Raw genomic sequence first — 124,072 nt, 5'->3', positions numbered from 1 at the left:
GAGATTTTACAGATTAGTTCGTGGTCAGCATTCGCTTGGCTCCTAGAGACCTGAGTGACTTACCATTTCATCTACTGCTGATTATCAAATAAACTATTGTAAAAAGCTTCAAGAATACCTTGACGTCGCTTGTAATAAATGTAATGCAATAACACGGGATGTGGTCTTGGAAGGAACTTGGTGTTTGTGAAAAAATAAAGTTGAAACGAAAGCTGAAAGCCAATGTTGGTGAAATGACACGAGATAACACAATCTACCAAACTGCTCCTCAAGGGAATGTTCCATCTTGATCATCCAAGGAAGAAACCGAAATGGTAAACCCATTAGCGTGTCTTAGGATATGAATATCAGACTGTGGTTTAGTGAGTTGTGGGTGCCTTTCACACGCGATGTAGAAACTAGTACCATCGGAAACCGCAGACTTGCTTAACGTTACGTTGATTACTTCCGGCGTGATTGACAAGAGTGAAAATAAGATGTGCTGGCAATGAGAGCCACTGGGGCGTCCAATATCGATTGGCCATTTCTTTGTGAAATGAAACGACTCAGGAACGTTCAGAAGTGGTGTTAGATAGATAGTTAATGTTTCTATTAACGTGACCTGAGTGAAACCCTCAGAAAGAAGGAGATGACGATGACGATGATAATAAGGAATAACATAAAATAAAAACACAAAGGAGGAAAATTAAGAAAAAAAATCGAATAAAAACGATTAGAAATAGAACTAAATTGAGTATCCTTTATCCCCTTTGACGTTTCTAATTATTGTTATTATTTTTGTATTCGAGGGTAGCAACATGGACCAAAACGACTTCGAGTTTTTCCCTGTGTTCCCGAACCTCTAGCAAATACACGCAACGAAGGACAATGCCATATCTGACGGAGCGTGATTTTTTCACCTAAATATTCGAGCTTGTAACGTTAGCTCTCTCTAGTCTGCATCGGTTATATGTAAAATATCAATTACAACAGTGTCATTGCCTTGATAGATCCTTTAATGATCCCTGGACGGTAGTTCGGTGAGTTGGAAAGAACCCTCTATTTTGCTAGGAAAAGGTCCCCTCTGGGTAAAATTTCATCTATGTACACGAACGTTTCATGGTTAAAGGTCCACTTTTTCAAAAAAAAGAACATCCAATTTGAAATTGCAGGCTACTATTATTAAAACTATCCATGCTTTTGAAATACCAGAGCATTAATACAATATAGATAAGTATTGCCTCCTTGTCCTTGCCGCAGTCCAAGGTGTTAACCACTGGGACCGCCGCAGTTGTAAGATATCGTCATATATGCAAAGATATTTTCAATAATACACTCGCTCAAAAAGCTCGGAAACATTCTTATTTTGAACAACTACATAAAGTAACCATATGAGCTAAGTTGAATATTTAAACCAAGTATTGGTAGATAATGCACACACCGTTCGTTAATTTTTATATAAACTGAATATGTTCCCACAACATAACATTCTTTTTTTTTTTTAATTTTTGAAATAATTCGTACGTTTTTTTCGCCGAACATATATTTTCAGAATCCAGTCACGAAAGCCCAGAACATAACCTAGGCAAGGCGTGAAAGGAGTGCAATTTATGGTAAGTGATTACGTAATTACGTAAATAGGAATCACGGAAAACCTTGTGGTTGTCATGCATACTCATAAATGAAAGGGGTACTCTTTTGCAGTGACATTTTGCTGTTACAATGTCTTGAGTACTGAGGCAAGATCAAATTAAGCCTTTGGGAACCTAAACTCCTTAGAACCTCCCGATTCATTGAACACTGTTGGCAAAGAACGCTCTCCGAGGTATTACACAATGCCTCAAGAGGTTAGAGTGCATTCCCAGAGATTTAGATCGACCTTCCTCCCTGGGGGTTCACGCTAAATTGCAGTCTGCCGAGCGCGCACCATAGTTAATTACCCCCTTACATCATTTAGTAGGCGGGACAGACGCTTAAGCCGGCTAAGCTAACAGTAATCTAGTGAGACTCCTCACAGGGATAGATCGATCTAAAAATCTATGGGAATGGGGTCTTAGATACGCTTTTTTAAAAGTAATAATAACTCTTCATTTTGGCCACAAAAATGGGATTTTCTGGAGTAAGCGGCAATTTCCCCGTACTAACCAATGGTCAACGAACCCATTCCTGCATTCAAAGTTAGACGACCTGGAAGAAAGGCATCGAAAGCCCTATTGACAATGACACATTTTAGTTTTACTACAACAACAGCCGTTTTAGTGGTAAAATACAATAGAATATATTACCACGCGTGGTTTACAATGTATTTCTTGCGGAATTTTGAATCTCAAAGGAAGTGTTATTATCTTTAAGGAGGGCTTTGGCCTTGACAGAGTGCGGAACATAAAGGCTTTTTTTACTGTTTTGTCTTCAGTATTGATTTTCTTGAGGTTGTTTCTAAACCGGAGATGATATGTTTGTGAGTGCGCAATTTTCAACATATCTGTCTGGAGGCCTATTTCCAAGGCTTGTTCGCCGTATACATAAAGCATTCAGTGCGATTAGTCTACAAAATACTCACATGTTCGAGGTTGCCATTGTTAGACAGATGTATACACGTGGTTACAATTTTGAATTTTTAAAGAGATATGTACTTCCATGCAGCATGATAGCTGATTACAGTACTTACGGGGCAAGACTGTTTTAATAGTGGAAGCAAATTTTGTTGTAGTTTTCTCATTCGGTCAAATACAGCTAGGCATTTTAAAATTCATTCGTACTTAGTAGTGGTTTAATATCCATTTAATCACTCTGAAGGCGGCAATGTGCCCCAGTAAGACAAACAAAAATACAAAAAAATACTTCAGTTAAAAATTGGGTTAGTTTTTGCATATTCCATTAATACCCGTTCAGTAATTTAAAATTTGAGTTGTAAAAAGAATGCATATTTCCCAGGCTTGGTCGTTGACATCCAATACACAATTAACGCGCTATGCAATTTTACTAGCAGCAATCTCAAAGAAAGTGACAGTTTACATGTCTTATCATGTAAAATAGGTTCTAATAATGGTATAATTGCAGTAAGAATATCCCTCGGGAGTGCATTAGCCTAAATGTTTTTGTTTTGGCGGTTTCTATGGAGATAATGGGTTAATTATTGGACTTTGCTGAACCCTGACTATAGTACTCCTATGAATTCTAGCTAAAATGCAATTCACACATTGCTTAAAGAGTTAATGTTCTTTTTACGATGTGCTAAGGGATCTCTTACGCTTCAACGTAATTATCTACTCTCAGTTGTAGCCTATTGCGTACGCATGTGGGACCTTCAAACCTATTGAGGGCCAGTTCGTTATAAACCACTCAGAAACTTCCGTAGAAAACGCACCCGGAAATAATCGGTTATTCAAGTCTATGAGGTATATTTACCATTAGCCCCGAAAACATATATCTTTGTATGAACAGTTCATTGGCCAGGATGAAAACTTACCGCTGTATTCGTTAGAATCTCCGTAGAAAGTTTTACTATCTTTTTTACCTTGGGCCAATGTAATGATCACTTGGTGTCAATCAGCTTTAAGTAAGCATATACTTTTTCCTCCCAAGTTGAGTTTGAACCAAAATGACATCCGAGTTCCTCGTTTTAGGAGAAAGCAACATGTGGGTCTTTGAAACAGACCGTGGAGCCATCTTAATCAGCTAAAAGTATTGACCAGATGAGTTTCAGATGAATAATATGTGTGCTTTGAGATTATTTGATTATAATGATGTTTACCATTTTAAAGGCCACAATTCCCTCGACAAATAACAAGGTAAATATGTATGCATTAGGTAAATGAATGGAAATTAAACGAAATATATGAATAAAATGGACCAGGCAGCGTGTCTGAGATTTGATAAAAGAGAGACATTACTTCAAGACAAAGCACAAAATGTGCAAATATATATGCATTAAGTAAATGGATGGAAATTGAGGGAAACATATGAATAAAATGAACCGTGCAGCATGGCTGAGATGGAAAAAATGAAGCTTTTACTTTAAGACAGAATGCGCAGATTGTCCTTGGAAAAGGGCTCTGTTTGTACAACCACGGTCAAATATACGGGCGTTGGTTGAAACATGGCTATTAAACAAAATTTATGAACCGACTTAATAGAACTTCAATAAGTCGTACATCGGGATTTCATTCTGGCAGATGGCGAATGATTGCAGAGCAAATGGGTTGTGCTCTGATAATGATGAAGTTTATTTTCTATCTGTTGATTCACTTGCCTCAGATCTAGACTTCATAGTTAAGTGAGGACCGTTTCACTTTTTCACTGCAATATGAGCCTGTTATTTCGATCGTTTCAGGAAACGGCTTTACCGGTTTAGTTCCAAACGCTTTAACGTTCTTGTCGTCTGTGCCGCCTAAGACGTGGTAGATTAGGGATCTTTTGTATTATGCTCAAGAGTTAATCCTCTCTTAAGAGAATAAATGTGTTTTCTCGTAACTTGACTCATAGGTAAAAGGTATATTTTCCTTCTTTAGAAGCAATGTTCTTTTTACCTACTTTCGCATGCAACGTTAATGGCGTTTAAAGCTTGAATTTTTGCGGGAGACTATCTAACTTTATTAAAACGTCCTTTAAAGGCAGTGTTAGTGTTTGGCCATTCCATTTCTCTATTGGATTCCCTTGATGGAACTAGTAAACCTAGAATGTCATAAAAACGACGGCGATGAACAACAATAACGCATGGAATTAAGTCATCTCAATATGTCTGTTAAAATGGTTCTGCAGTTTCTTTGAAAACAACAGAGGTGTTTCTGGATGCAATAATGTTGCTTGTTTTTTTACTACTTGTCTTATTTTGCGACTTCCCGAGCACATGGTGAGATCGATCATCAATAAGACGGCGTGAAAATCGTTGTCATTTGTGCAAATTGCCAGTAGGTTATTCTGGGTGATGGCGCCAACGACACGACTAGGGTCTCTCAAAGCTACCTCTCAACGACTAAACTGAAGTACAATTATATTTTTACGTACCTTTATTTAACGTGAATCCTGAAATACATTTATTATTATTATTATTATTATTATTATTATTATTATTATTATTATTATGTTAATTTAACAATCAAAAACATTTTCACGTAAACTGTGTTTGAAAAAATATTTACAGTATTGAATATCAAAGTTATTTATTCCCCAGCACGCTGTAATTCGGAGGCCAAACTCCACTCCTGAATAATCGTGAAATGTGGCCTTGTAACACGTGGTTTGTCTCACGTCTTTCAAGAATACATACCTTATCTTCATCTAGGTCGTACCATCATTATTTTTAGAATTATGAAAGACATCTGTACTGTTGTGTTTTGAATCTCTGTCTTTCCGTTTTCTTTACCCGTGGGTGTCAAGCTAAACCCAACAAATACAGAACGTTATTTTAGAGTTACAAAAACGTAATCATAACGTTTTTTTTCTTTACCCGTGTTTTTTTTTCTTTACCCGTGGGTGTCTAGCTAAACCCTACGAATACAGAACGTTATTTTAGAGTTACAAAAACGTAATCATAACGTTATTTTTTATTATGTTAACGTTATGGTAACGTTATGATAACGTTTTCTATTTACTTGGAAATTGGATGCCATATCTCAGGCTTCAGGTAAAACCCCGGGTCCTAAGCATGGGTTGGGGTTAGTGTTGTCACAGTGACCGTGCAGAGCTGCGTGTAGGCAGATTTTGCAGTACTTTTATGACATATGACATTTGCCCTATTATTGCAACAGGCCCTTTTAATAACGTGGCCGTGTACGGTAATGTCGAGGAAATGAGGCAAAATCAAAACTCTTGTACTCGTGGGCAATGCTCTAGTAATATCCTTGCAACAAACGCACAATTTAATGACGAAAAATATCATAATGCCTACGAGAGCTTGGGTTTAAAACACCTGTACTATACGTGACCTCTGCAAGATGAAATGCATTATCCTGCTTCACGTAATGTACCAGGTGTTAACAGCAGGAGACTTGTCATCTCAATATGAATCACTCTGAGACAATTAGCGTATTTATGGCCACTGTTTCGACCACACCGAGCAGACGTCGGCCTGAAGTCATTCAGGATGTGTGCGCTGGTCGAAATGATAAAATGTAGATTAATGGCGGAAAAACCTAAGCCAAGAGCTTTCTTGTTCCATTCAATTCAGTTGTTGTAGAAATTAGGGTCTTTCTAAGATTTTGCAGCTAGAATTTCCCATTTCCTCTCTTAGAGAATGCTCTAATTACGCCAATGCTTTCGAGTAACGGGATTGCCTTCCTTAAGTTCCTGGCTATTGTGTAGAACGGTTATCTTGTCCCTATCTTGAAGAGAATGCCATACATCCCATGTCAAATCCTAATGGCCGTGTCCTAACACGGACTGACATAGAAAAAATGCAGAGGATTTGTGAGCATAAAGGAAACCAGTCCGTTTTGTATTGCAGCAAATGAAACTATGCTGTTATTCTTATGAGGATTGAATTGCAATAACGGCACGTTAGTCTCTTTGGAAGTGTAAAAAACGTGTTTTGGGGGCAGCCAAAACCTGCGAACAAGACAGAGATATACATCGATGCGGACATTAACCTAATATCTATATCTGAACGGAACGATATTCGTACTTATAAAAATTATAGACAATACAACGGATTAAGAGGTACAAAGCAGAGCAATAGAAATCACGTGTCAGTCACTGCTTAACTTTTAAATTATATGCCATGACTGAGAATGTAACTCTAGACAGCTCGCCCCATGAAATATTCGCCACCTACTTCTAGCAATTATGATATACGCAATATGCCCAGTAAACTCTCAGGGCGGTTGCTTCGTGATTTCTTCCCAGTTCAGCTGGTTATATCTGTTATGGTCTGATGGCAAATGATTGCCCACAGTTCCTGCACAGCTTTTTCATTTTAACTGCTCTCTTAGAATGACGTGCGCTATTAATTGCTCGCTCTTATCTCATATCTATTGTGGCAAGTTTGTTTATCGATTGCACTGTCTTTCACAATTATTTTTGTTTGGATTTCATCATGGCCCTTTTCACATTTAGCGCAGCACTTAAATGGATCGACTTTCAGCCAATTTTCAAAATATCCTGACCCCCCCCCCCCCCCTCCCTTCGGTTTCTGAAAAACATACACCAATATCCCTTTCTTAAAATTAGAGTTTTGAGTAACTCAATCATAGGCATAAGTCGTACCAAATGGCACCGTTTGCCCCTCAAAACACCAAATTATTTCTGGGACTTTGATACCGCTATAGTACGATGAAAACTCCACTAGCATCACCTTTCCTGGGTACCCTGCCAGACTGAAGGAACTGATTACATTTATTATAAAGCACGCCCTTCACACTGGAATATATTTTACGTGTACGCAGGATACGCACATTTGTTCTTTTGATTACTTATTTTCTGATCCAATACCAATATGCTCAACGAACAATTACGGATTTTCTATAATGTCGACGGATTGAAAAATAATTAGAGAAATGATTTGTTCTTTGATATTCTAATAATAGCTTTATATTACTGTTAAAAAACAATGAAGACCTCCGTTCTATGAAATATCTTTAAAACATTTAATTAGCCATGTGCAGGTATACAGCAACATGCCCACCATGACTTTTGACTGATCATCGCAACGTTACATTCTCGTTAATACACGCGAGGCATTGGCAAAAAGTCAACAAAAAAAAATTAACGACACGCTTAAACTAAATATACCGACGAAACGTTTGCATGGGTTTTTTATGTTTCTGGTTTTAATATTTCATTATAAAAAGAAAAAACTTGAGTGTCCAATAGTTGAAACAATCATGCTTTCATGACTGCACCGCAGTTCTATATCACGGTTATTTACCAGTATATCGGCCCCTGGAAAGATCAATGCGAAAATGCTGTCGAATTATGGTAGTCAGACAAGACGGAAATATATCTGACTGACAAAAAAACAAAACAAAACAAAAAAAAAAACAATTGATCGATGCTGGTAAAATACTTTTGTTTTTTTGCAAAATGCATAGGAAGATTTCTTCATTTCAATTAATGAATGAAAATAACTTCACCGTAGTTGTTTTCGCGTTGGGATTCACGTCTTTCTGAGCCAAAATCAATGCGTAAATTGTGCATTTAACACCTTGCTATTTTTATCTCATTTATCTCATACAAGTATGGCACCAACTTTATGGCGTACATGTAGATGTACATTTGTCAAGCTGATGATCTGTTATTATATCCGATATCGCTGAAAACGAGTTTTTATCTTGAAGGTTTTGTGTACAAGAGCTAAAAATATATATGAGGATAAGAATGTTGACATGCTAAATTTTAATATCTATTAATTTACAAATCAACAGTTTCAGGTTTAAGCTTTTTGCTTTTTAAGACCACAACAACCATAAATTAAGTTGTAAAATCATATATATATATATGCACGTATTTTCAGTTAAATTTGAAAAATAAGACAATTCCTAATTTGCTCAAAGAAATAAAAGGGAACTTTTAACCTGCACTTTGATTAAATATGTTTGATTGATTCTGCAACATGAACCAGTGCAACGAAACAAGCAGACAGGCAGGAATCAAAAATGAAAAAAATTCCCCAATGCATTTACCCAATAAACAGTATTGATAATTTGAAGCATTAAGGCACTTCAGCAACAATTCGCTGCGTTACTCACCGAAGCTAACAGCAAATCGAAATCCCCGTTTATCTCCTTGCCTTGCTCCTTGTAGTCGCTCGCTTTCTGCGCCGTTTTCTGCAGGATGTCTGCCTATCTTCAAACTCGTCATTCTTTCACGATTGCAGCGCCATCTCTCGAGAAGAAAGCAGGAAATGAGAGTAACGACGTGCTGTATACCAATAAGACGACTGAGGTGGTACAGCATAGAACGTTCACATTTCTTTCCTGGAATGACTTGAACCTGGTGAATAATTATACAAGTCCTAACCGAATTAAATGCTCTGTTCTTTTCCCCCTGTCATTGTTTTTTATGCGTGTCACTCTTTTCTCGCACACTGACCTGGCGCTTTTTGCCTATTTACATGTTAGTAAATTTTTATTTTTATTTTTACAGCTCACCTCACAGATGTAAATCGTTATAAACACTGCTTTTTATTCCAGATACCATATAGAACATGATGAATGGTTCAGAAAATACAAAATAGTGGCGAAGATATCCATATTTTATGCCATTTATTCCAATTCATTACATGTAGCCCTTCAACGTCAGTGTTTCACTGTGATTTCCATAAAGGTAAAGAAATGTCTATTAAATTAAAATAACGCCACCAAATGTCACCAAATTTTCACACAATTACAGTAGCATGAGGATGTGCTCGTTAAAGGTCACGTGTCAAATCGAGAGTGTGCCTACCGAGTACTGCAATTACATCATGTAGGCGTCGTGACAAGCTTTTAACAAGGTTAACAATTCTGTTTTGAGGGAAATTGCCCCTTTTTTTAAAATAGCTTGGAGGAGTTGGTCCAGTTCACTAGAAGCCATTAACAGAAATGGCTGCAGACAAATTAAGTTTCCTCTTTGATTCTGTACACAAAATGTCCACGTCACCCAACACACTGTATGAATAGCAAAGGAAGTGTCTGGATTTAAATTGAATTCAGTTTAAAGGTCCAGGTCCCATAACAAGTCAAAAGCGGGTGATTGACTACAAATGCCATTGAAAGCATTTGAAAATCTGACTATGTTCACGCAAACAATGCCTGGAACTACGATCCAGGGTGTGCGTTTGCTTTAAAGAATCTGCCTAGCCAAACCTTTGTATTTTAACCTTCAAAGCCATGGCACGTCGTCAATACCTACCTGTCCTTGGGGAGGCTTGAGTTGTTTACGAGATAGCACCAAGAAATTCTTATTTGAAAAACTAATCAATGTAAAGATCAGTCGTTAAGTCAGCCCAGTCGTGATCTGTAACAAGAGCGACATGTAGACTATACTGACTTATGTACAGACATTTAATATGGAATATTTCAGTTTTGAAGGTATGCCTAAGGAAAAATGCGTTCTTGTTTCAAAAAATTCCGATCTCATATAAGATATGTGAATGGAGAAATGTGTAGTCAGGTGTGTCGCTACCAATTAGCTGATTACTAGGTTTGTTACGCTGCATTATGCAATATGCAGTGATTTAATTGGGTAGTGCTCCTTTGGACAAGTCAAAGCTATGCAGTGCTTTACAAATTTGTTAATCTGCGGCAAAATGGCGTGAAAAAGACAGACATTGCCAGACAGATAATTGCGCCAAACGAAACGGTCCGCACAGTTTTATAGAGTAATGCCCAGACTGATGTATTGAAATCTAACCACCAGGGTTCGGGACCCACTGTCATTCGGTATATTCTGCTGCAACTAAACAAAAACCACCCAGTCCGTTCAGAATGAGGGGTAAATTGCCACTAAAACGCATTTTTCGAGGCCCTTAGAGAACACCAAACTGGTTTTAGCAGGTTAGAATACCAGACGACCTCCGTGGAACCCACTGTAAACAGCAAAACATCGTTGTATGTTTCTCTAATAAATTGGAGGGCCTTGACTGTTTCTGGGTTGAACACTGAAACCGCGTGGCTTTCTTTATTGAGGCCAGATTTCACCTGTACAGCTCAACTAGTCAAAACAGAGCTTACAGAGTTTCCAGAAGAGGCCAACGACGAAGCCTGTGTCGCGTCTAAAATGACTAAGGTCATTAACAGGTTCAGTATTTGGAGTGGATACCACATTGGTGCCAAAACACCAATGGTCGTCATCGACGAAAACCTGAACCAGATCAAATAAAGGAATAATCTTGGAACCACTTGACCAGCAATTGATAGGGGGCACCTTAGGAACAATTTTAGTTTGCACGGTGAGATTGCCAGTTCAAACAGAGCACTTTTAATAGAAGATTACTTACAGAAGCAAGGGAATGAGCAGCTACCTTGGTCATCAAAAGCGCCATATTTGAACCACATAGACAATGTGTGGGTAGGCCATTACTCGCCGGATCAATGGCCTACATGACCTTAAACAAAACTGGACCAAAGCGGACAGATTTTGACCGATGCCTGGGATGTTATTCCAGACTTAACTCTAAAAACCTATCCCAAGGAATGCCTTGCCACTTGAAAGCTCTGGTAGCGGCCAGACGAGGTCAGGCGTAACAGCGACCATTACCGTAGCTAGACACTGACATGAGGGTCCTTTGTGAAGCGTGTAAGTCTTTTACAGACAATAAATTTGAAAATATGGAGATCCTAAATATATCTTTAAATAGGCAATGTGTTTTTGTTTGCTTCTCTGGTGAATTTAATTAATGAACTGATGTCACAATGACATCAAAGAGATAATAAAAAGTTATAAATCACGATTTTAATCCTTATTTTCATTTATCAGTCAGCAAAATAGGAAAAAAATGATGAAAATTATTTGGAAAAAATTTCCATATTAAATGTCAAGTCTGTATAATGTTGAATTTGAATGCTTAAAACAAACATATGTCTATCTAACTGGGTATTCGGTACCAAATGTTATCTGTATGACAGGCATAGTGTCGAACGTTAGAGAGAACAGAAACACAAATAACAAAATTCCGGACGGCTTCAAGACCCTTTTCTTATACAAACCAAGTTATATATTTTTATTATTATTAGAATTCAAATCAATTTTGCATTGTGTGGACAGTTACATTTATGTTTTTTTCCAAATCCTTGAACACCAATGTGAGTAATGTTAGCGATTGTCGTCTAAAAGGACGAATATTTAAGGCGTCTTCGTGAAGAGGAAAGCACAGGATAAAATCCTGTAGATTTTAGACACAATGGAAAAAGTCCACGTCTTCTGGTCACTGCTTTCTCCTACTTCTGGGGATACCGGCCTCTTCCTGAATGACGCGACCTTTGAGAAAAACATGTTTTCAGCACCAATTAGACCCAATTAAGTCCAAATGTCGAACAAAATCTTCCCAGATGGCATAAGAAAATATCAACTGCGGTCATTGCATTAGAAAGTGCTGGATGGCGTCTAAAAGCATTCTTTAACGTGTGTGTGTGTGTGTGTGTGTGTGTGTGTGTGTGTGTGTACAAATATATATGTAAAGATGTGTGTTGGTGTATAGAGGAAGGTCTCTATGTGTGTGACAATGTGTAACTATATCGACTCTATAACGTAGCTACATTTATAAACTGACCTTCTTTACTGCATAATACGATTTCTAAGTAAAAGAGAAGTTTGGGGTAGTCAAACGACATTTTATGACGAAAACAATCTCCGAAATTGCTGCAAAACTGTTTGTGAATAATAACTTTTGCTGACTCGTCACATCATAATATTTTTGGATGATAAGTGTTATTGAATATTTGTTATATATATTTTATCCCTTAGGCCATAACATTCAATACAGGCGGCAATTCGTTACATTGTTATTATTGTTAAAATGATTTGGGGTTATATAATAAAAGAGGCCTTACATTGGCCTAGTATCGATCAATCGATATTTTTTGTTGCCTTCTTTCCTAATGCGAATGGGACTCTGAAAGTTTGTGGTACACAAGTACTGGGATGTGGGAGATATAAATCTCTGTCACGCAAAGGTTATGGTGTTGATACCCTTATCATGCGTTAGGTAGACGTTGATTACATTCAGCATACGCCTACGTAATGTACGTAAATATATACCAGATATAGGTTAAGATACGTAAATTGGTCGTCTGGAATACGTTGAATACGAAACACGTTCGTCAGTATTACGTTACGTATATGTTATGCATTGCTGGCTATATTGGCTATAACTTATGTTAAGAGTCGCTGCACATAGCATATCCGTCGTATGACTATAGCATATTCAAACTCTACCTTTGGTTACGTTAGAATCAAACGGTCTTTTAACTTGAACAAATGTCTAAACATGCTCAATTATTTATTTATAACGTACTCAAAACGAATGCGACGCAAGTCCCTTGCGTTTTTCTACGTATTTGCATGTTTTCCCGTACGTTTATACATGTAGTACTCCACACGCCGACGTGTGGCGGTTCATTTCGCTCTATGGTTATCAAATATTACTAATACGCGGTAGTACCCCATGGTGCGTTTACAGAAGGATGACTTTTCATTTGACTTCCTCTACGAGGATAACGTATTTTTAATAACCTTCTCGTCCGTGCAATCATCTCGATTATCTGCTAATCTGTCTAAAAATCAGCAGAGATATTGTTACACCTATTCCTCTTTTGACACAGCGCAGATTGAAGGTACTGCAGCTATTGTACTAAGAAAAAGGCTTTATGTTGCCAACGGCTTGACGTCATCATTACAAGAATATCTATCAAAAGAGCAACTTAGAACGCCCTTTCTTTTTCGATAGAAAAGTGGGTCATCATCATTTGGCGAATTGTCGTATCTAATTATATACACATTATAGGTATATGCTATCATTGCATGTTAATGTGTTCGGTAGAGTAGCACACGAGAGATCGTGGTAGATTTTTCTGCCGTGGTTAACCGCACTGTACTATGTACTCCAGATATAATGAGTTTGGCAGCCTATCATCTTGACCACGAGATCACACTGGTATCTATGGTGTTCTACGTCTTTCGTTCACAGCTACCTAAATACCATTAAGTGACCTTATCATTCACGTTTTCTACGGTCAACTACTTTGATGATTGGCAATCACTACTTTAGTTATGAATCTGAAGTGTTTTATGGCTTTATTACAGGTTGGTTCAAGCAAAATATATTGCTTTTTGACGTTTTCAATAACCTGTTATATATTCCAGCAAAATACATCGCTTTTTGTCGTTTTCAAGAACATGTTATATTGCCGTCAAAGGTAACGTGCTCGTAATTGCATATTTCACATCTCCTAGATCGAGGACAGAAGACATTGGACTTATTATCCCAGCTACTGGGCCAACAGTTAGTCCTCCTTATTACCAGCAGTAGCAGGTGTTGACGAAATCCATAGTAGACATTTTAATGGTAGTACGGAAATTGGAATAAATCAAATCAGGTCAAACATATGTATGAAGGGGTGATTTGTAAACTCATGAGGAAATTGGCCCCGTTCCTCGTGTTAATTGTTTAATGCATACAAACCAAATTGGTTAGATTAGGTAGGATGTTTCTAGATTGGTTAGGTCATTTAATGACACTAATCCTGCCTTGTTAAGTGATACAGGGTATATTTTGCAATAATAGTGACCATTCACTGTTGCGGCTTCATTCTTATTCCGCACTGTGTACGACACAGGTATGTGTTACCTCATCTGCTACCAGCTATATTTACAGATATACAGTAAATGTGAAACTAAACACTTACCTACGAAAAGAGCCTTCCTGCACCATCGACGTTTACATAAACGCTGTATACGAATTTACGCTCTTGTTTTCTATGGATTTAAACTACATGTAAGGGTAACATATCTAGGTCTGCATTTTTAATTTGAACATAATGTATTCTCTGTAAGTGTATAGGTAATTATCTAATAATGTTTAACGATTAAAACATCAAAATGCAAAGTAACAGATTTCTGGGTAGGATAGCCAATGATTATCGTAATAAAATGGAGGTATTATATAGAACCCAAAATATATATGCATGTCCTTGTTAATCGGTGGAAAATTAGTTAAGGTCTCTTTGTTTATTATTATTATTATTATTATTATTATTATTATTATTATTATTATTTTTGTTGTTGTTGTTGTTGTTGTTGTTGCAATAATTATCATTTTTATGCGCTTCATTTCAAATAATACCTGCTTAAATGATCGTTACTTAATGAGCCCTTGTCTTCATTATGGTAGATTATTTTTTCAATTAAAAATAACATAAGCTGACAGCTGCTAAATTGGGTTTACGCCGACTTTGAGAACAACTGTTGCTCACTCTTATTCTCTTAAATGTTGGGGCTTTTATACTTGATTATATCTTATTATATTTGAATCATACATGACAGTTAGTGAACTTTAGATATTGCAGACTTCATTTTTGAGTGGTTCGAATCCCAAGTAAGGTTAAGCCTTCAGGAAAATCCCCTGACACCAAATTGGATTGCTTATTGTTGGTGTTAAATCGCGGTGCTGATGGGTTTTTATTCAGTTAAACAGTTTAAACAAGAAGAATGTTGCTGTTACGTCATCTGGTCGAATTGGCAACATTTTGATGTGACGGCATTATCTTATTCTGTGGCAATGGTATTTTCTCGTCGTGTAAACGGCTAAGGGAAATTCCTAATTAATTGAGTTGACCCTCCTTTCTAAAAAATCTTTCTTGGAGCTTCCCCACACAGCCTCACTCATGAGAAGATAACATCCGCTCCCCCCACCTCACCCCCTGCACCCTTCTTCACAGTGTAAGACCAACAACACCAGGTTCTGGGGCCGGTGGCACGTGTTCTCAGGTCAAAAGGACAACCGCTGACCGAGAGCTCTCACCTCAGCTCTTGGGGGAAATCAGATATTTTAAAAAAATTGTTTTTAAGCACTTCCATTGTGTTCTTAGCTCTCGAAGCATACAAAATTGATTTGGCGCATTCTGGAGTACATTTTCAATCCAGCTGTAACGCCATATCACGCTGTATGACGTCACGTCGACCTTGACCTAGCTCAAGACTTTGTAACTTACTGACCAGATTATTGCCTTCAGGGGTGGATCCAGGATTATTTGAAGAGGGGTCCGCGGATGCAAAGCCGATCAACCCCCCCCCCCCCCCCCCCCCCCACTTGGCGTGGTGTCCTTCAGAGGGCTCCAAAAAATGTTGGTACTTTAGAGGGCGAACGGTTCCATTTGGTCCGGTTTAGAACTATGATTCAACTAGCCAAAATTCTCATTTCAAGAGTGGACCAGAAACCGAGGGGGGTCAGGACTCCCCCCCATCCCCTACTCTTAATCCACCACGTGCCTTGACCTAGCGGGGTAAGATTTAGGATACGTCCGTCAGCGGCAGTATTGGCATCTTATTGCCAGATGACTTGGCCAAGTTCCAGATTGCTGTCTTGTAGATTGTGATTAGATCGACCTTTGAGAGGGCGAAGATAAACACCAAAACACGGTCGGTGATGAACTCGGCCACCCCTGAGAGTATTCAGTATGGCAAATTAGAACAATCCACAAACTGGTCAAAGATACAAAAAAAGAAACTAGTGCATGTGGTCATTACTTCTTGACTAGATCACTGTATCAGTCTCCTACATGCTTTAAGAAGAGATCAGCAAAATAAATTATTAACCAAAAACCCTGCAGCGAGACTGGTAACAAAATGGGAATGAATTCTCGAAAACATATAAGGAAACACCTGTATTGAAGGGACTTCATTGACCACCTATATAAGAAAGAACATTTTATTTAAAGTTTTATATTTTAAAGGTTTAAACCGCTAGATACCGCAGAACTCAATAAGCCGCATCAGCAGAGACGGTAACTTCTCGGGTAGGTCTTCAGTCTTTAACCATTTACTCTTATTCATTGTAACGTGCTGTTTTATATAAAAGAGCTGGTAATTTTTATAGGCGAATGGGCTTTTACAATACATACTCCCAAACCATCGAACAGTCTACCCGTTGAAATAAGAGCAGTGGGTGACTTAAACAATTCTAAGAAACTTTTATAAAACGTGTATTTTAGAACAGTGAATTATTGGTCAAGCAGGTCTTCTTCATTTAGATCTTTGATCCTTCTTTTTTTTTTTTTTTTTTTTTTTTGAATTCCCCATATGAGCTCTTTAAATAGTGATAATTAACTCTTATATTGAAAGGTGCATTGGGATTTTAGATGGAATGCGCCATGTAAAAATAAATTATTATTATTATTATTATGTTTATTATTATAACTACTGTTGTAAAGTTAATGACGTACGCTTACACTAATTACAATTAGTAATAAAAAGGAAATCAAATAGATGAAAAGTTAGGAAGATATTGAGTGTAAATTAAGTTTCATCAAGAGTCAAAAAGTGTGGAACATGTTTTTAGTGTCAGAAAAAGATGGAAAAAGTCAAAGTCAATAACATTTAATGTGATTGGTTAATTGCACAACAAATTTTAATTTTGATCAACTGTTTGTCACATGATAACTGAGTTTTGGGCATGATTCAGGTATGAGTAATGCAAATAGTATTTTGGATAAGACAAGTTGAAAACAAAGCTCTTAGACTTTGCCCAATAAAGGAATGTCCCATGGTAAAGTCAACATGCCAATGGAAAGTTTCTGGAAATCACGCCATAAACAATAAAAAGAAGATAATTACACGCGTGATCAATACGGAGAATTAGAGTACAAATATGGGTAAAATTGTATGAAAAGTGAGTGGTGAATAAATGATTCAAGACTCCAGAACGTCGTCGTCGTTACAATACTACTACTCTGACCATAACAATATTAAATACGCAACGGCTTCAACTTATGCCATAACGGAGGGACTTTATAACACTAGAGTGAGCGTTAGGCCTTTCTATAGCGATTTGGAAATTCCAACATGCTAGAAACAAGAAATTAAAAGAGCTTGAAATGGCTTTTAATGTTGTTATTTCTTTATACGGAAATGTGTGAGATTTTCTGGGAATTACTGCATCTCTAATGCTTGCATGACTTTTATCGGAACTTGATTCTTAGAATCCATTTGATTCAAGGGATTCTCTGGATTCAGCGATTTTAATTACGTAGAGTTTGTCCATTTGGTCCCGGAGTTATAGGAAATCGGACAACAGAACTTTTAAATTAATGAAAATAATTGGTTTCCCATTATTTGTATTATTTAATGCGTCTCTTCGGACGGGGCACATGTGCGGTTAATCCGGTTTACTTGTTCATTTTGCTGACAAAAGCAAGCAGGAGCGAGTCGTACAATCAGACACAATTACCATGAGTCTTATGGTCATTATTTTGGCTTCTCTCGGGCAATATTCCTATGGACAGAAATGGACTTAAAAGCTTCTTTTGATGTGTCCTTAAAATTAAACTGACCGTGTGTCCTGCCAAAAGTTCGTTCTGGGTAAAAAGGATATCGTCCTATCAGTCAACGACGTCTAAATTATTTTTGATATTTCTGAATTTAGTCGTAAATCATACGATACGTATATCCCACGAGGGTTTGGACAAAGAGACCGCATTAATTAATTACTGGTGATCTGACATCCTGCGGTATCATGTTAGGGGCGTGAACGACCTTAATGAGTCTCACAGTGCTGATCGCAGAAGTTGAAAAATTCAAACAGTTCAGAGGTTTGAGAATATAATGACCTTCACATTCAAAATGACCTTCACATTTAAAACTGGGTTAATGTGTCTCTTTGCCTTCACCTTACAAAGGTGGGTGCCCCCAATGTGATGTGATGTGTTGTAGAGGTAGTTTATAGTAATTCTCCAAATTTCCCCATTGTATTTTCTCCGTATTAGGCCTACCGGGTATGTCTGGTTTCAAGTTGTAGTGCTCTGATCTGTGCCGTAAAGTTAACAACGGAACAATGTTAGCTTTATTGATTTCTTTTCATGTGTAATTTGTTTTGTTCATAACAACATTCTGTATTCATTTTCAATCATAGAGACCATTCCCAGAGACAATCGTACTAACTTTGGATCGATCTATCTCCAAGGGGGTTCTAACTAAATTGCTATCAACTTGAGCGGCTTAGATGTCTCACACGCCCACTGAAGCTGTAAGAGGAAATTTAACTATCGTTTAGCGGCTCAGTATGCGTGCCAGTCATATAAGCCGTTTAAACTAAAAGCAATTAAGCGAGAAACCCTTGGAGATGGTTCGATTCAGTTAGATCGATCTAGGCATGGGAACCCAGTCACATTCATTTTATGCCAACAGTGGGTTTATTTGAAATTGGCTCCATGCTGTGAGTAGTTGAGCGATTTTATAGACTAAAAGCATTCACTGTTCACTGTGTATGTGTCTAGTAACGTTGTGATTGAGGAATAATAATAATAATAATAATAATAATAATAATAATAATAATAATAATAATTTAATTCCTTTAATGTACATTTTATAAAATTCGCTGTTCATTCCTCTACACATAGATCCCTTAGAACCTTGGTGATCACATCTTAAGCATATTGTTATTGTTTTTCACCACTTAATCCCAATATTCATTTTGATTTTGACGCCATTGTCCTTAAGTGATTGTCGGTTTTCGTTATCATCTGGTGCACCGTTAATTACTGGTTTATTCAAAACACCACCATACCTACGTGTTTAAGTGTGCGGATGACTTGATCGCACTGAAACCTCAGTTCTTAAAAGCGTGTGTATTTAATTTCCAGGGACAGTTATTGATGAAGGCGCCTGATAGCTGTAGAATTATTTTCTAAAAAAGAGAGGAAATAATTAGGCACTAGTGTTTTAGATCCATGCAGATAGATAGATAGATACATTTAAATAGATAGATAGATAGATAGATAGATAGATAGATAGATAGATGCATTTTTATGGGACTGATTTCGTTCTTATTTCTGACCAGCAAACACAGAACGCTTTGATAACGTTACTACGGGGTAATGCATTGGTTAGACTATAAACAAACGTTAAAAGAAGGTTATTCTAACGTTCTTTTCAGTCTTCACTGTCGTTGCCTAATTTCAAATTGGGGTCGGGATTACTCGGCGACTAGAGCCGTAAGAATTTCAGTTCCTTGGAACCATTCCCCCCTACACCCCCACCCCCCGCCTTATGTCCCCGAAATAACCGACTTGTGACGATTAGCTCAAATAATTTTACTAAATAAACAATAAACTGTAACAGCCAGTATCTAAATTCTCAAAAAATCATTTTAAAGTAATTCTAATTGTTATTTGGTGTTTATGATAAATTTGTGAATTGTTCTCACTTCATTTAGAAAAATGCATTCCAAAAAACTTGCTCAGCTTGGCAGCTAACACAGGAGTGAACAATACCAGCTGTGGATATCGTTGCTTGGTTTGAGAATCGTTTAATTCACGGTCGTCGAATTGACATATGGGGATCATATCTTAGACCCCATTCCCAAAGATTAGATCGATCCAACTAGATCGACCTAACTCCCTGGGGGTTCACGCTAAATAGCTGTCAGCCGAGCGGGCACGAAAGTTAATTACCCCTTACAGCTTGTAGTAGGCGGGACGGACATAAATTTTAAGCCGGATTATCTGACAGAAATCTAGTGAGACTCTCCACGGAGATAGATCGATCTAAAAGCTATGGGAATGCGCCCTTAATATATTTTATGACCATAATATGTTTTTGCTATGTAAAATGCTAAACGAAGTGATCAGTAGAATTACCCAGGGTAAACAAGTGTGAAAAAATTTGCCACTGTGGTTAAAGATAGATTAAATGAAATGAAATAGTTATGTTACTAAACGGGCAAATGCAATCGTGATTTACAAGACCTTATGGCCCTACTGTACTTTTTACAGATTTCCTAATGTTCCTTAAAATTCTGTAAATTCTGTTTAACGTTTCCCAAAAACGCTCCACAAACATGTAGAAAACATTCCTTGTAAATGACCGAAGTGCGCATAGATAAAGAAGAAAACTGTGGGAACATGAATTCAAGCAAGGACGTTTATTATATTTTATACGTCCTTGGTTCAAGCAAACATAAAGAAAAAAATCATTATACTGGAGTCACAAACATCTTTTCAGCGAATGTATTATCAATTATATCAATTATACCACAGCTTGCGCTTCGAATAATAATAGGATAATTGCAGTTGTTTTTCGCATACAGCCTGACTGTATTGTCATACTCCTTGGTGCGTTCATCTTAAAGGGTGTATTCCCAGAGATTTAGATCGATCCAGGGATTAAGATTTAGATCGACCTAACTCCTTGGGGGTTCACGCTAAATTGCAGTCAGCCGAGCGCGCACCATAGTTAATTACCCCCTTACAGCTTTCAGTAGGTGGGACAGACGCTTAAGCCAGTTAAGCCGACAGTAATCTAGTGAGACTCCCCACAGGGATAGATCGATCTAAAATCTATGGAAATGGGGTCTTATTGTTCGAATCGCCAGCCGAGATGTAAGTCAGTTAAAACGACTCGGCTTGCAACTAGTACATATTCAAATAATATTTTCTTTCCTCTGCAATATTGTAACTGCCCCCATTATAGTTTTCAGCAGAAATATATCAAACTTCGCTATTTTAACTAGTGGCAAGTGTCATTTCACCTACTGTCGTTTGGTTTTATTTATTCGAGCAATATATGTCTAAGATGAATTTTTACGCATCTTTGGCTCACATATTCCACAAGAAAATGCTTACCTGAGTCTAAAGGTGAATGTCCTTTGCAATTAGTGTCAGATCGGTTGGAATCATTCACAGGAGGGTAAAGTAGAGAGGTCTGATTACCGCTCCACTGTTACAATTTCCTGGATTTATTTTTTTCTTTCTTTATTCGGTTTGATATTCTGCTTAGTACGCAGGGAATTCGTTTCGTATGCCTACGGAGTGCAACTGTAACTTAAATGTCGTTCTCCTTCCATTGTACTTCTAATTTGTGCAATTTCATTTAGTGTTTCCAAGAAACAGGATGTGTTTTAATTGAAGTGAATCATTAAAAACCAATGGAAAATGTTACACACGAACTATCGCTCAATAATAATGGGAAGATATACAGAAACGTGACGCTATGTAGAGAGGTTTCACTTACAAATGGTAAAAATAAACAAGGCTAGAGATGGTGATATTTGTCGCGTTGCATTAAAAAAGTTCATATTGTTACATATATACAGGTGCGTCGATACAGCAAGACGCCTGATATCACGTTTTCCAGTCATCTCCATTACTTTAATCCCTTCACCCGCGGATGCGATTTTTCCTTCTATTTTTTTCCTCTTCTCCATGTAAAATAGCAATCGATTATTTAAAGTGTACGAAATGTTACCCTTGAAAACGTTTGACAAACGTTGTACAAAAAAAAAAAAACAACAACAACAAGACTAGCCTTTTTTATCACAAAATTGACTTTAGTGGAAACCTCGCATGAATGAAGAATGGCTTAATTTCATTTTTCTGATGTCACATAATGAAATGGTTGCGCGATTCCGAGAATTATGTGCGGAAAAAAAATCGTCCAGTTTCTGAGTCAAATAGACATCTAACAATTACTTTAAAAAAACATCTCCTAATCCTAGTGCACGTTAGAATGCGTTGGCTGCGACAGCTCCTGAGGATCTGAAATCTGTTCATCTAGTCGGAAAGTTGAGATTGCATTAAAGATAATGCTCTTTTTTTCACAAACTGCTGTATTACTATCATGAGTTATATTGAGATTGCACGCAATTTTGCGTTAAATAGAGCCACGCTGAACTTTCCTAGAAAACCGAAGAGAACTCCTGCACTAAACTACCAATCTTTCAGACGATAAGAATGGTTCTTTACTCATCTTCACATTTGAAAATATAAATTTTATCGTCATTTCTCAGTAAATTAATGAGAAGATGAAGAATTCACTTATGAACAGTGGATATTCTACGGTCTATTGTATAGACATGGGTTTTACAGTTAAGCTTTGTGTATGCAGTTCAAAGCTGGCAAAATTAAATAGCAAGATCAGATTGAAACCAGAATTCAGTTACTGGTCTGGAGGTGTGGGGCATGGGAGAGGGTGACACGTAAGGACGCTTCTCGTGGAGTATGATAATGGCGGGTGATATTATCTTTCGAAAGGTACACTAGGCCGTCAGATTTCATTATTTAATTTGTCTGGGTTCCGTAACTCGAAAGCATCGCGTATTGCAATTAGCGATATCACACAGAAGCTACAATGTATTATATGGGGCGAGTATGAGCAAGTTATGGAATCGAGACGCTTGTGCTCGGTCGCAATGCGGGTTGCTTTCGAGTTACGGGCCCTGGTTTCTTAAAATACCTTAACAATTCGATCTTTTATATGATCCTATAGCACAAAGAAATGTGAATATCTGTTACTTAATTTTTATCTGAAATAAGGAAACAGAAATGTAGAGACTGAGTAGGTGCATATAGTGTCTTGCCGCATGCCGCACTTGTGCGTGTGTGTGTGTGTGTGTGTGTGTGTGCGTGTGCATGTGTGAGTGATTGTGTTTGTGCATGTGCATGTGTTTGTTTGTATGTGTGATTTTGTGTGTGGGCGCTTTGGTGTGTGCGCTGAACACATTAAAGCAATATCTGTCCCGTTTCATTGAAAGAATGATCTTATAGATCCAACGTCCCACGTTCATTTTTGCATAGTAACTTTTTTGTGATAAAAACCATTTACTTTGGAACAAAACTGATAAGACACATTATTTAGTATCGTTCTCATTACAAGAGCGCCATTAGGCTGAATGGTAATGGGTTGCCCTATTTGGCAGACCTGTCAGCGTTTCTCGGGAATAGTAATGGACGGAATGACCTGGTTAAAGACGGATCGAGGGGCAACTGGTATCCCCCCCCCCCGCATGGTCCCCAGTTGCAGATTAAGGCGGGGTGTCAGGGGGGGGCCTGACCCCCATCCCTCTGTGATTTCTGTCGCAGCCAACGCATTCTAACGTGCACAAGGATAAGGAGATGTTTTTTAAAGTAATTGTTAGATGACTATTTGACTCAGAAACTGGACGATTTTTTTCCGCACATAATTCTCGGAATCGCGCAACCATTTCATTATGTGACATCAGAAAAATGAAATTAAGCCATTCTTCATTCGTGAGAGGTTTCCACCAAAGTCAATTTTGTGATAAAGAAGGCTAGTCTTGTTGTTTTTTGTACATCAAACGTTTTCAAGGGTAACATTTCGTACACTTTAAATAATCGATTGCTATTTTACATGGAGAAGAGGAAAAAAATAGAAGGAAAAATCACATCCGCGGGTAAAGGGATTAAAGTAATGGAGAAGACTGAAAAAACACACCAAATGGTCCCCTTCTGAAATTAGAATTTTGACCACCTGAATCATAATTCTAAACCGTTCCAAATGTCCAAATGGCACCACTAGCTCTCTACAATACCAAAATTTAAGGGCCTCAAACTGCATGTCAAGGACGGGGGGGAGGGGGGGGCAAGGGTCGGCATTCCTAAAAACTGCCCCCTCTTTCAAATTATCCTGGATCCGCCCGTGGTTCCTTGGTGTGTTAAACTTCAACGGCTTTCCTCTAACTCCGCAGCATTCTACTCTGGTGAGAAGAGAGAAACGTTGCAGTCTTTTTAAATATTTGTTCCAAAGTAAGTGTGTGATCGCCATAACCAAACACTACTCGGTGACTAAGACCCCATTTCCATAGATTTTAGATCGATCTATCCCTGTGGGGAGTCTCACTAGATTACTGTCAGCTTAGCCGGCTTAATCGTCTGTTCCGCCTACTAAATGCCGTAAAGGGGTAATTAACTATGGTGCGCGCTCGGCTGACTGCAATTTAGCGTGAACCCCAAGGGAGTTAGGTCGATCTAAATCTTAATCCCTGGATCGATCTAAATCTCTGTGAATGCACCCTACCACTACAAGAGTCAAGAACTGTGAACAGAAAATATTACCCCTGAAGGCTTTTTGCCTTGGTATTAAAAAAACAGGCTGTTGACGCAAAGTGACCCTAAATTTTAATTCCTCGTTATTTAGAGAAAATAAATGTGTAAGCAAAAGACCATGGCCTACACTTCAATATCAACGATAATTAGGCTCTAAATTTCAGATGAGTTCATTGCCCTCTTGATGTATCCAGTTCCTTGTCCACTTTACAGGACGAGTCATGGTCATCCTCAATAATTACCTTCCCTAGTGTTATTATTTCTTCTTTGTATTGAGAGAATGAACATGAAAGAAGGAGACAGTGTAGGCAGCTCTTTCTGCCCACCTAAATTACTCTTAGACCCCATTTCCATAGATTTTAGATCGATCTATCCCTGTGGGGAGTCTCACTAGATTACTGTCAGCTTAGCCGTCTTAAGCGTCTGCCCCGCCTACTAAAAGCTGTGAAGGGGTAATTAACTATGGTGCGCGCTCGGCTGACTGCAATTTAGCGTGAACCCCCATTGAGTTAGATCGATCTAAATCTTAATCCCTGGATCGATCTAAATCTCTGGGAATACACCCTTAGTTTAACTGAGATAAGCTATGCCATTTCCTCTATCACGCCGTTCACTTTAGGAAAAACATGAAAAAAATAATTAAATAAATAACACTTATTGTAATGTCATTGTATTGTAATTATAATGCACTACCTCATTTATCTTTTTGGAATTTTTTTAAAGAAAAAATAAATTATTTGCCATCGTTCTTACTTATCAATGTCTAGAAAACAGAATAAAAAAAGTACACAGAGGGTTGGCGTCGATAAATGATTGTTGAGGTCATTGGCATCACTATATGAACCGGTAATGAAGATAGATTTGAACATTTAATACAGTAACAACTGCTATTCGGTAATTATGACAGACGCAGTTTTTCCTCTGGTGACGGTGTTTCCTGGATTTGACGGTTACAATTGCAGAACAGTCCAGGTTGACCGATTTCTTAGACGTATGTTAAACGAACACTAAGACCCCATTTCCATAGATTTTAGATCGATCTATCCTTGTGTGGAGTCTCACTAGATTACTGTCAGCTTAGCCGGCTTATGCGTCTGTCCCGCCTACTAAAAGCTGTAAAGGGGTAATTAACTATGGTGCGCGCTCGGCTGACTGCAATTTAGCGTAAACCCCCAGGGAGTTAGGTCGATCTAACTCTTAATCTCCAGATCGATCTAAATCTCTGGGAATGCACCCTTAAACTCAATCAACCCTGTTCCGGTCATCACCCTGAACACGTGTATATTCTACATGTAGGAGCAGGTGGTTAACACTAAATCATCTTAAATATGTAGTTATCTCTCGGATAATAAACGCTAGAAAGCCTCATTCTCAATCGATTTTAAAACTCTGCGGGGACTCTTGCTGAATGCAATCAATTCAACAGGATATCATGTCTTGTATCAAGCGTACTCGTATAATAGCCAGTTCTTCTGTATTGTAATCAACACTAGGAGGAGTGTTTATCTGTTAATCTGACTGCATTCAGCGCAAGTCTCCGCGGAGTTGGAACGACCTAGACCGATAGTTCCATTGGGAATGAGCCCTAAGACTGAAAACACATTACGCTCCACTATAGCCCTTGGCGTGATCTACATGTACATATAGATACACGTATACTATACGATAATAACTGGATCTTACCGACTAGCCTTCTGATCTTACTCAATGAAAGCGTGTCATTTATCCAGGTCCATTAATTAAGCGTTTCCAAGAAAATGAATATCGTCAGCAGCAGCAAAGTAATGACATCGGCAGTTGAAAGCAAATATGCCCTGATGTCGCCTCGTGTTTTCCAGAGTCTTAATCGTTTTATTCTTTTTATGTTCTTATCCTCGCTGTAAACACCATGAAAAATGGACTTTGAAATTAGATACGACATGAAAAACACGCCGCAAAGAACAGCAATTATTTTTGATTCAAGTCTCAAAACAGCAGAATGGAATCCGCAGTCGTTGACATGCAAACATGACATTATTATAACTCGTGACTTTCAAAATGTCATAACTATCGAAAATAGTTTTTCTTTGTTTTCTATTTGCAATGCTGTAAACACCAGGAAAATGAAAAAAAAATGAAATATGGAAATAAATATGACATGGAATAAAAACTACAAAGAGCAACAATTATTTTTAAATTACCCTGCACGTGACAGCTTGCATGAACGGTACACGTGCTAACAAAAACTAACACACTCACTGAGAGAAAAACCATGCAAATGTAACACGACAATTAAGTTCAGCGCTTTGGTGTTCCAATGCATCAGCGATAAATCTATAACTCTGATTAGACTTTCCAACATCCAATTGTCTTGAAAGGATGCGCTTTCCTAGACCTTTTTTATGACACTTAAAGCAAGAGATCGGTGACACAAATCCAATACACTTTCAGTAGCGAATACATTTCATGTGTACAGCAAACGTAGAAGTTTTCCAGTGCTATACAATTCTTGTGTATGTACATGTATTTCGACTGGAGCTAGTGCACTCGCACTGACATGTTAAGTCACTTTGTCATGCCTTGTCTTTCACATCTGTTTGTTCTTAATTGTTCATCATTTTTTCCAACGACTCCCTCTTCCCGGTCAGTTTTAGTAGTCTTAATCTACAGTCACTTCTGAATGTGTCAAACTTTCTAATGCAAGTTTCTCCTCGACCGACGTCATATTGCTCTCTGGTGGATCTCACTTAACCTTTATGCCATGTGATTGAAGTTCATTTCTTCTCGTATTATACAATTAAAATCTTAATAAAAATCCACTATACTACTTGACAACGTAGGGCCTCGGTCCACTTTGTGCTGGCGTCCTTCTGAAGCGCAGTCATTTCGTCCCCTCCTTTTATTTATAATTAACATTCAAAGATACTCTCGTAGCAAGCGTGATGTGATGACTTTCCTTCAGAGGTGAAATATGCCAAAATGAATTTCCTAGCTGGCAAGAATGCATCTTCTAGAGATATAAAGAGGGCAAACTGCTGCTAGAGGTAAGCCGGTGGTTTGAATATTTATTATGAAAACTAAATGATAAATTTTAATGTAAACGATCGTAAAAAAACATTAAGGATTACACCAATAAATAAATACAGAGAGAGAAAATCAAAAGACACAGAAAAAAGTTCGAAAACATATCCAAACCTCATTTTATAGTATCATGTACCATTGAAAGTTCACATAGCAGTACATAATTCAATAATTAATTTTGCTTTCTTATGTAATATTCAGTTCTACCCCTAGCTGCTTTCGCTTTCTCTGTGTATCGTAAACTCAAAAACAGATCAGCATGTCACACACGAGTAGATCTGGGTCTACTGCTTTATCAATAAGTCTGAAAAACCTCAGCAGGCATTTATGCCGAGGCATGCATGCTAGTGCTTTCAAGAACAAGCGTTTGATTTAAAAGTAAAGTTGAATCCACTAGCATCGTAACATTCTTAGCTGTGTGATCTCTGATTCAGCAGGCGGTCATTAAGGGACAAATTTTACGGCAATAAGAATGATAGTATAGGCCAATACCAAGCCCGCGTTGAAAATAACCAGTAATAACGGCAAATTAGTGTCATTGCTCCGTGTAGTACGTATTCATTTCTGTCTTCAGCCTTATTACTGACGACAATGAAATGACAAGTTTCAATGTATTAAGTGCATTATCATTATGGATACAAAAACGTAAATTTTAGACCTATTCCAGATATGTCTAGCTATATTACTATGCAATGCACCATTTTGGTTCCTATTATAGAAATACATGAACACTCAGACTCTGCTTTGCATTGTTGCAAACAAACATACAGTGTATATTTGGTTCTTAAAACCATCTACTTCTTGAAAATGACCGTTTTGTCAGTGCTACGTAGGCCTATACGTATGAAAAGAAAAACGTAAATTTTAAACCTATTCCAGATGAATCAATACACAGTTGTCTATCTATTGTATCCATGCAATATACCATTTTGGTTTCAGTAATAGAAATAGAGTCTGTTGATATTTTCATGCGTGTATTGTGGAAAAAACACATATATAAAGAATATGATCTGCTAACGGATATGAATACGCCTCTTTGTATTTTCTCCCTTATCCACCTAACAATGGAGTCACGTGTTTTATGGCCTATAGATGTCACCCCCTGCGTTTACCCGTCTCTAAATCTGACATTAGTTGAAGGACACAGTGCATTTAATTGGTTTGTAAAACCATTTTCTTCTTGAAAATGGCCGTTTGGTCAGAGCTTTATATACATGTACACGAATATGTGTCAAATAAAGAACGGCGTGGCTCTGAAATATTGATATATTTGGCCTGGGCACAAGTGAAGTCAAACTGCTGTAATAGGATACATAACAAATTACTAGCGATTTTATTGTTTAAAACATATGTGCAATAATAATGTTTTATGTTGTCTAATTGGCGTACAATTATATCATGTTGGTGATAAATATGATGTTTGATAATGTGAGGCTGCTGGCTTTTACGTGCAGTTATGACCGCCTATGGATTCTGCCCTTTCTTTCTCTTGGCCAGGCCTTATCGAACGTTACTCCGGAGCTAAATGGCCGGAAGACAGGCCACTTACCAGTGCTTGACTCGTGAGGGAATAACACTTTGTGCTTATCAAAATGCACTGTATCAAGGTTTCTTACGATGATAATAAGTAGATATGCATGATTTCGATTAGGAAACAGTCTTCAAACTTCCCATGGTATCGTTTTTGTCTTTTTATGGGATCTGGAATGACGCAAAATGGCCATTTGAATGTGTTAGCACAAGTATAATAGATGCTTCACAAACTTGTACGTGTACTTTTTATCGTGGAATCCGCTGAGAAAGACATTAGCTGTAGCTCGAGCAAGGTATTCCTGAGTGCAGGTCGAAAATAAAATAGATTGTGTTGCATCCAACATCCTAATCTGAGGTGGCGCCCATTCACCACACTGTCCCAATAATCAAGGTAGTTGGAAAATAAATATTTATATATAGTATGAATAAAAAAAAGATAAATAAAATGTATAAATGAAAGAAGAAATATTCTTGTTTGTCATCATATATCATATATACCTTTATATGTATGCATGCATGCACAGGCGTGGATCTAGAACTATTTGAAGGGGAATCCGCAGATGCAAAGCCGACCCCCCCCTTTTGGTTGGCGCGGGGTTCGGGGCCCGCTGATGGGTCCCGAAAGTTTTTGGTATTTTAGAGTGCGAACGATGCCATTTGATGCGGTTTAGTACAATAAATCAGCTAGTCAAATTTTAAGTCCAAGAGGGGAATATTAGTGATTTTTTTATAAACCGAAGGGGGGGGTCAGGACCCCACTGATTCCCAACCCCCCTCTAAATTCGCCACTGTGTGTATGTATTTATGTACTGCACTAGATACACAGTATATATTTAGTTTTCTCGGTAACCGCGCATGCATATTTACTCTAATAAGAGGTCTTCTAAGGTACATTCTATATTTATGTATAGGTCTTGTAATGATAAGGACGACGAGGTGGGGCTGGCAAATGTTATTCACTGACTGATTTTGCATATAACTTCAAGATGATATATACCCTATTTCTCCGTACCGAGCACGCATTTACTTGTTTCGTTACATTGTCTTTTTCGCGATCTCCAGGGTTTTCCATTCTGTTGATCCACCTTTCAATATATATTCCCTTATTAGGTAATCTTTAAGAGCCTAATTAAAAAATCTAAAATGTTGTTCTTATTACTTATACTTGGCGCCTATCCAAAACTTAGTTGGTGTGTGTTATACACGTGACAGAAACTTACAATCTGATTGTGAAATTTACCAATCAAATACGATATATATGTGACTGGTGCTATTTTATATCTTTTCCTAACACGAAAACAATTCTTACACTTGTTGACTCTAAAAGAAATTAAACGTGTGCTCAATAATTCGCTAGTTTTTTTAACTTATTTGCTTCTCCTTTACTTGTCGCTTGCAATTAGTGTAGGTTTACCTTACAGCATCTGCAATCTCTTTCGACCTATAAGTAGAACAAGCAGGGGAAATTGGTTCACGCAAAACTGCGATTTTTTGTACAGCAGTGTTGCTATCGGTTCTGATTGCAACACAGAGGTCATAAAGAAAAGAATATCCAATGACTTACTGATCCACGGATCAAATATGGCCGGCCTTACATAAAAGAAGAGCTGATGGTCTCCCCGCCTCCACACGCGCCATCTTTGCAGGTATCTAGCAATTAAACCTCGGAGTGATTTAAACCATTTAATAGCGCGTGTGGAGGCGGGGAGACCATCAGCGACCATTAGTCGGCTCTTCTTCCATGTAGGGTCCGCCATATTTGATCCGTGGATCAGTAGATCCTCGGATCTTTTGTTCTGAATGGCCTCATAGTATGAGACACAATCAACAAGCGCGCGGTGAAACAGTACACATGTACGAAATCCAATGACCAGAGTATCTACCCACGGACGGCATAGCTACACGTGTAACGTCCCACGGGCTACAGTACATTTGTTTCCTCCACCTTAATATAAATGACCTCATTCATTTCATCAACCACACGAAGTGAGATAGGCACGAAACAATGACTGTTAGAGGTTTGGGTCAATCAGGGCAGCTATTATTGACAAAACACCACCAATGAATTGAACTGAAAAAAAATTTGCATATATATAATCTGATATTTTGATACGAAAACTTACAAATATTCAGAAAGCCAAGTTATTCAAAATATTCTGCTTGATTTGCAGTCAGTACTCGTACAAACATCACTTTTTACCAACTATATACTGCGTTTGTTTTATAAGTGTGGTATTGGAATAAGATTAAGACATAACTGGTGAAATAAGGCAGTAAAGCAAAGTATAATTAACCAGCGTGATCATGTCGTTACAAACATGTACGTTTGTCACGAAACATATGTTTCTTATAATCTCGAAAATGTCACCAAACTGATACTTGATCATAAAATAGCCGCAAACAGTAAATATCAAAGATTCGCCTACGTACAATGACAGTTAAGAGACCATTTAGGTCCTTGGCTATGCCTTGTTAAGAAAGCATTATACAACACACTTGAACTTTAAGATAATGGCAGAACGAACAATGAGTAAAATCCATTTTGGAGAATATTTCTTTGCACGAGTTCAACAGGTAATAGAAGTATACAACTAGAATGCATCAGGGGCACGATAGGTCGGCTGTATTAGATCTTTCATCAAAAGGAAAAATGCCATTTTTTAAAAAAAAAGTGGAATTACAACTTTAGGTAATTTGCTGATTTTTCACTATTACCAATGCAATGTTAGTAATTGACAGCCACGAGTGAATGAAGAGCGGGGATTGTTTTACAGACTAACTGAGTTCATTGACATGACCTCGTCGTACTTAAGCGGAGAATGTAACGTAAAAGGTGCAAAGCAATTTAGGAAGTTGAAGGGAGAGAGAAAGAAAATGTAAATAAGGTAGTTAGAAAGTGACAATAAAGAATATGAAGGAGCATGAAAGTTGCTTAGTTCTTACCTTGCGTAATCAGTAAGATAAAGCCAATTTACCATCGTCACACCAACAAGCTGATTGGCCTGTTCTGCGCGGGATATTACTGTACAAACTGGGGGCTGTCCAAGAACTGTCGTAAGAAATGGTCCCCGGCGGCTGATAACGTGTTTCCTTTAAACACATGACCTTGTCTTACATGTGTTTATCTTTGCAAGGCTATTTTTTACTTATTTTCTTACTCAAGGCAACACGCCTTGTGACATGAACTCTTCTTCCATGAATTCGTGTTTAAACGGTGCATGTGCTTTAAAAGTGTTTTATATGAATTAATTATGTAAGAATTTGACCCAGTTATAAAAACAAAAGTAGAATAAATAAAATATCAGTAAAAGTTTGTACTTTAAAGTACCAACTTATGACGGATTGCTATCATTTTATCTCTGCACAAAATATATTTATATATCCGACATTTGAAGATTTGAAAATTAAAACCAACTCTTTCAGGAGATCCTACGAAACTTAAGTCGTCTTTCAGGAGAGACTAATAAACTTAAGTAATATTTCGCTGACAGGCTGAACACTCTGTACCATGTTTGGGCTCCTAAGAGAGAGTTATTTATTTATTTATTTATTTATTTATTATTTTTTTTTGGGGGGGGGGGGTGGCATTTTACAACTGAGTGACAGCTCGTTATTCCCCATATCTCGAGGTTGAGAGGAGAGCTTGTTTTTTTCTCTTTTCTGGAAAGTGGCTTATGTTGGTCTTAACTCTACACAATTTCTCCTCCTTTTTTAGTTGACAATGAAGTAGATCGACTGTTTCTCCTTACAGACTCCTGTTTGTTTGTTTGTTTGTTTGTCATCAACATAACTCAAAAAGTTATTTTGATGAAATTTTCAGGAACTGTCAGAAGTGGGCCAAGGAACAGATGATTAGTTTTTGGTGGTGATCTGGATCAATAATCAATCAATAATCAATAATAATCAAAAATCGCTGCCTTGGCGGAGGTCTGCGCTCTAGGAGTGTTTTTCTAGTTTAAGTCATGTGGTGGCCATGAGTTGCAATCTATATATAAAACAATGAATTGTGGATTGAAGACAGTTAAATTGAATTTAGTTAGGCAGTGTAATAAGGAGTAATGTGTGAGGAAATTTTGTACTTAAAATAACGCGGACGTGACTGTGCTGTTGTTATTCTAACTCAAGCAAAAAAAAAAATAATAATAATAATAATAATAATAAGGAGCTTGGAAAATTGCACCAAAGTAAAAACTAATATAGGAAATTTTGTGGCATTGATTTCCTGCTTAATATTATGAAACGCAGACATTCGACTCCACAGCGAAACAGCGTGACACACGTTATCTAACCGACAGAACTGAGATCACGTGACGCAGGGAGCGGAAACGCCTGGCCCCGGTTTCACAAAGAAACTTAAGTCAGGTTCCTTGGCTAAGAACTTAATTACCAAGGTTACATGGTCACATGGGCACACCTTACCCTATCTGGAGCAGTGTAACAGCACTCTCATGGAAATCCTAGTCAACTAAGCCAGGGAACTGATATGAGATTTTTAGTGAAACTGCAATGTGTCCGTTGTAATTCAGATCGTCATCGAAGTTTCGCAGGTGATTCCATATATATATATATATATATATATATATATATATATATATATATATATATATATATATATATAATTTATTTATTGAAGCGTGTTGCTACGGTTCAAGCTCGCATGAAAGCGAGCTCCATGCATGTCTTTGGTCTGTGCCACTTTTGATTGAATTTCAGTTAAAGTAGGCTATGGATTTGAATTTGAAGAACAAAGCTTTATTTTTTGTTAACCGTTTTCTTCTCGAAAAATCAACCTCGTGGTTTTTCTCTTCAGAACGCCATTGGACTCGTGACGTATGTAAAGATGGACGAGGTCAGATGTACTGGTATCCATATCCAAAGTTCCTATCTGGATACCTCTGTATGTGGCACTGGTATCTTATGGTGATTGGAAATTAGGTGTATTAGTCATTCGAAATTGTGTATGGTTTAGGCACTTGCTGTGAACCCATGCTGTGAGTTTGCAGTAAAAGTGGTCCAGAATGTTTCAGATTACCAGCTATCTGTTTCCACCAGGTGTTGACGACCTGGTATAGGTATAGCTATATAATCCATCAGGTCATCGTTCTCTGCTCTTATCAAACCTGCTCGTGTTCTAACCTCAGTGTTACATACAGCAGCGTGTATAAGCTGTGGGTGAATTTGTAAGAACAGACTTTAGACTGGCTGCCCTTTTATATAAACCTAGAGATCTACGGTAAGGGCGCGGCCCGGGGGGGGGGGGAGGATAGGCAGGGGCAGGTCCAGGATTATTTGAAGGTTGGTCCAGAACGACAGGCCTTGGATGCAAAGCAAGGGCCCAGAAAAAATGTTTGGCCCTATGATACGGTTAAGAACTATGATTTAGCTAGTCAACATTCTATTTTCAAGAGGGGAATATTGGTGTGCTACCTTTTTCAGAAACTGGTCAGGAGAGTCAGACCCCCCCCCTGACCCCCTCCCCTCTAAAAACGCCACTGGGTAGGGGAGGGTGGCTCAGTGGGGGGGGGGGGGGTAAAGTTAGAGCAAAGTAAGAATAGTTACTTTCATTCCAGTATTTGAATGGCTCTTTGGTAACTAACCGGTTATGGACAGTCGAGTGTCAGTGTATTAAGTGCCAGGAATCTGTATTTTAATCAATTAATCGTTTACCCCTAGAGCAGGAGTACCTGTAGCATTATTGTCATACGCAGTGGTCGTGCAACGTCAGATTTCACAAAGTGCTGCCTTTATTAAATTCATTTGCTGAAAGGGAAAAACCATCTTGGTTGACTTGCTATTCTTGAGGGATAAAGCCAGTATCAAGTCCTCTTCTCATGGTATAGGGTCTAATTATATTACCGTGGACGTCGCCCCCCCCCCCCCCCCCCCAAAAAAAAATAATAATAAAGCGAAGTGATATATGGGTAAATATAACCAAAGTTAATCAAATCAGACGGCAGGGAGGACAGACGGTCAGTTCCAATTAAATATAAAAGATGATTTTCCAATAGTCCAGTTAATAGTGTCTTTAGCCCTCGGTAGATATGATGAATAGTGTCTCTCGCCGTTAATAGTGTCTATAGCCGTTAATAACGTCTATAGCCTCCCGTAGCCGGCGACTTTCTGTCACATCTTCCGCCTCAGTAATGAAACATCTACCTGTACAGGCATTGGTGGTATATGGACGACTGTTTTAATTTTCACATAATCCAGTCTTCATTGAACCGAATGGCAGCCAATTTATATTTTTTAATTGCCCACGAGTTCCAGTAACGTGGCTACACTGTACTGGTAAAGAAATCAGGGGCACAATGGCCATTTTAGCTTAATACAAGGACGCTAGCCACTGCTCCTACGGACACGGCTTGTCAATTTTTGTTTGGACCAGTAGATGTTTCAGAATATGTCAATTTAGTGGTTCGATATGGCCATTAGATTATTTTTTTCAGTTTGCAAAATACCATTTGTTTTTTTTTTTTTTTTTTTTTTTTTTTTCAAAATGTTAATGCTACATGATGGTTCTAAAAAAATGACAAAATCAAGGTCTGGTTACAATGTATAAGTAGTAATGTTAATGCAGTTGGGGGAAATGTTCATTCTTGTTGAAATTTTCATTTGGACCACTAAAACAGGATTTTAGGAAAGTGGTGGTCCGAGTGGCCAGTAAGCTGGAAAGTTTACTGCACAGACTGTTACAGGCTTCTCATTCTTAAGACGGGACCAGACCTGTGACCTTTGCACTTATAACATAGAACCACTGTCGTTGTCAGGGCCGGACCCAGGATTATTTGAAGGGGGGTCCGGTTTTTAGGAATGACATACCACGGATGCAAAGCCGACCATGCCCTTGGCATTGGGTTCGGGGCCCGCTGAAGGTCCCCGAAAAAAATTGGTATTTTAGACAGCGAACGGTGCCATTTGGTATGGTTGAAAACTATGATTCAGCTTGTCAAAATTCTAATTTCAAGAGAGGACCATTGATGTGATTTTTTTCCAGAAATCAAAGGGCGGTCAGGATCCCCCTGATATCCCCCTCCTAAATTCGCCACTGATAATCTCGTTGTTGACACAGCCTGTAGTACACCTTTGTTTCCACAGAACATATCTTTTGACGTGAATATTTGAATTTATCAAAGCTTATTACAGTGACAATAATCCAACAACAAAATAAAATAAAATACAAACATTCTTTATTTTCTGCATATATGAAAATATTCCAAAAAGCTGCAGTTATGTACATCAGGTAGTTAAATTTTATAGTCCTTTTTATAGTCCAATTGCGTTATAAAACCAGTTCCCTGTCATTCAACTTTCTCGTGATATAAATACACTAAGTACGCTACATTTCAATAAAGTTTACAAAATTAAACATTTGACAACACAACAGATATAGAAGATACTTTTTTTCGTCTGATAATTACTTTTTGATCAACCCCACTTTTTGAACACCGTATTTATTTATATATAATATATATATTATACTCTGACCAGGAAAAATCTAGGATAATAATAATATCAAATAATAAGGTATACATATGAGATAATAATGAATAATTGAGGTATACATTGTAGAAAAGATATTGCGTTGAAGTAAAGTTGTTCGTGTCACTTCTTTCAATCATGTGTGGTATAAAAATAGAGCAAATGTGTTGACAGAGCACCCACTGAGAGTAATACAAAATAGACATGATCAGAATTGCAGCACATCGACTGTTTTCATTTTCAAACACGCCGAGGACTTTCCTCGAGGCGGGAATGTACCCGGCTTGCTAGCACCATTACAGCGACGACTCCGTGGACGGTCGCTTCAAAATCGGGGAATATTTCCTTGTCTCTTGCTCAAAACTTCTGCGCTTGAGAAGTCGATGGTAGCGAAAGAGATCAAGCAATTCTTTTCTAAAGCACGCCCCGGTGATACTGTAAAGGAAAAAATTGCTGCAGTAGTTGATGTAGAAGATGGTCCTCGTGATGTACAGGACTCCTCGCGTGGTCACCAAGTCGGCGAGGCTGTTGGAGCTCCCGTTGAGTGTTTGGTATCTGCTGAAGCACCAGACCACAAAGTAAGGCAAGTTGAGGGCGATGAAGCAGGTAGAAAGACCGATGAGAATCAGCGTCATCTCCAGCCTCAGCTTGTTTTCCTTCACTACGCAGTGGACGCGCATGCCGTTCTTATTTCTCTTGCTGCGCATGCGCAGTTTGTGCACCATGATGACATTGAGCACTGCTATAATTAGGAACGGCACCAGAGTGATGGCGAGGCCAAACACTGCATCCAGGACGTTGGAAACAAACTCGTACTCTGGGTTAAAGGTACAGACCTTGACACCGACCTCCTCCTTGGCGTAGACGCCGCTCAAAATAGGCTTGTACAGACTGATCACCATGCCTACAGCCGTGTAGGTTAGAATGGTACGCCGTGCATATGCCCGGCTGCAAATCTTGATTTTCTTCAGTGGCAGACAGACGCCGATGTAGCGTTCTATGGTGAAGGCGACGATAAGCCAGACCGATATGAACCGCAGGGAATATGAAAAGTACAGAAACATGTGGCATACCCCGTTCATAGCCAGAATATCCAGCTTGATGTTCCGTGGGAGGAACGGAAGGCCACGTGTCGTCCAGTCCAAGAACACGTACACCACCAGAACGAGAATGTCCGAGATTGAGAGCGCCGCCAGGTACTGGCTCGCAGACAGACCGCGCATGCTCCGACTTATGAAAACGTTGAAAGAGAGACTGTTCCCGCATAGTCCTATGACTATTATCGCCGGGGTGAAGTAGGCGTAAAATAGACGCCCGTATTTAAACACAAGTGATTGCTCTGCAGAAATTTGGCGACTGGCAAAATCGTCGCTGGAATCTCCGAGGGTGAAGTTGAAGGCCAATAACTCGCATTCTCCCCCCTCGCAACTAGAGTTAGCCAAAAGCAAATCAGAAAAATCCATGGCGAAACTTTGGCAACGCCGTGAAGGGTTTCCGCCACCCAGTTGAACGCTATCGTCTTTCCATAGACGCTTTCGTCATTCGGTGATGCTTTTTGTAAAAACCTTATCTCGACAGCGGCTAACACAATGTTCTTCCGGTTCTTGCTGTGATGAATTCGTGAGCTCTCTGTTGATGACTGTCCCTACACGAGCTCTAAGGTGAAGTATTGATTTACGCGATGACCGCTGGTGATTAAGGCGGTGATTATTGCAGTGGAAAGACGCACACCTCTGATTAATTCTTAACGCGGCTTTAAGTCTGATTGCGTGTCGGCAGTGTTCCTCCACAGCTGCTGCTTCCAGATGATCACCGACCTCATGTCCTGTTTGTCAATCTGAAACACAAAAAATATATATAATATACTTTTAGCTTAATAGTGCAAAGGAACACTGAATTCGAGCTCTCTGGTTGCACTGCGTGTTTTTCACGACGCCAATAACTGACTTGTAAAGAGAAACACGCGCTTGCTGAATAGATGATCTCGCAACTGAAGAGCTGAAGGTGTTCAGTAGGTTATTCTGAAAAAAAAGCCAGCTTGGCTAGCTAGCTATACAGGTTATCTTAACTGAACGTTGCAATGTGGAAAGTAACTTTTAATGGAGTCAACTCTTCACCGTTATACAAGTTTTCAAATGAACCGCGGCAGGTCAACACCAAGCCCTGAAAGCCAACACTTATCCTGGCACAGGTGAAACAGAAAAAAGCATGCTGTCTAATTCTAAGGTAGTCGACTTGCAGGCAAATGCTTCGAAAGCTGGCAATGTAACAAAAATGCGCGCGGTTAATATAGACACACGCTCACTCCCTTACGAAAAAAATACCGTGAATATTTGTGGCTGTATAAGTACCTAGAAAACTAAAACAGAAAAACATTGTTGTAATCGTTGAAATGTTTATTCTGTAATACAAGGCCTCCGACCCAAAATACATGTTTTAACCACCACTGGTAATGTACTAAATACTTATATGTACACCAAACACGCATGAGCGTTATATTGTATCAATAAATGCAATTAATATATATATATATATATATATATATATATATATATATATATATATATATATATATATATAACAGCTAATTCTCTTATTAATAATTATAAATGATTGCAAACATATTAATAGTTATATTCTTAGTCAACACTGTGAAGCACACAACTCATTAGCAACATATCTCTTCTTGCAATGCAAATGCACCAATTAAAAATCTTTATAGACTATTAAAGTAAATACCTGACCTGAAAAACGCTGAAATGCAGTATATCTATCCTTTTCTCTTTCAAGCTGCCCGTCACAACGCACCTGCCATGTTCTTTACACGTGGATCAGATATAATAAGAGTTGTGCATAAGTCAAATAAACCCGATGCTTAACTTGCAGTTCATTGAACAGTCTCACTAAGTGCGTTTTTCATCACTTCTATACAGCGTCTAAAATATCCCCCTAGCTGGCGGGGATAAAAAACGACGCGTGCGGTTATTCCTGACAGGTGATCTACACATACAAGTAGTGCAAAGTTCGGCTCCTAAGGTAGCGTAGGGTAAGCTTCAAAATCTAGAGATATAAATATACGGGAAACAGAATCACGCCAATATGTATCAGAAATACGTATAGTAGAAGTCGTGTATGTGCAGCATATTGGTGACACACTTGCAGGGACTCGTCAAGGTCGGTCCTTACGTCTTTGAACCTCACCTCTGCTGTTGCCTGGACGTTTAACTGACGTCGGAGTGGCGTAACACTAGGTTGACGTTCTCCTCGGCTTAGACTCGCTTCTAGTCAACGATCAAGGCGAACTCGTAGTGAAACAGACGAGTGTGAAAAGTTGCCAGACACTTTACTGAAGCAGATCATGATTTCGCTCCCATCTGGATTAAAAGGAAACGACGCGTCTCTTTTTTTCTCCTCTCAGCTCCCATAATCAATGGTTTTTGACTTGCATTCCTTTGCTGCTCTTGAAGAAGACAGACACTTGGGTATGCGTGATGGATTGGATAATGCTACCGTTTATTGACAAAATACGGGAATCCATAAACAGATATTCAGTTTATAAAACTGCTTCCTTGACATATACTACGATGCGAAAACACTAACAGTTATAATGAAAACACTGCAATGGTTCTCAGAAAAATCTCTTAAAAACTGCATAAACCTTTGTTAGTCATTTTTCCCTTTATATCGAGATGCATTTCAATCACCGTGTACACTGTAGATCTTTAAGAAATAAATAAGTTATTATAAGTTATTAAAAAGATGCATATATGAAGATTTACTATAAAGATGTAATACCTAATCCAAGTTTTCGGCTCCTAGGCCTTCTTCAGGGAATTAAAAAAAAGAATGGTTTTTACCATTTGTTCAAGTTAGGGTGCTGTTTTGCTTGTAGCAATTTTTGTGATCCATCACCTTTTCTGTCATGCATACAGTCCCCCTCTCCTCCGGGACTGTCGGTTCTTCCTTGGCGCCGTCGTCCAATGCCCCGCCCTAGTTCACCATTCTGATATTAATGGGTTTCTCGTACGTTTTCCTCGACACTTGTTCCTTTCGTTCAGCCTGTTTGCTGAATTGCCCGCCTGAGTGACGTGGGAGAATGGAGAGGCAGCGCTTTCTGCACGCGCAGCACGCGCAACACGCGCTGCATCAAAGAAAAAAAAAGCTAACAAACAAACAAACGACGCTATACCCACAACTACCACCTTCACTATACACAAACCTAAACTCGTGGACATCTCCCCGGGATAAGGCGACAAAACCATCTACTCTTACCATCTCGTCAAATATATAATGGCCACCCTGCTTCAGTCTGCGTTGAAAAGCTGTTGATTGCCTTTATTCAGCCTCTGGTACATGTAAGACGTCATGAACTCTCCAAGGAGACGCAACTTTATATTTTGTCTGTGTGTTTTCCACAAGCGGATATGGCAAACACACAATTCTTATTTAACACGTCAGCGTACAACATGCTCCTCAAGGCAACTATATGGCCTTGAATATTACCCGCACCGTGTTGACTGCGTTTGCTTAAACCAGAAATAAGAAACGAGTGAATTCATCACTACCTTCCAATCTGCTTTTTATATGAATATTTTTGCATATTATGCATGACCATGAACTGGCAAATATGTATGGTACATATGCATATAACTGTATAAGAATAATAACGTATGTAGGCTACAATACAAAACATTTAGCTACACTGAAGTTGTTTCATATGCATGTACATGGCTCTATAGGATTGGTCAGATCGGTTACCAGAAAAAGCGTTCGCAAGTGCGTTAAGTCATGAACGTTGTTCGACGACTGTCTACTACCACATGAAAGAGACCCAGCACAAATCATTATAAAAACTGAACCAAACTATCAACCCCCATTTTAACACAAACCTAAGAATTATCTGTGCCTGAATTCCCTACAAAGTTCACAGAAATGTGACGCTATTTACTGGATAATTAACCAATGCCTAATCTAACGTTTGATTTACGACAAGGTCTCTTGTCTGCAATAACTGACGTCTTACTTTGTCCAAATCAAGCTACTCATTTGGGTCGAACCATACAAAAACATATTAAGACACTGTTCGTTTCATTACCAGACCATTTACATCAGCATCTGCCATAACACGTCCAAGCTGCTGTTATTAATTAACGCTGTGTAAAATGTCGTCTGCCACTCTGCTTTTCATCACTGTGAATTCTCTCGGAAATTGATTCTGTCCAAGAATGTCCCAGGTTTGCGGGCACCGCGTTCCACAATCAGATAAAATGTCTTACCTGGATATCATCAAATTTGTCTGCAACTGCTCGTCCAATTTTCATAAATCCGCGGCCACCCATCCGCATTTATTCATTACTGCTGGTTCAGTTTTCTGTCAAGGACGACGATGATGGTAATTTATCAGCAGATCTAATACCGAGAATTAAGACCAGAGCAAGCGTAATGGCTAAAAATAACAGTCTTTATCTTTGTCATTTCATCAAACCAGATTTCTTTAATCCTTCCTTCTGCGTAACTCGGAGATCAAGGCCCTGGTTTTCTGAGAACACTTCTTACTTCTATGTGCCAAACACTAAGCTTACAAACAAATTTTCTTTGGTACATTTAATTCTACAAGCTGAAAATCATTCATTTTGTGTGTGAAAGTACAGAAAAGATGGCCTTTTTGTTTGTTTCTTTTCATGTATATATAAATATGGGAAAACATGACTTAATAATATATTTCAGATTTGTAACTCATGATCATGGACGGGCGTAGTCAAGAGAATTTCATCACAGTGTCTTTAAAAATGACTTTTTCTTTATACATGTAACAAAGACATTGGGAGAAAATCATTATGAGAAGGAGGATGCTTTGCGAAACCACCTACATGTACCCAATGAAGTTAAGCCAGTGACGATCCCATTTTGTTTGCGTTTTTCTCATTCTTCCTTTTTTTTTTTTTTTTTTTTTTTGATGTGGACAAACTATGGAAAAAAAACATCGTTAGCCTAATTGCTATCTGAACATGCACTTGTGAACCAGAATCATGCCAGAAATGTCAAGATGACATTTAAAAACCCATACATCCTGAACTAAATCCAACAGCAAAGATGTCATTACTACGTACAACATCGCTGTTTTCACGATCAAAAAAAAATGCAGATTACCAAACATCGATCCGTATCCGTGTCTTCCTGCGTCACCATCAAAGCAATGCAGTTTGCAGTGGATTCTCTTTCTCTCTCCCTCTCTCTCTCTCTCTCTCTCTCTCTCTCTCGTTGTCTTTGGGCAGCAGGAGCATATAGCAAGACGGGCGTTCAATAAATCCCGGACAGTTTTCGCAGGGGTCTTAAATGCATAAATAGATCTATCTCACTTCACAAACCACAATACAAGTTTTTCTCCCAGCAACGAGGGAAATTGTACCCAGTACCTGCATTTCAAACAATATAGTATATCGGATTTCTTTATTGTTATAGACCTTCCTGAATAAGATATTTGTACAATTATGGGCAGATACAACGTAATACACCGTTATACAAATAGATAGATATGTAGCACAATTACATGCATAATTAAGTAACACAGTTATATATTCTCCACTAGCAAAAAAGTGCCTTACTGCCGGCTGCGTTTTCTTTCTAAACAAAATGCATTTATGTGGATAACAAAAGTCTATTGAATAATTAAATTAATATATAATTAATTTATAAATGAAATTACTACTTGTATTTGAGAGATTCAGTCTTTGAGCCAAAATGATTCAACAGAAGGTGGGGGGGGGGGGGCAGGAATGGTAGTCCTAGGAATGGAAGTCCGGGCTCCCATGTGGTTAGCACAGGTTAGGGTTAGTTGGAGTATTGGGGTAAGTATATGGGACAAATTTTGTTTGCGTTTTTCTCATTCTTCCTTTTTTTTTTTTTTTTTTTTTGATGTGGACAAACTATGAAAAAAACATCGTTAGCCTAATTGCTATCTGCACATGCACTTCATAACCAGAATCGTGCCAGAAATGTCAAGATGACATTTAAAAACCCACACATCCTGAACTAAATCCAACAGCACAGATGTCATTACTACGTACGACATCGCTGTTTTCACGATCAAAAAAAAAATATGCAGACTACCAAACCTCGATCCGTATCCGCGTCTTCCTGCGTCACCATCAAAGCAATGCAGTTTGCAGTGGATTCTCTCTTTCTCTCTCTCTCTCTCTCTCTCTCTCTCTCGTTGCCTTTGGGCAACAGAAGCATATAGCAAGACGGGCGTTCAATAAATCCCGGACAGTTTTCGCAGGGGTCTTAAATGCATAAATAGCTCTATCTCACTTTACAAACCACAATCCAAGTTTTTCTCCCAGCAACGAGGGAAATTGTACCCAGCACCTGCATTTCAAACAATATATATCGGATTTCTTTATTGTTATAGACCTTCCTGAATAAGATATTTGTACAATTATGGGCAGAGACAACGTAATACACGGTTACACAAATAGATAGATATGTAGCACAATTACATACATGATTAAGTAACACAGTTATATATTCTTCCTTAGCAAAAAAAGTTGCCTTGCCTGCCTGCTGCGTTTTCTTTCTAAATAAAATGCACTTATATGGATTACAAAGGACTATCAAATAATCAAACTAATATATAATTAATTAATTTATAGATAAAATTACTCTTTGTATTTGAGAGATCCAGTCTTTGAGCCAAAATGATTCAGCAGAAGGTGGGGGAGGGGGCAGGAATGGTAGTCCTAGGAATGGAAGTCCGGCCTCCCATATGGTTAGCACAGGTTTGGGTTGGTCGCAATATTGGGATAAAAATATATTAATATATCACCTGTACAAAGTAATGGAGAACGGACTACGGTTCCTAGCGGACTACCATTCCTGTCACACCTGTACAAAGTAATGGAGAACGGACTACAGTTCCTAGCAGACTACCATTCCTGTCACACTTGTACAAAGTAATGGAGAACGGACTACAGTTCCTAGCGGACTACCATTCCTGTCACACCTGTACAAAGTAATGGAGAACGGACTACGGTTCCTAGCAGACTACCATTCCTGTCACACCTGTACAAAGTAATGGAGAACGGACTACAGTTCCTAGCGGACTACCATTCCTGTCACACCTGTACAAAGTAATGGAGAACGGACTACAGTTCCTAGCGGACTAACATTCCTGTCACACCTGTACAAAGTAATGGAGAACGGACTACGGTTCCTAGCGGACTACCATTCCTGTCACACCTGTACAAAGTAATGGAGAACGGAATACGGTTCCTAGCGGACTACCATTCCTGTCACACTTGTACAAAGTAATGGAGAACGGACTACAGTTCCTAGCAGACTACCATTCCTGTCACACCTGTACAAAGTAATGGAGAACAGACTACGCTTCTGGCGGACTACCATTCCTGTCACACCTGTACAAAGTAATGGAGAACGGACTACGGTTCCTAGCGGACTACCATTCCTGTCACACCTGTACAAAGTAATGGAGAACGGAATACGGTTCCTAGCGGACTACCATTCCTGGCACACTTGTACAAAGTAATGGATAACGGACTACAGTTCCTAGCAGACTACCATTCCTGTCACACCTGTACAAAGTAATGGAGAACGGACTACGGTTCCTAGCAGACTACCATTCCTGTCACACCTGTACAAAGTAATGGAGAACGGACTACGGTTCCTAGCGGACTACCATTCCTGTCACACCTGTACAAAGTAATGGAGAACGGACTACAGTTCCTAGCGGACTACCATTCCTGTCACACCTGTACAAAGTAATGGAGAACGGACTACGGTTCCTAGCGGACTACCATTCCTGTCACACCTGTACAAAGTAATGGAGAACGGACTACGGTTCCTAGCGGACTACCATTCCTGGCACACTTGTACAAAGTAATGGAGAACGGACTACAGTTCCTAGCGGACTACCATTCCTGTCACACCTGTACAAAGTAATGGAGAACAGACTACGCTTCTGGCGGACTACCATTCCTGTCACACCTGTACAAAGTAATGGAGAACGGACTACGGTTCCTAGCAGACTACCATTCCTGTCACACCTGTACAAAGTAATGGAGAACGGACTACGGTTCCTAGCGGACTACCATTCCTGTCACACCTGTACAAAGTAATGGAGAACGGACTACAGTTCCTAGCGGACTACCATTCCTGTCACACCTGTACAAAGTAATGGAGAACGGACTACGGTTCCTAGCGGACTACCATTCCTGTCACACCTGTACAAAGTAATGGAGAACGGACTACGGTTCCTAGCGGACTACCATTCCTGGCACACTTGTACAAAGTAATGGAGAACGGACTACAGTTCCTAGCGGACTACCATTCCTGTCACACCTGTACAAAGTAATGGAGAACGGACTACGGTTCCTAGCAGACTACCATTCCTGTCACACCTGTACAAAGTAATGGAGAACGGACTACGGTTCCTAGCGGACTACCATTCCTGTCACACCTGTACAAAGTAATGGAGAACGGACTACGGTTCCTAGCAGACTACCATTCCTGTCACACCTGTACAAAGTAATGGAGAACGGACTACGGTTCCTAGCGGACTACCATTACTGTCACAGCGGATCATGCATGCTCTCTACACGCGTGGTGCGGAATTGAAGCCCTGGATTATATTGCCTTTCACCAATAAAATAATAATCAAACACATCGAGGGGAATAGAAAAGTGTGATTCACACATCGCCCTGGATGTCAGGCTGATTGTAGTAATACAACTCCAAAACCCACAGATCTATTCATCTATGACCTTTCATGATTGCCAGTCAACTGGGAAATGGCTTGGTTAATTAAAAAACTAACGAAGTATACGGCCTGTAATACCGTTTTTGAACCATTCAACAAAAAAGGCAGATATAAATATACTCTTATTAGTGTATATGTACGGAAAGTTAATTAAATTTATTGTGTATTTGGATTTGAACCGGAAAAAAAGATTGCACACCCGTCTCATGTAGGTGTCTTGCTTATATGTAATTGCCAATCAACTGTAAAACACGTACACACACATTTTAGTTTCATGAAATCAGTTTCTCTAAAGCCAGATAAAAACGTTTGTGAAACACATGTTTAAAAACTCCAAATGGCGAAAAAGATGGCAAGAAACATGTTGTTTTTAAATATTGTAGTATCTGAGATCAGAATAAAATGACAGCCATTGTTCCTGTAGCCGTATAATTCGAGTCTTCGCGTCCAGAGGTTATTCATACATGAAAGAGACGTTAAATGTCAGAATTATTTTCCATTATTCATGATTCCCACAGTCGTCACCAAAGCTAGAACATCGAGAACAACAGTAAAGTCACATCCCAAAGGAGAAACACTTTCTTCTTGCTGTTAAATGCCCTAAATCGTGTCATATATACTATTAAGATGTAAAGGGAGTGTCTCCACAAAAAAAGCTAAACGTTGAGAGCTCGATACATCTGTTAATCCCACATAAACCTATATGTTGTTTGATACTGTATTATAAGATCCAAAAGGTCATGCTAGGAGACGTTAAAGAAGACAAAAGGTTCGAAACATGGACTTTTCGCTAAGTCGTCCATATTTGTTCAGTAGACCTAATAACTAGAACGATGTAAGGAGCAGGTGTTGACTTATTTAGCCGATGATTTTACTTTGAACGAGTGAAACATTTAATTTGCGGATTAAGCGAGAAATACCGAGTACTTACTCAACTACGATAAGTGAATCATTCTACTACGTTTCAAATTTGTTATATTGGCAGATCGCATTTCAATAGACATTGCACATATAATGAAAAAATACGACCTGCAGCCAGCAATTTCAAAAGGGGGGGGTCTTTTCTGAAAAAAGTGGACCTTTTAGCATGAATTCTTCTTGTACCTAGATAAAATTTTCCCAGAGTGGAGCCTTTGCCGGCAAAAAGGGAGGGTTTCTTTTGACACCCCACCCAAAACCCCTCTGTTTAAGAGCCTGAAATGTATTCTATGTCAGCTTAGAAGTATATGTTCGTTTAATATACTTGCCGTGGAGAGAGTTTCTGTCATTCATCAGCTCCTTTAAACCAGGGCACCCGCATACTGAAACATGTCACTAACAATTCCTACCCCGTTTGCAAGTTGATAGTTCATCAAAGTTCTCCATCGAGGAGGGTATGTTTTAATATAAATCTTAGATCTGTGTCTTTGAAACAAATCTTAAGATAATCTTCTTATAGTCACTGGAAGTTTCCTCATATATAGTTGGTGTTTGGTAACAGTGATTTAGTAATTAGTTGTCAAGGTATACCCACTTTACCTGCTTTAAGCTGAGATTCATTACTTATAATATATATCTTACATCTGTGTCTTAAAACAAATCTCAAGGTAATCTTCTTAGAACCGCCGAAAGCTACAAACTTAACATATATTTCGTGACTCTTTTGTATCAGTAACAGTAATTTAAGGATTACTTTATTGGCAACGTATACTTAAATAGCACAAGTTTTAATCAGGGTCTTATTACAGCTGACACCTGACACAGAAGAATAATCTCCTTCAAATATAGGGCTTACGGAAGTTTCGAGAGAGAGGTGGGAGAGAGATCAAAGATAAAAATGACTTCCAGTGCAGAAATTGTAAGTCACATCCAAGTATTAACTAGTAAAAATGACTTTCCAAACCACAAAATACATGTAAAATTAAATTAACACGTCTATATTGTATATGCTTAATGTTTTGTGTCGTTCTATTGAAAGCAAAACTAGACACAAAGTGTATTTCCTGAGAAATATGCACAATTCCAGAGTAGCGTTCCAAAGGTGCATACTGAGTACCTTTGGAACGCTTGTATTTTGGCTCATCTATTCACCCTACATCTGTAACGCGTAATAAAGAAATTAAAGTCATTCCGTACATATAAATCAATAAATCAGCAATGTATTACGGGTCGAATATGACGCCTGCTATAAAGAGATAATTGCACCTAGACCATTTTAGCTATTAATTGCCACGTAGATGAGAGATAGGATCTAAAAAAAATGCGATCTTATTCTTATGTGTCCCACATGTTCTTCTTATTACAGGGTTATCCAGTTTCAAAGTTGCGAAAAAAAGTTTGTCGCAATCTAAAAAACCATTCGAGATAAGTATCAATTTCTCGCTCATTTTGAAGTGCCGGAGAAAACCGACTCCTGACTCAGACCGTTTGTTCTAAAAACTTGTAAAAAATGCCTATTCAGGAAAATATCTCTTTCACCTAAGATTAAAGTAATTTTTTCTTCAATCAACAGTTAAATATTGAAACTGTTCACCTCCAATACTTTGGTGTCTTTCAGAGCATCTTCATCTTTCTTTCACCTCTCTTTAACAAAACATAAACGAAATCTTAATAGAATCAATTGAGACACTGTCTTGTGGGCTTTTTACTAGGCTTCAAAACTGACTATAGGCACCATTCTGATACACGGCCCGGCTGTGAAAAAAAAACTCGTTTTAAATTTTCATTTTCATACCTTCATCGCATCATCTGGGAGATTTTGGAACAAGACTTTGATATGAATAAAGCACATGAATAATATTATATTAAATGTCACCAGTCACTTGTACATGTACCCAGTAATAGTGATTTCGTAATTTTTGATTATGAGACCTTGTTTTATCTGATAAACAAGCATCATACCTGTGTAAGTAATATCACTGAGATTGAGACATCAGACAGTCTAACAGCAGGGTGTCGAGGCAAAACAATCTATTGAAGCACGAACATCAGAGCCTTTTTTGCTTTGTCCGCACGGCTCTTCTAGAGAACTTACACCAATGGAAAAAAAGGTCTTCTCCTTGTTCTCGTTACGATCTACATGTACCTCTCAATTAGCCATGCGTGTCATTTTTATCTTCAAGGACACAAATCTTTGCAAAATATCCGCCCCCAATCATTGTTGTTTAGTTGAAAAAATATTCAATTTCCCTTTATATTTAGTAGGTAGGCGGGTGTCTTTAGAAAGTAGAATAACAACCAAACTGTTTAAAATTTGTCTTGTATAATGCAGAAAATTCACAGGAGATTGGGACTAATAATCCTAACAATGGAAAATAGATCTATCCTCAGGTGTTAGCGGCAGCCGCTCGGATAAAGGACTTATTGAAAAGCGGATGAGAAAAAATAGATGGTTAGCCAGCTCACATTCAGGCCGTGACGTCCGGGGGTTTATTCTAAACATCAGCTGCGTTGCATTTCTTTAACGAGATGTAATTATACACGACCATTAAAATGTGCCGTGGGTAGACGGGGGGGGGCAGGCACGCGCGTCAAATGCAGCCAACGTTGGTTGCTTGCTCGGTAGAAGATGACTCTCTGCCTAAAGCACAATGTGAAGGTCTTTCGCTCAATTTGGCAACAAATAGAAGACTTCTGATAAAGAAAAACATAGTTTTGTAGCACAGCAAAGGGGGAAACAAGAAAGGTTTAATGGGGGGAGGGGGGTCCTTGCAAGGAATGTCGTAAAATTTGTTTTTGAGCAGACATCGCATAAAAATTTCTTTCTGTTATGATTGAATACATTGTCTCTGACTTTTCCATAAAATATAAGCGGAATTCAAACCCATTTCCCCATATAGGTTGAATAATCCGCGTGATATAAGGCCCCGTACTCGTCTGTCGACCCAGTTGCGTAACACTAACCATACCTGTGTGAATCAAATGAAAGACCTGCGTTTTTTTTTTACTTGGACAGTCAGTATCTTTGCACCGTCTAGTCTGGGGGCGAAACTGCTTATGACGTCATCCATGACGTCACACGTCATCTCTTCTTAAAACAACCGTGGTTTATTTTTTTTCCGTACAATGATGGTTACGAAAGGCGCTTCGAACGTGATATCGAGGATACAGAACCGTCATTTTACAAATTTAGAATCAAATATATTAAAAATCTTTTATACCAGACATCTGTCACGCTACATGTAAACATGCATGTAAAATAAACCTTTGATGTCACGGAACCTGTTTTGGACAGCTACCCATATTAGACAGTTCGTATTAATTTTTTTTTTTTTTTTTAGATGCTAAATTTATTTAATGGCTTCAAGCGTACATTGCATGTAAGACCTTTTTTTCCGTCACACAAGTCCAGTTTTGGCTTGACAACGTCATGCGTGGGGCGTTGTAGAAAAGAAAATCAGGGGGTGGAAACGCGCTACTAAAATGATTATGACGAGCCTAACCGTCAATACCGGATATTGGTTTGTGACCTTGAGGGGAAATTAGGCTTGGTCTTTGCGGCACGCATGAACAGTAGTCGATCTACCACACCTGGGTCTTTTGTTTTTGACAACTGTTCACTCGTCAACGAGGTGCTTGTTCAAGACTACACACTGATATCTACTAGTACTACCAGTGGCTTCATTAGTAACGTTCCCACAATACATGGTTTTCTGTCTGTGCGTACATACCCTGAATTTGGCCAGCTTCACTGACGAGAACAATGGACGTTTCTCACCCCTCTCTAGGATTACCCCTGAGAAAATCGAGCAGCAGGAAAACTGTCTGCTTGCCTCGCCCCTTTCTAATCAGCTGAGAAAGAAATTCATTTTCGGCTCAAACTATCACTTACCAGCAAAACAAATTTGAAACAAATTCTGTTCTACATTTCACTCATCACAACCCTATGACTACTTGATCGTGAGTTATCAGGTGTAATATTAAGTGCAGAGAGTCGCCCTGAGCTAGCAAATGCAATATCCTCAGGTAAATCACGAAGGATGAATGCTAATAAGAGGGTAAAAGTGCCCACCTTTGTACATGAAATATAAATTGTGAATGAATAAAAAAAATGATACCAAATAAAAATTCAGGTCTTACACTTTTATGATCCACAGTAGTTTTTTTTTTTTTTTTTTTTTTTTTTTGTAATTTTGAAATATCAAATATTAATGTCAAAATGACCTCGTCAAATATTCTGCCGGTTTAATCTGGCTACCCCCACCCCCACCCACACATATATAACTCATTAAAAATGCTAAGCAATGATGTCTCAAGCCAAATAATATTTTTTCACGCAACAAATATATGCATAAACTTTATAATAGCAAATCATTTTTAAAATTTGATGATGGGCACTTTGCCAAGTTACCGGCACTCATCCTTTCTGGAGCCTAAATCAACACTAATTTACAGCCACTTTCCGATGTAATGTGACAGAGAGTCCCCCCCCCCCCCCCCCCCCCCATGACACAGAATCTGTTTCCCCTTAATTTGTACAGGTAATAAGGCTTGCCCTAGATTTTGACCCACTTACACCAGGCTAACCCTAACCATTTTCACTAAATGGAGGGCGGACTTTCAGGTACGCGGACCCTTAGTTTCGTTACACAGGTTTTTAAGAGTATGGCCAACTAAGATAACCATTTCTTCAGCTCCCTTCAAGACGACTACCCTGAGTGGCTTTGTATTATGCTACGAGTAAGCTGACTCCGTGAGTTTTCAGAATAATAAAGAATACCCAATTGCCCGCAATGGAGTCAATGCCTCTACTTCAGCGTAACAATTAGACAGTTCAGGGATATATTATAGAAGTTCTTAGAGCTCAGTCCACAAATTACACGGTCCCTTTCTAGTTTTATCGCTCTAAATTTATCACTTTCACTTTGACAAACAAATGTATGTGGAGGATGTTTTCTTTCTGATTCAGTTGTTCAATGTTTTAATTCAATGGCTCTGTAACCAAGACTAAGGACAACACTGCTGTACTAGTACTCTCACTTAGTTTATCTCTGACTCCATGAGTTGACCAAGTAATAAACAATACCCAATATTGCCAGCAATGAAGTCAATGCCTTTACTTCACTTCACAGGCCCGTAGCTAGCAATTTCAAAAGGGGGCTTCCTTTTCTGGAAAAGTGGACCTTTTCCCATAAAAGCTACATGTACCTAGATCATATTTTACCCAGAGTGGACCTTTTCCAAGCAAAAGGGGCGGTTCTTTCGAACCCCCCGAACCTCCCCTGGCTACGGGCCTGCTTCAGTATAACAGTTGTAGAATGATGAGTAATATGCTGCAGTTTGGGGTTAGTGTGCCAGAGACGACAGTACTAGTATATAAATATGTTATAGAAGTTCTTAGAGCTCAGTCCACAAATTACAAGTTCCCTTTCTAGTTTTACCGCTCTAATTTTACCACTTACGCTTTGACAAACAAATACAGGTTGCATTTGAAGAGGAAATGATGGTTATTTAATCAATACGGTTGCTTAATACGTTACTTCTCAAACTAAGCGTCTTATCTACTTACATCAAACCGCACTGAGTGAATTCCTACTGCATGTACATGTACCTCCCTTGAGAGCCAGCGTAACGCTTCATCCTCCTTATTGCATCGCAGAATTCGTTACCAGACCCGGCTCCTACTTCAAAACTGTTCCATTGTTTAAAACAAGTCAGGGTATCTTCTTTTTAAAGTTTGTAAAGCGACAATATAAAGGTCGTTTTGCGGAGTTAATTGATCCCCGTATAAGAATTAAGAATTACGAACTAATTTTTCTACAATCAACGGCTGAAAAGGATAGCTAATATTTCCTCCTATATTTCAATGTCTCTCAGAGCATCGATATCCATCAGGGGATGACAACATGGGCTTCTGATTGAAGAAAATTTCACATTATTCTTATAAAATAACACAGCCGACGAAACTCTTTTATGTATAGGAATTGTTATTCTCCAATTGTTGAAATTTGCGATTTAACGTACTCGGTGGTCGTTTGTCAAAAATTCGTCACAGAAAATCATCCGGAAGCCTTAAGAGTACTATACTGCAGGGCAGTGTAATTAAAACAGTACATTCTTGAAGTATCTAACTCCCATGCGATATCCAGCTACTTCCAGACGCAGATAGCGTTCTGTACGATCAGGCTGCAATGCTTCTTTAATCTACATCTCAAGGTAGATGTATGATAGCTGACCGCCAGATGGCGACAGTGTACGAATACTAATTAAAGAAAATGCACGTCTTTAGCAGCTTATGCAGAGGAGACATCTGGTGACGCTGTATGGTGTAAATACGCAAACTGTTCACCATACTATGATAAGGAGATGATGTTTAAATCTAAAACTAAAAACCTATGGACTTGTGAAGATTCTTTTGTCTATAGCTATTTATATTAGTTTGATCTTACCATCAAACTAATATAATTAGCTATAGACAAAAGAATCTTCACAAGTCTGTTATAATAACATAGCTAATGAAACTGTTCTACATAAAAACCTATGGCATTGGAAATGACGGATTGTTAACTGCTGGTCTTGGCTGACTACAGCGCGGTGACACATTTCTAAGACAATCACAAAACCTTCACAAGTGCAAAGACGTACGTTCCTTAGAGCATATTAAACTGAAAGTGAATGCCAATCTTACCCGTTTAAAACGTTCTGAAATGTGGCTTGTAGAAAAGAGAACTCTCGCAATGGAGAGGACATAATGCGAGAAAAAGAAAATTACGTTCCATTTCGCCTAAATTGCATAGAGCACACATTTTTGTGGATTGGGTCTGATGGCCTGTGTTATTCAGTTCTTAATTAGATTTACGAGAACTACCCCAAAAATTATATGCGTGAAAGTTGCGCTTATTTCCTTTGCCATGAACAGTATCTAGGAAGAGTAATGGAAAGAATGACGATGTGGGAGAGCCGTCCCCTGGGGACAGTTGCTGCCACACGTTCCACCCAGCATGTAAATATTTGCCGTGGCCAACCACTGGTTCAGGCAATCTATTAAGAGGTTCAAGTTCCAGCTTGGCTTAAAGCTTTCTTCATGCATTTTATTTCTCTCACACACATGCGCGTGCTCGTACACGCACACACTCGCGCACACACACAAGCACACACACATACGCACAAACACGCACACACACACAGACACACACACATACGCGCTCTAATTTGTCTAGAGTTGACGTGCCTTATTATTAATATCATAATTGTTGTTATTGTTGTTGTATTTATTGATTTATTAATATTGTATAATGTAGTATAATACATCTCAAACGTAGCATAGAAAGCCAACGATTTAACCGATCAAATCATTTTATTGCCAGTACAGACTATCGCACATCTTTGGTGAAGGTATACGTTTGGTGGCCTGTATTAATCCAACTATTGATTAATTATTCGATCATTGTTTTAGACATGCCAAAAAAAAAAAACGCCTTGGAGATTGAAAACCCAGGGAATAAAAATAGTTCCAAAATCGAGAAATTGGCAAAGTCGATCCATTTGCAAACTATTTCTGGTATTGTTTTTTAAACGTTTTTATAAAGTCTAAATAAGACGTAAAATGAGATATTGGAATTGGTTTTAAAGGAAAAAGATGACAATTCTTGAGGGGAATAAAGACGCCATTTATCACGATAAAGATTCATTCCATCGCTAATTTCCCTCAAAAAGACATTGCTTCGTTTCCTGAAAATATAATGTTAAAGACAAGTTTACAACCAAACAAATAAACATAGAAACGAAAATGAACGCCTACCTGATAACTTCACCTGGCGCGTGGCATGCGTTAGTTATGCACAGATCTGCGGCAATTTCCACGGACTCGTGTCTTCTGTCTTCTGTCAGACGGTACTGAGCCTAGCAGCGTCTCATGCAGCGCGCTGAGTCTTTATAAATAGTTGACCAGGCGTTGAAATACGGACTTGGCAGATGTCTGTGTCCATTGCAAACGAGCTGTCAATTAACAGCAAGGTTGACGTGGCTTATGGGAGTGAGGGCTTATTTATAGGGAGATTTATGTGCTGTTATATCGTGTATTTATACGTTTTAAACTTCCCTAAAAAATGAAAAAAAATTATTAGATTACTCAATTCGACTCCTCCTTTCTATTGAATTCGATGTTTCTACCATGTAAAATCAGATTGCTATGTTTTTTTAACAAACCATGGTTAATGTAAACCACAAGACTCTTTTTAACATTTCATAAGGAAATATTTGTGTGAGGGGGTTATCGTTTTTAAGGAGTGAATTGGGAAACATAAAAAACAGTGTGGAAATTAAACATTAAAATATGACGTTGGAATATGTGCTGTTATGCTACTGACTATCATCAGAAAATATTTGCACGTGCTCGTGTTCATGAAGTAGAATTTACGTGAAACCCGTCCTCATCTCCAAACTGTTAATACTTGAGCAAAACGCTTAGTGCGCGTTGATTGAAAAATATGCGTCTAGTGATAATGAAAACATTACGCTAAACTGGCGAAAGCTTTATTGCTACATTAACGATCCGACTCCTTTGTGTTCGGCGTTGATTTCACTTCTTTTTTCATTTGCGACGGGCAACAGTGCTTTATCTAATGCATTTTGTTGCATAAAAGAAAATCTGCAGTATGCTTCGTCCGTTTCCTGTATCGTCTACTTATTACCAGAAACTTGGATAATCAAAATAACCAGACTGGAAAAGCAGAGGCTTTATTGGGTCTTCCTGCAATCTGGCGCGAATGGACCAAGACGTGGAGAATTAATAGTATTAACCTTCCTGCACTTATGGAATGTACTTGTCCGTATATTTGTACATCTCGGTGATGTTGCTTTATGGCCGATGCTTCCGGTGAAGTAGGTTTAAGTCATTAGTCCAGGGATTTGGAACATATTTAAAACCGTAACAATGATGTAAGTGTCCCTTTAGATCATTAAGGCGACTGAAACTTTGAGACTAATTATCTAAGACCGACTTATTGGACTTTGATCTTAAATAATGTTAATGGTTGGGACATTTCTGAGGCGACCTTGGGATTTGTGAGATTATTTGAAAAGCACTTGTCTTAATACTTGAAGCATGTATCCCTTTCTTTTTTATGGCCTCAGTACACCTACGACTTGTTTCTAGAACAGTTTCTAACAAATCTGTGTTTGTCCGTCCGTCTGTTTGTTTATTTGTTGTTTGTATGTTTGTTTGTTAGTGCTGGACGTGTGTGAAAAATAATTGTCATGTACTGGCCTGGCAGTTGGCCGATACCGTCATAAAGGAAAATAACTAATTCACCTTCTGATGGTACCGTCCCTTAATTAAATCAGTGAAGGAACAAGTATAAGTTTAGTTACAATTGACGTTTTAGGCCGGCAACATCAAACAGTTTTTAGAGATGACGTATTTAAAATTCATGCCGTACATGTCCGCCGTGCAGAACTTGATACCTTGGCATGCATTCTACAACACAAGACGACTATCAATAGATCACTGCAATAAGTTGAATATCTTTTATAAAGCGACATTCTAGTAGGGTAAAAACCAAGGACTAGCGATCTCTAACAGGTTAAGACTGGAGTGGTTAGTCCTCACTACAACGGCAACAACACAAACCAGAACATGAACAATAAAAATAATGGCAATAACAACAACAGTAATAATAACAACAACAATAACAACAGCAACAGTCTGAACAACGCCATCGTCCTGCACCACACACATGCTTTTACACCAAACCTTTCAGCCACAACAAAGATTTTGTCAGATTTTGCTGTAGTTAAACTGCTTTTTGCTGTCATTTAGCGAGCGGTGGCCACGGTCGACGAACAACTGTGGAATTGAAATAAACTTGAGCTGACTTAAAACATCAATTGTAACTAAACTTATACTTGTTCCTTCACTGCTTTAATTAAGGGACGATACCATCAGAAGGTGAATTAGTTATTTTCCTTTTTTGGCGGTATCGGCCAACTGCCGGACAAGTAAATGACAATTATTTTTCACACACGTCCAGCACTAACAAACAAACATACAAACAAACAAATAAACAAACAGAAGGACAAACACAGACTATTTGTTGATATATAGGTTCAACAGAACAGGATATTTATTTTTTTTTACAAATGTCCGTACATGAATCACATCAGCTGAAAAGTTATCATTTCCCATATTTGAACTTGAAACGCTCAGACAACGTGATCTTGGACATGTGAATAGTGGTTCTAAGCCACATGCAAGATTGACGTGATGTAAACCCACGCTACCGTGGTGAAGCGTGCTCTCTGGTGACTGCTCCTCTAAACCCTATTGGCAGCGCGTTGAGGTAGTACTTTTAATTATTAAACAACATCTGTTTTATTATTTCTCTCTCTCTCTCTCTCTCTCTCTCTCTCTCTCTCTCACACACACACTCACACACACACACACACACACACGTTAAATCGTTAGTGTTTCAATCCCCTTACATGTGGCTTAACGTAAATGTAGTGTTGTATATATTCTGCATATAAAATTTTCACATAACATAATCTTATTTAAACTAATCCGAAACTTCTTAGGAGCAGATAAGCCTGATCCAAGCGCTTATAATTAAACATTTCCAAGTAAAACATTTTTTATCCGCTGATTACAACAGGGCCAAGGATTTTAATTGACATCCACCTTCATATCAAAACATGGTCTCCATGGAAACTTCAAACACACACTAGTAATTAATACATTTTCAGTTTCAGCTTTTTCTGACATAAAAGCACCTTTGAACACTTTGTCTACCTAGATTGCATTTTTAATTTTGCCCAAAGCGGATCTTTTCCCGGCTACAAGGGCGGTTCGTACGAACCCTCCGACCCCACCCCCTTCCCTGCTAGGGGCCTGGGTTAAATGGAATGCCATAAACAACATTCTTAAATTTTGTTACCAGTCGCTTCCCTGGTTGGAGGGTCGCCTGACGTAGTGTTTTACCCCAGGGGTCCGTGGTCTTATCCCAGGGATCCGTGATTTTACCCCAGGGGTCCGTGGTCTTATCCCAGGGATCCATGGTTTTACCCCAGGGGTCCGTGGTCTTACCCTAGGGATCCGTGGTTTTACCCAAGGGGTCCGTGCTCTTATCCCAGGGATCCATGGTTTTACCCCAGGGTTCCGTGGTCTTACCCTAGGGATTCGCTTCACCCCAATTCTTGAGGAGGTGACGGGTTGACGGACCCCAGAGGAACATCAACTGTAAAAAAAACTGTTACTATAGAAAAACATTCAAAAACCTCCGCCGAGGCCAATAATTATCTAATAATTTTAACCATTCATTAATTAATGACATGTAGAAATTACAGGAATTACAGGAGGCAATGTGCAGATTGAGATATTATTAACAGGTCGTCTGCCTAGGGAAGGCAATTGATTTGCTTTTTGTTGATCAAAACAGGATGACGGTAGCTTCCGTCTGAAATGATGTCATGGAGATCACTTACGAAAGAAGTCATTCACCAAGAAGTAAAACACGTGCTGTTGCATTACCAAATAGTACTATGGGTTACCTCAACCTGAAGCTCCAACGCTCACACGTGTTATTTAGTATACAGCGCACGTGTTGTGCTTTGCGCGCGCGCGCGTGTGTGCATGTGTATTTGTGCGAGTGAGTGAGTGTGTGTGTGCGTGCGTGCGTGTGTGTGTGTGTTTGTGTGACATATACTTTGATGTTGCAGAAGTAGTACCTACGTGAAAGCTAGTATAATCATTATATGGTATTGCTAGTGATACAATTAATATCCATTTTGCAGCATGGGGAATTTGGTTGTACAACAGTGAAGAAATTTGATAGCCTGTGTCTTATTATCACACAAACAAGTGGTACAAATGCTTATTTATACGTGTATTTCTCGCATTAGTGATGATAAGATTTTTAGCAGAACGAACCAGTGAATATCGTACATATGTTCATGACGGACAGGCATTTTTTAATAAGAGTAAAGACGCTAACCACACAAGACAGAACCAATATTAACCTCCTTGCAATCTAGTCAGGTGTAACTCCACGTGACAACGCGTGGTGTTTGTTCATGCTGTGAACCAGTGACAAAACGTGCTCCGTTTAAAACTTTGTCTTGCTCATTATTGTATTGCACAGGATATTTGACAACAACATGTGCGAGAGATATCTTTACTGCGCGGGAATATACATGGACTCCTCACCCATTAACACCCCATTGCAACCGCTAGTATACTAGAATACTGACTTGCGGGTTTCCGGGGTGCAATTAACTCTCAGGTGTCTGTTGCCAAGGGTAACGGCTCGCTATGTTTTCCTTGTATTTTCAACTTTATTTTATTTCATTGTGTATTTATCTAAAGACGTGGTCATATGACTCCATACTAATGCATTTATTGCCATGCATCTTGTTAATAGATATGTTGTTATTATGATTTTAAAACTAGTTACAACACCAGCCATCCACTGTAAGCAACGTACAAGAGCTGGCATGGTGCTTTCGAACCGCCAGCATGACTGAAAATTCCCGAATTAAAAAAAAATTAATATCTCTCATCATAGGAACCAGTGAATTTTGAAATAGTATTGTCTTGATATAAGGGTGCTTTCCCAGAGATTTAGATCGATCTAAAGATTAAGATTTAGATCGACCTAACTCCATGGGGGTTCACGCTAAATTGCAGTCAGTCGAGCGGGCACCATAGTTAATTACCCCCTTACAGCTTTTAGTAGGCGGGACAGACGTTTAAGCCGGCTAAGCTGACAGTAATCTAGTGGGACTCCCCACAGGGATAGATCGATCTAAAAATCTACGGAAATGGGGTGTAAGACTTTGCGGATGAATCCAGCCCATGAAAGCTTTACAGATAAACAAACATGTATCATTTAGAACGTTGGCCTTGCGGCACTGCAAAATGCGCGGCTGCTGAAACGTCGTTTGCCGTGATACCATGATATACGTTCTTGTATATTTGATGTCAAAAGGGGTGACAAATTCAAACCTATTGAAAATGAACTCTGCTCAAAACCCAACTGAGACAGACAAAACCCGAAATTTTTGTGACCGGAATGAAGTCTTGCCGGAATTCAGTTTGATTCTTGGCTTACATAGAAATGGGATAAGCGTACGAAATAAATAAAATAACAGACAGTATATGCTTACATCTTCATACATGTACAGAGTGGGCCGGGTGATAAGACCGTGCAGGCACTTTTTTCCTGTATTTATCTATGTTTTGTATATGTTGTTTAACCGTGCAATTTCGAATGGGATCCCCACCTGGTACGTCAACCAATAATTTCCTATTTTCGCCCTATTGTTATTACAACTCAGACACCAAACAACATTTCAGAATTTTGATATTCATGTATGACTTGTGAACGTTCGGGTTGTAAGTATTAGATGTCCATTGTTTAGGGTGTCGGAAAGCGATGTTTTTTTTTTTTTTTTTCGTATTTTCTAATTACATTGCACTTTTTTCGGAGTGCATTTGGTTTTAAGAAGTGAACAGGGTATTTTACCCACCCCCATCTCTCTTCTTGCGCTCATGACTGAATTTAATGTAAGAAAAAGTGGGGTTGCTACATCCTCCCTCCTAAACCTACTCCTCTACAATGTATATTTAACCATGTCACCGTCTTTCACACTAATCTTAATAACGTTTAGATGATTTCTTGAAAAGTAAGCAACGTGATGCGTTAATGCATGGTGATATTTATTAACAGTAGTACAATAATGTTGGAAGGCCCATTTATCCAACAGGATACTCGAGTATTACCTTTTATCAGCCATTTCTTTCAAATATTCCAGAAAAAGATTACCAGCTATTTCTTTCAAATGTTCCAGAAAAAGTTTTTCATCCATTTTTTTCAAATATTCCAGGAAGAGACTTGAAGATGCGCTAAATACTTCATCTGTCTGAAGTCGTTAATTTACCCACGCTCATCATATTTCCTTCTTTATGTTCTCCAATTTTGACAAAGGAAGAACAGACCCCCTGGCGGTATTGAATTTTAGGGGACTTAAGCGGCTTAGATGTCTGTCTTAGCATTGTGTTTATTGCACAAAAGAGATATTATAAGAGATGAAGAACAATGGCATATATATGATATATTGCGAATTTATGAACACATGATATACAGGAAATGTGGTACCATCATTCACTCACCCTTTCTCTAAAGATATCTGCGTTAAGAGTCCCATTTTAGGCGTCAAGTCGTGATCTCCTAGCACCTGATGTGGTACCTCTGATCCCAGGGTGCGCTAGTAGTAAGTCTGTTGCAAATAATAAAAAAAAATTGAAAAGCACCCTTGGCTATGTACACATGTAGGGGAGAGCGGGGTTGGTTGGAACACTTTTCACCTTTTTTGCGATATCTCAGCAGTCAAAGCTTTGGGGACAAAAATAAAAACACTGATATGAGATAATTATATGCTGCACTCATCTATGAAATAAAACATCAAGTAGGCCTTTTTATTTTAGCGCAATAAATGCTCAAATTTGTCTCTTAAAACGTTCCATCTCACCCCACCCGCGGGGTAAGTTGGAACAGTCGGTGGGGTGAGTTGGAACAAGAGGGCGAGTTGGAACGCTTGCATATAAATTCAAAGTATAATTCATTTTAAAAGTAGGTTTATCTATTTTAATTTCCCAATAAGTACGTGTTACCTTGCATTTGTATCTCCATAGTTTGTAAGCATTTGTTACTTTTACAATTTGCTTTCAAATAGTCTTTTCGATGTATAAACCATATCTAGTTACACTTCATTTCATAATGATAACAAAAGTGGTGTAGTTTAAGAGAAAAGAAATTGAATTCATATAACTCAACCTATGAACAACTTTACTTCTGACTCAGAATCGTTGGTCATCTTTAATTCTCTTTTTCTTGATTTTCTCTATCGACTAGAAATCTTTAACTGTTTTTTTATTTTTGTTGCGCTTGTCCTTTTTGATTTTGTTGGGCTTGGCCTTTTCTTTTTCGAGTAGCTCATTTTCAGGTGTGTCAGTTAGTACTGCACTGCATCGTTTTCTTCTTTTAATCTTTGGACTGCGACGGTGAGCCTTTGGAACCGGTCTAATTCTTGCTGGACTTGAGCTGTTTTGGGGTTTTCTTAAGTGCGCTTTAGTGTGCTGTAGCACCTCTTCCGGTGAGGGCAACTGAGATTTCAACTGAATCTTTGCCTAAGTTACGAGGTGAATGTTTGTTTTTTCTGGCGTATTTTGTACCCTCGTTCACTAAACATTAACAGCAACCCCCAATCCATTACACAAAGCATTTAAAACAATATCGGCAGAAACGGTGTTGTATAGTTTATCCATAACATAGGCTCCCAGCTAAAATATTTTCATTTTGCCGCGTAAAGCACAGTAATAATCGACATTTCCTTCCACATCTAAAAGCAATTTATCGCCAAAAAGCAACGTTGGACATGCAGACCCTTTCGACCAAACAGGTAGCAACTGCATTTAACAAGCAGTAACCATCCCCAATTGTATCTTCTACACGCATGCATGTACATTCTGGCATCTTGGAGATGTTCTATCAGCTAGATTCCGTCTCCAGTTGGAGTTGTACTGGGTTACTACGTTACTATTATCTTCAAAGTTGAAATTAAAACATTTAGAGATGTTTAAAAAATGAAAAACACCGTGCGGGATGGGTTGGAACACCCCTGACAATGTTCCAACTTGCCCCATGTCAAATGTTCCAACCAGCCCCCATGACGTCATGGCCTACTTATGACACTGTATTTCTTTAACACGTGGGAAGTGATTAAAAAAAAAAAACAGCTTTTTGAACATCAAGGTGGTCCTAAACGCTGTGCAGAATTTCAGTGATAGAATCCATATACTTTAGTTTACAGCACGATGAATGTCAAAAATATGAAAACTTACTTCGAGTAGCGAAAATAAGTTTTTTTCGCATAAAACTTTTACTGCATTTTCGAAACTTCCACAAGTTTACCGGATGAATGACCATGCCACGTGACATTTTTATGCTGAAGGAGCACATGATCGATCTTGTAGTTTAAGAAATAAAGCCAATGTTCCAACTTACCCGCGTTCCAACCCACCCCGCTCTCCCCTACTGCGGGTGGCAAAAGTATTGCACCATTTTGTTTTAAGGGGAACAACAGCTGGATGTGTTAGTTTTTCCAATTGTTATTTTATTGAAAACTGATTGCGTGAGTATCTTTATTTTAGGTTTACAGAACAGTGCATTGCCCTTGCATAACACATGCTATTATGTCAGAATTGATATTTTATAGGATAGCCACGTGATCTCAATATGGCTACCATCCTTCTAGGCAAAGATTGATAAATGTTCATTAATCTTCTGGGGGCCATGTTGGCCCAGGCTCTGAAGACATTTTGGATTAAGGCGTTTCTGATAAAGAGCGATCCTTTGCCACTTGATTTCCAATATCTTACAACAGGTTTTGAATGGGGTTTGCGTCTAGTGATTGGGCAGGCCAGTCCACCCTGTTGATACCATGCTGGTAAAGCCACTCTTGCGCTGTCATGGCCCTGTGTGGTGTAGCGTTATCATCTGGAAATATAAACGGATGGTTCCTGTCCCCAAAGACGCTTTCTACCGGTGGTAAAAGGTGCTGGTCAAGAAGTTCAGTATATCGCTTTAGATGCAAGTGTCCATTTATCAAGCTCACCAATACCATAGAAACCAATTCACCCCCCGAACCATTATTGAAGTGGATTGTCTTGTGAGAAAAGGCATATTATCTGGCAGATGGCAAGTGGATGATGTTCTCCATACCCACCCTTGTCCACCCACGCTGTTAACTGTGAATATGGACTCGTCAGAAAAAAACAAAATGGCGCCAATTCTGACCCACTGTCCAGGCAATGGTTCTTGAAGCCCATGTCACTTGCGTCTGTTTACCAAAGTGATGAGTGGCTTCCTCCAAGCAACCCTGCTCTAAAAACCTGAAGCATGGATTCTTCTTTGTACAGTTCTTTTGCTAACATCAACCTGCAAATTGCGCTACCACTGCAACGCTCATTCCCTGCACGGCTCAAACCTCCTAAGCCTTGACAGCGTAAAAAGGCACCTGTCGTCTCTGGCATTAGTCCTCGGCCACTTCGGTGAAACTTACGGGCATCACCAGTGCCCTCCAACCTTTGCAAACCCTATACACAGTCTGACGAGATACACCATATCTGGCAGCTGTCTGGATAACATTGATACCCTCCTCCCTCAGATAAACAATTTTATTTCTTTCTTCATTTGTGAGCTCCCGTACCTTCACCATGATGGCGACGTGACAGCTAGAAGGAACTTTGACCTTCAGAGGCACATTTTATAGTTCACATGGATGAAAATTCGTCACTGGTAAAGTGAACAATAAACCGAAAAACACGTTGAACTAACGTGCACACAGAGCACTATGTACCAAGGTGTTTCAATACTTTTGTAACCCCTCTGTACATTTACTAGTTACAACACGCACCGACCACTGTATGCAACATACAAGAGCGTAATTTTATCAAGGCGCAGCTTCAGGCGCTGAGTATCGCATAGCTCTGTCTACGTTATGTGATACAAGTCAAGACTCTGAAGCATGAACCATGGACAAAATTAACCTTCTACCTACCCTCTACCAGGGCGACAGATTGATTTTTCACAGATATTCACAGATATGTCTCTAGATAAATAGACAGTCATTTGGCCCTGGATTTTTACGTTTTTTCCTATATAATCTGCCACCCTGGTAGAGGGTAGACAAAATTCCGAAATTCGTTATAATGTCCAAGCCTGGACTAAGATTGACTTCAGATTCCCCGCTGAGTGAGTACACAGAACCCCGCAATTCTCCCTCTAAACTGCTGAGCCACCCTTGAAGGGGCGGGCGGGGGGGGGAGGGGGCGGGCAGTCACATCATCCTACACTGTTAACAAGCACCAATTTCCACAGGGCAAAAAAAGTGATTTCGTATAGTATATATTAGGGTGCCCTGGTATGTGTACTAACCTACCCCGCCCCCCCCCCCCCCCGCCCCCCCCCCCCCCCCCCCCCCCCCCCCCCGACACACACACTCACACACACACACACAGTCGCCCTGCAAATGATTTTGAAACACGCGCTCACTGGGATTGTAAAATGTATTAAGCAAATTTAGTCATTATTACATCTTACTCTTAGGGTTTCTTTCCCAGAAAAGGACTCACGTACTGAAATGTACATGTCGAGGCGCATTAACAGCATTTCGTGTGAAAACGAATTATTGTCAATATGCCAACGCGATAAGAAAAGAAGCATTAGAGACTAAATGAACAGAATCAGAGACAGTCATTTAGTAGTGCGGAGATAATATGATGAAGGATAATCCATCTGAATTTCACAGTATTATGTGAAATGAAACTGCAGATAGAAGCATTTTACTATTGTCACCACAGAAAATGTCACCACAGAACAACATGTTATACTATTACATTTTTGTACAGTATGTGTTAATTTTTTTGACAGACGCAATTTTCACCCTCATATTGTAAGAAGGCTGCTGCTCAACTGAAAATGGCACAGTTACTCGCACGGTGCCTTGATAAAATGTTTTGGCTAAAGATATTTAGATGCTTTATTTAATCACAGTTGAACTACTGTGTATTACATGTAGCTTTGCACTTACGTGGTGCTGCATATGGTGCAAAGATAGATCGCATCCAGTACAGAAGTTACTATATTTTAAAACATGTACATCATGCGTCACTAGAGAGAGCCGGTGAAACGTGACATAGAGTCCCCTATGTAATGATAGAGATTCCGCTTCCCATTCATTCGTACAGGTAAGTCTCTCCCCAGATTTTGACCCACTTAATTAGGTCAAACTAACCCTAACCATTCTAATTAAATGGAGGGCGGACTTTCTGTTACACAGACCCTCAGTTTCGATACATCGGTTTTCCTACTCTGTAGCGTTTTTTTTAGGAAAAGATCTATAACAATTGAAGTTTTAAAACTGTTAACATCCATCCCCGCTATTTATGTTGGACATGTTTATTTGTGTTCTGTAATCTCTGTATTTTTGAAGCCAATAAAGATGCTTTTGCTAGATCTTCAAAACAATCAAGCTGGAATTCATTCTCACTTTAATTATGAGATCAAAACCATAATCGTATTCATATGCTCAATATGTTTTAAATCATTATTGCACTTTTTCAGATATTCAGGTAATATGAAAATACGGTATTGTCAATTCTCCTTAATCCACCCTGTGAAAAAAAGTCTCAAAGTAATAGCAGAATTTGTAAATACTGCTGTTAAAATACATAGTTCACCTACAATTTAGTACATCACAGCCACTAATTGTTGACAATGCTGTGAACAGCTTAATTAATTTTATAGCATAACACGCAAACACGTATAATTTAGCATACTACATATGTAACATATATAAATGTAGATCCTTATATATTGTGTAAATAATGTAGTCTAGAGAGCCTGCAAATGTATTCATACCATTTAGTGCTCAATAAACTTATTATTATTATAAAATAACTCAGATAGCGAGACAATTTCACCAAATTATGAAATTATGACATAATATGCGTAAAGCTTGGTGCGTCCTAGGTCTGAGTTCAGAAATGTAATTAAGCCATAAAACGTCCGCTTTGGTAAAGATTTGGGAAATAATTACTCAATCAGTGTTACCAGATACAGATGAGTAATAGCTTTAAGCAGATTGTCTGTAATGTGTGTTTCAAGACACAAGTTTAGCTGTTTGAAATGGCATCGCATTATAACTTGTCGTCAGGGTCTGTCATTAGACCCGTCAAAGTTTGCCGGCAATGAGTTATCAGTTTTCCTATTCTATGAAATTTCCAAAATTTAATAATTAGGATGTTCTAGAGTGTTATGTGCCATGAATGTATTTTGTTTTGTTATAGCTGAAGAAAACAACTGTGTCTTCAGGATGGATATTTAAGTATTCAATTTACAAGTCAACTTATGAAGCCAGTTTAATTTGCATCAAACTGTATCTAGAAACCTTTCAGTATCTCAGTCTTCTGTGTTGTTATGCACAAGGTTATTTTTATGCAAAAGGTTATTTGGCCGGACCCACAAGAGCCCTCAAGGTCGTTGCTGTGACCAGGGAATTATATCTTCGGCTTTCCGTTACCATGGCTGATGAGGGCTTTGGGTTATTATTATTATTTATTATTATTCTTTATTTTCATTTATTATTATTATTATTATTGCAGCTGCGCACGCAAACGACAGCCTTGTGCCTTACCCACCCGCCCACTTAATATACGTTTTAACTTTTATAGTACTAATAAAATGCAATATTCAGAAATGATATCTAGTAAACTTACTGCATTGAAGACTCTAGCATTCGAACCCGCGTGCAAGGGTATGTTTAAGGCAGTAGAATTACCACGGAGCCGCAGAAGCTTCGTTGGTAGAACTTAGATCAATTGGAAACTTTCTACCTTGTCCCGCAGAGGGCCAGTTTGGTTATACATTTAAACCACGGCTAGCACGTAGAACAAAAGACTCAGCCGTGCTGTATTTGACATACAAGCACGTCATGTACGAGTGCGTTCCACGGTCTGTTGCACTACTAGTGTTGTAGCCAATCATAGGCCGTGGTTTAAGCCAGATACAACACTCGTCGCCGAGCTGTACGTGAAAATTACTCGTGTATTGTCTCGCCTGCGGCTCGCCAATACACTCGTAATATTTCACGTACAGCTCGGCGACTCGTATTGTATCTATCACGTATACATACCACCGGGCTGATATCAAAACAAAAGGATTGCAGGGACCGATACAATGAATGAGACGGAGTGACTGCCACGTGCGAAAGGTGGGCAGGAAATCAGCCAACTACTCACAGAAAACCACTGACCCATGTCCCTGTCAATACACACGCAACCAAAAACCATTCACGCCAATGAAAATGATTGGACGGTGACCGCAATTAGGCAGTAAACGCGGGGAAAGTCCATTCTTTGATATCACCCCATGCGCGGTGATATCAGCGTGTTCTATTCAAAGTTAGGGGGTTTGGGTGGGGAACACGCACGGTTTCCTTTTGTATGTATGACAAATAATGCACTGTTACCCCCTCTCCCGATATCCACGATAGCATGCCGAGCGCCAGACAGCGAGGCATGCTATCGTGGATATCGGGAGAGGGGGGTAACAGTGCATTATTTACTACTTACAACTGCAATTACAATCGATAGCCTGGTGCCGTACAGATGTATTTCCGCAACAACCGTCCCCCCCTCCCCCCCCTCCCCCTCCCCCCCCTCCCCTCGAAGCTCGTCTTATCATCAACGTTGAAGTACGCGATGTTCACGAGGCCTTGTTTTAAAAGACGGCACGGAACGTTCTGTGACTTCGTTTTGTGCTGAGATTTACTTTGGGTTATCTATGACGTTAAACAACACAGTTGGATCAAAGACGGTCCACACCGGGTCGCTTTTGGTTTAAGCAAGACCGTTTAAGAAGAGGGAATCATTTCAAAAAGTTCAAACGTGTTTAAAGCAATTGTAACGATGCGGATTTTGAGAAAACCATATTTGACAAATAACATTTTTGTCTGCTGAACGCGATATACAGGTCGTAAGACAGATCCAGGTTTTCTAGGGGGGTCAGTGTTTTTTACGACTGAGGGGCTTCAGATTCGAAGCCGCCCCTCGCCCCCCTTGTGGTGGGGTTTGGGCCTCGATAAAAGGACCCAAATTATTTTGGTGTTTTGAAGGTCAACAGGTGCCATTTGGAACGGTTAAGAACTATAAATCAGCCCGTTAAAACTCTAATTTCAAGATGGGAACATTAGTGTGATTTTTTCAGAAACCGAAGGGGGGGGGGGGGTCCGGGAAAGAGAAAAAAAAATTATCTAACTTTTTCATAAGTAAATGTTGAAAAATACAACGATCTGACTCGTTCTGCTGTAATTATAAGTTAAATTTCCTGACCTAATTGTAGATAAATTAGTTCTTATCAACACCAGTAGATGACTATAAACGGAACATTCCTAAATAAACAATTCCACATTAAAAACAACAACTGCTAGCACCCATTTTGTTACTGTTAGTGCGACTGACGCCAGAATATGAGGAATGGGGGGGGGGGGGGGGGGTCGCAGCTGACTTATACTATTATGCTCCATCCTTAGGTAAAGATAAATGATATCCCTTTCCTTTGAAACACAAATAGGCTATTTTAACTGTAAAATTTAAGGCGATGTCGATTCCATGTTCTTGAGCGTTGTTTCCATATAAAAATAATAATAATAATAATAATAATAATAATAATAATAATAATAACTGTGCTTGCGTTACATTGTACTATACTTGCGAAGTTAGATGGCCTTTGGGAATTGTTAGTTGATAAAATGTATCACTGCGTGAAAAATGAAACCTGACAACCAAATGGCATTAATTTCATTACTGCACTGGTATATTTGCTATTATGATCATTATCAACCAACTCTAACCGTACGTATATCAAAGTTGACCTGATGCTTGCAGTTTTATTAAATTTAATAATTTTATGATGTGTTATTTTATTTACTGTTATTCTATCGGGTCCAAAGTAATCAAGATGCTGAATTAAAATGAATTTGCACATCTAGTCAAACTAAGTCAGTAAGAACATGGTATTCGCTTTATCGTCTCATTGTGTGGATGAGTAAAGTCATGTCTCAACTAACACATTCCCTAATGACCAGAGGACAAGGTATTGCATCAGAAAATTTAATAAAAAAACACTAACGATTCAGCCAAGCAGATCCTCTGACAGCAGAGTGGCGCAGTGGAAGCGTGCGGGGCCCATAACCCCGAGGTCCTAGGATCGAAACCTAGCTCTGCTAGTGCAGTTAAACGTTTTGGTCCGCGTTGTATACTAAAAATATTTTCAAAATCAGGCTGTCCTGGTGCAGTTTTTATACACTTGGCAATATGCCCGGTTGGACCAACGGGGCGTAAATTTGCGCAGTTAATACTGTCGTAAACCACGTCGCCTGGCGTCCGTGCGCCAGGTAAACCCTCTCTGTTTACGCCTACGCCTATGTCTATGTACATGTTATAATGTATTAAATTCTTGATGTGCACAGGTATGAAATGTTTATTTATTTTGTTTTCCTTTTATTTCTTCAGTTGATGTCAAAGACACAAAGACTGTGTCAGAAGATGTGAAGGAGAGAGGTAGGACAGCAGGGTCTATAGAATAAGTAGCTACCGGGTATTTATTTCACATATGGAATGTGACTGTGCGTACACACACACACACACACACACACACACACACACACACACAGGTACTTGTACACGTTGCACAAGCACATTCTGATCTTTGGCAGACCTAAGTAGATACTTTATTTTCAAGAATATTAATGTTTTGCTGTGTAAACCGTGAACATATTTTTTTCTAAAATTTAATTCTGTTCTTTCAGTTGATACCAAAGACAAGAACAATATAACAGTTGTAAAGACTCTGAATTGAGGAGCTAGGTAAGACAGGGATCTCAGTAAAATAATAATGTCTTTTAACATACTTATGAAACATGTTTTCACATGCACATATGTAACTATGTGTAAATATGAACTCGTCACTCGTCTTGTCTTGTGACTTGATGTAGCTCTGACGCCCTCTAATTGTTCCTTTGTCTGTTCTTTTGTCTATGTCCCTTTGTTCTGTCTTCCCGCGTCTTTGCCACGTGACTTCACATTATAAAAGGCATTGACGCGGTATTTTCTAATAGTGCTGAAGTTGCTGTTCATCTGTCTGTTTCTATGTGGTAAGTTGGATGTCGTCTACTTAATTCTAGTTATATTTTATCTTGTCTTTTGCGTATCCAACTTCACTATACTATACTGTATTACATCGTTTTCTAATCTTTAGTTTTCAGACCAAGACGTATATCCAGCACTCTTTATAAACGCCCTTGAATAAGATCAGGGTAAGCCGTTATAGCTTTTATAAACCGTAATTATCTATATCAAATTTATTATTTCCTTATCATAGAGGTAAACTTTAGAATTATAAGTTATTTGTTGTATGTCATTTTATTTAATTATATCTCACCTTTATTACAGGGTGAAAATTTTAGTTGTAGCAATAAAATTTTACACAACCAGAGAGTCCGTCTGTTACAAATGGTGCCGCGAGCCGGGACCCCTACATGTCAATCGACTGCAAACGACTACGATTAGTCCACTGTACGTCTACCTGTTATAACAAGGCTAGGCGGTTTGGCCGATGAATCGGGGTCTCATTATCAACGTCACTGACTCGGTGTGAGTAGTGGACATCGGACATCTCTATGTGTGTAATTGTGAACACTAAGTGGTGGATCGTGTAAACCGTCTTCGGACCATATTGACCGACACCGTTGTGTTTGTATGACCTATACCTGGACTGTGCATATAAACTGTCACTGGCCTATCTGGATTGTCTCAGGACATCGTTCACGGAGGACTGTGCCTGCATACTTCCCCTCGGTTGTGAATGCCGAGTTACTTACCTTAGATGATCATTCAGGACGATTCTTTTTAGACTGTGTTGTGAGCCACTCTAATAGGAACATTTTCTGTGACATTTATACATGGTTTGGTAGCTTGGAGACTACGAATTTCGTTCGTCACGAATATCTCAGGATCGTCACATTATTGTGAAGACTGTAAGTTATTTTGACGTAACTGAGTGTGACTCTACATGTTTTAGACATTCATTTCATTAAACGCATTTATTTTCATTGATAGTTTGATATATATTTTTTTCGTACTATACACAGGCATTGATTCAAATAAACCTCAGATTTGTTTAAAAGATTTTTTTTTTGCTCGAAGGTAACCATTACTCCAGCTTTGGTTGATACCAAAGAACAAGAAGTTTTACCTGTTCAGGTGAGTAACCTTAACACATATCCAGTTGTCATAGCACCTAAAAGTGTAATTTGTCAGATACAGGCATGCCAGGAGTTGGACGGTGAAGAAGAGGATCATGGTGGTTCAAACAATGACAACATGGAATATTTGTCTCAGATAGATCTGAACAAAGATTTATCTGATGAGAAATTCAGGAAGGTGAGTGATTTTATCCAAGGTTATTCAGATATATTTTCTCAAAGTGATGAGGATGTAGGTTTCACCAGTTTGGTTAAACACAGGATAGTCTTGTCAAATCATGAGCCTTTTAAGCAGAGACATAGGAGGATTCCACCCTCTATGTACCAAGAGGTAAGAAATCACATCAGACAACTTCTTAACTCAGGTGTAATAAGAAAAAGCCAAAGTCCTTGGGCTTCAAATATTGTACTTGTAAAGAAGAAAGATGGTAGTCTGAGATTGTGTGTTGACTATAGACAGCTGAATCAACGTACTGTGAAGGATGCCTTTGCATTACCACGGACTGAAGAACTCCTTGATGATATTGGAGGTAAGCTGTTTTATAGCGTTTTAGATATGAAGAGTGGTTACCATCAAGTCCCCATTGAAGAAGCACATAAACAGTACACTGCATTTACTGTTGGACCATTGGGTTTGTATGAATATAACAAACTTCCTTTTGGGCTATGCAATGCTCCAGCAACATATCAGCGTATGATGGAGGAGACGCTGGATGGTATCCATGACTCAGGTGAGAGGTTTTGTCACATTTATTTGGATGATGTGATTGTAGCGTCAAAATCTTTCTCAGAACATTTGGATCATCTCAGCTTGGTCTTTGAGCGCTTTAGACAAGCAGGTCTTAAGCTATCTCCAAAGAAATGCAAACTTTTCCAAGAAAAGGTATGTTTTATTGGTTACATTGTATCTTCAAGAGGCATTGAAGCTGACCCAGCAAAGATTGAAAAGGTAAAGAACTGGCCTGTCCCGAAAACTGCAGATGAATTGAGAATATTCTTGGGTTTCACGGGCTACTACCGTAAGTTTGTAAAGGACTATTCAAAAATTGCTAGACCATTATACAACTTACTTACTGACCCGGTAGACGCCAAAACTGTAAAGAAAAGAAAAGGTAAAAAGTCGCCTAAGCAGAATGCATTTTGGCAATGGAAAAATGATGAGCAGCTAGCTTTTGATACGTTGAAAGGTATTTTGTCATCACCACCTGTGTTAGCTTACCCAGATTTTAGCAAGCCATTTATTTTACACACCGATGCATGCCAGACTGGTCTAGGAGCTGTGTTATACCAGGAAAATGAAGGTAAGGAACGAGTCATTAGTTTTGCTTCTAGAGGCCTCACGAAAGGTGAAAGAAACTACCCTGTTCACAAATTAGAGTTTTTAGCATTGAAATGGGCTGTTACTAAAAAGTTTCATGATTATCTTTATGGTAACAAATTTGTAGTCTACACAGACAACAATCCATTAACATATGTTCTTACAACTGCAAAACTGGATGCTACAGGACACCGCTGGATTGCTGCCTTGAGTAATTATGACTTCACTATTCGGTATCGTGCTGGAAAGGCTAATGCCGATGCCGACGGACTTTCAAGAAAACCTCAAAACAGTGAAGGTGAGTATGACGAAATTTCTAAAGATGCCATAAGATCTATTTGCCAGAAAACCGACACTGGTTATTTAGAAAGCATCTGTATGTCAGCACAGATTGTAGATGAGCAAGTATTAGACTCTAGTGACTTCACTCCAGTGGATTGGAGATCAGAACAAATGAAGGACGAAGTGGTAAGTTTTTTTCTGAAAGGAGTTGAGAATAAGCAGAAACCAGTTGTTTCAGAATTGCAAGAGGGAGAGATGAAAGCATTTTGTAAAGAATTTCCACGATTAGAGGTGAGAAACGGTATTTTGTACAGGAAGGCAGAAATAGCTGGAGAGACAAGATTCCAGTTAGTCCTACCGAAAAGTCACAGAGCGAAAGCAATGAAGGGAGTGCACAATGACGTTGGCCATTTAGGTAAAGAAAGGGGAATGTTAAACTTGAGGCAAAGATTTTATTGGCCACGTATGGCAGTTGATTTAGAAACCTGGATTAGAACATGCGAACGATGCTTAAAACGTAAGTCCCCATCAAATTCAAAAGCTCCTTTAGTGAATATACAAAGTACACAGCCTTTAGAACTCGTTTGTATGGATTTTTTGGGTTTGGAATCATCAAAAGGTGGATATCAAAACAATTTAGTCATAACTGACCATTTTACAAAATTTGCAGTAGCTGTTCCTACAAAGAACCAAACAGCAAAAACAACAGCTAATGCCTTTTTACAAAATTTTGTTTACTATTTCGGCTTTCCAAAACGGATTCATAGTGATCAAGGTACAAATTTTGAATCGAAAATGATCAAGGAAATATGTCAATTAAGTGGGATGGAGAAATCACGTACGACTAGTTATCATCCTATGGGTAATGGCATTACCGAAAGACTTAACCGTACACTTTTAGACATGTTAGGGACACTAGAACCAGATCAGAAGATCGACTGGAAAAAATACGTTGCGCCTCTTATTCATGCTTACAACAGTACGGTACATGAAACTACAGGTTTTACTCCATACGAGCTTATGTTTGGGCGAAAGCCGAGGTTGGCTATAGATGTAGTATTTGGCTTAACACCGGATAACCAGAGTTTTTCTGATTATTGTGAATATGTTGATAATCTGAGAGAACGTCTTTTTCAGGCTTACAGGTTAGCACAGAGCAAAACAGAAATTAGCCAGACACAACAAAAGAAGCAATATGATAAACGAGCGAGAGGTTCTGTCTTAGAAGTGGGAGATCGGGTATTGGTTAAGGTTGTAGCATTTCAGGGCAAGCACAAAATAGCTGATCGCTGGGAACAAGATGCATATATTGTTCGTGCCCAGCCTAATCATGATATACCAGTTTATGTTGTAGAAAAAGAAAACAAGTTGGGAGAAAAACGTGTGCTTCACAGGAACCTGTTATTACCAATATCGCAACTTCCTATTTCAGAGAAAACTACCATAGAGAGACCAAAGCCGAGGGAGAGAAAGTCATTGAGACTTCGTAATCAAATGAGAGAAAAGAGAGTGCGAGTGAGGAAAGACAGTAGTAGTAGTAGCAGTAGTGTAGATGAGGAAGATGAATATGTGTTTGTAGGTGATAGTGTGGACAGAGAACTTAAAGAGAATGCTGGTAGAAATGATAGTGAGACGGAGCATACAGTGGAAGAAGTTGCAGCACCGGACACAGTTGAGACAGCTGAACAGGAGTCAGTTGCCAGTGAATCATTGGTGTCCGATGGTACTGAAGATCAAATTTCCCGAGATGTGAGAAAGGTTCCAGTACCTGTGCCTCGCACACCCATTCCAATCCCCAGAAGGAGTACGCGACATCGCAAACCGCCTGATTATTTAGTTATGTCTCAGGTTGCGGGGATTTGCGAAGATATTTTACGGTTGATGAGTAATTGATATATATCTCATTTGTATAATCTTACATAAATATATTGTTTAATAAAGGAACATTTTGAATGTAAATATTTGTGTATTTATATTCGTGTTTTTTTTTTTTGTATGTATTGGTGTATGTCGGGACGACATTTCACTGGAGGGGGGAGAGTGTAACTATGTGTAAATATGAACTCGTCACTCGTCTTGTCTTGTGACTTGATGTAGCTCTGACGCCCTCTAATTGTTCCTTTGTCTGTTCTTTTGTCTATGTCCCTTTGTTCTGTCTTCCCGCGTCTTTGCCACGTGACTTCACATTATAAAAGGCATTGACGCGGTATTTTCTAATAGTGCTGAAGTTGCTGTTCATCTGTCTGTTTCTATGTGGTAAGTTGGATGTCGTCTACTTAATTCTAGTTATATTTTATCTTGTCTTTTGCGTATCCAACTTCACTATACTATACTGTATTACATCGTTTTCTAATCTTTAGTTTTCAGACCAAGACGTATATCCAGCACTCTTTATAAACGCCCTTGAATAAGATCAGGGTAAGCCGTTATAGCTTTTATAAACCGTAATTATCTATATCAAATTTATTATTTCCTTATCATAGAGGTAAACTTTAGAATTATAAGTTATTTGTTGTATGTCATTTTATTTAATTATATCTCACCTTTATTACAGGGTGAAAATTTTAGTTGTAGCAATAAAATTTTACACAACCAGAGAGTCCGTCTGTTACACATACATTAACAAAGACACACACACATACATACACACCACAAGCATGTTGCTTAAGCAAAGTCTGGTCTTGAGCATACATAAGAAGATGATTTATTTATTTTTAAGTCAATTAAATCTTTGAATGTGTCTTCAACCAACTGTAATATACTCAGTTGTGCATGAATCCTATTTGAACAAGCCCAGATATGGAATTTTAAGTTTTTACACGATATTTTTTCTCTTCTAGCTGAAATCAAAGAACCGAAAGAGTATATGTCAAAGGATGAGGGCTTTGAGGAGAGAGGTAAGACAGTAAGGTCAATTTAACACACTTAAAAAGTGCACACACGACAGGGGTGGATCCAGGATTATTTGAAGGGGGGGGTCTGTGGATGCCAACCCCCCCCCCCCCCCGACCCCCCACTCGGGGTTCGTGGCCTGCTAAACGGCCCTGAAAATTTTTGGTATTTTAGAGGTCGAAGGGTGCCATTTGGTACAGTTTAGAACTATGATTCAGCTAGTCAAAATTCTAATTTCAAGAGGGGACCAGAAATCAAAGGGGGGGGGGGGGTAGGACCCTCCTGGCCCCCCTCTAAATCCACCACTACACACACACAGATGTATTTTCAGGTGAAGACTCTCACACACAAACACCCAGTTTTAATACTTTGAATGTGACTTTGACTGTCAAATAATATATTGAATCTTGTTGTGTAAGGTATAAAATATTTAATTTGAATAAGTGTCTGTTTATGACACTGATGACATCCACACACACACACACACACATGCACAAACGGACACACTCTTCATATTGATTTGTTAACAGTTTGGTTTTTAGTAAAGTTCTACTTTGCCAAGTTGTTTATTAATTGTAAAATATTTTTAGTACAGTTGCATGCATGAAATAATTAGGTGTACTGACTGCTTATTAAAGGATATATACTATTGTATATTAATTAGTAAGTAATATAGTACTATATATTTCAGGTCCCAAGGTTCACCGCCAAACACAGCAAAAGTTTTGAAATATTTTCAGGCCTTGCTTTAGGCACTGGTCAAGAACATAAATGGTTATTATTATTATAATTATTTGTATTATATAAAAAATAAATCTAAAGATTCAGCTTTTTAGAAACGATAATTTAACAGTATTAAAAAAAACCCAATTCATTTAACAGTCACAAAGTTCTTTGGAAAGTTTTTTTTTTTTGTTTTGTTGGCATCATAAGGGAAAGTTTTTAAGAGGAAAAATTTGTCTAACAGCTGGTAAAAACTGTAAATGAAAACAATCATTATATGATAGCTGTAAGGAGCTGGTGGTGGTTGAGTTCCTGTCAGCATCTTTTATCAATTAATACATTTTAACTGTTTTACATTTTTACATTTGTATCAGAACTATTATTACCCCCTTGGCTGCCAAATATTCTAGTTTACAGTAAAATATTAGTTGTATGTAATCAAAAGTGTTTTGTTTTTCTTTCTTTCTTAATTAAACAGTTTTTAGAAAATTTTGGCCTGTTTCACCTTGAAATAAAATCAAAGGTCTAATCCTAGGGCATGTGTAAAATCTCCACATAAAACTTTTGATCAGCCATCTGTAGAAATTTTTCCCATAAATAGATATTATGCAAATTTTGGATAAAGGTGCATTGAGATGATCATGAGTGCAACATCTAGAATGGTGCACCAACAAAGCCAAACTTCCATGTGGAATGCGATTATTATGACGATTTTCGAAAGCAACCTGCCTCTTTACCAAACAAAGGCAGTCAGTAAATTTAATGTAAAACAAAAATACAGTCAGCCAGTTATGGGGTGAATGTCATCAATATTATGCACAAAAAAAAGACACACACACATACACTAACAAAGACACACACATACACTAACAAAGACACACACACACACACACACACACACACACATGCACAAACGGACACACTCTGCGTATTGATGTGTTAACACAATTTGGTTTTTTGTAAAGTTTTACGTTGCCAAGTTGTTTATCAATTGTAAAACATTTTCAGTACAGTTGCATGCATGAAATAATTAGGTGCACTGACTGCTTATTAAAGGATATATACTATTGTATATTAATTAGTAAGTAATATAGTACTATATATTTCAGGTCCCAAGGTTCACCGCCAAACACAGCAAAAGTTTTGAAATATTTTCAGGCCTTAATTGCTTTAGGCACAGGTCAAGAAAATAATTGGTTATTATTATTATAATTATTTCTATTATATGAAAAATAAATCTAAAGACTCAGCTGTTTAGAAATGATGACAATTTGACAGTATTTTCAAAAAAAAAAAAAAATGATTCATTTAGCAGTCACAAAGTTCCTTGGAAAGATTTTTTTTTGTTTTGTTGGCATCATAAGGGAAAGTTTTTAAGAGGAAAACTGTCAAACAGCTGGTAAAAACTGTAAATGAAAACAGTAATTATATGATAGCTGTAAGGAGCTGGTGGTGGTTGAGTTCCTGTCAGCATCTTTTATCAACAAATACATTTTAACTGATTTACATTTTTACATTTGTATCAGAACTATTATTACCCCATTGGCTGTCAAATATTCTAGTTTACAATAAAGTATTAGTTGTATGTAATCAAAAGTTTTGTTATTCTTTCTTTCTTAATTAAACAGTTTTTAGAAAATGTTGGCCCGTTTCACCTTGAAATAAAGTCAAAGGTCAAATCCTAGGGCATGTGTAAAATCTCCACACATATGATTTTGGTCAGCCATCTGTAGAAATTTTTCCCATAATTCCTTCGGTTTGGGAGATATTTATCAAATTTTGGATAAAGGTGCATTGCGAAGAGAACAACACCTAGAACGTTGCACCGACAAAGCCCAAAATTCCATGTGGAATGAGATTATAATGGCAATTTTTGAAAGCAACCTGCCTCTTTACAAAACAAAGGCACTCAGTAAATTTAATGTAAAAGAAAAATACAGTCAGCCAGTTATGGGGTGAATGTCATCAACATTATGCACAAAAACAAAACAAACAAAAAAAAAGGTTGGCAGTTATGAGATGAATGTTATGTGTTGGTCAATCAGAATATATTCAGAAGCTTACTAGACCTTTCAGTCACCATCGCTACTGTTGATCACAGTACATTATTAACTTTACTTGAGGCTAGGATCCAAAATAAAGCAAGCCAGTCCCATGTAAAGTTTTTTTGTATAGGTAAACTACCTCCCAGAACTATCGCTCCGCCATTATTGGCGTTGGGGGCACTATTTCTACGCTCTTTTTACAATCCAACTTATTTCGTTTCCCACATTACAAGGTGTTGCCATATCAAAACTGTACTCCGAATAACTCTGCATTGACAAATATTCGGAAAGTGCATCCGCCAAATAACAACGAGAGCGTAAACATGCACGGCAGTGTAAATTTGCCCGCCATCTTTGCAAATCTAACGGACGGGGATATTGAAATTGATATTACTGTCTATTGAAGCTACAAACTGCAGTATAAATACTCACGGTGCTTCACTGCATATTCCTTAATCAGCTCCTCTTGTCTTTTGACGAAATTCTCCGGATACAATGAAAAAAACGCGACTAAAGCGGGACCTTCGTTTCACTCTGCCGTAGACAAGCTACCTGGTCATTTGAAAACGAGGCTCGCCGTACCAACCCGAAGGCATCATGAGACGCGCGCCGCGGGAGACTCCCTTTGAAGTTTGAGCCACTGTCTTATCCTCTTTATTTTGGATCCTAGCTTGAGGATAGTGTAGGTGTCAAAAATAAACCCATTGCATTTCTTTGTTCATACACTAGTGGGCTTGATTTGGTCTTAAAGTGCAATTTAAGAACACAAATAGTCTTACATGATCTTAAAACATGAGAAAGACCATTTCTAGTCTGACAGCCAATTAAGTTGCCTCCCCTTACACATTCTCCTATTGTGAGGGGAGGTATCCCCCATTGTGAGGGGAGGAAACTGCTTGACCACTTAAGTAGATGTTAGATCAATTTTGATCTTAAAAGCAGATTCAGTCCATTTTAAGACTACTGCTATAATGTTTAAGATCGTGTACTAAGATCACTTGTGAACTTAAATTGCACTTTAAGACCAAATCTAGCCCACTAGTGATACCTCACTGGGAGGTCACAACAAATTTCAGTAAATAGCATACTTTCTGATCTTTCACAACTTTATTAATTATGCAACCACATAACAGGCAATTTGTAAAACATCTACATAGCATCTAACTCTTTTTTTTTTTTTTTCAGTAAACTCAAAACTCAACAAATATCAACATCTCTAAAACATGTATTTAACACTAACTAGAAACATCGTTGCTATTAGAAACTAACTGAATCCATCTTCAAACAGCAACAGTAAATTCATGGGGTGATCACCTCATGCTTAGTGTACTGCAACTTTTTACTCTATGATTGTAACAAAGAATTCATAAAAAAAAAACTGCAGCAATCTCAGGATATTTCAGCGTCTTTTACACTGTTTCCACACAAAATGTCAGTAACCATGTCAGTGCTCCAGGAAATATAATACAATGGAATTCTTTACTTTTAAAGCTGTGAAGATTTTCAGTCATGCATTGCATATAGGCCCAAATTGGTTATGGCTGACAAAATGATATTGGTCTCCATTATTATGATAGCAATTACCTTTTTCTTCATATTAATAGCAAAGTTAAATGATAAAAAGGCCTAGTTCACAGCTCGTGAGCTTGATTCAGATTATCACTCAACAGTTAATGGCTCTTCTCTAATTTTTTCATCATCATGTCAGTGTAGAGTTGTTCAATCCTCTTCATTGCTGTCAGGAAGCACTCCAAAGGTCTCCTACTTTTTGGGTAAGCTTTAAAATGAAAACAAAAAATGCAATGAACGAATCATCAGTATTTTACAGTAAAACAGTACAGCTATGCAGTTTGCCACAGCTAAAACATCTTATTAAATTATCTAAAAACAAAAATTATTTTACTCCACACACTGATGAAGAATGTAAATTTTCAAAATATTGTTACAATACCTAAGAAAAGTACACAGAAAACCTGGTAAATATTCAGTACCCAAACAGCAAAAGACACTGCAACTATATTTACAGAAATAATAAACAATCTTCATCTTTCACTTTAAAAAATCTACTCTTGCTGTTTAAAAGAAACCCGTCTTAGTAAAATATTATACAGCCACACAGCAAATATGAAGTAAAAAAAAAAAAAAAAACTGGCACTAGGTAAATGATATTATGGTGAAAAAATGACCCTTATCAAATTAATCTCACTTTTCAAAGCGAATCTTTTTTTTTTAATGAAACAGTGCTACTCAGAAAGTTTAAGGAAAAACAAATCAAGGTCAGGCTTAGGAGGGACTGGTGTTTCAGAAAACTACAACATGGACACAGACACAGTGATCAGAACATATAATACTCTATAAACACACATCAAGTATCTGTATATATATAAACCATTGCATATAGGTCTCTGCTAAGACTGTAAGTCATTTTAGTCAACCAAGATGCATTTCACAAAGAATCAAAGAGATAGCTCACCCAACTCAACACATGTAAAAAGAGTGACTTATTTGAAAATAATTTTTTTCTCTTATCAATTTAACTTTAGAAGTAAACATAGAAGTAAATTTAAGTTACAAAACAATTTCAGGTAAATGGCTTTCAGACCTAGATCTCAGAACAAGGATGGCTTTTGTTGTCAGTTATCAATTTTTGCTATGCCTAAAAAATCAACTTTATGCCAAACAGGCAGCAAGCTCCCCCCCCCACACATGGAAAAAAAACAAGATTCTATCACAAAGTGTTGATTCTTCTATGACCTCTTATTAACCACAACATTTTACAGGAATTACTTTCATTCAGATATATGAAGTGCTTCTTTCTCACCTGATATCAGGGATTTGTTTCAACATGTCTCTCACTTGTTTGTGCAAATCTGCAGATTTCAGTTTTGTCATACTAAAAGGTACCTCTAGCACCTCTTTGTATCCTGCTTGATGTAGGAAGCGTTTGCGTGCCTGTGCTATGCCTGGTGAACAAAAAATATATATATATATAAATAATAATAATAAATAAATAAATAAATAAATAAATAAATAAATAAAAAATAAATAAAAAGAAAAGAAAAAATCTCAATATTAACATAAAACATAAATCAATGCCTTGCTGAGTGGGAACAAATGCATAAATATATTGAAATAACAATAGGTACACAAAGAAAACCTATGTAAATCTTTATCACTCTTACCACACACATACATTCAAATTTAAACTGGATTCCCATACTTAGATCTATCCATCTTACTATACACATACATTCAAATTTAAACTGGGTTCCCATACTTAGATCTATCCATCTTACTATACACATACATTCAAATTTAGATGGTCACTGTTAAAGTGTGAGATAATACACTGTTACCAAGGCAACATATGCCAGAACACATTAAGCTTCAGCATGGCAGTAGATTATTTGACTAATATACACAGAGAAAATACTCAAATTTCACCAAAACACCTCAAAAAAATATATATATATATCACCATGGTCACATAGCATCTTTAGATATTACTGAAAAATGCTTATTGAAATTAACTAGGCAGGTGCACAGCATGTTACTTTTAAGTATTTTAAAATGTCAAATAAGCACACACACATATATATACTGTACACACACATGTCAATTGTCTAAGTTGATCTCAATTAATTCATTATTGTTGTCCTTTGTACCCTATTCTCATTCTCAAAACCCCATTGTTGTTATGGATATATATATATATGTATATATATATATATATATATATATATATATATATATATATATATATATATATATACAGTGCACTCGGTAGGATTTTTCTAAGGGAGTACCGTACCCCTTGCCCAAAAAAAGAAGGGGTAATTTTCAAAATGAAGGGGTAAAATTAAAAAATGCTCATCAAGGTGTAATTTTGTGTATTAATAATCATGCAATCACACAGTTCACTTTCATAACAATAACCCACTATCCTTTTATCCAAAATCTTTTATTATTGCAATTTAACAAAAAGAAAACAAAAACAAAATGGACAGGTCACGCATAGGTCACGACTAGATACTGTGTTTCTTTGACTAGAGTAAAAGTAACTGGTGCTACCTAGTAAATGTAACAAAAGGAACACTTTGTTATACCTTTATAATATATCCTTTTTGTTGTATAAAACAGTTTGCTTACCGAATGTGGATCTGGACACTGACAAGTAGTCACCCAGTATCCGTCTCTGTCAAACAAGCATTTTTTAGTATACTATTTGAGAAGGGACACAAAATTTACATATTTAGCCATTTTAATCAATCAAAATGTTCATACTTCTTACTCTTCCTAGTGTTTCTCCCTAAAATTGATGCCGACAAAAAGTAGGTCAAGTCGGGAACATTAGGCACCCGTCGTTTTTAAGTTTTACTAAATTGTTTATAAAAAATAAACCTTTGCTTTCAATTTGTAAATAATTACTAGAAATATTATTTCACAGTTTGTTGAAAGATAATTTTTATTTATGTTTGTTAGCGCAGCACTTCAAGTTCAACTGTTTTCTAAGCTGGCCAAATCTGGAGCTAGCCGGTTGCTGCAAACCACTTTGTTTCCAACCGGCAAATGACTGCCAATAATAAACGATCTATTTTGTCTGTGATAATAAATTTTACACTTCAAATTTTCCGGGCAAGTGAACAGCCGAAAGTCACTTGCGTTTCCGGGCAACTACCAGCTAAATTTTAGTTGCCCGGCTGATAAAACTAGTTGCGAAACGCAACCATCGCAAGTAGGTATGTCGGACTCTGAAATCTATAGCTGAAACTTTGCCTACCTTGCATGACAAAACCTTTTAATTGACTGTTGTTTTTTTCCTTTGCATTTCCTTTTTCTCGTCATTTTGTCATCACTGGTAATCAGCAGAGCTGGAAATTCCAGGTTGCCCGCTCGTCAAATGCGACTAAAAATTTATTCTGACGACTAAAACTACAAAAGTCACAAGGGTTACTGGCCTAAAGTATTTGGTCTGGGCGAGTGATTTAAATTGGTCCTAAACGTATGGTTGCTCAATTAAAATATTGAACAATTATGTGAATAAAAAACGATCATTTCATCGTTGTTCATACCTTGTTTATACTAAAGAGAGGCACACGTGTTTTTGACCTAAAACTTGCATATTATGACGAATCAGAGAAGATTACGTCATCCTCTGCGGGTCAGTGAAAGAAGAAGCATGTTTTAGTCGGGTAATTCAAATATCTTAAGAAAAAAATGAGACACTTGGGAATCAATTATGACATTTTCAACATGAGTCTGACCGTCAACAGTCAACGGACTGGTCAACTTCGCCGATCTTCAAAGCCAAAGGTGTGCGTATTCGTACGCGCTGGGGCTCCAGCCAATGCGTAAAAACAGCAAAACAACGCGTAATTACGCACTCTCATACGCTAACGAGTTTACTGTATATATATATATAAGTTGGCCCCCAGTGGATGGCATGACCAGCAAGTATATAGAAGAAATAAACTCAGTACACTACAGTCAAGCTCATAACCCAAAACCACTCATGGCAGCAGGGTGGACTTACTAGAGTCTGTCTTTACATACAACAACTACATTTTTAACTCACCAGTTAACTCCTCTGGCTTGTTGATAAAGAGATCTTCATCACGTAGAAACCACACTGCTATTTTTCTCCAACCTTCTGGCAAGGCAGACATGTTTTCCATTTTGAGGAATCCATTTTCATCAAAGACCCTGGGCACCAGCTTCATGTCTACAGGCTCATTCAATTCATTCAAACACAACTCCACAATAGGATGATATATGGGCAGCACTGGCGTGATTCTTGCCAAGTGGGGACCTCCAAGATTCTTCTGTACAGCTGCTAAAACATCTTTCTTTGAGTGATGCTGGCAAATTGTTTTCAAATGTAAAACTTCACTTACATCATTTTTATCCACCCACTTTCCATCCAGTGCAAGAGAATAGTGTGTTGCAGATTGTAGAACACTAAAAAGCTGGTGAATTTCTTTGTCTTCAAGTTTCTTCCTCTTTAGCTTTGCCTCCTTCATCAAAAGCTTCAAGAAAAATCTTATCTCCACTTCAAAGTACTTCTGCTCGTGTAGTATAGACAGGTGAAACCATTTATGACAGACATCCATCCTAAACATAACATGCCATCTGGACCATACCTGTGTCATGTGTCTCTCTAGTTCCTTATAAAACTGAAGGATTTCTGGAGACGGTTGAATTGTGCGCCCAACTACCAACAATCTGTTTAACTGGAGAGGATCACTTCCCTTCACTAAACCTTTGTTGAGGATGGTTTGCAGGGCTGATGATAACCTGTCATCTTGTAGAAGATGAACGTTTTCATATCTTGGCGAATCCCTCAAACATGTAAGACTAACAGCATACATATACCGTAGAACTCCGTCGAGGTCATTTTCAGCATTACTAACTCCGCTCTCGTAAGCACTAATAATTTCCGCTACACTCCTTCCATCTTCCCTATGATACTCCTTCGCATCTCTTTCAAATTCATTTATGTTGCATCTGATGAGGTCGTTATATTCATCTTCTGTGATAAATTTTGTAGAATATGACAGCTCAGTTCCGGCGGTAAGTCTCCACAACGACCAACCCCACATCTTGTGAGGCCTTCGGAGTTGTGAGACGACACATGTAAACCGCACCGATTGATGACATCCTAAGGGTTGTGTAAAACACTGAGTTATTCTACCTATTAAATCGCGTCTTCGGTAGACATATCTCACTGCTGAATAAAACATAATTAAACGATTAAAATGTTCCCATCACTGAACGCGTTCATGTCCTCCACGAGGCGGTTGATGCAAGTAGGTCGTAATCTGATAGGCTGAAGTTTGAAAGATGTTGTTTAACTCCCACATCACGCGGATGGAAGGTAAATTCAGAACTAATATAATGGAGTATTTTGCCACCGGAATCCGCGGAGTTCCTTACACAAAACCTGCACAAGAAAACGGTGTTCAGTTTCAAATCACCCGCACTAAGTAATGCATGGATACAACGCGTAGGGTAAAACATGGTGGTGCTTAGGACGCATTGTCCAATCATAGGACGCAATTGGACGTAATCTGCATATGCATGAATCAAACTGTGACCTAATTTCACCCAATGCATAATCTGGGTCACTAGTCTCACGTTTTACTACGATAGTAAATCCAACGTTCATTGCATAACAATCACCGATGGGATGACAGTGAACGTTCTATTTAAAATGATTCTTTTAGAATAATATGCTTATAAATAATTTAATAAGATAAAACAGACGCTTTGTTAAAAAGATTTTATTATAAAATAAAAATATGGTATTAAATGGACCAAAACAATGGGGCAATAATTCTATGTAATAATTCTATACTGAAGTTTTACTCTAACATTTTCATGCTAAATTCATTTAATATTTATAAGTAAACCACATAAAAGATTCAATTAGGACAAACATATGTGTACGTACTTGGGAGTTTATCTTAATGATACATGTTCATATACAGAAAAGAGAATATATTACAAGTACTGGGAGTTCCATTCGTATTTAAATCTCATTGTAAAAATTAAGTCACAGCAAAATACCTTAATTATTCTAATCATCATACATGTTGATGTTGATTTTTTTTATAAGTATGTTAAATTCAGGACTATCTCTTGTGATCGCTGAGTCTTGGTACCGGTATTTGTCTTTTATTAGCAAAGATAACTAGAGGATCAGAGAGGCGATACGCGGATTCCGGTGGCAAAATACTCTTTTATATAAGTTATGAATTGATCCGCGTGATGTGGGAGTTAAACAACATATCTCAGGCTTCAGATTACGGCCTAAAGCTCTACAGGACAGATGCAAAATGGCGGAAAACGGCATCTCAGATCACAAGGGAAAAATGATTGAGGAAAACGACATCTAAGGCCAAGCGTGAAAAAAAAAGATTAAAACTGAACTAGAGGTCAGAGAGTTAAAGATCATAAAATCCCCCTTTCAATGCAATCTTCACCAGAATAAGTAAAACCTGCATCTTTTATATCGTTTTAGAACTAGTTGTAAGTGAGAACTTGAGTAAATTACAACCTATTATCCCTTTTCAATTAAGTTCTGTATTTATAGTCTTTACCGCTGAGAGTGAAATTGGCCGATCTGTGTCTTTCACTATGAGACTTTACGCTGATTTATTGTGATCATTATATTTCGGCAAAAACTACAAGAAACTGGACTGTAGGGGGGGGGGGTAGTTTGCAGGTACCCACCAATAGTATTATAGTAAAAAAAATATTGGAGAGGGGTGGGGGTCCTTAGATACTGGTTACCTTTTCCTTTGTCCAAGTTCATCAGAAATCTCTCACATTTGTCTTCACCAGTCAGAATCTAGCTCAGTATCACTGGCTGTTCAATAACGTGCTTCCATATTGTGCAATCCTTCAACACCCCCATATAATAATTATTTTTCTCAACATACGACACTGACACGTAATTCAGCAATTAATTAACTCTACTGAAACAATTTTATTTTTCACTGAAAAAGAGCGTCTAGTACTGCTTAGCCGAATTAGAAAATCATCATCTCTATACTTTGTTAAAAAATTCCGCTAACTTGAAACCCATCTTTTCGCAAATTACCTTAGAAATAATTCATATCTGAGGTTCACCTTATAATTCTATTATCTGTCATTAATAATACCAGTGTCGCAGCCCATGCTGAGTTGTACATGATAATCTAGGGAGCGCCCCCTAGGGGGTAGACCTCCGCTCGGGAAATGTAATTACTGCCGGGGAGAGAAGATATTATTGACAAGACTCAGAGGCAGAATGTATTACCGACAATGTTCTACCAAAATATCCTCTGAAAAATGTGCTCTTAGATGGCAATACATTCTTAGCTGTATTGGATTGTAATTGTGATGATAGAGAAGAGTTATCGAAAATACTGCTGGATTTTTAAATTCAATTAAAATTGCAAATAAAACTAAGGATATAGCACGACGGTTTTAGTTAAAGGTAATTAAAGTCTAAGAGTCCAATGTACCATAAATAAATGTATGTGGGTATGTATGTACCATAAAAGTATATGAGACGAATGTCACCTGTACAAAGTAATGGGGAACGGACTACGGTTCCTAGCGGACTACCATTACTATTACACCGGGTGATTTTTATACTTTTATATGAATATTCACATGTCATGTAAATAAATAAATATTTTTTTATTTCATCACATTACAGGGTTTCACATTCTTTGGGATACAAATGTACAAAGCACTCACAAATATGGCATTATATGGTTAAGATTTCCACAAATGTCATTGGAATATAGTTGCTATAACAATCAGCAGATAACAATGATAATTATTATAATATTCATAAAATCAATCATTATCATTTTTAATAGAAAGAAAAATATTATACTCCAGAACTTTTAAAAATTCGAAATTTCCCGCTCTTTGCTATCCGTGATGGCAGGCATGGAATAGTTTTTTCCATCTTTGCGGTAATAAATGTCTACATTTATCTAAGGTGACCTACTCTGTATTTCCTAGAAAGTTACAAAAGGATGGTGATGATTACGATCTTGGGAAGATTTATTTCCCTTACGGAGCCCGGAAATGTGTCATTATGGCACCAATCCAATCCGTCATCTGTGATGGCCCAGCAGATGGTGGGTCGATTTAGTATTTCTTATGATCTTTTTATGATTTGACTTTTGAGATTAGAATATTCCGATGATGATGATTGCGACAGGAATAGTGTGTGCGTGTGTTTGTGCATGCATGTGTGTGTGCGCGAGTGTGTGTGTGAGAGGTGATGGTGAGAGGAGAGGAGAGAGAAGACTCACATATTTGAGTACAGGGCAATTTAAAATAAATTACGAGTAACGGAATGTATCTATACCTCCCCCTCCCCTTCTTTTTATTTATTTATTTATTTTAATTTTTTTTTTTTTACCGTTGATGACACTAAGACTGCCCTCTCTGGTATCAGAAGGTCGCATGCCGCAGACCGCGTATCTCCACAACTAATCCATTCGCTGAAATCAAAAATCATTCTTGTGTGATTAATTGATCGCGGTTAACACGTTCACCTGTGTGGCTTAAACAAACGTTGTGCATGAATATATATTATTACGGTCGACACTTAACTGCTTCTTGCACGAGATTCTACCAGCACAGAAGTATGAAGATTTGGTTTGTTGATCACCCAGTTCTTCTCACACTGTAAAATCTCCTCAGGTCCAATAACAAGGTAAGTAAAACGCCATGACTGCAGCAGAGCAGGGGCATCGCTGGTAGACCGTACGTGAAACTGTGAAGTCTCGTTCACGTTTGTGCATGTGTTGGCGTTAATGATCATTTTCTGTCAGTTGAAACTGTGTATACATATTCCAGCCTGTTTATATGGTATTGCTTCACTGCAAATAATTCAAACATTAATTATTTCCTTACTCTGCGTACAAACCTATCACATACTGATTGTTAATTATTTTATAAATGACCAGCGGTCACTGTCTTAAGTAGAACGCTATATGAAGTCGACAGGTGAAAGAGGACAGGAGTTTAAAAGTATATGCGCGTTATTTTGCACATTTTGTGGATTCTTTTCTCTTAGAAGTCCAGCGTTTTGGGAAAAGTTTAGCCGTGGTCATGGGCTAATCCCCAGTGACGCTATCGGTCTACGTAAATGGATCCAACTCCGCGGAGACTCTTGCTGAATGCAGTCAGATTTGCAGACTACGGCTCCCCCTGGCGTTGAGCATAATACTGAAAAGCTGCTGATCATAGGAGCATGTTGGGTCGATATTCGTAGACCGATTGTTTCAGTGGAAATGGACCCTTACACGTTCACCTGTCAAGAACTGGTAAATAATGGCTATAAAACATCTGCATCATGTTTTTTAAGTCTGTATTTTTAACTCTGTATTGGAAGTAATTTGCTACAATATGTTCTCAGGTTATGTTTCTACGGGTCAGAGTTGAGCAATACTCCACCTGTAAAAAGACGTCGTGATATTATACCGCCTAATTTACGTCATCGGCTTCACTTACCTACAGGTGTAAGGGCACGATCCCATTGAAACTATCGTTCTACGTCGATTGATCCAACTCCCTGGGTACTTTTGCTGATTGCAATCAGTTTAACTGAATGACACGCCTCCTCGAGCAGCTAAGGGATGATAGACTTTCTTGGGTGGTCAGCTTCTGAAAGCTTTTATGCTTCGTTTAGAGTGCGCCCCCTTTTAGTCTCAGCCATCTTGTTTAATCTCTAGCTTTTGGGGAGATCTTTTCATCTGATTCAGCGAGAGTCTCTCAGAGTTGGATCAATCAACGTAGAATAATCGTTTAATTGTTAATGGGCTCTTAGACTGGGTTCCAATGCCTAGTTTGATATAACTGCTAGGGGGTAATCAATTATCGCTTAACAGCTTCAGTGGGCGTGAAGGACATCTTAGCCGCTTTAGCTGAAAGCAATTTAGCGATACACTCCTTGGAGATGGATCGATCCTGTTAGATCGATCTAGGTATGGGAACCCAGTCTAAATCCCTTAGTCTGTTGAGAGAGTTGACATCCTGCAACAGTTTGTGAGTTTTTTATTTCTTATTGTTGTCCAACCTGAAAGGCAAGTAAAAGTACAAATGTGGTCACTTTATCTTTTCCAAGTTTACAACCTATGTATTTCATTTTCACGGCCTGCGTAATCCAGATAAAACACGGCAACTGCATGAGTTTCATGGCGTCCTATATTCTTCCCTTCTTGCCTGTTCTTCACGACATTTAGAGACCATTCCCACTGATATTTGGATTGATCTATCTCCTTGGGGAGTCTCACTAAGTTGCTATAAACTTAGCCGGCTTAAATGTCTGTCACGCCTAGTAAAGTTGTTAGGGGGTAATTATCTTTACCCCCTAGCTGATTCGGTAGGTGTGACAGACATTTAAGTCGATTAAGTTGATAGCAATTTAGTGAGACTCTTCAGGGAGTTCGACCGATCCAGATGGATCGATCTAGGCATGGGAACCCATTCTTAGATGCCTTAAGCATGCTTTGGGTCGACACTCAGGTCCCTATGTCATGCAGTCGCTTGATGACGTCAGCGGGCCTAGTTTCCGTTTAAGAAAGCGCAGTTAAAATCAGTTTTACACGTTAAGCAAATGATTAAGAATGCCTCTAAATCATTGCATTCACAGGGTATACTTAATATGGGATATACCAGTATTTTCCACATTTGTCGTTCAGCAGGTTTAGCATGGTGGCGGCTCTGTAATTTTCAGGAAGCGATACATGGAGCTAGCTGTGACTTAAAGCAAATGGTGAGCACGATATCTTTATATAACATATTTATTTCCATGAAATTTCAACACGTTCACCCTTTATCGCCAAAATTCACTATATCCAAAACCGTTCATAGCATAGGTGATTTTAGGACAAGTACTCCAGGAAAATTCTCTCTGCTTTTGAATTTTCTATGTGAGGTATTTATGTATTTCTTGAAACTTTTGCTGAATAATAAGAAAGAATACAGAAAAATGGCTTTCACATTACAAGATTCAGGAAGCTTACTTATGTGAGGTGATCTTGATTAATAAATGCCATTGAAACAAATTTTGCAAATTTGCCCTTACATGCCATTTTTAATCAGGCAAATACTATCATTTTTTCATTTTCAATTTTTCTAAACATAAACAAATGTCTCTTTTTTCTGCATTCCATTTTATGTAAGTGAGTTTTGTGCATATCAGTTTAAGTAAATGAAAATTATGAAATCGCAAAAGCAAACTTACGAAAAAGCAAACTAGATTCGAAAGTTGTTGCTTATTTATATCAGTAGGTAGTGGTTGACCATTCAAAAGTGATAGCCAGTTCACCAAAGGGATGCCCGAATGTATGAGACTTGGACCCCATTTCCATAGATTTTAGATCGATCTATCCCTGTGGGGAGTCTCACAAGATTACTGTCAGCTTAGCCGGCTTAAGCGTCTGTCCCGCCTTCTGAAAGCTGTAAGGGGGTAATTAACTAAGGTGCACGCCCGGTTGACTGCAATTTAGCGTGAACCCCTAGGGAGTTAGGTCGATCTAAATCTTAATCTCTGGATCGATCTAAATCTCTGGGAATTCACCTTCGACCTGCATGGGTTGTCAAATATCACTCAGTAACAGAGTAGAGGTAGAGGTAGAGACTATTTAAGGTAGAGCTTCTTGTCTCAGATGGACATATTTTCAAGATGAACAGCACGATATTGTATGTACTACACGTTTTGTGAGTTTGCAGCAAATTGGCAATAACGGTTCTTGTGAGTTTGCCGGAAAATCTGAAACTCAATTTGCCGTGGGTTCCTCTTTATCGTGCTTATTAAGTGTGCGCGAAGTTTGTAGGAAATATGTTGAGAGTTAATAAAATACTTTATACGTTTGCATGGTAAATTTCCCCTTGCAAATAGGATGCAAATTTGCAGCAACAGTTTTCAGCAATCCTACAGAACACCAATGATGCTTCATCTTCTTTGAAAATATTGTTTATCAATAATAACAGCAATGAATAGGATATGATATTCGTGACAAACATTCTGCAGATATAATAACAATTATCTTAAGTAAATTGTTTTTTTTTTTAATTTTTTTATTTGTTAAAGCAAATGAGCAGGGTGATTGTGATTTTAATTTTTCTTGAAAACGTTAGGAAACACTGAGAAATTCTGATATTGAGTATTATGTCCGTTTTCATATTACCGTTAACGCGTACACCTTGTTTCCCCGTAAAATTGAACATTCCCCGTCATTTCAAAGTTAAAGGGATAATAACTCTTTGTTCTGGCCAAAAAATGAATTTTCCTGGAGTAAACAATATTTTTCCCATACTTACCAATGGTTAATGAATCCATTTTTACATTCAAAGTTAGTCCCTGTTTTTTTTCTTAAAAGTTTGGCTTTTGTTAAAATCTCTTAAGAGATTATAACAGAGTATACCCATCCATCGAGGTCACGTGGTCTGAAGACAAGCTCAGATCAGAATAATAGCTGTAACCGCTGTTTTCGTCGTAAAACAGAATATATTACATTTCTAGGAGTTATTCACAATGTTTTTATTGTGAAATATAGACCTCATACGAAGAGTTATTATCCCTTTAAATGGCCAAAAAATTAACCTGACTCTCACCGCCCCGAGCAGAAGACCCGAGACAATACCCACAAATAAATAAATAAATAAATAAATAAATAAATAAATAAATAAGAAGTGAGGGTTTGTGCAATCCTATTTCAGTGACATACATGTAATTCATAAGATTCCAGTTATATTTTTCACCAAAATGACGAGATTGACAGAATACTTGAGTGTTAACCTTTTTTCAAACAGAATTAATACAGAGATACTCAATTTGCACCTCTGGTCTTTCTCACACTCTTTATGTGACGTCAAAGGCTCGGTTACCGTCAAAACAGAGAATTGTTAAAAGTAAGCTTAGCAATAGCCGCGCGTTTCATAAAGAACATCTCTCAGAACAGATTATCGATTCCTAATTCGCTATCAGCAAACTATGATTTGTCGTCTCGGTCGAGTAACTGGAACACCTGCAAATTGAATACATTTTGTCAGCCTCTGTCCATCAAATAATGCATAGAATCGAGTTAGCGGCAGGAAATGGTCAAGAAATCCACCGATACATCTCAATTTTTTTCCTGAGGTCGACAACAAAGCAGTGCACTCTGAACCAAATCAGGAACTCGAGAGCCGAATCAGAATGAATGACGTTACCAAGGCATGAATTAAATATCTTGATCGCTTCACCGTCATTATTTCTCCGTCTAAATTCAAAGATTCTGTCGTAGTGAGATAGCTGGAGATTTGGTTTACATCGTTCAGTCCTTCGTTCAGCGGTTTGGTTGACAAACGTCCATGTCGTGCTGCGCTGTATATTAGAGAGGCACCTGTCGTAACGCCCACTGCTGCGACGCCGAAAATAAAGGCCTCGAGACGTCCTGGGTGAGTAATGTTGGAGAGGGGGGTGGGGGGGGGGCGGAGGGGATGGCGTGAAATTCGGAACAATACATAGGTTTAGCAAACAACAAAGTAGGATGAAAAAGGCTTTGTTAGTATCTAAGATCTAATAATTATTAGATCTTAGTTAGTATGTAGTGCGATTTTAGTCACTAACCGAAGTATGATTACGAAAACACCAAAGGTTCCATTTTGTTATTTCAGCAGACGACATGGCGGGGGGAGGGGGAGGGGGGGAGGGCATGGATGATAAATCGTGATGACGTAATTTCTCCACTTTCACGTACAGTTAGCCGCCACGAAAGCAATTATCAAATGAACATACAGGGTTACTACTTAATATGGAATATTTTTTATCATTGTTATTTTTGAGTGCTGATTAAAATTTTTTTGGCTTGATTCATCAAAAAAGTATGTCATTGAGTGATAAAAATATCCAGTCGCCTATTGTGAGATATTTTGGTCAATAATATCTAATCTGACATAAGATATGATTAAAAAAAAAAGAACACCCCCAGAAAACCATGTCAACAGTTTGATGTTAGTATTAATTTTAAGCTAAGATATTTAAAAAAATGATAGCCTCCGGACAGTGATATGTTACACAGTCAAAGAACTCATTACAACAAATCATTAAAAGTCATCAACAGCGGGTATGACCTCCAGCAGCCGCTTGCAGCGCCCTCATCCTACATGGCATACCCTGTGACAAATTTTTTAGTTTGGATGGGAATATCATTAAACGCAGTGATATTTGCCTGTCGCAGTTCGTCACTATTTACCGACCGATGACCATAGCTATTAATTCTGTGAGTTACTTCCGCCCACAGATTTTCATTTGGGTTCATATCTGGGGACTTTGCAGGCCAGGGCAGTTGCTGAACCCATTGGTTTCGATGAAAAACAGTGATTCTGCGAGCTCGATGTGGGGTTGCGCAGTCGTCTTGGTACACAAAGTTGTTCCTGATTAGACTCTTACAAATCGAAGCATTGTTTGCTGTAGAATGTCTCTGTAGGAACCCTGGTTGATGTTGCTTCTCAGACAAACCAACTGGTTCTGGGCACCGACATGAAATGCTCCCCAAACAGAGACGTTACGACCCCCTGCTTGCACCCTAGGCAGTACACAACCATCGTTTTATGTCCCTCGTACACGTCGGCGGACATGGATTCGACCGTCAACCCTAAAAACTCCATATCTGGCCTCATCACCGAAAATGACGTGATTCCAGTGTTTTGGCTGCAAACGCACGTGGTCCCCAGCCCATTGCAGACGTCGCTGTATATGACCTGCTGTTAACAGTAGTTTCCCTACTGGTTTTCGTGCAAAATAACCGCTTTGCAGTAATCTCTTGTTCACGAGTGACCTTGAAACGGGCGTTTGAATGACATTCTGCCACTCTTTTCTGAGGACACTGGTTGTCTTTGTACGACCAGCACGGCGCACTCTAAAGAAAAGGCGATTCTGTCTTCTTGGTGTGATACGCGGACACCCTGGTCGAGGTATTGGAGTAAGTGCCTTTGCTGTAGCATTTCTTTGGAGGACTTTACTAACGCTTCCTGATAAATGTTGCATTGCCTGTCAATGGCTGTCCGTTTCTGTCCATTTTCTCTAAGAGCAAGAATCCCATAGAAAGCTGCATTGCTTAGCAGTCGAACCATATCTTCTCTAAGGTACCTGTCAAGTTTCAGAGCTATTCTTTCATAGCTTCTCTAAATACACCCAAAAGATTGGCCAAACCCATGCGTTTTGATACAAGGGCAGAAATTGCCGAAAAGACCACCCCTCACATTTCTGACCACAGAACATGCAACTGCATGCATTAATTGTTTTGAGAGTTGTGTGGTAATTAGGTAACACACCAGGCTACACATGGAGTGACACTTCAGTTTGAGATTTAAAGTAGTTAGAGAGAAAATAAATATTTTGTGGAAAATTTACTCGCCAAAAAATAATATTCCATATTAAGTAGTAACCGTGTATATGTCTTCATTTACCAAAATGCGTTTTTTTTTTTTTTTTTTTTTTTTTTTTTTTTTTTTTTTTTTTTTTTTGAATATGAACTCAATTTTCAGTAGGTGAATTGGAATGTCGAACTAGTAAAAATAACCTAAGTAATGGTTAGCGTTAAGTGGTTCAGAACACATCGCCTGTAGTTATAAGATCACCTGTGGTGTAATGATAGAGACGACGGGTAACTTGATAGCAAACTTATTGCTATTGATCAGTATCGCACTCATAGCTAGAATCCACAGATATATTTTGACAGTCTTCCAAATTATCTTTGTTCATCTATCCTCCATTTATGACCGTCTTCCGACAGAAAAAAATTAGATGCCCGTCATTGTAAACTGGAAAATATGACCGTCTTCCGGAAGACCCAATCTGCCCCTGGATCATTTTGAAACTTATGATAAGCTGGCCCTTTGAACAACCCGGTCGCTGTGAGAATTACGGTCACGTCAATTACTATTTGTTTTAAAAACCAACAACTATGTCGTTGGTAGTTAAGAAATGTTGGTAGTTAAGAAATGCTGTGGCCTAAAAATTTGGGCCTTCACAAAGAGCGCTCTTTGATTGATTCGAGAAGAAGTGAAAAATTCAATGCAACATGTGTTGTTCTCTTAAATTTCTTCTACTCGTTTTTCTGTTTATTTAGAGGCAAATAAAAAAAATAATATATTTGGAAACACCAATGTCAAACATTTCTTGCGGTACGTCTAGGCTTACAAGATGTTGACACTCAGCCTCAACTTCGTATCTTGCTACCTTGGCCTCGCTTTCATTTGCCGATTCATTTCCGTAATGCGTTCGGATCGAGGTAATTAGACAATCTATTGTCATATGCTTCATGTTTATAATGCGGTAATTTTAGTTTCAGGTGTTCAAACCTTGAATGGCAAAGTTAATTGTCAATAAAGCTCGCTTGTAATCATCTAGCTGCAATTCCTGAGGGAAAGATCAACTGACGGCCCATCTGACACTGTAATTACTATGCTTTCTTTTTATAGATCGGTCTTTCAAAAACGTACATCAAAATAGTTGTCCTTTTATTACTGCAGCCAAATCGTGTGTTGACAAGGCATGAAACTAATGGACGCTTCCTTTTAAAACACAAGTGCTTGCGTGGAAGACGGGAAAGATCGAAGTCGAAGTAATGGCTGCATTTCCAGGCAATTTTCGATGCTGTGTCATTGACCTGCTCGGCACTTGTCCCGGGGGATCAGTTCAGCTTTGCGTTTAATAAAGCACTAAGTAGACACGATGTAGCCGGTTAGGAAGGAGCTGGCTAAAGCAGATCTAGCAACAGCTTACCAATTAGTGGGGAACCTAAGTTGACTTAAATACAAGAAAAGACCTATTATACCAATACGACCTGTCTCCGGGAGCCGAAGAGTGCATAACGTAATTTCCGTGTCGTAATTTGCGGAATGCAGTGTTTTATTCAATATAAAATAACACCATCGGAGGATTCAGGTCACCCACCTGGTTTTAGAGTACACGAAAGATATCTTATCATTTTTTGTGCTAAATTCACAAGTACCAATTTTGTTCAATTTTGCTCCACGAATTCAATTTCCGATCACCTTTGAGGATAACAAAGAAGAAATGAAATAATTGTTAATTGTCCGTTTTTCGCTTCGCTTAACATATGTTTGCTCCAAAAGTGTCTCACGTGGAATCTGAAAGAAGGCTAGTAGCCTCCTTTATCAATCTTTTTCCTGAAAAAAAAAAAGAAACACGGTGATCTCAGACCCTGTCCCCTACCAAAAATGGGGGAGGGGCTGGGCCCCCACCAAAATGAAGTAGGGAGGAGGGGATGTACAGAAAAAAATGCTCCCCTTCACAAGGGTTTGAATGGAAGTATGCATACGCCTTGTGCGGTAGGAGAATATAAAACAGATAACAACTGTTCATTTTGGCAAAAAAAAAAAAAAAAAAAAGGATATTCCTGGGATAAAGGACAATTTTCCCATACTTACCAATGGTTATAGAATCCATTCCGACATTCAAAGTTAGTCCCTGTTTTTTTTTTTTTTTTTTACTTCGTTTTTTTTTTTTTTTTTTTTTGTTATATTCTCTTAAGAGATTTTTACATAGTGTAGCCATCTATGGAGGTCACGTGCTGTGATGGAAAGCACAAATTCCAGAATAATTGCGTTTTGGTGATAAAATAGAATTTATTATATTTCTATTAGTTGTTTACAATGTATTTATTGTGAAATATGGATATCATACGAACAGTTGTTATCCCTTTAACATTTTGTTTTTTTCCTTAAATAAAGACATGAAGTAGGAGCTACATAACTACAATTGTCTTTCATCGTCCCAAATGTGCCCGTGCAATACGACTCAGGAGCTACTAGATGCTCGGATTTCAGTGATATTTGGTGAGCCATTCGATGCTCGCTATAACCGATCAGCCTCCTTGCTTTTTGATTCCGGCTCAGTAACAAAATTACACCACATCTGTCTCTCGACAAAAGAAGGCTTGAAGATATCGTAACAGATATATTACCAGCTATGTAATCTATACGGCGGGTTGCACACATTAGTTAGCAGAGTAAGACTGAATTCCCATCCCTTGATCGATCTAACAGGATCGGTCCATCTCCAAGGGGGTTTCTCGCTAAATTGCTTTCAGCTTAAGTGGCTTAGATGTCTGGCACGTCTACTAAAGCCGCTAAACGATAGTTAATTACCCCCATCAACTTCAGTAGACGTGACAGACATCTAAACTGCTTAAGTTAATTGCAATTAAGCGAGAATTCCCTTGGAGATAGTTCGATACCAAGTTAGTACGATAGGGTCTGGAAATGGTCCCTATGTCTCAAAATACAAAAGTAGCAGCATACACGTACACACAAAGAGGAGAGAGAGGATTAATTGCACATACATCACCCACGTGAGCGTTTACATCTGTGCAAATTGTTCAAGGAGAATTGCAACATATCGTATCGGTTACATCTGCATTGAAAGATATACAGGACTTTACTGGCTTTAGAGAATACTTTGGTTTAACGTCGCGGCTCCAAATTGCATGTTTTCTTCAAATTAGTGAAAGCTGGGAAAGAAAATTTTCTGACAACAATGGACAAAGAGGAGGTTTGTACAGGGAGGACAGATTACATGAAGTTAATATCTCTTTCATTTTAAACAGACGTAAATCTGGCTTCCTCGTGACCCCCGTGATCCCGCTTGACATCTCGAACCAAAGAATTTTGAAGATTAAGTGACTCCCCCCACGACAGGTTTTTGCCTTTTTTCGTCTTCCTGACAACGTACTTATAAACAAAAAAAAAACCGGTAAGGATCTAGCAACGGTAATATCTTCGTCCAGAAATTCAGAAATTATTTAACCGTAACAAATCAGTGATCAATTTTCTTTATGGTAATGTTTCCTTTCCAATCCTATCACACCAGTCCGTCCGCCACTCTCACTGACTCTGAGTCAGCCACGGCACAATCGTTGGACAATCGTCTGTCTGTCTGTCTGTCCGTCCGTCCGTCCGCCAGTCTATCATGCCAACAGTATGCCCGTCTGTTTGTTTGTCTGTCTGTCTGTCTTCTTGTTTGTCTGTCTGTCTGTCTGTCTTTCCAACATTCTGACTGTCTGTCGTTTACTTTTATTTTCAACAATAACTGTCAGTAAACCACGTGAAAACATACGGCACCACAGACCAAAGAGTTCAGTTTCCCCGCCAAGACATGTACTGTCACTGAGACGACCTTTCCTGTCACGCAATTCCAACATTAGCCAAGGTGCAGCTGGGAAAATCGGGTGTTTTTGAAGATTTACTTGTACGCAGCAACAACTTACGTTAACCTCCGTTAAAAACGGTTTTACGACAAAAAATAATATTAATTGGCAGGTTGGTTTAACAATGAAGATTTATATTTGTAACGATCTAGACCTACTTGTCAATTTGCAAATACATCCTGTATCATGTACCATCGTCATTACTGTCCAGCTGAGACGGAACAACATGTCTCAACTGTAACGCCAGCTTAGATCGCCAATTAGCAAACCTAGCTGTCTCCAAAGAAATGATAAATTTGCAAAGGTAATCGATTTTCTTTCATTTTTTTATTCTCTTTGCCGTAAGCTAAGTTGAAGGAAGTCGTCTGTGCTTGTGGCGCTTTGGTTCCGAATAAGGACGCCGCGTTTAGATGGAGAACAGTGTCGCACGGGAGGGGCCGATTAAACTCTGTGACACCTGACAATAACGACACACCTGACCTTAAAGGCAATGAGGACGTCTGCAGAGTTTAAGTACAGGTGAAGTGACGCCACTGGGTGATGATTTCTCAACCTTTAACATTATGTACTACTGTGTAATTACATTTTGTAATATACCAGATGCACTCGACTTCAATCACATGTTCTCATTGTACATTATGACATACCTTGTAAAGCAGCGTTTTCCTCAAAAGGCAGTTTTGACTATATTGGGTTTTGCGTGCTGTGCATATCTACACCAAAATTACAATGGAAATTTTACCGGTATGTACATGTATAAGCTTTTCAGTCTAATGCATTCTTCACTTTTAGGTTTATTTATTTATTTATGGATAAAACAACATGCATGTAATATCTACAATGACCAGTAGGTAGACACAACAAAATTCCATTACCGGTAGGTCGATACCTACACAGTGCTGATCCGATCTGTCCATTGTTAGGTTTCATCTAAGATTTATGAAGGATTTTAAGTCGTGGGTCTACCGGTTTAAAATATTTAGATATAATAATATGATTTAAAGTAGTGTTTGTATAAGGCATCAGCCAATAGGGCGATGGCTTACCCATGTGCATGTCCGACATTCAGCGAGAAGGATCATATATATATATATATATATATATATATATATATATATATATATATATATATAAAGGGACTCATTCACACATCTCCTTTAATTCACCATAATAATGAGGAGTTTGATGTCACTTTTTAATATTACTTTGCTGGGAAGTGCGGAGGCGCGTAATTAATTAGTTTAATTATTTACGATCTCTTGCGTACCCTCTGGTCAACTACCAGGCATTTTATTTGCAGAAGCAATTAATAAGCTTGTCAACTGATGATAGCTAATTTGAAAGACCGTCAGCTTTTGATATGATATAAAACACTCGAGGCGACCACAGTGTCATGACAACGAAGTTACAAAGTCACGGAAGACCGTCACAGACAAAGTAAGCAGATCGTCTTCAAAATCTTGAATTTTTTTACCGTCTTTCGACAGGAAAATTAGATGTCCGTCAATGTAAACTTGTAAAATTCTGACCCTCTTCTAGAAGATCCAGAAGGCGGCCTCCCTCCGCCCCTTGGTTAGTGAGAAGTGAATTAAAGTAACTCCATTTTGCAGCCCTGACGCGTTGGTTAATACAAAGTCAATGTCTACTGAATTACGCGAGAATTTATCCATTTTCCTGAATGAAGTGCACATATCTCGTTAAAAAAATTTGTATGTGCATAGGAAAAACCCGCTGAGGTTCGCTGTACACAAGACGTGTACATATCCACGCCGTGCATCGATGTGCCGGGAATTTCAAGTCGCTCTGTGCCTCGTAGCTCCTAGAATGCATGGCTCAGGTGTAAGTCGTCTATGTGAACTGACTACTGGGAACGGATCCCGCTAAACATGCAATCCATGCACTCGTTTATTGTTCAGAAGTTGTAAATATGAAATACATTAATTGAAACATGGACTGAGTAAGCTAATGTAGTAGCCTATCGAATTCCTTTTAACCTTTTGAGTTCGGTAACAAAAATATATAAGAAGAGCTGCATTGCACAACTAAATTTATACGCATTTTACGGCCGCATCACGCCGCTAATTTGCTATTAAAGGAATCCGTGACTACGCCTATTACAACCACGACAGTTATTTGGAGACAGGTGACAGCCAGATGGCCCAGCCTGTACCCTTATGTCTTGGGGGCCATTCAGAATAAAAGATCCGACGACTAACTGGTCCAAGTCTCAAATATGGCGGACCCTACATGAAAGGAAAACCGCTTAATCCTGTAATGGTTTCTCCGCCTCTCACACGCCTCCCCAAGCGGTCTTCCTTTCATGTAGGCTCCGCCATATTTGGGACTTGGATCAGTTGATACTAGGATCTTTTATTCTGAATGGCCCCTTGGCGGTTGCGTGGTGACAGAGTCATGGGACAACCACCTGTTTTTTTCTTCTCTTGCGTTTCCATAAATACTCTGATTATGCCAGGGAAGAATCTTTCTTGGAGCGTTTTTTTTTTATCTTATGAAGCTCTGAAAGCTGATGAATGTAGAAAACCGCGTGTGAACCGCTGTCATTTGTTCCCAGTTGTGTGGGTTTGTTTGCGAGCAAATAACAAATGTCATTTCCTGTGGATCTTTGTTAATTTTTAGTGGTAATACCTATATATTGTTTTCTATATTGTATTGTGTCAGTATAATGTTGGACTGACTGTGCAGAAGGAATTCTGCTGGCAAAGAACATTTGATAACAAAAATCAATGACTTGTCAACCAGGGTTTTTTTTTTTAATTTTATTTTTCATTGACCTTGTAAAAAGAGGTCTTCAACATATACCTGGTAACCAATACAACACTGCAGTTTGCCGTTCATGTTGACATTGCATTCAAATTCTGATGTTTTATCAGCGCAATAAGCAATGAAACTACGCCTTTTGGAAACTGGGGGGCGGGGGGGGGGGGGGGGGGGCGCAGGACGTACGCCCCATGGAATTCACTTTCTGGTCACAAATCAGAGTACTTAAATTGACAAGCATATATGTAAAACGCTCCAGGGCCAATTTATAGATACTGTCGTCTTCAGAGGCCAGCATATAGGTAAAGCGCTCCAGGGCTAGTATATACAGACTTGACATTTAATATGGAATATTTCAGTTTCGAAGTATGCCTAGGTAAAAATGCATCCTTTTTTCAAAAAACTCAGATCTCATATAAGATATGTGAATGGAGAAGTGTGTAGTCAGGTGTGTCGCTTCCAATTCACTGAATTCCAGGTTTGTTGCGCTGCTGCATTATGTAATATGCAGTGATTTAATTGGCTAGTGCTCCTTTGGGCAGGTCAAAGCTTGGCTTTGGCAAAGCATGGTTCTTCCAAAAAAGTATCCATATGTCGGTAACTACTGCATAGAAGAATTTGAAATTTGGCATGCAAGTGGTCAGTTTTGCAAGGTGTAAAATGAGCTATGCACTGCTCCGCAAATATGTTAATCTGTGGCAGAATGGCTCGAAAAAGCCAGGCATTGCCAGACAGATAATTGCGCCAAACGAAACGGTCCGCACAGTTTTATAGAGTAATGTCCAGACTGATGCACCTACACAGAGACCACACCCAATGTATTGAAATCTTACCACCAGGGTACAGGACGTACTGTCTGTCGGGATATGTTGTTGCAACTAAACAAAAACCACCCAGTCCGTTCAGAATGAGGGGTAAATTGCCACCACCAAAACGCATTTTTCAAGGCCCTTAGCGAATACCAAACTGGTTTTAGCTGGTTAGAATACCAGACGACCTCGGGGGAACCCACTGTAAACAGCAAAACATCGCTGTATGTTTCTCTAATGAATTGGGGACCTTGACTGTTTCTGAGTTGAACACTGAAAACTCGTGGCTTTCTTTATTGAGGTCAGTTTTCACCTATAACGCTCAACTTGTCAAAACAGAATTTACAGACATCCAGAAGAGGGCAACAACTAAGCGTGTGCCGCGTTTAAAGTGACTAAGTTCATTAACAGCGTCGGTAATTGGAGCGGATACCACATTGGTGCCAAAACACCAATGATGGTCATCCACGAAAACCTGAACCAGATCAAATAAAGGAATAATCTGGGAACCACTTGACAATCATTTGACAGGGGCACCTTAGGAACAATTTTAGGTTGCACGGTGAAATTGCCGGTACACACAGAGCACTTTTAAAAGCAGATTACTTACAGAACCAAGGGAATGAGCAGCTACCTTGGTAATCAAAATCGCCACATTTGAACCACATAGACAATATGTGGGTAGGCCATTACTCGCCGAATCAATGGCCTACATGTCCTACAACAAAACTGGACCAAATTGGACAGATTTTGACCGATGCCTGGAATGTTATTCCAGATTTAACTCTAAAAACCTAACCCAAGGAATGCCTTGCCCCTTGAGAGCGCTGGTAGCAGACAGAAGAGGTCAAGCGTAACAGCGACCGTTACTGTGACTAGACACTGACATGGGGGTTCTTTGTGAGGCGTGTAACTCTTTTACAGAAAAAAATTTGGAAATATGGAGATCCAAAATATATCTTTTAATTGTTGTCGTATGACATAAAATAGGCAATGTGTTTTTGTTTGCTTCTCTGGCGAATTCCATTAATTAACTGAAGACACAGTGACATCAAAAGGATAATTAAAAGTTATTAAAACCCAATTTTAAGCCTTATTTTCATTTATCAGTCAGCAAAATAGGAAAAAACTGATGAAAAATGATTTGGAAAAAAATATTCCATATTAAATGTCAAGTCTGAATATAGATACTGTCTTTTTCAAAGGCCAGCATTTAGCGCTCCAGGGCTAGTTTATATATATATACTGTCGTTTTCAGAGGCCAGCATTTAGCCCTCCAAGGATAGTTTATAGATACTGTCGTTTTCACAGGCCAGCATTTAGCGCTCCAGGCTAGTTAATATATATATATATATATATATATATATATATATATATATATATATATATATATATATATATATATATATATATATATATATATACTGTCGTTTTCAGAGGCCAGCATATAGATAAAGCGCTCCAGAGCTAGTTTATATATAGATACTGTCGTTTTCAGAGGCCAGCATATAGGTAAAGCGCTCCAGGGCTAGTTTATATATAGATACTGTCGTTTTCAGAGGCCAGCATATAGGTAAAGCGCTCCAGGGCTAGTTTATATATAGATACTGTCGTTTTCAGAGGCCAGCATATAGGTAAAGCGCTCCAGGGCTAGTTTATAAATACTGTCGTCTTCAGAGGCCAGCAGATCTGACCTTTACAAACACAAGCGATTAACATCAACCCCAGTCTCTAAAACAACTACATTCTCGGTGTTAAGTTAATTTACGAGATACACTGTGTTCATCTTTCTTACGGTATATCAACTGCGTCTAATGCCTCACGACATCAGGTAAACGCTTCACTTATTTTTTTTTAAACAACGTTTATTCAAAAGAATGAAGTGGAGGCAAGGCGCTGGAAGCATTATATGCTCTCCACAAAATTAAATTAAATAAGTAAATAAATAAATAAAAGTTGAAGATTTGACAATAATGCTTGTGGCATGGTGCTGGACAGCTTGAAAGCAGCAGCAGACGAGCAATCAAAGTCGTGTAGTTCTAACAGGAAAAAAAAAAGAAAAAAAAAAAACAATCAGAAGGGAACAGATCATGAGGCATGGGGGCAATGACCGGAGAAAGTTCATCAATGACGCTCACGCTATAATCTCGCGAGATTTCAAACTTCATCTCATGCAGATGAACCGGTTAGCCCGATATCATTGGCTCACATAAACAAATAAAACGGTCCTCGGGCCATTTGTTGCCGCCATAAACGACGAGTTCTTTGGTTTGTTTCTACGTTCACTAATGAAATCAAACCAAAGCGCAGAAAAGACTGCAGGGAAGCTCTGACAGTCGAGGAAATCTTGTTGTTGGAAGGGCACTTGTTCCATTGTTTGAGTCATATAGAACAAGGTAGGTGCGCGAGGGTGCTCCATTTCTGTCGTCTCAGGTTGAATGGCGATTTCTTTCTCGTTTTTTTTTTAACTATTAGACATCCCTATCACCATGGTAACTATCAAAATTGAGGATGCCGTTTATTACTTTTCATGTCTAATGGCACTGGTTTGGGGAGGTTAATATTTTATTATTAAGCAAATGTCAAACAATGTGATGGAAAGAGTGTCACATTTCGATGTATTGACGCACGACGGTAAGCTTTGCTTTATTTGCTGTTTTCGTTGAAGTTTATAATGCTCTTTATAGTCTTTGTGATTTAGATTTAAAGTTACATAAGTTTGATTTCATTTACTGACTCCAATGGCTCTGGCAGCCACGTCAATTGATTTGATAAGACAGTGGTCGGTCCATACGTATGTAATATACAATATCTGCTACATGTAACAATGTACGTGATTTTAATTAACGACAGACAGGAGTGTTTTGTTTCACATTTCAAAAAATTAAGAATATATCAGTAACTGTGGAACTGGCTATTCCTTTGAGCTTTTTTCGCCACCTGTAAGTAAATATTAAGAATTCGAATCCTGGAACCGTCGGATCACGTTATCGCCTTGGGTACTCGGAACGGAATCTTTTTTAAACAAATATCACTTTTAAATTGAGATGGTAATTTGTCGTAGTATGAGTGCATATAATTAATATCAACCAGCAACTTGAGCGTGTACAGCCATTGAAGCTTTCCATTACATACATGTTAATTTTAAAACCGTATAACACCTGGCTAAAGCCAAAAAATATTTACAGGAGGCAGGAGACAGTTGTCAATTAGAATGAACTGAAATCTGGGCACCATTTTGATAGTGCTGTCCTTAAAGAAAAGTATTTATCTAATCATTAATGTAGCGTTGCACAGGGGGCGCCGTCATCACCTGCAGTGTACACATAACGCAAGCGTGGCTTCCTAGTAACGCGCATGAACCACTTCTACTAGACTTAAATAAAGTCGACACGTCAAAGGATAAACCGAATGGATCACTGAATCAGCCATAAAAGAGCTTTAAAACTACACCTTCTTCAAATTTCTGGTCGTTAATTTACACACTTATCTGCCCCTCTAGTTCATAAAGGTCAGTTAAACGACCAGTGCTGCGCGCGCATCGCATAATCATCACGCCGGTATCTAGGCGTGGCTGCGCATGCGCGCAAGATCCATACTTATTCAATGAGTTGCCAACAACAACAACTAAGGTTATGTACAGTATAGCACAGAAAGTAAGCAGAAAATATCAGTTCAAATACCATTTTGCCTACAAAGCGAAACGATGCCCTTTAGTGTTTATCTATATCGTACCATTAGAACCTGCAGTATATGGTGGCATTTGGTTGTCTTTTGTGGGAAAAACTTGTCAAATGCATCTGTAAATCTTTAATATCACTTGGCATTTTTTCGAAACATACGTCAAGGACAGGTCTGGTTGCTTGGCGACGGTGTCTGGTTACTGGGCAACAGTATGACCCCAACCGTCCAAAATAAACTGTGGCTTTCTTCTTCGCTTTATTCACCGTCTGTACATATATCATCGTTTTATCTGTGGTGTAATGACATTTGACATTACCGCATAACCGATGTCTTGAACTGATCCCGGTTAGGTTTCCTTGTCGTTCTTTCAGGCACATAAAGATAACTTGATGAAAATTGATATGTGAGATCCATTAAGTAGATATTAACCTTTTACTCGGTTCAGCATGAACTGCTATATGATCTTCCTTGGAGTGTGGAGAACGGGTATTATTATACTTTATGCAGTCCGATGCACCTGATTCCGCTGGCGAAAATGAACATACGGCGGTAGATAACACACACACACACACGCACAAATACACGTGCACACACACACACACACACACACATGCACACACACACACACACACACACACACACACGTACACACACACATTATTCTATTAATTACCTAAACGAACTCTCCAGTGCATTGAAATAGACTACAGCGTTAGTTATTCATTAACGCAATTGGGTAAATGATGCAGAAATTTTTTTCGAAAGAGGTAGGGATTTAGGCAGACATTCGTTTTAGAGAGACTAAGAAAACGGCCAATGTTATCTGATACCGATTTCGAATGTGCGAGGTCGCCATAGCCATTGCACACTTACTTCACGGGGACTATCGCTGAATGCAATAAGATTAACACGCCTCCTGGCGTTAAGTACAATTCCTACTTACTGATGGTTAAGTAGAAACAAGAGGAGGCGTGTCATTCAGTGACGCTGATTGCACACAGCGAGAGTCCCCGCAGAGTTACGTAGACCGATGGTGTGTGTGGCAATGGGGTCTATGTCCGTTCATCTGATTGCATTCAGTGAGAATGGTTCACTGTGAATGGTCCCCTAACTGTACAGACATGCATATCATTGGTGTGATTGTGTCACGAATTGAAAATAAATTTATTCTGTAACACTATGCTACAAGGACAGAATTTCTTTAAGCTTAATTTTCACTTTTTTATTTCTAGAATTTGGTCACAAAGGGACGCCGTGGCTAAGGAAGTGATGCGCACCGTACTTTAAACATCTAATCTCACTCACGCATTACACAACCCAAATGGGGAGCATCGACCAGTTTTTCGAGAGCCTCGGGAAAGAAGAATTCCATCCTTTGTCCAACACATCTCTGAGAAACTTTACTGGCATCAACCAGACACTGAAGGGAAATGAAAGTATCATTTTATTTCCCCCGGGTACCTCAGACCCCCTCATACTCACAGTGGGCCAGAAGTTCTATGCTGTCGTCACTCCTATCATCATAGGCATAGGATTATGCGGAAATATTCTTTCTTTCAATGTCTTTGTCAGCAAAAGTATGCGGAGTCTCTCAGCTAGCTGCTACCTTGCTGCCCTCTCTCTCTCGGACATCCTGGTACTTCTCATCTACGTGCTTCTTGATTGGCTGACCCGTGGACTGGCATTTCTCACCGGAAGTTACGCAGCCGGTCACATCCTGTCCCGAAATGGCGTGTGCCACATGTTTCTTTACTTCAGCTACGTGATGCGGTTCACGTCAGTATGGCTGATCGTAGCGTTCACAATTGAGCGTTACATAGGCGTGTGCAGGCCGCTGCTTAGATTACGCATGTGCACGCGCAGCTACGCCCGCAAGACCATCACGATATACGTCATCGCTGCGTTCATCCTGTCTCTGTACAAGCCTGTCTTGAGCGGAGTGTACGAAGTTAACAAGATAACGAAAGAGAAAGTCTGCACCCACAACAGTGAATTCAAGACCCTCTCCTACGTCATAGACATGATTTTCGGTATGAGCATCACCCTCGTGCCATTCGTAATAATTAGCGTGTTGAACGTTCTCATGGTCCGGAAGTTGGTCGCGCGCAGCCGGAACCGCAGGCGCGGAGTATTCGGCATGGTGCAGGTTCAAGAGAATAAAATCAGGATGGAAATGACCATCATTCTTCTCGGTCTCTCCACCTGTTTCGTCATGTTAAACATGCCGTATTTCGTCACCTGGTGTCTGCACATGTACAGAACCTTCCCCAGCCGCGAGACCGACGTTGACTTCCGGTACTCGCGGGGCGCTCTGCACGTCACGCGGACAATCTACTTTTTCAACTACTGTGTCAATTTTTTCCTGTACAGCATCTCCGGGGCATGCTTCAGAAAAGAACTAAGAGCGTTGTTTACGTACAGGCGACTACAGCGTCGCTCCTCCAGTTTAAGAAGTATGCGATCTTCGATTCTAAGAAACGAGTCCAACCAAAGAACGGACTCGGCAGATAACACTATTTTATAGTCTCTACCGCGAGGAGTGCGGAATAACATTTTTGTAAAATTTTAATGTTGAAATAAAAAACCGCAACTGACACTGAAATAAAAACTTATTCTACATATTCCTATACTTGATACATGCAGGAGCAATGGCAGTCATTCAGACAGTTGTGCCCATGTGATCATTCCTTTTTATGTATTAAAATTATATTCAACAGTATGCGCCCTTTGTATGTGAGCACAGTCAATTCGGAGGAAAGCAAAATCATCACAGGTGCCAGTCATGTAGAGATTTCAGCCATAAAATAACTGCCTATTGGCCAACTGCATTATTGTATCCACTGGTTAGTCCAAATGTACACTGTACCAAGCCGCCCTAGTGCACATACAAACTTTTGCAATTGGATAAATTTACAAAATAATGTCTTAGTCCATATCAAAACTTGCCTGGCTATGCCATGAATGCAGTTTCTATACAATTATATAACAATAAAAAGCGTTTATGTATCTTCTCAGCGACTAGGTTTTCAAGAACACTGCACATTTTTTAATTTAAGGTGGCCACTTGCAGTCAACTTATTGCGACTACAGTCCCCATCACCATGTGTCATATGTGTCATGTCGAAGATGAAAACAGTGTTCTATGATAAAATTGTCATTTTGTTCACAATTTACAGTTTCTCTGTTAACAGTAAAAAAGTTCAGAATTCTGGCTGTTTGAGAGGCAGAAAACCTGTCTACAGATGACTGGTAGATTGCAGAATTGACCTATGCTCTTATCTTGTTTGCGTCATACAGAAATGTGTGTTTAGCAGAGATAATGCACGTGTAATTACATTGCCTTACGATGCCACGCGCCTCATGGGACAGAGAGAATTTGTTCAGAAAATGTCAGTATTCCGAGTAATTGCCCGTCTTTTACTGTTGACGAAGTTTGTCAATAAATCCCGGAATCCTGTTGCACAGAAAATCAGTTTGTCCTGAGAAAATCTTAATTTGACACGCAGGTGCGGCGAACACCAAAGACCTGTTTTGAGTGTTGCTAAATGTTAGCAGATGGGGGGGGGGGGGGCATGGATGAAAAAATTCTCTCTCTGTCCTCAACAAATATGAAACAGTACCATAATTCACATAGTGACGAAAGTTTACACTGTCAACATTGTCATGCTCATGTGCGTTTTTTTTTGCCTTATGTATTCCAATTCTACCAGGGGTGATTTCGTTACACATTTTTTTAGAAAATGAGTATCTTACAAGTTAATGACGGACCAGACCTACATGTACCCTTTTGGAGATCACACTTTTATCGCAATGTTCTCTATACTAGTGTGAAAAAAGTCTGCCCACCGTCAACGCTACTAAATGACTAGAACATGTGACATACGACTCTTGTTTTAGTTGCTCTCTCTTGCTTGACATGTACTTCCATGTTGGTGGGAGAGTTATATTACGTCACAATTGACGTCACTACGGAACAGTTGCCCTCCAGTCAATGGGAGGTTTTCCCGTGGACTTAGAGTGTATTTTGACGCAAAAAGGATGCTTAAAATAGTTCTTTTTTCCTCGTGAAAGAGGCATTGATATCGGCTGTTCTATCACGGTATACCAAAACAAGGCAGTAGTCTTCAACGTAAAAACCATCTGAAATGGGAACTTAAACGCCCATGGGATTTTTGCCATCGAAAATATGACTATTTTCTATCCGGAAATTCTGTTTTTATGCTTTCTCATTTTCTCACTGGGATGCTATGCTGCTGCTGCACTAGTAGAATGCTATCCGGATCTGTTCACGTATTAAGTCACGGGGGAAATAGGATGGATAGAGAACTGAAGTAAAGAATGCATCATACCCAGTAGACACATATTTGATCAAGTATTTAAGGCGAAGTGTGTAGAATCCCGTTCATCATCTCAGACATTCACGTAAAATGCTTGTGCCAGAGGGTGCAAAATGTAACCAAACTACAGAACTTCTTTCCTGAAATATTCTGCAGTGTATTTCCGAAAATAAAAAAAAAAACAATAAATTTCCTTCTGTATATCTCTCAAATTGAATTCCTCTTTGTTTCGTGATTCCTTTGAGCCGTCGACACGGCATTTTACAGTTGTTTGGCCGTCTATAATGTAATTGATCAACTATTTAAAACAAAACCTTCTTGAAATCGATACATAGTGCCTGTATTAGGACCCATTCCAAAAGAGAACATGATATATAGGATTTGTAGACAAGACCGTCGAATTAATCGCCGCGTAAATGTCACTTGACCATTGCCGTAATTTCATTCCCTTGCTGAATACGTATGCTCAGAGATTAAAGTGATAATAACTCTTCGTTTCGGCCAAAAAATGAATTTTTCTGGAGTAAACAACAATTTTCCCATACTTACCAAGGGTTAATGAATCTATTTTTACATTCAAAGTTAGTCCCTGGTTTTTTTCTAAAAAGTTTGGTTTTTTGTTAAAATCTCTTAAGAGATTTTAACAAAGTATAGCCATCAATGGAGGTCACGTGGTCTAAAGACAAGCTCAGATATCAGAATAATAGCTATAACTGCCGTTTTTGTGGTAAAACAGAATATATTATATTTCTATGAGTTATTCACAATGTTTTTATTGTGAAATATAGATCTCATACGAAGAGTTATTATCCCTTTAAGTTTGCTTCTAAAACCTTTTTTGTATCGTGTTATTGATCACATAAAAAATGATAAATTGTCTCCGGACACCAAACGTACCATGCATCCGTGTAATCAAGAATAAAAGTGCTCCAGACTACAAGTAAAATGCTCAAGTCTATGTTTACAAGACGTGTGCATGTCCTCTAAAATATATTTGAAAAACACGCACATGTCCTTTAGCATATGTTTACAAGACGCTTTCTAGTACTCTTGACTGCGTTTACAATTGGTGTACATGGCATCTAGACTATATTTATAAGGCTTGTACCATGACAAGACAGCTAACATAGCTCTCAAAGGCCATAAAAGCCGATGATGGATGAAGAAACACAATAAACGTACATGTACATAACACGCGTGGTTTCGTCCAAGATCATTTGTTCACATTACAAAACACTAAGATGAAAAATCGATCAGCAGACTGATCATCACAATATAACGATGTACAGGCAATACAATGCACAGTTTGAGCTTATGATTACCTAATTTGATTATTATTATTATCATTATTATTATTATTATTAATTTTGTCCAGCTGAGAACTTTACACTGAAGTTTTAACAGGGCCGTAGCAATAGTCCGAAGGTTCATTGGTCAGAAGGTCAGAAGCTGCATTGGTCCGAAAAATGGTAACATTTTCTTCATTTTTTTATTCAAGGGTTGATTGGTCCGAAGGTTCTATAGTGAACATTCGGACCAATGAACCGTCGTACCATTGAACCTTCGGACTATTTCTACGCCCCCTTGGACCAATGCAATAAACCCTAGATAAAAAAACTGATTAAAATGTTACCATTTTTCGGCCCAATAAATCTTCGGACTATCGATAGGCCTCCAGTTAAAGACTACGTAACATTTCATTATATACATGTAGATGAGGCACAAAACTGTCCGATCACACACATATTTCCAAAATGGCTAACCAAAGCTGCCATCCTCATGCATCCGACCAGAAATAAAAGAAAAAAGAACGAAGGAAAACGGAAGAAATTTGAATAGATCATAATTGCACCACGGGTTACAAGATACCAGTACCTCAACTGTTCATTAATATCTTCGATCTTTTTCCACTTATACCAATATTGGCTTTTTTTACCGCTCTCTAAATAAAGACATTATAGGTGTACTTAATGGTTGATTTAATATAAGGTAGCTCACTTTCTCTTATTCTAGAGGGGATTTCTCTATCAGTCTTGTAATTTAATAAATCTTTATAACCGAAGTCAAATCTCTCGCCGGTCGAGTATCTATCGCAATAGCATTGTGCGCCTGTGAAGAATTTTATCAGTTATGGACCAATGTTATAAAAATGAAGTAACTTTTCTTCAGTCAACAGGTAAAAACTTTTTCAATATAAAGCTGTTGACTGAAGAAAAAAACTACTTCATTCTTAAAAAATGTACGCGCCTGAACAAGCCTTGGATAAAATAACGATTTTTTTTGTCCATGAACCACTTCAGTCTGCAGTGCGTATTGTGATGACAGGTGTCAGGTCAGCCTTACAGCTTTTCTTTGATAGAAGTTGTCACGTGCACATGACTTTAATTGACAGCTTTCTGAACAAACGCCAATCACGATTATTGCGCAGTTGATAACTATATATGCCTGGCATGTAAAACTGCCAACTTTTACGTCCCCTAATTGACAGGTGTCAATCAAATCCATTCAGGTCCGATACAGGCTGTAAAAATTAATTGGCAGTTTTATAAACAAACGGCAATCACAAACCCACAGCCCATACAGACAGCAGATTTAAGTACTATAGACGCTTAATTATGGCGCTCGGGCATTTTATTAATCAACCATTACAAGATCCCTGCAATTATTGAGCACTGTTTTTAAAAATCCCAAGTGCACCACGTGCAAGCAAATGTGGGCTCAAGAATTCGTCTTTAGACTGGGTTCCCATACCAAGATCGATCTAACAGGATCGATCTACCTCCAAGGGGCTTCTCGCTAAATTGCTTTCAGCTAAAGCGGCTTAGATGCTTGGCATGCTACTGAAGCTGCTAAACGATAATTAATTACCCCTAGCAGCTTCAGTAGGCGTGACAGACATCTAAGCCCCCGAAGCCCATTTAGCGAGAATCCCCTCGGAGATGGATCGATCCACAGTTAGTAGGCCTACGATAGGGTCTGGGAATGGTTTCCATAGACATATTGTGACCGGGAGCATTAGTAGTAGAGATAACCTACCCGCACGAAAATGCAGTAGTATCGAAGTAGCAAAGAAGCATTAACGCAGTGGAGCATATTTGCAGTAGAAATGCAGTATAGCCTACTGCAATTCTACTTCAAAAATTACATAGGGTTGTACAGAGGAGGAGCATTAATGCAGTAGATTAGCAGCATGATAGAAGCATAGAAGCATGTTTCAAATATGCTAATTAGCTCCCCAATCGAAGCAGATTTGAAGCATGCTTGCAGTATGAATGCAGTAGTCTACTGCGCTGGAGTATCTACTTCGTTTTCGTTTTACCTAACCACACTGGCCTAGCAAATCAGTTTCCTAGTTACCTCTGAAAAATAATAAATGACATAAAATCAAATCTGAGAGTAAAATAAGCATAATCGTTTCCATTTCCGAAAACCACTAATGGGTAAAAAAATACAACTTACAGTGATATTTGGGGCATTCTTGACATAAAGTTGTAAGGCACAATTTGATAACTAGACGTTGTTTATTAGCTCTATGTATATTTGCCACAATTATTACACATTGGGTTCTGTATCATACTTCATATTAGCTCTGTGTATATTGCCACAATTATTACACATTGGGTTCGGTATCATACTTCATATTAGCTGTGTGTATTGCCACAATTATTACACATTGGGTTCGGTATCATACTTCATATTAGCTGTGTGTATTGCCACAATTATTACACATTGGGTTCTGTATCATACTTCATATTAGCTCTGTGTATATTGCCACAATTATTACACATTGGGTTCGGTATCATACTTCATATTAGCTGTGTGTATTGCCACAATTATTACACATTGGGTTCTGTATCATACTTCATATTAGCTGTGTGTATTGCCACAATTATTACACATTGGGTTCTGTATCATACTTCACATTAGCTCTGTGTATTGCCACAATTATTACGCATTGGGTTCTGTATCATACTTCATATTAGCTGTGTGTATTGCCACAATTATTACACATTGGGTTCTGTATCATACTTCATATTAGCTGTGTGTATTGCCACAATTATTACACATTGGGTTCTGTATCATACTTCATATTAGCTCTGTGTATTGCCACAATTATTACACATTGGGTTCTGTATCATACTTCATATTAGCTGTGTGTATTGCCACAATTATTACACATTGGGTTCTGTATCATACTTCACATTAGCTCTGTGTATTGCCACAATTATTACACATTGGGTTCTGTATCATACTTCATATTAGCTGTGTGTATTGCCACAATTATTACACATTGGGTTCTGTATCATACTTCACATTAGCTCTGTGTATTGCCACAATTATTACACATTGGGTTCTGTATCATACTTCATATTAGCTGTGTGTATTGCCACAATTATTACACATTGGATTCTGTATCATACTTCATATTAGCTCTGCGTATATTGCCACAATTATTACACATTGGGTTCTGTATCATACTTCATATTAGCTGTGTGTATTGCCACAATTATTACACATTGGGTTCTGTATCATACTTCATATTAGCTCTGCGTATATTGCCACAATTATTACACATTGGGTTCTGTATCATACTTCATATTAGCTCTGTGTATTGCCACAATTATTACACATTGGGTTCTGTATCATACTTCATATTAGCTCTGTGTATTTGCCACAATTATTACACATTGGGTTCTGTATCATACTTCATATTAGCTCTGTGTATTGCCACAATTATTACACATTGGGTTCTGTATCATACTTCATATTAGCTGTGTGTATTGCCACAATTATTACACATTGGGTTCTAGCTGTATCATACTTCATATTAGCTCTGTGTATTGCCACAATTATTACACATTGGGTTCTGTATCATACTTCATATTAGCTGTGTGTATTGCCACAATTATTACACATTGGGTTCTGTATCATACTTCATATTAGCTCTGTGTATTGCCACAATTATTACACATTGGGTTCTGTATCATACTTCATATTAGTTGCACTAAGTTCTGAGTTTGTTATTATAATAACAGGAAAGTAAATAGTTCAGTCTGGAAATGAACATGGTAATAGTTAAACTACTGAGATGCCACTATACATTAACTGAGATTATTTATGATGGTTAGAGTCCTACAAGTTAATGATTGAAAAAACTTTGCATCATCACTACCGAGAAAGGAATTAGCCTACATCTTTTCTATTGCGTGATGCGCATTTTTTTTGTATATTTCCACAGTAAAAACAGAAATGCTTTTCGTCCTTGGCTGACTGCAAAAGGTACAAACGACATCTGTTAGACATTTGATGTTCAAATCATACTTAAACGTGTTTTTTTTTTTAAATCAATTATGTGGCGTGTTTTTATACCTGAACTGCTTATTAGTTCTAAAAAAAAAACCTTACTAGATCAAGTTTTGTGTATAACCAAAATTCTGTCAGTTTTCTATACTGACTGAGATAGCATCGCTTACGAGATTGGGCTTCTTGCAATTTTCATTTTACAATCACATCTCACCAAGTAAAGTTGAAATTTTCGTCTTCGTTATTTCTTTTAGACTAATTAACTATCGATAAGCAGCTTCAGTATGCGTGCCATGCATCTAAGCCACTTAAGCTTAATGCAATTAAGCAAGAAACCCCTCGGAGATGGGTCGATCCTGCTAGATCGATCTAGGTAGGGGAACGGGGTCTTAGACTTCATTTGTAAAAATACCAGTCATTTTGCAGATATTCTTTTCTGCCTTCGCGTTGCAGTTTTTTTCCCTGGGTATGTAATTGTCGCAGATAAAATTGAATGAGTGAAATGGCATCCAGTTTTTATACATGTAGAAACATTGCCGTGGATCTGGTGAAGTCTGGGTATATTTGGTCTATCATTCTGAAGGCTAGCACGCCGGTGTTCTTCTTGGGCATAGACAGCAAAGGTCAATTTTTATAAAGTTGTGGCTGTATCTTTTAAGTTTTTGTGGTTGTTGTCTTCATAAATGTCCTTCACACATGTTTTTCATACTTTTATTTCATTCCCAGAACTTTGATTTTTTCTTCGAGGTTCCACTTTAAGAAAAATGTTTTATTAACTTTTTTGCCGCAATGGCTTCTTCGCCTCCCTTTCAAAGCGGACAACGCTTTTTCATACTTCACTTTTTTAGCACAACGCATATGACGTAGTAATGGCGTAGTAATTTCAAAAGCATCAATGGCAGGAACTCCTTGATGATGGGAACCTAATTACCAATTGCAGGAGATTCAAATACAAGACATTCTCAAGTTTTGGACTTATCTTTACAAATGCTAAAGTACTTTGCCTGAAAAACTTCCATACGTTTTGTTTTTTACGTTTTTTTATCCGTATTGATGCTATTTAAACTTAATCGTTGAATACTAGAGATCCTTTGTATTGTGTAGTTTCGGTCATCTTGACATGAAAATATTTTCTTCTTCTTTAACACGAACACCAATTCATTATTTGAAAATGTGAACAAGTCAGTGAGATTTAAGCACAGGCTATGTTCGGGTAAAGGAAATAATTAATATTGCAAAGATCTAACGAGCCATTCCTTCCAACCCTACATACACACAAACAGCCACCGGAGTTACATAAAAAAAAAACACCCCGCCTATAATAATTCCCTTGAAACAGTTTACGAAGCCGAGATTTATCGAGAAAAAAATCAGTATCATCACGGCACTGTAGACGAAAATAGCGGGGCAATTTCCTTGACATTTACTTACTTCATCAAAAGATACCTACATCCGTTGTTTCTGTCATGGCTAACACGCAACAATACCTGATTGTGATGACTCGTGGTTCCTTTTACGACAACTGCAACAGACGTATATAGCCATAAATATTAGATTGCGTAATGATTCCTGGAATTCATACTGCCATTGATGCACAATTAGGTGTTTTTTTTTCGCTGTACTTCAGACACCAGACTAGGACATGAGAAAACAGTCTGGTATGTCCTAGCATCAGACAAGCACTGATATATGGGACTGATGTTACTTTTTTTAAACAAAATTAACAAGAAAACAGTCCTCCTGAAATATATATAAATAAATATTACAGTAGACTTCGGTGACTTTTAGCAAATCTCCGCAAGTGACAATTGGGCACACTTTGCTGCGGTAAATTTAAAATAAACACTGCACTGTTTTGCCAATGTGTATAATAAAAATAAAGTGTATCAACAGATTTTCTGTCTGTAACAGATTGCCTCGGTGATAATTACCATTGAACATTACATGTTTATATCGAAATGCAAAAGGGTGCCAGTAAAAACTGCTTTTTTTTTTTTTTTTTTTTTTTTTTTTTTTTTTTTTTTTTTTTTTTTTTGGAAAGCTGACGTTACGAATGGTGGCAATGGTGGTTATAACTACATGCAAATGTTCCAGAAACGGTTGTGAGAAGTGTGAACATTAGAACAAAGTATCATTTTTAGAAGTAGCCGTAAGATTTACAAAGTTAGTTCACTAACTAAACTTAAAACTTGACCTGCATATATTTAAATCAACTAGAAATATGCTGTTTTCTTAAGGCGAGCTACTGCGCATGCTTGCCTGTCATCTTCGGTCACACCACCCGCAGCGCTTCCGTACATCGAACACAAATTGCTTTTTATCGATCTCAGCTTACAAATGCCATGACCTCTTTTAACACATTTGTATTGAAACCAAGTGACAATAAAATGTCATGGAAAGTGAGACAAGCTTTAGTTCTTTAGTTCGTCAAAACCTGATCAGTTTCAGACATATCATGCTTCCGTGAATCCTTGTTTATTTCCCAGTCTTATACAACTGGGTATCAGTAGATAAGGACACACCCGGTTCTGGATGGTTTGTGGAGGTTGTCACGGAATAACGGCAAAAAGAAACCCAGGGGGCGGATTGAGGCCGTCTTCTGGGTCTTCCGGAAGACGGCCAGCTTTTCAAGTTTACATTGACGGGTATCTCATTTTTTCTGTTTGAAGCCGGTCAAAAACGGAGGCTGGATCAGCAAAGATAATTTGGAAGACTGTCAGAAAATATCTCTGGATCTGCTCCTGAGAAACCCTGATGTTACAAACCAGTCCGAAATTTGAACAACGAGATCAGGTCGAATGTACTTTGAAAAAAAATTACCAACGATTTGACTGAAATAAACCTGCTTTGGACATTCCCAAACGAGTTTTCCTCGTCGATATCCGTGTAATTGTATCATACTGGTGGCTTTAATTGAGTTGGGAGGATGTCAGTTGTCGATTAGTGCCACGGTTCACACATCACGAGTGCAAAGATAACTCTTCCCCCTAGAGTCTTACCTTGTCCTTCTAGAAGACTGATACACAGATAAAAAAAACTGATTTCAAATAAAACCTAAGGGACCATTCCCAGACCTTATCGTACCAACTGTGGATCGATCTATATCCGAGGGGGCTGGGTTCTCTCTAAATTGCAATCAACTTAAGCGGCATAGATGTCTGCTACGCCTACTAAAACTGCCAGGAGGTAACTAATTATCGTTTAGCTGTTTCAGAAGGTGTGCCAGACATCCATGTCGCTTTAGCTGAAAGCAATCTAGCGAGATGCCCCTTGGAGATGGAACGATCCTGTTACATCGATCTAGGTATGGGAACCTGGTCTAGAAATTCCACAGTAGGGCGCTGGATGTATCTAGTGAATGGTTGATCAGTGTAAAAGTCAACAATCAACTTTCTCGGCTATCCTGTAGTTTCATCTAATTACATTATTGCTAAAATGTTTCTTTATTCGATTTGCTAGAAAAGCCTTGGCAAGTGCATGCACAAATACTTTACAAGTGCAAGTGTAGCGCAAAAACAATAAAAAATGTATTCCCGATGTAACAGAAACAGAAATCCGGGCTTCCACATGCTTAGTGCAGGTTAGGGTTAGTCGGAGTATTGAGGTAATTATATGGGACAAATGGCACCTGTACAAAGTAATGGAGAACGGACTAGGGTTCCTAGCGGACTTCCGTTCCTGTTACAGCAGGGAAATCATTCGTCAAAGCGTGGCTGGCATCTCAGCCCCCCCTCCTCCTCCCCGTTCCTGTGCAGTAATTAAGGGTTTCTTTTGATACTTAAGGATATTGTCACCCTTCGCCCAAAACTCCTTATTTACTGCCTTACAAACATTATTTTGGGTTAGAATAAATCTACAGTGTTCAGTGACTATATTAATTAACATTTACACGTGTCATCTCACGGGGGACGTCATAATCGAGATTTTAGGGTTAAAACTGAAAAATCGGTTTCTGAAATTTCTCTTTTACCCTGGTACCATGATCAACGATCATCGTTTCAAGCCGATATAATGACACCATTTAGTACTCCAAAACCCTGACAGATTTTCCTTAAAATTGTTAGTTCAGATTTTATTTTTGATAAAGCAAAATAATGCCCTTGTTTATTGAAAATCTGTATAAGAGGCTCAAAACTCCAAAACAAAAAACATTTGAACCAAAATGACAGCACAGGATTGTAGTCTATACTATCTTGGAAAACTCTGCCAATTTTCGTGATAAAATCTTGTTCAAGGATGAAGTTAAACCCCATACCGATTGCTATCTCGAAATAGAAAATTGTTAAATTGACGATAAAAGCTTCGACTTGCCTATGCTTATGCATTACAGCGAAAAAATATAAACGCCAATATTTTATATTTTCGAGGGCTTTTTCATTGTTTTAAATCAGCACACATTTAGATGCATTGTTGAATAATTACATGCGGGTAAAACTCATTTTCGGTATTTGGGGGATCATGAGGGGTTACAATAACCTTAACCACGCGTTGACAGCCGTCTTCATGCCTCCTGTCGGGGGAAACAATTCCACAAGTTGAAGTTAGCCAGCAACTGCTGTGTTCGTGAATAAGATAAGATATAAGTAAACCTTCCCACGCCGTACTGAAAAGCCAGTATCATATATATTCTGACGACCTAGTTCTCTTTTCGAAAAGCCCATTAGGTCTCCAATATAGCCTGGATTGTCTAAAAACGTATTGTAAACTATGGAGACTTTCGATAAACATTAAAAAAACCCAAGTTGTCATTTTCAACAGCAAGGGAAAAATCACGGACGGCACCACTCAAAGCAAACACAAATTTAACATTGGCGATAAACTACTCACTATCTCGTCTAGCTACAACTACCTAGGAATTTTTTTTTCACTAGATCTGGCAAATTCACTGCAGCTCAAACAAGATTAAAAGAAAAAGCACAAAAAGCATTTTTTGCACTAAAAAGTTACTTTCCTGTAACCAGCCCTATTAAATCATCCTTCAAGGAAAAACTTTTTGATACAATCATAATGCCAATTGCAACGTACGGATCAGAGGTCTGGGGATATACCCCTCTTACAGACAGATCTCCATCGGAAAAGATAAATCTCAGTTTTTGTAAAAAAAATTTAGGTGTTCACCCAAAAACTTCAAACCACACAGTAAGAGGAGAGACAGGAAGGATTCCTGTTTACATAAAAATTAACATACAATTAATAAAATTTTGGCTCAAAATATTACGCACAGACGAAAACAACCTACTCAAACAAGCATACCTAGACGAATTACATTATTACAATTTACTCACAACAAAAAGCCTGCCAAATCTGAATGAAGATAACCTGTCATGGAGTGAAGGTATTATGAAACTCTTGTTTGAAAACGGATTTGGAGATGTATGGCTAAAGCAGAATCCCGACATAAATTTCCTAAGTATGTTCAGAGAACGAATCATTAGTGGGTACGTACAAAACTGGCACAGTGAGCTTGAGCACAATTCCAAATCCAGAGTATATTGCCATTTCAAAAATACATTCAAAAAAAGAAAAATATCTAGACTACCTTCACGATACTGATAAAAGAAAAAACCTAAGCCGTTTTCGCACCAGTGGGCATAAACTTCACATTGAAACGGGCAGATATAATAACACTCCTCGTACCGACAGAATATGCCATTACTGTTCTAAAGACAAAATTGAAGACGAAAAACACTTTCTCACAACATGCCCCCTACACAACGACCTGCGCACAATATTATATAAGGTATTTACAAAACACGATACACATTTTGGCCTAAAAACAACTGATGAAAAATTTACTATAATTATGAAATGTCAAGAAAAAGAAACCATTATTGCACTAGCTCAGTTTCTCCGCTTTTGCTAGGAGGGATCTACAAGACAGTGCTGCACTCATCGGCAATTGAGTAATAGTAGTAATAGTAACTTTTTTTTTAATAGTAAATAAGTAAATATTCTTACTCATTGTGATTGTTTAATAACATATTCACAAAAATTGTATTCATATTGTCATTTTCATCCACACAAGTGGATGCATATGTTACAGTGAAATAAACCTTATATAACAAGACACTTGTGAATACATCCCCGTTTTGCACGAGAATTTTTGCGTGGAAGAAAGAGATGCTTGAAAACTAGTCCAGGGGCGGGTCCAGACATATTTTCTGACAGACTTCCAAATTATCTTTACTGATCCATCTTTCATTTTTGACCGTCTTTCGACAGAAAAAATTAGATACCCGTCAATGTAAACTTAAAAATCTAACCGTCTTCCGGAAGACTCAGAAGACGGTCTCAATCCGCCCCTGAAGTCTACTAACAATAAAGAGACCTCTACGTGAAGACAGATGTAAAGAAAGCATTTTCTTCATTAAGATTTAGGTTACCATATGTAAATTTTGTGAAGTCTCGAAAATGATACCGATGAACCGACCGGATGGCCTTGTGGTTAGAGTGTCCGCCTCCGGAGCGGGAGGACGTGGGTTCAAAACCCGTCCAGGGACATACCAGTCCTTTATAAACGGTACCTGCTATCTCCCCGCTTGGCACTCAGAACTAAGGGGTTGAAGCAGGGGCCTGGTCAGGCAGTGCAGAAATGATATATTAGCTATGAGCGCCTAATATGGCAGCCGAGCTGTATGCTCCCCAGGGAGGTAAGACCGTCTACGGAGTGCACCAGTGCAAAAATGACCAGGCTTCCTTGACTTGAATATTCATATATAATTGTATAACATAATTGTATAACTTCAACCTTCGGGTTGCGATTCTCCAATAAAGATTATTATTATTATAAATGTCTTCCAATGGAGCGTGAAGACAGTTCCTTGTTCCTTTTAGCTGACTAAACGCTTCTGACATGCTTTGCGTGCTGCCAGAGGAGCGTGACATTGGTGGATAGATCGAAAATAGAGTTTATCAAAATAGAACCATGTCTCAAAGGAAAGCATGTGCGGTGTATTTGCATTTGTAGAATGATGAACTCCCTCTTGACGTAAAAAAATCTATTTCAAGCTTCAGTAAACGCCATTCTTGTACGTTCATCCGACTCTAAATATTTTGTGCGTTTACCCGACTC

At 38.5% G+C, this 124,072-nt stretch overlaps 3 protein-coding genes, 2 long non-coding RNA genes and 1 other non-coding gene across 13 annotated transcripts; 4 read left to right on the top strand and 2 right to left on the bottom strand.

Moving 5' to 3' along the window:
• Window positions 1-36,212: 36,212 nt before the first annotated feature.
• Window positions 36,213-55,109, bottom strand: LOC106179689 (putative G protein-coupled receptor 139). Of its 6 annotated transcripts, none has more exons than XM_086994257.1 (2): window positions 55,016-55,109; window positions 36,213-38,358 (listed from the first exon to the last, which is right to left on the bottom strand). In XM_086994257.1, the coding sequence occupies exon 2, from the start codon at window positions 37,982-37,984 to the stop codon at window positions 36,818-36,820; it is 1,167 nt and encodes a 388-aa protein (XP_086850383.1). In that variant the 5' UTR covers window positions 37,985-38,358; window positions 55,016-55,109; the 3' UTR covers window positions 36,213-36,817. The 6 variants fall into 6 exon arrangements, 5 of the variants coding, with proteins under 5 accessions (XP_086850383.1, XP_086850381.1, XP_086850384.1 ...); XM_086994255.1 differs by lacking the exon at window positions 55,016-55,109 and adding an exon at window positions 52,784-53,447; XM_086994258.1 differs by lacking the exon at window positions 55,016-55,109 and adding an exon at window positions 50,946-51,186.
• A 14,865-nt stretch (window positions 55,110-69,974) lies between these two features.
• On the top strand, window positions 69,975-72,021 carry LOC147760156 (uncharacterized). 2 transcript variants are annotated; one of them, XR_015330852.1, is made up of 5 exons: window positions 69,975-70,227; window positions 70,346-70,393; window positions 70,642-70,699; window positions 71,091-71,148; window positions 71,285-72,021. It is a non-coding gene; the product is annotated as an uncharacterized LOC147760156 (long non-coding RNA). The 2 variants fall into 2 exon arrangements; XR_015330851.1 differs by having other exon boundaries at window positions 69,975-70,393.
• On the top strand, window positions 69,988-70,059 carry Trnam-cau (transfer RNA methionine (anticodon CAU)). The gene has a single exon. It is a non-coding gene; the product is annotated as a tRNA-Met (tRNA).
• A 5,151-nt stretch (window positions 72,022-77,172) lies between the features above and the next one.
• Window positions 77,173-78,584, top strand: LOC147760155 (uncharacterized). Its single transcript, XR_015330952.1, has 2 exons — window positions 77,173-77,279; window positions 78,320-78,584. It is a non-coding gene; the product is annotated as an uncharacterized LOC147760155 (long non-coding RNA).
• Window positions 78,585-81,055: 2,471 nt separating this feature from the next.
• Window positions 81,056-86,451, bottom strand: LOC147760154 (uncharacterized). The gene is made up of 3 exons (XM_086994166.1): window positions 84,932-86,451; window positions 82,178-82,319; window positions 81,056-81,133 (listed from the first exon to the last, which is right to left on the bottom strand). Exons 1-3 carry the CDS (start codon window positions 86,094-86,096, stop codon window positions 81,118-81,120), a joined length of 1,323 nt encoding a protein of 440 aa, XP_086850292.1. The 5' UTR covers window positions 86,097-86,451; the 3' UTR covers window positions 81,056-81,117.
• Window positions 86,452-89,376: 2,925 nt separating this feature from the next.
• LOC106154965 (cysteinyl leukotriene receptor 2-like) lies at window positions 89,377-110,249 on the top strand. Of its 2 annotated transcripts, none has more exons than XM_013529537.2 (2): window positions 89,377-89,578; window positions 108,592-110,249. In XM_013529537.2, the coding sequence occupies exon 2, from the start codon at window positions 108,681-108,683 to the stop codon at window positions 109,881-109,883; it is 1,203 nt and encodes a 400-aa protein (XP_013384991.2). In that variant the 5' UTR covers window positions 89,377-89,578; window positions 108,592-108,680; the 3' UTR covers window positions 109,884-110,249. The 2 variants fall into 2 exon arrangements, with proteins under 2 accessions (XP_013384991.2, XP_086850745.1); XM_086994619.1 differs by lacking the exon at window positions 89,377-89,578 and adding an exon at window positions 91,309-91,642.
• The last annotated feature ends 13,823 nt before the right edge of the window (window positions 110,250-124,072 follow it).

This window comes from Lingula anatina, chromosome 8 (genome assembly GCF_051362555.1).
Source record: "Lingula anatina isolate TDL-2025a chromosome 8, LinAna3.0, whole genome shotgun sequence".
Classification (NCBI taxonomy): domain Eukaryota; kingdom Metazoa; phylum Brachiopoda; class Lingulata; order Lingulida; family Lingulidae; genus Lingula; species Lingula anatina.
The sequence above is the reverse complement of the archived record's forward strand: the minus strand, read 5'-3'. Positions and strand labels throughout refer to the sequence as shown.

What these genes read in the sequence shown, in the direction of transcription:
- LOC106179689 (XM_086994257.1), bottom strand. Translation starts at nt 37,984, where the DNA reads ATGGATTTTTCTGATTTGCTTTTGGCTAACTCTAGTTGCGAGGGGGGA.
- LOC147760154 (XM_086994166.1), bottom strand. Translation starts at nt 86,096, where the DNA reads ATGTTTTATTCAGCAGTGAGATATGTCTACCGAAGACGCGATTTAATA. An exon ending in CAAGCCAGAGGAGTTAACTG is followed by an intron (nt 82,320 to 84,931) that starts GTGAGTTAAAAA and finishes TTTGTTCACCAG; the next exon opens with GCATAGCACAGGCACGCAAA.
- LOC106154965 (XM_013529537.2), top strand. Translation starts at nt 108,681, where the DNA reads ATGGGGAGCATCGACCAGTTTTTCGAGAGCCTCGGGAAAGAAGAATTC.